This window comes from Pseudophryne corroboree, chromosome 4, assembly GCF_028390025.1.
Source record: "Pseudophryne corroboree isolate aPseCor3 chromosome 4, aPseCor3.hap2, whole genome shotgun sequence".
Classification (NCBI taxonomy): domain Eukaryota; kingdom Metazoa; phylum Chordata; class Amphibia; order Anura; family Myobatrachidae; genus Pseudophryne; species Pseudophryne corroboree.
The window spans coordinates 682,016,806-682,160,984 of NC_086447.1; positions in this window are offsets into that span (position 1 = coordinate 682,016,806).

Consider the following 144,179-nt stretch of genomic DNA (forward strand, 5'->3'; position numbering starts at 1 on the left):
GTTTCATAACTGATTGGCGGGAACAAAACTTGCTTTTACAAACTGTTTAACATTTGGGGATCATTTGTCAACAAGTTTCTTCATGTGCAGTGAATTTTCTCTAACGTCCTAGTGGATGCTGGGGACTCCGTAAGGACCATGGGGAATAGATGGGCTCCGCAGGAGACTGGGCACTCTAAGAAAGAATTAGGACTACTGGTGTGCACTGGCTGCTCCCTCTATGCCCCTCCTCCAGACCTCAGTTAGAATCTGTGCCCGGACGGAGCTGGGTGCATTTTAGTGAGCTCTCCTGAGCTTGCTATTAAGAAAGTATTTTAGTTAGGTTTTCTATTTTCAGAGAGCTTCTGCTGGCAACAGACTCTCTGCTACGTGGGACTGAGGGGAGAGAAGCAAACCTACTAACTGCAGCTAGGTTGCGCTTCTTAGGCTACTGGACACCATTAGCTCCAGAGGGATCGAACACAGGAACTTAACCTTGGTCGTCCGTTCCCGGAGCCGCGCCGCCGTCCCCCTCGCAGAGCCAGAAGACAGAAGCCGGCGGGTGAAGCAAGAAGACATCAAAATCGGCGGCAGAAGACTCCTGTCTTCATATGAGGTAGCGCACAGCACTGCAGCTGTGCGCCATTGCTCCCACATTACACCCACACACTCCGGTCACTGTAGGGTGCAGGGCGCAGGGGGGGCGTCCTGGGCAGCAATTGAGTGCCTCCTGGCAAAATAGGGCATATATACAGCTGGGCACTGTATATATGCATGAGCCCCCGCCATTATTTTTACACAAAATCGCGGGACAGAAGCCCGCCGCTGAGGGGGCGGGGCTTCTTCCTCAGCACTCACCAGCGCCATTTTCTCTCCACAGCACCGCTGAGAGGAAGCTCCCCAGGCTCTCCCCTGCAGAAGCACGATAGAAGAGGGTGAAAAGAGAGGGGGGGGGCACATAAATTTGGCGTAAAAACAATATATACAGCAGCTACTGGGTTAACACTACGTTACTGTGTGATTCCTAGGTCATATAGCGCTGGGGTGTGTGCTGGCATACTCTCTCTCTGTCTCTCCAAAGGGCCTTGTGGGGGAACTGTCTTCAAATAGAGCATCCCCTGTGTGTGTGGTGTGTCGGTACGTGTGTGTCGACATGTCTGAGGTAAAAGGCTCCCCTAAGGAGGAGATAGAGCAAATATGTGTGTGAGGGTGTCTCCGTCGACAATGCCGACACCTGTTGGATATGTGTAATTAAGTGCTGAGGTGAATTTATTGCACAAAAGTTTAGAGAACAGACAGGAAATCTACCCATGTCTGTCCCTCTGTCGCAGAGACATTCAGTGTCTCTCAATGCTCACTATCCAAAATAATAAACACTGATGTCGACACGGAGATTGACTCCAGTGTTGACTACGATAATGCAAAGTTACAGCCAAAATGGCAGAAAAGTATTCAATATATGATTATTGTAATAAAAGATGATTTGCATATCACTGATGACTCATCTGTCCCTGACACAAGGGTACACATGTTGAAGGGGAAGAAAGCTGAGGTAAATTTCCCTCCTCTCATGAGGAAAAAGAGCGGGAATCTCCAGACAAGAGACTGCAGTTTCCCACAAAGAATTCTCAGGCAGTATCCTTTCCCCACTAGGGCCAGGATACGATGGGAATCTTCCCCTAGGGTGTCACGTTTGCCCAAAAGGTAACCTGTCGTAACAGCTATTCTCAGGGATCCTGCAGATAGCGTGCACATTCTGGTACACTACTCAGACCGGCGATTGTGTCGGCATGGGTTTATAGCGCTGGGGCAGAGTGGACAGGTACCTTATCAGCAGAGATTGAGACCCTAGTATGTATATATATATAGATATATGTATATATAGAGATATAGAGATATATTAAAGATGCTGTCTTAAGAGATTTATATATATATACATATATATATATATATATATAAAACATGCCCAAAGATACATGAGTATACTGGGTCCTAGAGACAAAGCTATGTCGATTTCTGCTTGACGTGTCCTGTAGAATATGCAATGGACAGATGATGCCGACTTAAGAGGCATATGGAAGGCTGAGGATTGTGTGGAGAAGGGTTCTCGGACCTGGTCTCCACAGTTATAGCTGGTAATTCTGTTGTTTTGCCTTATATTCCTGCACAGCCTAGGAAAGCGCGACATTATCAAATGCAGCCTTTAGAACAAAGAAACAAGAAAGTCCGAGGTGCGTCCTTTCTTGCCAGAGGCGGGGGCAGAGGAAAGAAGCTGCACAACACAGCTAGGTCCCAGGAACAGAAGTCCTCCCCGGCCTCTACAAAAATCCACCGCATGTCGCTGGGGCTCCACAGGCGGAGCTAGGCCCGGTGGGGGCACGCCTACGTAAGTTCAGCCACAAGTGGGTTCACTCCCTGTCAGGTCCCTGGGCAATAGATATTGTGTCTCAGGGATGCAAGCTGGACTTTGAGAAGATGCCCCCTCACCGACGGCCCTGCCGGCTTCCCACCATGAGAGGGAAACAGTGTTAACTGCAATTCACAAATTGTATCTTGAGCAGGTGGTGGTCAAGGTTCCCCTCCTTCAACAGGGAAAGGGTTATTATTCGACCATGTTTGTAGTACCGAAACCGGACGGTTCGGTCAGACCCATATTGAATTTAAAATTCCTGAACATATACCTGAAAAGGTTCAAGTTCAAGATGGAATCGCTCAGAGCGGTCATCGCAAGCCTGGAAGGGGGGGATTATATGGTGTCTCGGGACATAAAGGATGCATACCCTCATGTCCCCATTTATCCACCTCATCAGGCGTACCTCAGATTTGTGGTACAGGATTGTCATTACCCATTCCAGACGTTGCCGTTTGGTCTGTCCACGGCACCGAGAATATTTTCCAAGGTAATGGCAGAAATGATGATGCTTCTGCGAAAGCAAGGAGTTACAATTATCCCATACTTGGACGATCTCCTCATAAAGGCGAGGTCCAGAGAGCAGTTGCTGATCAGCGTAGCACACTCTCGGGAGGTGTTGCACGACGCGTCTGCCCTTCTTGGGCATGATTCTGGACACAGACCAGAAGAAGGTTTTTCTCCCGGCGGAGAAGGCTCAGGAGCTTGTGACTCTGGTCAGAGGCCTCTTAAAACCAAAACAGGTGTCGGTGCATCAATGCACGCGAGTCCTGGGAAAGATGGTGGCGTCACACGAAGCCATTCCCTTTGGCAGGTTCCATGCGAGGACCTGTCAGTGGGATCTGTTGGACAGGTGGTCCGGATCGTATCTTCAGATGCAGCGGCTGATCACCCTATCCCCCAGGGCCAGGGTGTCTCTTCTGTGGTGGCTGCAGAGTGCTCACCTTATCGAGGATCGCAGGTCCGGCATTCAGGACTGGGTCCTGGTGACCACGGATGCAAGCCTCCGAGGGTGGGGGGCAGTCACACAGGGAAGAAATTTCCAGGGTCTGTGGTCAAGTCAGGAGGCTTGTCTGCACATCAATATCCTGGAACTGAGGGCCATATGCAACGCCCTAAGTCAAGCAGAGCCTCTGCATCGCTACCAACCGGTGCTGAGTCAGGCAGGCAACATCACCGCAGTGACTCATGTAAACCGCCAAGGCGGCACAAAGAGCAGGGTGGCGATGGCGGAAGCCACCAGAATTCTTTGCGGGGCGGAGAATCACGTAAAAGCACTGTTAGCAGTGTTCATTCCGGGAGTTGACAACTGGGAAGCAGACTTCCTCAGCAGGCACAGCCTCCACCCGGGAGAGTGGGGAATTCATCAAGAAGTCTTCACACAGATTACAAGTCATTGGAAACTGCCACAGGTGGACATGATGGCATCCCGCCTCAACAAAAAGCTACAAATGTATTGCGCCAGGTCAAGAGACCCTCAGGCGATAGCTGTGGACGCACTAGTGACACCGTGGGTGTTCCAGTCGGTTTATGTATTTCCTCCTCTTCCTCTCATACCCAAGGAGCTGAGAATCGTAAGAAAAAGAGGAGTGAGAACAATACTCATTGTTCCGGTTTGGCCAAGAAGGACTTGGTATCCGGAATTGCAAGAAATGCTCACAGAGGACCCATGGCCTCTGCCTCTCAGACAGGATCTGTTGCAACAGGGGCCCTGTCTGTTCCAAGACTTACCGCGGCTGCGTTTGAAGGCAGGGCGGTTGAACGCCGGATCCTAGCAGAAAAAGGCTTTCCGGATGAGGTTATTCCTATGCTAATAAAGGCTAGGAAGGACGTGACGGCTAAGCATTATCACCGTATATGGTGTGAGGCCAGGAATGCCCCTACGGAGGAATTCCAGCTGGGCCGTTTCCTTCACTTCCTACAGTAGGGAGTGACTTTGGGCTTAAAATTGGGGTCCATTGAGGTCCAGATTTCAGCCCTATCCATTTTATTGCAAAAGGAACTGGCTTCTCTTCCTGAAGTTCAGACGTTTGTAAAGGGAGTGCTGCATATTCAGCCCCTTTTGTGCCACCAGTGGCACCTTGGGATCTTAACGTGGTGTTGAGTTTCCTGAAATCACACTGGTTTGAGCCTCTTAAAACCGTGGAGTTAAAATATCTCACGTGGAAAGTGGACATGCTGTTGGCCTTAGCTTTGGCTAGGCGTGTGTCAGAATTGGCGGCTTTGTCACATAAAAGCCCCTATCTGGTTTTCCATGTGGACAGGGCAGAATTACGGACTCGTCCGCAATTTCTGCCAAAAGTGGTGTCATCTTTTCATTTGAACCAACCTCTTGTGGTGCCTGCGGCTACTCGTGACTTGGAGGATGCCAAGTTACTAGAGGTAGTCAGGGCTTTGAAGGTTTATGTAGCCAGAACGGCTGGAGTCAGGAAAACTGACTCGCTGTTTATCCTGTATGCATCCAACAAGCTGGGTGCTCCTGCTTCAAAGCAAACTATTGCTCGCTGGATCTGTAACACGATTCAGCAGGCTCATTCTGCGGCTGGATTGCCGCATCCAAAATCAGTAAAAGCCCATTCCACAAGGAAAGTGGGCACTTCTTGGGCGGCTGCCCGAGGGTCTCGGCATTACAGCTTTGCCGAGCAGCTACTTGGTCGGGTTCAAACACTTTAGCAAAATTCTACAAGTTTGATACCCTGGCTGAGGAGGACCTTGTGTTTGCCCATTCGGTGCTGCAGAGTCATCCGCACTCTCCCGCCCGTTTGGGAGCTTTGGTATAATCCCCATGGTCCTTACGGAGTCCCCAGCATCCACTAGGATGTTAGAGAAAATAAGATTTTACTCACCGGTAAATCTATTTCTCGTAGTCCGTAGTGGATGCTGGGCGCCCGTCCCAAGTGCGGACTTCTTCTGCAATACTTGTATATAGTTATTGCTTAAATAAGGGTTATGTTATGGTTGCATCAGGTTTATCTGATGCTCTGTTGTTGTTCATACTGTTAACTGGGTAAGTTTATCACGAGTTATAAGGTGTGATTGGTGTGGCTGGTATGAGTCTTACCCTGGATTCCAAAATCCTTTCCTTGTACTGTCAGCTCTTCCGGGCACAGTTTCTCTAACTGAGGTCTGGAGGAGGGGCATAGAGGGAGGAGCCAGAGCACACCAGTATCCAAATTCTTTCTTAAAGTGCCCAGTCTCCTGCGGAGCCCGTCTATTCCCCATGGTCCTTACGGAGTCCCCAGCATCCACTACGGACTACGAGAAATAGATTTACCGGTGAGTAAAATCTTATTTTATGTTCTATGGTATATGCTTGTCACAAAATGGAGGCTTACAGCGCTTCTTGGCCGCACTCTGGGCCTAATTCAGATCTGATCGCTGGGCAGCATTTTTTGCTGCCCTGCGATCAGATAGGTGCCGCCTACAGGGGGAGGGGAAAAGCGCTGTGCAAGTGTGCGATCATTTCGTTAGCAGAGCTGCACAAAAATAAGTTTCTACAGTCTCTGCGCAGCCCAGGACTTTGAGGAATCAATTGCAGGACTCAGGCGCTGCAATTGATTCCTGCTGATCGGGGCCGGAGCGGACGTCAGACACCCTCCATCAAAATCCCTGAGCCCGCCTGCGTTTTTCCGGACACTCCTGGAAAACTGTCAGTTGCCACCCACAAATGGACTATTCCTTTCAATCTGCTTGCGAACGCCCGTGCGACTGGATCCTTCGCAACATCCCATCGCTGACCGCCAATCCCGGCTCAGACGCATGCGCAGTTCAGATCTGATCGCACGCTGTGTGAAAACGCACAGCAGCGATCAGATCTGAATTACCCCCTCTGTGTTACCTCCACCGCAAGCCCGGGTGCTGCCCGTCCTCCACGCTGTCTCTTGGTGCTCTGCGCAGTCAGCCATTGCACTGAAGTCCCCATGTCAGCGCTCACAGACCGGTAGCCATAGCGGATTTCCATGGCCACACCACGCCAGCGTTCCCGCCAGTATCTCCAATGCACAGCGTCATAACAGTCCTGGTCGGCTGACCTTCCACGGGGAATCACTTTCACATTATGTGAATTACTCATCCAGCCAGCAGTGAGCAGGGCGTATAAGTTCCAAGTCCCAGCACTGGCAAGCTGTCAGTGCTTTGTTGTCTCTCAGCCTGTGTGAGCTCTTGTATCTCCTGCTGGTATAGACAAGTGCAGTATCCATCTCCCGCAATACCTGACTCCCTGGAAGATCTTAAAGGTCTACTACTGCCGTAACACAGCAGCACATCCTGACTCACTGGTGTGTCCACCCAGTGTTCCTGAAGGACTGCCCTGTGTATCTTGCGGCATCTATTACTTGCTGGTTAAGTCCAATCCAGCATTCCTGAAAACCTGCCTTGCTGTTAAGGTCCAATCCAGCATTCCTGAAAACCTGCCTTGCTGGTAAAGTCCAATCCAGCATTCCTGAGAACCTGCCTTGCTGGTAAAGTCCAATCCAGCATTCCTGAGAACCTGCCTTGTTGGTAAAGTCCAATCCAGCATTCCTGAAATCCGTCTTGCTGGTTAAGTCCTACCCAGCATTCCTGAAAACCTCCCTTGCTGGTTAAGTCCAATCCAGCATTCCTGAAACCTGTCTTGCTGGTTAAGTCCTACACAGCATTCCTGAGAACCTGCCTTGCTGGTAAAGTTCAATCCAACCTTCCTGAAAACCTACCTTGCTAGTTAAGTCCTATTCAGCATTCCGGATACTCTGCCTCGCTGATCCAGTTCATCCAGCATCCCTGGAGACTGGCCCTGCTGGTCAAGCCTATTCAGCATCCGGAAACCCTATGTTGTTGGAACCACCCAACATTCTGAACACCACTTGCTGGTCCCATCCTGCATTCCAACATTACCTCGGGTCTTCATAAAGTCTTTCCATTATCAGTTGTATTCTAGTTACCTATTGCACTGGTGGTCCATCCCACATGTGTTTCAGTTCCCATATAGCTGGTTTCCATCTCTCCTACTTTTCTAGCCAAACTACCACGTCTGTATGAGAAGATCATTTATTAAGCCTGCCCAGTTCTGTCCACAACTCTCAAGACCAGACCCAGTGAAAAGTCCTAGTCCGGATTCACAAATAACTATAGCCGTGAAAATGCTGTTCTAATCATGCCCATTAACTGTCATGTGTTTCCCAACTGATTGGCGGGAACAACATATACAGTATCATAGACCACAATCCTTTGCTGCTCATGGGTAAACTTATCGTCAAATGGGTCCTTTTTTTAACTATATTTAAACATTAAAAACTACAGATTGTTCAGGGTATTGTAACATGCCCTTGAAAATGCCACTAGAAATGACGGACTGAGAGGTGGCTGAGGGATTAACCACTGATAGGGTGGGAGTGCTGGATATAGGCTGCTGCATAATTTGGGTTTTTGGTGTCAGGTGCCCACATATACCTCATATCATACACCAACCGCTCAAATTGCACATGCTAGCTAGGTGACATATTCCGTATTCTGCATGTGATATTAGAGGCAAATGTCCCACTCGTCAGGTGGTTTCTGCAGCACTAGTTGTGCAACAACCAGATAAGTATTACTGAGGAATTTGAAAGATGCTGGAACTTCCCCAACTGCGGGGGAGCCATTAATTGGAAATGTGAGAATAACCCCACCTGCCAACAGCGGATCCTACTATAACTACAAGGGATTCTTGAGCATTGTTATGATGACTGTGGTTAATGCCAGTGGCGTAAGTTCGTGCCAATTGCCCGAAGGCAAGATAAATATTGGTGCCCCCCTATTTCCTATATTAAGATAAATATATGTATGTATGTATGTATGTGTGTGTGTGTGTGTGTGTGTGTGTGTGTGTGTGTGTGTGTGTGTGTGTGTGGTGTTCTGAAAAAAATGTATATACTGTATTTATACATTTAATTGTCTTTTATTTTAAATCACACATTTCTTAGCAGTCATACCCAGGATTAGAACCCATGACCTGTTACACTAACAGCAGACACTTTACTGATGGAACTATTTGCTCCTGTAGAGGAAGCATGAGAATTCTAACTATATGAAGTTATGTGTAATTGTCAGAGAAGTAACTTCATATAGTTAAAATTCTCATATTTCCTATACAGGAGCAAACAGCTTCATCAGTAAGGTGTCTGCTTCCAGTGTAATAGGTTGTGGTTCCTAATCCTGGGTGTGACACTTGTAAAATGTGTATATTCAGTATAATAAAGAGGGTGTGATTTGTAAGGTGCAGGAACCAGTGAGGAAGTCAGCCACTGAAAAGACAGCGGCAGCCATCAATTAACTTAATTCAATGGTGTCACAGAATGGGCGGAGAGGTGCCCCCCTTCAGAGCAGGAGCCCGGCGGCAGATGACTCCGTTGCCTCCCAGAGTTCTGCCTCTGGTTAATGCAGACTACAAATTCATATTTGTGGATGTTAGCAAGAATGGTCGAGCTTCTTCTGATCGTGGGTCTTTTGAGCAGACAGCTTTCTACGAGAAGCTCATCTCCAAAACCCTTAATTTACCATCCACTAAGGAAACCAAGCACGGGTTCAATTTTGTGTTTTTAATTGATGAGGCCTTCGCACTACATGAGCACATTAAGAAGCCATATGCACAAAGGGGGCTGACCAAGAAGAAACATATTTACAACTACAGGCTGTCACGTGCAGGTCGAATTGTGGAAAATGAGTTTAGGATCTTCAATCATAGACACAGCCATCAATCTGTGTGTTTGGATAAGATTGACTGGGTCATCATGGTATGCTGTGTGCTCCAAAATGGACAGGAGGTCTTCTGTGTCAGTAGGGATGGCACCAACCGCCTCTGCACGTGCCAAACAAGTCTGGGAAGACCTGACATATTTTAATGGTATGAGGGCAGTGCCACTGCCATAGCAGGAAGACTGCATTAAGTACTTAAATTTAGTGACCAAGTTGGATGTACTGTTGAACATTGAGCATGGTGTGTGTTTTCCCTTACCAATCTATGCTGGAACTCTCTCCAACATCTTCTTCCTCTTCTCCCAGCCTTAGGTCAAGCATGTTGATGGACAGGTGCTGTGAATCCTGATCCAATGTAAATAACATCATTTTTGTATCACCTTCTTTATAGCTTCGGCTTCTTAAAACTAATTTATTAACACTATAGTTTTTTCACTGGTATGCTGCCCTGGGCTTTCTGGATTATGCTGGTGTTTTAGGGTGCCACACCTTGCACCTAGATATAGCGCTAGAAACCCCAAATATACAGAGACACCTCGATGCGGCTTTGGGGCTTATTCATACATTTGCGCAAATATATGTAACCGAGATCTCTGAATTTTAATATTGTGTGGGATTTAAATCTGGTTACTGTTATCATTCAGGGTGATGGAGGAAACCAAATGCCTTTTTTTCTTGCTTAGAAATACCCCTCCCTTTCAAGCACCTGAATGATATCACTAAGCTAATTGAGCATCTGCCACACTATATATGTCAATTTGTATGTATAGTTGGACATTGAGCATGGTGTGTGTGCACTATGTTTTCCCTTACCAATCTATGCTGGAACTCTCTCCAACATCTTCTTCTCTTCTCCTAGCCTTGGGTCAAGCATGTTGATGGACAGGTGTTGTGAATCCTGATCCAATGTAAATAACATCATATCATAGTACCATAGGGTGGGGATGTGGCTGTCCCCGCTCCTGCTGACATAGATGCCCTCACTTTCTTATACTCTTTCAGGAATTCTGTTTATCATGTTTTGGATTTTCTTGCATACCCAATCGTCATCTGCACACTTGTAATGAGGTTTGCTCAACTCTACCAACTCCTGTATGGCCGCATTCTTAAGAACTTCGTTAGAGTACTCCTTCATCTTCACCTTCCAGAGACTCTTTTTCTCTGTACAGCTAGATGAAGGATGGCCAAAATGAAGTGTCCTTGTCCATGGGTATTTTTTCTGCTAAAATATAAGTAATAAAAACTTTTTAAACCACTTAACTGGCATGATCAGACCACATGTGACCGCGCTGCCCCACTGTGTCCCACAGTTTTTGACGAGGAGATCCGTTCTGCAGAATAATGTGAATAATATAATTTCTCTGACGTCCTAAGTGGATGCTGGGGACTCCGTCAGGACCATGGGGATTAGCGGCTCCGCAGGAGACAGGGCACAAAACTAAAGCTTTAGGATCAGGTGGTGTGTACTGGCTCCTCCCCCCATGACCCTCCTCCAAGCCTCAGTTAGGTTTTTGTGCCCGTCCGAGCAGGGTGCAATCTAGGTGGCTCTCTTGAAGGAGCTGCTTAGAAAAAGTTTTTAGGTTTCTTATTTTCAGTGAGTCCTGCTGGCAACAGGCTCACTGCATCGAGGGACTTAGGGGAGAGAAGTTCAACTCACCTGCGTGCAGGATGGATTGGCTTCTTAGGCTACTGGACACCATTAGCTCCAGAGGGAGTCGGAACACAGGTCTCACCCTGGGGTTCGTCCCGGAGCCGCGCCGCCGACCCCCCTTGCAGATGCTGAAGATTGAAGGTCCAGAAACCGGCGGCAGAAGGCTTTTCAGTCTTCATGAAGGTAGCGCACAGCACTGCAGCTGTGCGCCATTGTTGTCACACACTTCACACCAACGGTCACGGAGGGTGCAGGGCGTTGCTGGGGGCGCCCTGGGCAGCAATGTATAATACCTTATTCTGGCTAAAAATACATCACATATAGCCCCTGGAGGCTATATGGATGTATTTAACCCCTGCCAGGTCTCAGAAAAACGGGAGAAGAAGCCCGCCGAAAAGGGGGCGGGGCCTATTCTCCTCAGCACACAGCGCCATTTTCCCTCACAGAAAGGCTGGTGGGAAGGCTCCCAGGCTCTCCCCTGCACTGCACTACAGAAACAGGGTTAAAACAGAGAGGGGGGGCACTTATTTGGCGATATGTATATATATATTAAAATGCTATAAGGGAAAAACACTTATATAAAGGTTGTCCCTTTATAATATAGCGTTTTTGGTGTGTGCTGGCAAACTCTCCCTCTGTCTCCCCAATGGGCTAGTGGGGTCCTGTCCTCTATCAGAGCATTCCCTGTGTGTGTGCTGTGTGTCGGTACTTGTGTGTCGACATGTATGAGGACGATGTTGGTGAGGAGGCGGAGCAATTGCCGGTAATGGTGATGTCACTCTCTAGGGAGTCGACACCGGAATGGATGGCTTATTTAAGGAATTACGTGATAATGTCAACACGCTGCAAGGTTGGTTGACGACATGAGACGGCCGGCAAACCAATTAGTACCTGTCCAGGCGTCTAAAACACCGTCAGGGGTGTTAAAAAGTCGGTCAACACAGACACAGACACGGACACTGACTCCAGTGTCGACGGTGAAGAAACAAACGTATTTTCCTTTAGGGCCACACGTTACTTGTTAAGGGCAATGAAGGAGATGTTACATATTTCTGATACTACAAGTACCACAAAAAAGGGTATTATGTGGAGTGTGAAAAAACTACATGTGGTTTTTCCTGAATCAGATAAATTAAATGAAATGTGTGATGATGCGTGGGTTTCCCCCGATAGAAAATTATTGGCGGTATACCCTTTCCCGCCAGAAGTTATGGCGCGTTGGGAAACACACCTTAGGGTGGATAAGGCGCTCACACGCTTATAAAAACAAGTGGCGTTACCGTCTCCAGATATGGACGCCCTCAAGGAGCCAACTGATAGGAGGTTGGAAAATATCCTAAAAAGTATATACACACATACTGGTGTTATACTGCGACCAGCGATCGCCTCAGCCTGGATGGGCAGCGCTGGGGTGGCTTGGTCGGATTCCCTGACTGGAAATATTGATACCCTTGACAGGGACAGTATTTTATTGACTATAGAGCATTTAAAAGATGCATTTCTATATATGCGAAACTCTGGCATCAAGAGTAAGTGCGATGTCCATATCTGCCAGACGATGTTTATGGACACGACAGTGGTCAGGTGATGCAGATTCCAAACGGCACATGGAAGTATTGCCGTATAAAGGGGAGGAGTTATTTGGGGTCGGTCCATCGGACCTGGTGGCCACGGCAACAGCTAGAAAATCCACCTTTTTTACCCCAAGTCACATCTCAGCAGAAAAAGACATAGTCTTTTCAGCCTCAGTCCTTTCGTCCCCATAATATCTGCCCAGGGATAGAGGTAAGGGAAGAAGACTGCAGCAGGCAGCCCATTCCCAGGAACAGAAGCCTTCCACCGCTTCTGCCAAGTCCTCAACATGACGCTGGGGCCGTACAAACAGGTGCGGTGGGGGGTCGTCTCAAGAGTTTCAGCACGCAGTGGGCTCACTCGCAAGTGGACCCCTGGATCCTACAAGTAGTATCCCAGGGGTACAGATTGGAAATTCGAGACGTCTCCCCCTCGCAGGTTCCTGAAGTTTGCTTTACCAACGTCTACCTCCGACAGGGAGGCAGTATTGGAAACAATTCACAAGCTGTATTCCCAGCAGGTGATAATCAAAGTACCCCTCCTACAACAAGTAAAGGGGTATTATTCCACACTATATTGTGGTACTGAAGCCAAACGGCTCGGTGAGACCTATTCTAAATGGAGTCACTCAGAGCAGTGATAGCGAACCAGGAAGAAGGGGACTATATGGTGTCCCTGGACATCAAGGATGCTTACCTCCATGTCCAAATTTGCCCTTCTCACAAAGGGTACCTCAGGTTCGTGGTACAAAACTGTCACTATCAGTTTCAGACGCTGCCGTTTGGATTGTCCACGGCACCCCGGGTCTTTACCAAGGTAATGGCCGAAATGATGATTCTTCTTCAAAGAAAAGGCGTCTTAATTATCCCTTACTTGGACGATCTCCTGATAAGGGCAAGGTCCAGAGAACAGTTGGAGGTCTGAGTAGCACTATCTCAAGTAGTTCTACAACAGCACTGGTGGATTCTAAATATTCCAAAATCGCAGCTGTCTCCGACGACACGTCTGCTGTCCCTAGGGATGATTCTGGACACAGTCCAGAAAAAGGTGTTTCTCCCGGAGGAGAAAGCCAGGGAGTTATCCGAGCTAGTCAGGAACCTCCAAAAACCAGGAAAAGTGTCAGTGCATCATTGCACAAGGGTCCTGGGAAAAATGGTGGCTTCTTACGAAGCGATTCCATTCGGCAGATTTCACGCAAGAACTTTTCAGTGGGATCTGCTGGACAAATGGTCCGGATCACATCTTCAGATGCATCAGCGGATAACCCTGTCTCCAAGGACAAGGGTGTCTCTTCTGTGGTGGCTGCAGAGTGCTCATCTACTAAAGTGCCACAGTTATGCATTCAGGACTGGGTCCTGGTGACCACGGATTCCAGCTTGAAAGGCTGGGGAGCAGTCACACAGGGAAAAAATTTCCAGGGAGTGTGATCAAGTCTGGGGACTTCTCTCCGCATAAATATACTGGAGCTAAGAGCAATTTACAATGCTCTAAGCTTAGCAAGACCTCTGCTTCAAGGTCAGCCGGTATTGATCCAGTGGGACAACATCACGGCAGTCGCCCACGTAAACAGACAGGGCGGCACAAGAAGCAGGAGGACAATGGCAGAAACTGCAAGGATTCTTCGCTGGGCGGAAAATCATGTGATAGCACTGCCAGCAGTTTTCATTCCGGGAGTGGACAACTGGGAAGCAGACTTCCTCAGCACGACCTCCACCCGGGAGAGTGGGGACTTCATCGAGAAGTTGTTTCCACATGATTGTGCACCGTTGGGAAAGACCAAAGGTGGACATGATGGCGTCCCGCCTGAACAAAAAACTGGACAGGTATTGCGCAAGGTCAAGAGACCCTCAGGAAATAGCTGTGGACGTTCTGGTAACACCATGGGTGTACCAGTCGGTGTATGTGTTCCCTCCTCTGCTTCTCATACCAAAGGTACTGAGAATTATAAGACGTAGAGGAGTAAGAACTATACTCGTGGCTCCGGATGGGCCAAGAAGGACTTGGTACCCGGAACTTCATGAGATGCTCACAGAGGACTCAGGGCCTCTGCCGATAAGAAGGGACTTGCTTCAGCAAGTACCATGTCTGTTCCAAGACTTACCGCGGGTGCGTTTGACGGCATGGCGGTTGAACGCCGGATCCTAAGGAAAAAAAGGCATTCCGGAAGAGGTCATTCCTACCCTGGTCAAAGCCAGGAAGGAGGTGACCGCACAACATTATCACCACATGTGGCGAAAATATGTTGCGTGGTGTGAGGCCAGGAAGGCCCCACGAAGAAAATTCAACTCGGTCGATTCCTGCCTTTCCTGCAAACAGGAGTGTCTATGGGCCTCAAATTGGGGTCCATTAAGGTTCAAATTTCGGCCCTGTCGATTTTCTTCCAGAAAGAATTGGCTTCAGTTCCTGAAGTCCAGAAATTTGACAAGGGAGTACTGCATATACAACCCCCTTTTGTGCCTCCAGTGGCACTGTGGGATCTCAACGTAGTCCTGGGATTCCTCAAATCACGTTGGTTTAAACCGCTCAAATCTGTGGATTTGAAATATCTCACATGGAAAGTGACCATGATGTTGGCCCTGGCCTCGGCCAGGCGAGTGTCAGAATTGGCGGCTTTGTCTCACAAAAGCCCATATCTGATTGTCCATTCGGACAGGGCAGAGCTGCGGACTCGTCCCCAGTTTCTCCCTAAGGTGGTGTCAGCGTTTCATCTGAACCAGCTTATTGTGGTACCTGCGGCTACTAGAGACTTGGAGGACTCCAAGTTGCTAGATGTTGTCAGGGCCCTGAAAATATAGATTCCAGGACGGCTGGAGTCAGGAAAACTGACTTGCTGTTATCCTGTATGCACCCAAAAAACTGGGTGCTCTTGCTTCTAAGCAGACGATTGCTAGTTGAATGTGTAGTACAATTCAGCTTGCACATTCTGTGGCAGGACTGCCACAGCCAAAATATATAAATGCCCATTCCACAAGGAAGGTGGGCTCATCTTGGGCGACTGCCCGAGGGGTCTCGGCTTTACAACTTTGCCGAGCTGCTACTTGGTCAGGGGCACACCCTGGCTGAGGAGGACCTGGAGTTCTCTCACTCGGTGCTGCAGAGTCATCCGCACTCTCCCGCCCGTTTGGGAGCTTTGGTTTAATCCCCTTGGTCCTGACGGAGTCCCCAGCATCCACTTAGGACGTCAGAGAAAATAAGATTTTACTTACCGATAAATCTATTTCTCGTAGTCCGTAGTGGATGCTGGGCGCCCATCCCAAGTGCGGATTGTCTGCAATACTTGTACATAGTTATTGTTACAAAAAAATCGGGTTGTTATTGTTGTGAGCCGTCTGTTCAGAGGCTCCTACGTTTGTCATACTGTTAACTGGGTTTAGATCACAAGTTATACGGTGTGATTGGTGTGGCTGGTATGAGTCTTACCCGGGATTCAATATCCTTCCTTATTGTGTACGCTCGTCCGGGCACAGTATCCTAACTGAGGCTTGGAGGAGGGTCATGGGGGGAGGAGCCAGTACACACCACCTGATCCTAAAGCTTTAGTTTTGTGCCCTGTCTCCTGCGGAGCCGCTAATCCCCATGGTCCTGACGGAGTCCCCAGCATCCACTACGGACTACGAGAAATAGATTTATCGGTAAGTAAAATCTTATTATTAAATATTTAAAAAAAATACTTTTTAAACTATACTGTATAAAATAAAAATAAAATAAGAAAAACAATGTTATGAACGGTTTTGAAGGGAAAAATTATCAGTTAGGTGGTTAAAAGATAAACTTGCTTAAAAAGAGAATTTACAATTATTTTTGTTTATTTTTTATTCTGGAATAAAAGTGTTAGAGTCAAATTACTTTCTAACAAATATGTAAAATGCCAGCATTTAATATATGCTGCATTTCGCCAGGCGCATCTTATTACCATATACGATAAATGTACGCTGTAAGAGAAAAACAATACACGCACCCATTACTGAGTTCCAAAGCTCATTGATGTATATATTTGGTATTAAAAGGATATGTATACAATATATCACATGTACAGTATATATAGCTACATGGTTACAATTTACACAGGAAGCAGTTATTACAATCTAATCCATTACAGCCAGGGCCAGCATACAATTACCATCTCCCTCAATGCTCACTACGCTCCCTCTCCTCCATCTTTAGCTCTCCCTCCATGCTCACAGCAGCAGAGTATCGGCAAAACCCATCTCAATCAGCACCTAGCAAAAGACAGGAAACTCTTCTGTGTGGGATCAGCTATACACTGAGTATGTTGGGGGAGTATAGGTCTTCTGTTATTGGTCCAGGGGAGGGAACTTTCTCATTCATGATGAGTCGTTGGTCAGTTCATATGCAAGCAACGTCCGGCCTTGATGGTGTAATTACAGGAGATAGCCACTGGTTCCTTTCTGCAAGCATGCTTTTTTTTGTTCTCAGTTGAATTGTGACTTCATATTCATACATTCAATCATAACTAATTGTTGCAATGAGCTACAACTTAACCATAGGCATCAAATTGACACACACATTCTCCTGATCATTTTGACACCATGCATGACATGTTTATCTTGCTCCGCTCCTACAATACACATACATGACATTATACTCCATTATATAATTTAAAACCTTATGATGTCTGATGCTTGACATGCTTAATTTATGTGCTGTATGAAATATGTGTTGAATATATCTTAGTGGCATGTCTGTGTAAATGCGTATGTTACCATATATTGCTGTGCAGGCTGTGCATTTTCGCAAGCATAGCAACTCATAATGTGTGGAGTTTGGATGTTCTCTCTATGTAATATTTTTTACTTTGACAGGCCACCCTTTGGCAGTAAACAATAACTGCCATAAATTATTAACATAAGAAAAATATTTCAAACAATAAGCGGTGACCTAGACACACGTATGTATTCATTTCTCAAATCAGACATTTGGCTATATTTGGGGAAGACTGGGAGGAGGACGAGACATCCTCTATAACAGGCATTCCCAACCACGGTCCTCAAGGCACACCAACAGTACAGGTTTTAGTGATATCCAGGCTGCAGCACAGGTGGTTAAATCAAAATAACTGAGCTACTAATTAAGTCACCTGTGCTGAAGCCTGGATATCACTAAAACCTGCACTGTTAGTGTGCCTTGAGGACCGTGGTTGGGAATGCCTGCTCTATAAGCACTCAGCGGTCACGGGACCACTACTTGGGTGTTGGAGAACATTCAACCTATAGAGTATGCTGGGACAGTGCTATGGCCTATGATGTCTGATTTGAACGAATGTTTCACACATACATGTACCTAAATCTTTGTACACTGATGTTCGGATTTCGATAGAGGTTCTGCTGGGTAGAGGGAGAAAGCACAAACAAATCGTGAAAGAGACATATCAAATTTTCATGGTATATATTCCCATCATTTTCTGAACATTGTTTCCATTTCTGGAACGTATGCTAGTTCTATTTCATCATTGATCAAGGGTTATTAGTAGTGTCCTTCCTAGTTAACATAAACCTTCGGAGTTCGGGGAGAGCCACTCATAAACCTTTCTTCCACATATATTAATGAGCTCTTTATCTGCTATGTGTGAATAGCCATTGTCTGATTGTTCCTGATTACCTCCCAATTTCCTGATTTCCTGAAATTGGTGAGATTTAAACATACCAGGGATTTATTTCTGGTACTGGTGGATCTTATGACTTGGGGGTTTAGTTATATTATATTCCTTGTCCACCGGTCCCCTCCCCTTCCGTGTAATTCAAGTACCTCAGTTAACTCTAAAAATAAATATGGCACTAATCCTGCATCATTTCGTCTTAGAGGTACCTGTTAGCACATCCAACATTCCGTTTGGTTTAAGACCTTACCCACTAGTGAGTGGTAATCACTCAATGGATGTCTGTCAAATGCTGCCTTATTGCTAGACTGACATCTCTGGATGCACTCATCTTCAATTATGGGGTCACAATAACTACAAAATACAGTATTCCTCAGACAATAGCCTATCACGTTACCTCCGAACTCCGTAACTACAAGACCTTTGATTTTCTCTGGCTTTAACAAAGTGATAGGCTGATCCTGGGATCCTATAAAGACATCACTCCTTCCTCCAGAACCAGTTCCAGTCCCACACTCGACTCCTCATGAAAAACCTCACAAAAATAGAATGTCCTGGAAAAAAAAATGTTTGTCAGTGGGAAAAAAGAAAAAAATAGAACAAAACAAATCTTGTCCATAGCAAATCAATTGCAACGACTGGTCTTTCTGTAATCCTTTAGCACGCTCAGGTAGTGTCCAACAGTGCCGCCTCTCAGTCTTCACGGAACAGACTCTCTGGTGATACTTCTGCGAACTCACTCCATTTACGAGTTCCTTCCGGACTACCGACTTTCCTGCGATGGGAATCGTGCGGTCAACAAAACTTGGTATGGTCCTTCCCACCTGTCTATTAGGCAACCTGAGCGTAAGAACAATCACACAGTCTCTTGGTTCACAATCATGAGAGTTAGTATTTGGCAATACCAGGAATCAACAGTTTCAAGTTCTTTTGTCAAGTTTTCAAATGCTGGCTCATCTCGATAAGGTACTGTACTGTCACCTTATTGGTATATTTCTGATCATTGCATGGGTCAATCATGACATGAGGTTGTCTTCCAAAAAACAAAACCAAAACAAAAATTTCGAAGAGGGTGATTCGTTAAGTGAAGTTCTGGGAGTGGTTCCGATGCTACATAATACTAGAGGTAGTGTCTATGACCACAATAGTCCAGTTTCAAGCTATCACTTTGCTCCTACTCCTAGGGGTACTATATGTACACACAAATTTATGCACAATTTTCTTTGCAGTAAACACAGCAGTATCCGTGGCAGCAGGAAATGCCTCTACCCAGTTTGAGAAAAACATCAGTGCACACCAGTACATGACAATAATTCCTAAAGGGTGTTAACTGTACGAAGTTGATTTGTATTACCTGTAAAGGTCCGTCTGCAGGAGGGATATGGGATGGCTCTGTTAGTACTACCTTACCAAATGTTCTTCCTCATGCAAGTAAGACAGGTCATTGCTTTCCTGCTTGCCTGAGAAGAGAACCCTGGTACACGCCAGTAAGCTCTTACCAATTTGCACATACCTTGCTTACCTTAGGTGAGTCAGACCATATGCCGCCTCAGCTAGGCTTGGGAGATACGTCCTGGGGGCCACTGGCTTACCTTGTCCATCTCTCCAGAGTCCTGAGGACTCCTAACCATACCCCTTTGACTTCCAGACCTCCTTTTCCTGTAGGGAACACAAATTTGCATCTTAATGTAACTCTTGTGTGTTTGCAATGTAGAGTATCACGAGCATCTCTCAAAAAAAAAGAAGAAAAAAAACATCTCTAGAGGAGAAAAAGAAGAAGAAAATATCAGGTCTGCGTTCACCAACGGGCTGTCACTTATGCCTGGTCTCGTAGCAAAGGTCTGATTCATATATTCCATACCATCATGCATATCAGTATCTATACAAAATTTCCCTTCACCAGTATTCTCATCCTTCCTCCACCCTTTGTGCATGACAAGGCACACTGCAGTAATATACTGGTGCCATCGTGCTGATGAGACATATCAGCTTCGGGCAGAACTTTGAAGGACCAATACGGCATGTGGTGTATGAACTGTCAAATCATGTACCAGTACTACGTCCCAGGTATTTGACCCTTGTCCTACACAACTGTAGTTTATCCCTTGATACCTAATGTCCTGTTTGGAAGAGATGAAACAGAAACTGTTTTGTATCTGCCAGGGACGACTCAAATGAATCAGCGCACAACAACAAGTCATCAACATATTGTATCAGCACCAACCCATTCTCAGGCTGAAAGGACTGTAAACAGTCATGCAGGGCTTGGGAGACAATACTCAGGCTGTCACTCGAAATCTTGGGAGAGTCAGGTCCATGTATTGTACCACCCTGTGTGAACGCAAAGGATGAAGAGGAAAACTGTGAAGAAACAGAATAGAGGTTGGTGACAGATAAGTTTGTAGAGGTGGAGGGGATTTTATTAAAATGACAACTGGATTGGGCACTACGGGGAATTAACTACTTGGTCTACCCCCCTTTGAAGCTTGTGCATGCTGTGTCACTACTGGGACTACCTCAGCCATCAATCCAGTGTCCTGTCCATCCTAAGTTCAAAGGGAACCCGGTATCTGTGAGATAATTTCCTCTACCTGTGATGGACATGAATCTAGAACAGTGGAATGCAACATTAGTCTTTGAGGGTATCTAGCATACCTTGTACTTCCTGAGCGGGAGTACAATATATGTATTTCACATTTAACAAAATCTCTGTCAATTAAGTTAGTCAGGGGCCACTGCTGCTAGGAAAAAAAAAAGAAAAGGGTTTAGCATCATAGAGGCCCAATCGTAACTTCAGCAGGTTTTGTCAAAGGGTAATGTTGCACTTCTTTCGTTCCTCCCATTTGCCAAATTAGTGTTTACTAGTGATCTTATCCAGACGGAGAATTTTCTAGTACTGCAAAAGAGAGAGAGAGAGAGAAAAAAAAAAACAAGCTTCTAGGTCATGAAAAGTATTCTTTCAATCCTTCTCATCCCGTATTAAGGGTCGTTCTGCTGTTGGGTACACTGGGCTCCACAAGTCTGGACAATGGGGTGTAGAGTAGGATCTTGATCCGAGGAACCAACAGGCTCAAAGCTTTGACTGTTCCCAGAATGCACAGCGCCTATATCACCCTGCCTCCCAGCACAGGAGCTCAGTTTGTCAGTTGGTGCTGCAGTAAACAGGCACTAAACAGAGGGGCTGCTCCAAGCAGCCCTGAGAAAAGCTTTTTATAAGGTAAAAAGTGAAGACTTCAAGGGCAGCAGTGGTGGTAAATGTCCTGTGACATTCACTGCTGCAGCTCCAGCTCTCCCCAGCGGCGCTGTACACTCCCGAGCCCTGGTTGCCAGGTACCTACAGCGGAGGCTCCGGTTTTCTTCATGTTAGACACACACGGCTGGGGCTCTCCCGGATCGCGTGGCCGCGCTTCGGGAGGTGGTAAGCGGGTCCCGCTTGCGGGACCCAGTCTTTATCGCGATCCGGCACGGTCAGTGGGAGGCAGGCCACGCGCGCTGGTGGTGGACACTGTGGATACAGGCGATCCCACTAGATCCCCAGGGCATGGGCACAGGTCAGGCTTTCTCTTAATACCGATTTTAATATCGCCCACAGTACCCGGTGGTTTTGCCAGCAAGGGGGATAAGGCTTAGACCTGAAGCCCCTCCCCCAGCCCCAGGGCACCATTTCCAGCAAGTGTCCCCGCCCTGGAGCTGCATATCTGTCTTTTCCTCACTCCCTGTCAGTGTCTGCAGCGCCATTACTCCTCAGGTCACTGTTCCTGGGACTGCTTGGGCAAATCCTCCTATGTAAAGCCGCCTGGTTGTCAGCGCTGTGCCTTTACATGACACTTAAGTATTCTACCTGCCTTTTTAGTCAGTGTTAGTAAGAAAGAGTGCATTTAGTCAGGGGTTTATAGTAGTGATGTGCACCGGACATTTTTCGGGTTTTGTGTTTTGGTTTTGGGTTCGGTTCTGCGGCCGTGTTTTGGATTCGGACGCGTTTTGGCAAAACCTCACCGAAAAATTTTTGTCGGATTCGGGTGTGTTTTGGATTCGGGTGTTTTTTTCAAAAAACCCTAAAAAACAGCTTAAATCATAGAATTTGGGGGTCATTTTGATCCCAAAGTATTATTAACCTCAATAACCATAATTTCCACTCATTTTCAGTCTATTCTGAACACCTCACACCTCACAATATTATTTTTAGTCCTAAAATTTGCACCGAGGTAGCTGTGTGACTAAGCTAAGCGACCCAAGTGGCCGACACAATCACCTGGCCCATCTAGGAGTGGCACAGCAGTGTCAGACAGGATGGCACTTGAAAAAAATACTCCCCAAACAGCACATGACGCAAAGAAAAAAAGAGGCGCAATGAGGTAGCTGTGTGACTAAGATAAGCGACCCAAGTGGCCGACACAAACACCTGGCCCATCTAGGAGTGGCACTGCAGTGTCAGACAGGATGGCACTTGAAAAAAATACTCCCCAAACAGCACATGACGCAAAGAAAAAAAGAGGCGCAATGAGGTAGCTGTGTGACTAAGATAAGCGACCCAAGTGGCCGACACAAACACCTGGCCCATCTAGGAGTGGCACTGCAGTGTCACGCAGGATGGCCCTTCAAAAAAATACTCCCCAAACAGCACATGACGCAAAGAAAAAAAGAGGCGCAATGAGGTAGCTGTGTGACTAAGATAAGCGACCCAAGTGGCCGACACAAACACCTGGCCCATCTAGGAGTGGCACTGCAGTGTCACGCAGGATGGCCCTTCAAAAAAATGCTCCCCAAACAGCACATGACGCAAAGAAAAATGAAAGAAAAAAGAGGTGCAAGATGGAATTGTCCTTGGGCCCTCCCACCCACCCTTATGTTGTAAAAACAGGACATGCACACTTTAACAAACCCATCATTTCAGCGACAGGGTCTGCCACACGACTGTGACTGAAATGACTGGTTGGTTTGGGCCCCCACCAAAAAAGAAGCAATCAATCTCTCCTTGCACAAACTGGCTCTACAGAGGCAAGATGTCCACCTCATCATCATCGTCCGATTCATCACCCCTTTCACTGTGTACATCCCCCTCCTCACAGATTATTCATTCGTCCCCACTGGAATCCACCATCTCAGGTCCCCGTACACTTTCTGGAGGCAATTGCTGCTGGTGAATGTCTCCACGGAGGAATTGATTATAATTCATTTTAATGAACATCATCTTCTCCACATTTTCTGGAAGTAACCTCGTACGCCGATTGCTGAAGAGGTGAGCGGCGGCACTAAACACTCTTTCGGAGTACACACTGGAGGGAGGGCAACTTAGGTAGAATAAAGCCAGTTTCTGCAAGGGCCTCCAAATTGCCTCTTTTCCTGCCAGTATACGTACGGACTGTCTGACGTGCCTACTTGGATGCGGTCACTCATATAATCCTCCACCATTCTTTCAATGGTGAGAGAATCATATGCAGTGACAGTAGACGACATGTCAGTAATCGTTGGCAGGTCCTTCAGTCCGGACCAGATGTCAGCACTCGCTCCAGACTGCCCTGCATCACCGCCAGCGGGTGGGCTCGGAATTCGTAGCCTTTTCCTCGCACATCCAGTTGCGGGAGAATGTGAAGGAGGAGATGTTGACGGGTCACGTTCCGCTTGACTTGACAATTTTCTCACCAGCAGGTCTTTGAACCTCTGCAGACTTGTGTCTGCCAGAAAGAGAGATACAACGTAGGTTTTAAATCTAGGATCGAGCACGGTGGCCAAAATGTAGTGCTCTGATTTCAACAGATTGACCACCCGTGAATCCTGGTTAAGCGAATGAAGGGCTCCATCCACAAGTCCCACATGCCTGGCGGAATCGCTCTGTTTTAGCTCCTCCTTCAATGTCTCCAGCTTCTTCTGCAAAAGCCTGATGAGGGGAATGACCTGACTCAGGCTGGCAGTGTCTGAACTGACTTCACGTGTGGCAAGTTCAAAAGGTTGCAGAACCTTGCACAACATTGAAATCATTCTCCACTGCGCTTACGTCAGGTGCATTCCACCTCCTTTGCCTATATCGTGGCCAGATGTATAGGCTTGAATGGCCTTTTGCTGCTGCTCCATCCTCTGAAGCATATAGAGGGTTGAATTCCACCTCGTTACCACCTCTTGCTTCAGATGATGGCAGGGCAGGTTCAGGTGTTTTTGGTGGTGCTCCAGTCTTCTGTACGCGGTGCCTGTACGCCGAAAGTGGCCCGCAATTCTTCTGGCCACCGACAGCATCTCTTGCACGCCCCTGTCGTTTTTTAAATAATTCTTCACCACCAAATTCAAGGTATGTGCAAAACATGGGACGTGCTGGAATTTGCCCAGATGTAATGCACGCACAATATTGCTGGCGTTGTCTGATGCCACAAATCCCCAGGAGAGTCCAATTGGGGTAAGCCATTCTGCGATGATCTTCCTCAGTTGCCGTAAGAGGTTTTCAGCTGTGTGCGTATTCTGGAAAGCGGTGATACAAAGCGTAGCCTGCCTAGGAACGAGTTGGCGTTTGCGAGATGCTGCTACTGGTGCCGCCACTGCTGTTCTTGCAGCGGGAGGCAATACATCTACCCAGTGGGCTGTCACAGTCATGTAGTCCTGAGTCTGCCCTGCTCCACTTGTCCACATGTCCGTGGTTAAGTGGACATTGGGTACAACTGCATTTTTTAGGACACTGGTGACTCTTTTTCTTAGGTCTGTGTACATTTTCGGTATCGCCTGCCTAGAGAAATGGAACCTAGATGGTATTTGGTACCGGGGACACAGTACCTCAATCAAGTCTATAGTTGGCTCTGAAGTAACGATGGATACCGGAACCATGTTTCTCACCGCCCAGGCTGCCAAGGCCTCAGTTATCCGCTTTGCAGCAGGATGATGTTACGCACACCAGTGCTAACAGGAGTATACCGGTGTATGAACAGAGAGGGAAGCGAAGCAAACGAACTCTCAGACAGTATAACATAACATACACAGGAGGTGATGGAATAACTAATAAACACAAAGTGAACGGAGAAGCCCAAAGGCTCAGGAATTGGGTGTCTCCCTAGTGTCAGGAATGCTCAGATGGAATAGAGCGGACAATGAAGCGAGGTGTAGTGATTTAACATGTGGAGCACCTGAAATGATGTTGCTAAGAGCAACAGAAAAAACCCCAAAGGGTTACCAACGAGTGTGGGAATAAACTCCTTGGTCAGAGATAGAAATATAGACACAAGGAGAGTATCCACAATCCTAACCCCCACTTGCAGGGCACAGGTTCAGCTTACTGCCACTAAACTGACACCTGGACGCCCTGCACAGTGAGGGAGGATTAAGCAAGCAGGTCTGAGAGTACAGCCGCAAACCTGCTGGGTTCACAGAATAGCAAAAGAACCCCAGCAGGTCAAACAACTGACTCCAGTCTTACTGCTAGGTCCGGATTGGCAGAATGAAGTACCGAATCCCAAGGCCTATTCGCAGTAAGCAACAAGTAAATACAATGTCACACAGTACTAGCCAACTCTCTGGAACTGACTAACAAACAAAGATTCAGCAGCATTTGCCTAGCCTGAGGGGATGGTTTATATAGCAGGTGCTGTCCACGCCCCACTCAGACCTCACAGACTGTGAGCACAAAACCAGCGCCGGATTCCCTGCCGTGCACAGAGCCTGTAACCACTACACAGTAAAAACCCAGACCAGAGTATCAGCTGCGCTCAGGTTACTTCGCTAACACTTGCCTCCCGGTTGCCATGGCGACGTGGCAGCACAGAGCAGGAGATCCTAACAGTACCCCCCCTCTGACGAGGGGTCAAAGAACCCCTACCACCGGGTTTATCGGGGAACTGCGAGAAGAAAGAGCGTATCAGTCTGGGGGCATGAAGATCACAACTGCGCACCCACGACCGCTCCTCCCGGCCATACCCCTTCCAGTGCACCAAAAATGACTGCCGACCCCGAACCATCTTGGAGTCTAGAACCCTTTCAACCACAAACTCCCTCTGACCCCGTATCAGAAGAGGAGAAGGTCTTCCACTGGAAGAAGGATTACTAACCGCCAGTTTTAAAAGGGAACAATGAAATGTTTTATTGATACCCAATGAACGGGGCAGATCTAACTAAAATGCCACCGGATTGATAACCCTGGTGATCTTATAAGGGCCGATGAACCGGGGGCCTAACTTATGAGATGGCTGTCTCAACTTCAAATTCTTGGTGGACAACCAGACGAAGTCTCCTAATTTGAAGCTGCAGAGTCTTCTCCGCTTATCAAAAACCCTTTTGGTCACTAATGACACAGACACAAGGGCTTTCTTCACTTTCCTCCAAATACCCCTAAGGACCGAAACAACAGAGGAACCACCAGGCGTGGAATCCAGGGGGTCAAAAGAATTGGCCTTAGGATGATGCCCATACACACAAAGGAAGGGAGAGATCCCTGTAGCAGAGTGAGCCGCGTTGTTATAGGCAAACTCCGCCATGGACAGATGAGCAACCCAGTCAGTATGACACTTGGAGACATAACACCTGAGGAACTGCTTCAAGGACTGGTTCACCATCTCAGTCTGCCCATTAGACTGTGGATGGTAGCCTGACGACAAGCTCACAGAAATCTGGAGATCAGAACAAAATGCCCTCCAGAATTTGTGTGAAAAAATGGAATTAACAAGTAAGATCTTTGGCGCTCGTAATGAGTTGCTTTTCTCAAAGCAGCTTGTACATCGGGGTTAGTTAGACCCTATAACTAAAACAACAATAAACAAGAATAAGCGCTAGGAAAACTGGATAAGAAATTTCTCACAATTTTTATAATGTAATATTAAATAATTACTGTTGCAACAGATGATTTAAAGAGTATCATAAAATTAGGGCATAACATAGCACTGCAAAGATTTAAAAAGTCCCATATCTTTTATATGGTATGTATATTGTTAGCCAGTACTTGAATGAGACAGTTCATCCCCAAAGATTTTATGCCACAGTCCAGGAACAGTTATAGCGAATGGAAAAGTATGAAATTGCAGTTGGAAAGACCTTACGTAGCTAGGTTCAAGAGGCTGCTTGATCCAATTAGTTGCTCAGGTCCAATGGTGCAGATGTCCAAATCGCTGATGTGAAAAGTTCCTATATCCGACTTCCAGGCGTTTGTATGGGGATGAGGAATCAGAGTACAGCTTCCACCGACACGTTTCGCTGTTTTACACAGCTTTATCAAGGTGATTATATTGCAGTGACTGAGTGCCCTTTATATAGCAGTGCTAATAGCCCTTACAGAACAGGTGTGGCAGATTAAAAACATTTAAATAATGTTAAAAATGAAATTCCATCCAGTTTCCATAGATAGTGACCGACACTGGGACTAAGATATCAATAATTCGTAGGGTTTTTATTAGTGTAAAGCCTAATTTAAATAAATTCAATAATTGTAAAGATCGGTTCCCGATCACGTGATCGCGGAACCATTTCCTATGTATGGAACGCAAATTTGTTCTGGTTTCCTGTATGTGGAACGCAAACTCATGTCTATTGGTTAGTGTCAGGACATGTGACCGGAACCAGGCCAAGCCTCCGGTAAGTCCGGCGTCCTGTTGCCAGGCGACGGGCCGCACGAAGAGATCTGTTCCGGTCACGTGACCGGACAACCAGCGTCACGTTGTTTATCACACGTAGTCTCTGCCATCAAGGGCATTTGAATATCACGTGACAGACTGGACCAATGATATATTAGGGACTAGTCTCACTGTTTACAGTAACCAAATAACTATTATACCCTGTAGAGAGGCTGCATGATAGTTCGAAAATGACATCAATATAAATTATAAATTATTTAAATTAGGATTTACACTAATAACCACCATTGGACCTGAGCAACTAATTGGATCAAGCAGCCTCTTGAACCTAGCTACATAAGGTCTTTCCAACTGCAGTTTCATACTTTTCCATTCGCTATAACTGTTCCTGGACTGTGGCATAAAATCTTTGGGGATGAACTGTCTCATTCAAGTACTGGCTAACAATATACATACCATATAAAAGATATGGGACTTTTTAAATCTTTGCAGTGCTATGTTATGCCCTAATTTTATGATACTCTTTAAATCATCTGTTGCAACAGTAATTATTTAATATTACATTATTAAAATTGTGAGAAATTTCTTATCCAGTTTTCCTAGCGCTTATTCTTGTTTATTGTTGCCCTCCAGAATTTGGCCACAAACTGGGATCCACGGTCAGAGGCCACATCAAGTGGCAACCCGTGGAGGCGCACAACATGCTGCATAAATAACTCAGACAGGCGTCTGGCCGATGGCAACCCAACCAGTGGAACGAAATGCGCCATCTTCGAAAACCTGTCAACGACAACCCAAATGGCTGTCATCCCGAGGATTTGGGCAAGTCCACCACAAAATCCATGGAAATGTGGGTCCATGGCTTAGACGGAATAGAGAGTGGATGTAATGGGCCGACAGGAGTTTTATTTCGGGCACAAACGTCACATGCCCGAACCCACTGATCCACATCCCTAGCCACCGAGGGCCACCACACCGCCCTAGACAGCAACTCCCGAGTTCTGGCAATACCCGGATGCCCTGCCGACCTCTTGGCATGGAATTCCAGGAACACTCGCTGTCTTAACCTAGGAGGCACAAATAAGAGACCTACCGGAAGGTCTGGAGGAGCCTGCTCCTGTGCTCTAAGGACTAATGACAAGAGGTCCTGGGTAATGCCCACTTTAATACATGATGGGGACACAATGGGCAATGGCTCCTCGGTGGTCTCTTGAACTGGAGCAAAACTCCGCGAGAGCGCATTAGCCTTGATGTTTTTTGACCCAGGGCGATATGTTATCAAAAAATTAAAGCGAGCAAAAAACAAAGCCCATCGTGCCTGCCTGGCATTGAGCCGCTACGCTGACTCTAAATATGCCAGATTCTTATGGTCGGTGAGAATTGAGACCACAAACTTAGCCCCCTCAAGCCAGTGTCTCCACTCCCCGAGTGCATCCTTTATAGCCAACAATTCCCGGTTACCCGCATCATAATTCATCTCGGCAGACGAAAATTTACGGGAAAAGTAAGCACAGGGATGAAGGCGATTATCAGACACCCCCATCTGAGAGAGCACTGCCCCAATACCTATCTCAGAGGCATCCACTTCTACCACAAAAGGACGCTCTGGATCTGGGTGTCGCAGCACCTTGGCCGAGACAAATGCCCTTTTAAGACGGGCATAGGCCGCTTTGGCCTCACAAGACCAGTGAGCAACATCCGCCCCTTTCTTAGTGAGTGCCACCAAGGGGGCCACTATAGACGAAAATCCAGCGATAAACCGTCTATAAAAATTTGCAAAGCCCAGAAAACGCTGAAGCGCCTTCAAACTAGTGGGCTGCACCCAATCCAGGACAGCCTGTACCTTAGAACCCTCCATTTGGAAACCTTCTGAGGAGATAATATACCCTAGAAATGCGATTTGCTGGACTTCAAACTCGCACTTCTCCAGCTTCGCCCCTAGCTGGTGGTCTCTGAGTTTCTGGAGGACTAAGCGTACATGCTTCCGATGTTCCTCCAGGGAATGAGAGAAGATTAGGATGTCATCTAGATAAACAACTAAGAATCTATCCAAATATTCCCTGAGCAAATCGTTTATGAATTCCTGGAAGACTGCCGGGGCATTAGAGAGCCCAAAAGGCATCACCAAATATTCATAATGCCCTGAGTGGGTATTAAAGGCAGTCTTCCATTCATCCCCCTCTCTTATTCGGATTAGATTGTAAGCACCGCGTAGGTCAATCTTAGAAAAAATGGTGGCAGTACGAAGCTGGTCAAACAAAACCGAAATGAGAGGCAGTGGGTACGAGTTTTTAATCGTAATACGGTTCAATTCCCTGAAGTCGATGCAGGGTCGCAACGAACCGTCCTTTTTACCCACGAAGAAGAACCCCGACCCAACTGCGGAGTGTGAGGGTCTGATAAATCCCTTAGCCAAGTTCTCCTGAATGTACTCTGCCATAGCCTGAGTCTCAGGACGTGACAGGGAGTACAACCTGCTCTTTGCATCCGGCAACAAATCAATGGCACAGTCATAGGGGCGATGGGGAGGTAGTACCTCCGCAACTTTTTTGGAGAACACATCCGCAAAATCTGCATAACATCCTGGCAATCCTGGCAAACTTAGCTGCGAGAGCCTGACTGGAAGGCTCAAGCAACTCCTGAAACAATCACTACCCCAACTAAGAATCTCCCCAGAGACCCAGTCAAATTGAGGGTTATGGGCCCTTAACCAGGGTAACCCCAAAACCAATGGGGCAAAAGAACAGACAGTCACATAAAAAGACAATTTTTCAGAGTGTGTGGCTCCAATAAACAAAGGAATTTGGCTGGTGCAGGAGGTAATTTTACCCTGGGACAATGGTTCCCCGTTTAACCCACAGATCTCAATCTCTGATGCCAAAGGTACTGAGGGAACAGAGTGTTCCAGGGCGAATTGACGGTCCATGAAAACCCCATCGGCCCCACTGTCAACAAAGGCCTCAGTCTTGACAGTTTGACCGAGGATCTCCAAAGTCACTGGAATAAGAAAAGTCTTTTTGGGAAATTCTGACTTCTGGCCTGACAGGATATTTCCCATCACCCTCAGGCCCTGAAGTTTTCCAGTTTTTCTGGGCATGATACTACAACATGACCTTTATTCCCACAGTACAAACACAAATCCTGCTGTCTCCTCCGCGTCTTCTCACGCGAGGAGAGGCGGGTAGCCCCAATCTGCATAGGCTCCTCGGAATATTCCTCAGAGTCTGAGGTTCCCTTGGGAAAAAAGGAAACTGCGGTATCCCTTTCAAGCCTACGCTCTCTCAGCCGTCTATCCACCCGGATGGATAACTGCATGAGCTGATCTAAGCTATCAGGCGAGGGATATTGTACCAGTTGGTCCTTTATCTGGTCAGAAAGGCCCCTTCGGTACTGGTTTCTCAGGGCTGGGTCATTCCACTGGGTATCATGAGCCAACCTCCGAAACTCCGTACTATAAACCTCAGCTGGCCGTCGCCCTTGCTTAAGAACCGTAATCTGAGCCTCGGCTGAAGCCATCTTGTCAGGGTCATCATACAAAATGCCCAGTGCCGTAAAAAAAGCATCAACACTTTTAAGCAACGGACAGTCAGGCTGTAACCCATATGCCCAGACCTGTGGGTCTCCTTGTAGCAAGGAAATCACCATGCCCACCCGCTGAATCTCCGACCCAGAAGACTGGGGCCTAAGCCTGAAATATAGCTTACAGCTCTCCTTGAAACAAAAGAACTGCGAGCGATCTCCAGAAAAACGATCCGGGAGATTTACTTTCGGCTCCTTAACCCCTGAACTTGCCGCTGCTGCTGCGGGAGCTTCGCTAGCGGCCTGCGGGGTGTTCATTTTAATGGACATCTCATTAAATTGTCGAGTCAGGACCTGCACCTGATCGACCACCTGTTGCAAAGTATTTTGAGGGGTATGCTCCATATTCCCACAAAATTTCAACAGGAGTAGGGCTGCTGAATATGTTACGCACACCAGTGCTAACAGGAGTATACCGGTGTATGAACAGAGAGGGAAGCGAAGCAAACGAACTCACAGACAGAATAACATAACATACACAGGAGGTGATGGAATAACTAATAAACACAAAGTGAACGGAGAAGCCCAAAGGCTCAGGAATTGGGTGTCTCCCTAGTGTCAGGAATGCTCAGATGGAATAGAGCGGACAATGAAGCGAGGTGTAGTGATTTAACATGTGGAGCACCTGAAATGATGTTGCTAAGAGCAACAGAAAAAACCCCAAAGGGTTACCAACGAGTGTGGGAATAAACTCCTTGGTCAGAGATAGAAATATAGACACAAGGAGAGTATCCACAATCCTAACCCCCACTTGCAGGGCACAGGTTCAGCTTACTGCCACTAAACTGACACCTGGACGCCCTGCACAGTGAGGGAGGATTAAGCAAGCAGGTCTGAGAGTACAGCCGCAAACCTGCTGGGTTCACAGAATAGCAAAAGAACCCCAGCAGGTCAAACAACTGACTCCAGTCTTACTGCTAGGTCCGGATTGGCAGAATGAAGTACCGAATCCCAAGGCCTATTCGCAGTAAGCAACAAGTAAATACAAAGTCACACAGTACTAGCTAACTCTCTGGAACTGACTAACAAACAAAGATTCAGCAGCATTTGCCTAGCCTGAGAGGATGGTTTATATAGCAGGTGCTGTCCACGCCCCACTGAGACCTCACAGACTGTGAGCACAAAACCAGCACCGGATTCCCTGCCGTGCACAGAGCCTGTAACCACTACACAGTAAAAACCCGGACCGGAGTATCAGCTGCGCTCAGGTTACTTCGCTAACACTTGCCTCCCGGTTGCCATGGCGACGTGGCAGCACAGAGCAGGAGATCCTAACAGATGACTGCTGTGATATTTCATCTTCCTCGCAAAGGACTGTTGGACAGTCAATTGCTTACTGGAAGTAGTACAAGTGGTCTTCCGACTTCCCCTCTGGGATGACGATCGACTCCCAGCAGCAACAACAGCAGCGCCAGCAGCAGTAGGCGTTACACTCAAGGATGCATCGGAGGAATCCCAGGCAGGAGAGGACTCGTCAGACTTGCCAGTGACATGGCCTGCAGGACTATTGGCATTCCTGGGTAAGGAGGAAATTGACACTGATGGAGTTGGTGGTGTGGTTTGCGGGAGCTTGGTTACAAGAGGAAGGGATTTACTGGTCAGTGGACTGCTTCCGCTGTCGCCCAAAGTTTTTGAACTTGTCACTGACTTATGATGAATGCGCTGCAGGTGACGTATAAGGGAGGATGTTCCGAGGTGGTTAACGTCCTTACCCCTACTTATTACAGCTTGACAAAGGCAACACACGGCTTGACACCTGTTGTCCGCATTTCTGTTGAAATAATTCCACACCGAAGAGCTGATTTTTTTTGTATTTTGACCAGGCATGTCAATGGCCATATTCCTCCCACGGACAACAAGTGTCTCCCCGGGTGCCTGACTTAAACAAACCACCTCACCATCAGAATCCTCCTTGTCAATTTTCTCCCCAGCGCCAGCAACACCCATATCCTCATCCTGGTGTACTTCAACACTGACATCTTCAATTTGACTATCAGGAACTGGACTGCGGGTGCTCCTTCCAGCACTTGCAGGGGGCGTGCAAATGGTGGAAGGCGCAAGCTCTTCCCGTCCAGTGTTGGGAAGGTCAGGCATCGCAACCGACACAATTGGACTCTCCTTGGGGATTTGTGATTTCGAAGAACGCACAGTTCTTTGCTGTGCTTTTGCCAGTTTAAGTCTTTTCTTTTTTCTAGCGAGAGGATGAGTGCTTCCATCCTCATGTGAAGCTGAACCACTAGCCATGAACATAGGCCAGGGCCTCAGCCGTTCCTTGCCACTCCGTGTCGTAAATGGCATATTGGCAAGTTTACGCTTCTCATCAGACGCTTTTAATTTTGATTTTTGGGTCATTTTACTGATCTTTTGTGTTTTGGATTTTACATGCTCTGTACTATGACATTGGGCATCGGCCTTAGCAGACGACGTTGATGGCATTTCATCGTCTCGGCCATGACTAGTGGCAGCAGCTTCAGCACGAGGTGGAAGTGGATCTTGATCTTTCCCTATTTTTTTATCCTCCACATTTTTGTTCTCCATATTTTAATGTGCACAACTAAAAGGCACCACAGGTATACAATGTAGATGGATGGATACTATAGTATACTTATGGACGACGAGTGACGACACAGAGGTAGGTACAGCAGTGGCCTACCGTACTGCTATATACAGTATAATGGACCTGGTGGACACTGTCAGCAGACTGCGTTTATAGTATAAAAAAAAAAGACACCACAGGTATAAAATGTAGATGGATGGATACTATAGTATACTTATGGACGACGAGTGACGACACAGAGGTAGGTACAGCAGTGGCCTACCGTACTGCTATATACAGTATAATGGACCTGTTGGACACTGTCAGCAGACTGCGTTTATAGTATAAAAAAAAAAAGACACCACAGGTATACAATGTAGATGGATGGATACTATAGTATACTTATGGACGACGAGTGACGACACAGAGGTAGGTACAGCAGTGGCCTACCGTACTGCTATATACAGTATAATGGACCTGGTGGACACTGTCAGCAGACTGCATTTATAGTATAAAAAAAAGACACCACAGGTATACAATGTAGATGGATGGATACTATAGTATACTTATGGACGACGAGTGACGACACAGAGGTAGGTACAGCAGTGGCGTACCGCACTGCTATATACAGTATAATGGACCTGGTGGACACTGTCAGCAGACTGCGTTTATAGTATAAAAAAAAAGACACCACAGGTATACAATGTAGATGGATGGATACTATAGTATACTTATGGACGACGAGTGACGACACAGAGGTAGGTACAGCAGTGGCCTACCGTACTGCTATATACAGTATAATGGACCTGGTGGACACTGTCAGCAGACTGCGTTTATAGTATTAAAAAAAAAGACACCACAGGTATACAATGTAGATGGATGGATACTATAGTATACTTATGGACGACGAGTGACGACACAGAGGTAGGTACAGCAGTGGCCTACCGTACTGCTATATACAGTATAATGGACCTGGTGGACACTGTCAGCAGACTGCATTTATAGTATAAAAAAAGACACCACAGGTATACAATGTAGATGGATGGATACTATAGTATACTTATGGACAACGAGTGACGACACAGAGGTAGGTACAGCAGTGGCCTACCGTACTGCTATATACAGTATAATGGACCTGGTGGACACTGTCAGCAGACTGCGTTTATACTATAGTATTAAAAAAAAAAGACACCACAGGTATACAATGTAGATGGATGGATACTACAGTATACTTATGGACGACGAGTGATGACACAGAGGTAGGTACAGCAGTGGCCTACCGTACTGCTATATACAGTATAATGGACCTGGTGGACACTGTCAGCAGACTGCGTTTATAGTATAAAAAAAAAAGACACCACAGGTATACAATGTAGATGGATGGATACTATAGTATACTTATGGACGACGAGTGACGACACAGAGGTAGGTACAGCAGTGGCCTACCGTACTGCTATATACAGTATAATGGACCTGGTGGACACTGTCAGCAGACTGCGTTTATACTATAGTATAAAAAAAAAAGACACCACAGGTATACAATGTAGATGGATGGATACTATAGTATACTTATGGACAACGAGTGACGACACAGAGGTAGGTACAGCAGTGGCCTACCGTACTGCTATATACAGTATAATGGACCTGGTGGACACTGTCAGCAGACTGCGTTTATACTATAGTATTAAAAAAAAAAGACACCACAGGTATACAATGTAGATGGATGGATACTACAGTATACTTATGGACGACGAGTGATGACACAGAGGTAGGTACAGCAGTGGCCTACCGTACTGCTATATACAGTATAATGGACCTGGTGGACACTGTCAGCAGACTGCGTTTATAGTATAAAAAAAAGACACCACAGGTATACAATGTAGATGGATGGATACTATAGTATACTTATGGACGACGAGTGACGACACAGAGGTAGGTACAGCAGTGGCCTACCGTACTGCTATATACAGTATAATGGACCTGGTGGACACTGTCAGCAGACTGCGTTTATAGTATAAAAAAAAAGACACCACAGGTATACAATGTAGATGGATGGATACTATAGTATACTTATGGACGACGAGTGACGACACAGAGGTAGGTACAGCAGTGGCCTACCGTACTGCTATATACAGTATAATGGACCTGGTGGACACTGTCAGCAGACTGCTAAACTAGTATAAAAAAAAGCCACCACAGGAGTGTTTTTTAGGCAGACAAACGTATACTGGTGGTCACTGTCAGCAAAACTGTGCACTGTACTCCTGCTATAACTGCTCCCCAGTCCCCACAATTAGGCAGTGTGAGCACTCAGCACAGATATATATCATGCAGCACACTGAGCACAGATATGGTATGGAGCGTTTTTTTCAGGCAGAGAACGGATAAAAAACTAGCAAAACTCTGCACTGTACTCCTCCTAACAGCTGCTCCCCAGTCCCCAATCCTCCCCACAATAAGCTAAGCAATCAGATCAACTGTGTAGTATACTATTAATAATTAACTATATAAACGGAGAGGACGCCAGCCACGTCCTCTCCCTATCAATCTCAATGCACGTGTGAAAATGGCGGGGACGCGCGGCTGCTTATATAGAATCCGAATCTCGCGAGAATCTGACAGCGGGATGATGACGTTCGGGCGCGCTCGGGTTAGCCGAGCAAGGCGGGAGGATCCGAGTCTGCTCGGACCCGTGTAAAAAAATGTAAAGCTCGGGTGGGTTTCGATTTCTCGGAAACCGAACCCGCTCATCACTAGTTTATAGTACAATTACCCTGTGATATACATCCAGTTTCTTACTGTGTAGTGTTATATCTATTGACTATATAGCTGTGTAAGCTAGTCCAGTGCAGTATTATTGTCTGTAATAACCTCTGCATTGTACAAACTGTGACTATTTGTGTGTGCATTGATAGCTGAGTGGTGTCCATCTCGTGTCTTTCACTCAACTTGCTATCCCTATATTCTATAACCTGAGGGGGCTTGGTGCGTCAGGTGTTATTTAATATAGGATTTTCACAAAGATATACTGTATTACGTATTTTTCTCTGTGATTTAGTCACCATATCTCTCCTTTATCTCTGCTGGTGCTGACTACACTGCGCAGGGGTTTGGGTTTAGGGATATAGTGCTGCAATTAATTGTACTGTGTTACCTCATACTGCAAGTTATATCATGTCTGCTTCTGAGGGTAACGGTTCTGGGGCGGAACACACTGCTGGTGTTGCTGAAGCCACAGGCACATATGGGGAGAATATAGCAGCTGTGGGCTCTGGTTCTGGGGGCTCCTTGCCCCTCAGTGGGACTGTGGCAACGGAGGCACATACTGACCCTCCGTGGGATGCTTTTTCCATGCTTCTGCATACGCTAGTTCATAAGCTAACACCCCCTAAGGGACCCCTAATGCCGGTACAACCGTATGTGGTCCCTGCAGCTAACCCGCCGTGGGCAGACGATTTATCTGCTCAATAAAAGAAGATGAAACAGTCCCTGACTACTAAGAAGTCTGACCATCACTCGCCTAAGTCCAAGAGGTCCTCTAAGCGAGCGCTCGTCTCCTCACAATCCACTGCTGTCACTGACACCTCGTCTGATGAAGACAGCACATACACTGACCCGACAGGTTCTGACTCAGATACGGCTGATGGGGAGGGTAGTTCACATGTGGATGTTCCTGATCTTTTGGAGGCTATTAAGTTAATTCTGCAGATTACGGATGATCCCGAGCCATCCGTTCCTCCTAAGAAACCAGGTAGGTTCAAGCGCCAGATGGTGATTAAACAAGTTTTACCTCACTCTGACCACCTAGTGGATATACGTCAGGAACCCTGGCAAGGCCCGGGTACGAAGTTTGTGCCTTAAAAGAAGATGCTGTCTCGCTATCCCCTCGCGCCAGAGCTGTCTAAGAATTGGGAAACGCCTCCTCCAATAGACTCACATGTGGCTAGGATGGTGGTTTCCTCAGCTCTACCTGTCACTACTGTCATGTCTCTAAAAGAGCCTACAGATAAACGTGTCGAGGGTTGTCTGAAAGCGATTTACACCCTCACGGGTGCTGCACAAAGGCCCACTATTGCAGCTACATGGGCGGCAGAAGCTATTGAAGCATGGGCCTTGGAGTTAGAAGCTGAAATCTCCTCTGACCATGCTAGACAATGCTTGTCATATATTGTCACAGCTTCTCGCTATATTAAAGAGGCGGCTTCTGATGCCGGTATCATAGCAGCCAAGGCCTCTACTACGTCAGTCCTGGCTCGCAGGATATTGTGGCTGAGATCCTGGTCTGTGGATCTGGACTCTAGAAAAACCCTGGAGGTACTCCCTTTCAAGGGGGATATCCTTTTTAGGGAGGACTTAAATAAGATAGTGGCTGACATGGCTACTGCCAAAACTGCCTGTCTGCCTAATACAGCTCCTTCTGTGTCGAAGGCCAAAGGCACGTCCTTTCGCCCCTTTCGTCCTTCAGGTAAAGCAAAAGGTCAGGCGTACCATAAGCAGGCCCGCACTTCCAAACCTGGTAAGCCGAAGCCCAAAGAGCCTGGGCTGCCCGTCAGCCAGCAGCCAAGACCGATAAGTCTGCCGCATGACGGGGCGGGCTTCCCCCTGGGGGATCCCAGGATGGGGGGCCGGCTTCTAGGGTATACCCATGAATGGTTGAAGACCACTTCAGATGCCTGGGTACGGGAAGCCGTCACTCGAGGTTACGCCATAGCCTTCAAAAACCGACCCCCTCATCGATTTTGCCAGACAGACGTCCCATTGGACCAGACAAAGGCAAACACTCTGCATTCGGTGGTACAGACGCTCCTGGATACAGGAGTCGTAGTACAGTTGCCTCTTGCTCAGAGGGGCCGGGGTACTATTCTCCGCTGTTTCTAGTCCCGAAACCGAATTCTCAACCTCAAGGCACTGAACAAGTTTGTTAAGGTTTCCAAGTACCGTATGGAAACCCTTCGTTCTATAGTTCTGGCCTTGGAACCTGGGGACTACATGGTCTCCCTGGACATACAGGATGCTTACCTGCATATTCCTATAGCAGTGTCACATCAACAATACCTGAGGTTCGCTATTGGCAACCTCCATTACCAGTTTCGGGCGTTACCTTTTGGTTTAACAACGGCTCCGCGAGTCTTCACCAAAGTTATGGCGGTGATGACGGTGGTACGCCGCCGTCAAGGGGTCAGGATACTGCCGTATCTGGACGACTTGTTAATCCTGGCAAATTCCCCAGATCTTCTCCTGCGTCATCTGGATATGACGGTCCGGTTTCTACAAGCCCACGGGTGGCTCATCAACTGGCAGAAATCCTCCCTGGTCCCTGCTCAGAGAATGTTGCATCTGGGAGCGCTGTTGGACACTCACAACCATAGGTTGTTCTTGTCTCAGGAGAAAGTCCTGAAACTTCAGGACAGGATTCGTTGCTTCCTTTCTCGTCCGCAAGTGTCGATACATTCGGCAGTGCAGGTGCTGGGCCTCATGGTATCAGCATTCAACATGGTGGAGTATGCTCAATTCCATTCTCGCCCCCTCCAGAAGCTGATTCTAGCCAAGTGGGACGGCTTGCCTCACCGGATCAGGTCTCAAATGATCTCTTTGACTCCGGAGGTCCGTCTGTCGCTGCTCTGGTGGCTCCAGGACCGACAATTGTGCAGAGGCCGTCCCTTCTGGATATCCAACTGGGTCCTGTTGACGACAGATGCCAGTCTAAGAGGTTGGGGTGCGGTGCTGGAGCAGCACTCCTTGCAGGGTCGGTGTACCAAGGAGGAATCTCTCCTCTCGATCAACATTCTGGAATTGCAGGCGGTCTTCAATGCGTTGAACCTAGCCCAGCATTTGATTCAGAACCGTCCTGCTCAAGTACAGTCGGACAACGCCACCACAGTGGCTTACATAAATCATCAAGGCGACACTCGAAGCCGTTTGGCAATGAAGGAAGCCTCACGGATTCTACGTTGGGAAGTACGCCATCTACCGGCAATATCTGCAATATTCATTCCGGGAGTCCTGAATTGGGAAGCGGACTTTCTCAGTCATCAGGACGTGCATGCCGGCGAGTGGGGCCTCCATCCACCCCCTCGTGGAAAGGTGGGGTCTTCCAGATGTGGATCTGATGGCGTCTCGACAAAATCGCAAGGTATCCTCAAGCAGCATTCGTGGATGCGCTGGCAGTGCCGTGGAGGTTTCGGCTGCCATACGTGTTCCCTCCGGTGCCACTCCTGCCCAGGGTGATTCGGAAGTTCAAGCAAGAAAAAGGAATTCTGCTTCTCATAGCTCCGGCGTGGCCCAGACGGCACTGGTTCTCAGACCTGCAAGGTCTATCGTCAGAGGGTCCACTTCTACTTCCACAACACCCAGACCTCATCGTTCAGGGCCCCTGTGTCTACCAGGACCTAGCCCGGCTGTCTTTGACGGTGTGGCTCTTGAAGCTTCCGTCTTAAGAGCTAAGGGTTTTTCTGAAGAGGTACGGTAATTAAAACTATGTTGCGGGCCCGGAAACCGGCCTCTGCTCGGATTTACCATCGGGATTCTGGCATTCCTACTTTGTTTGGTGCGCATCTAACCATTATGACGCTTCCAAGTTTAGTACAGCCAAACTTTTGGCTTTTCTACAGCAGGGCCTAGATTTAGGCCTGCATCTGGCCTCCCTCAAGGTTCATATTTCTTCCTTGTCGGTGTGGTTTCAGAGAAAAATAGCGACTTTACCTGATGTTCATACTTTCACTCAGGGTGTGTTGCATATCCAACCTCCCTATGTCCTGCCTGTGGCTCCTTGGGAATTGTCGTTGGTTTCGGAGGCATTGCAGGAGCCTCCATTTGAACCTCTTGGTTCAGCTGACCTTAAGTGGCTTTCCCTTAAGGTGGTGTTCTTGCAGGCTATTGCCTCTGCTAGAAGAGTGTTGGATTTGGGTGCCTTGTCTTGTAGTTCCCCATATCTGATTTTTCACCGTGACCGGGCGGTTCTTAGGACTCGTCCCGGATATTTACCTAAGGTGGTTTCTTCGTTCCACCTTAATCAGGAGATTGTGGTTCCAGCTTTTGTCTATCCTGATTTGTCTCCCAAAGACCGGTCTTTGGATGTGGTACGAGCTCTCCGTATCTATGTGAAGAGAACTGCTTCTATTCGAAAGTCTGATTCTCACTTTGTTTTGTTTGGATTTCACAAACGGGGCTGGCCTGCTCACAAGCAGACCCTGGCCAGCTGGATTAGAATGGTGATTGCGCATGCTTATGTGAAGGCTGGTCTGTCAGCTCCTGTTCACATTACGGCCCATTCTACTCGGTCTGTTGGACCTTCTTGGGCGGCCCAACGTGGTGCGACCCTTGATCAAATGTGCAAGGTGGCTACGTGGTCCTCCGGGAACACGTTCATAAGGTTATATGCCTTCGATACTGCCGCGTATAACACACAGACGTGCGGTCCAATCGCACAGCCTATAGATACTATGATCACTGTCACGCTACATCTAGTTCACTTGAGACCACCTAGTTCACCTAGACCACCTAGTTCACCTAGACCACCTAGTCCACTTTAGTCTATACATAAGGTTGCGAACCTGTCACGCCACGAGCCTCTGCTAACTCAGCGTCTCACGGGATCCCGATTTTTCCTGGGGTTCAATACATCCACTCCTACTTTCACTCACTCAAATACAAAGTGTTTTTCTGTACAGAAAAATATCACTCCCTCTGACTGATAGCTTGTTCCAGAGGAAGTACACCTTAAACAAAATATTATAATAATCTGCTTTTAAAATCGGATAGTTATGTGCTATATTATGAATGTATTCTATCCCGCCTTAAATTGACCTGCTATTGTGCGGTTATAACTTGCACTCGCAACGCTACGCAACCTTGCAGATTACACGCGACCGTGCGTGTCCCTACGTAACGTGCACATCCCTTCGCCACATGCGCGCTCCTGTATGCTGTCCTCGCGTATCGTACCATACGTACAAACGTGCGTTCGCGACTCGATAAACCACACTATCTTGATAAATATGAGCAACAAAACAAATACTATTGCCCACTAACACAACACACAATTGTTCCGTACACTCGCCGGAAGTCACCCACACAGGCAATCCTCTTTTGAATGTGTACCTAAATGTTTAGGCTGAAACTGCGTTTCGTGTTTTTATAATTACTCCCTTAACAAAATATATTAAATATATATAACAAATAAACATATCCGATTCTTTGCAGATCTATAATGACTATTGACTATAATTTAAATGCAATGATTCAGATTGGATAGCTATCTTGCAGAACATACACTGATATAAATATACACAGTTATAATAATATGATATATATCATTTACTGCACTCCTGAGACCCTTCATATGTATCCGTAAACACACTGAATGACTGTAGTTTCTCTCAGGGCCTCTATAATTTGCATATCAAAGATATTTGCCTTGCTCTACTAAAGTGGTTAAACAAATTAATTAACATTTCAATGGCTATCCTACTCTAGCAAACAGGGAGTTAACTAGTCCTGGAAAGAGAGAAAAAAAAGACCCTTTTTTATATCTGTGTGTAATTCCCTTACATCAAGTATTCATTTATCTCACCATTAACGCTCACTAGGCCCAATTGAAACTATTTGTAATTGACTATGGCATAGGTTAAATAAATTTATTGGTAGCTTATAAATGGTGTTGGATTTGTACATATATGTTGTTTCTTTGTGACAAAGGAAACTGATTGTTTTAACCAGACTGAAAGTCAGCTGTTAGCTAAGTTGGATAAAGTGACCTTCCTATAATGGCAACTGCTCCTCCCCTTCATTCCCATGCCATGTGGCTTGAACAAGATGGTGGACAGGCCATGTTGCTAGCCCAAAATGGAGGACACCGTGTGTCTAACCCTTTGTCACAAAGAATTTACAATCTATACAAGCACCAAAAGTTACTTTAGGCTTGGGTTTAAAAGTATGCGAATTTGCCTCAGCATGCTAACACAGCTATATCATACCTATGCACCATTTTTTTAAATGCTCTTTTAAATTTACTTAACAGATAGACAGTCCAATCTGAATCAAACACAATATGACTTATTTGAACCTTGTTTTGCAACAATAAAAATACGCTGTAGCATTTTAAATATTGTGAGAAACACATTGTCCCTTGAATTTCATATCAGCGCCTTACTGACAACACAAAAAACACAAAACAGCACGTGATTCAGCAGCATGTCGAGATGCGTCCATTGTTAGCTGGTAGACCACAGCCGCGTTTGTACAGTGCATCATTAACAACGTGATATCCTGGTTCCGAGCCCTCATCTGTTAGAGTCAAATTACTTTCTAACAAATATTTAAAATGCCAGCGTTTAATATATGCTGCGTTTCGCCAGGCGCATCTTATTACCATATACGATAAAAGTGCGCTGTACGTTGCAAACACTACATCCCTTAAGAGAAAAACAATACACGCACCCATTATTGAGTTCCAAAGCTCATTGATGTATATATTTGGTATTAAAAGGATATGTATACAATATATCACATGTACAGTATATATAGTTACATGGTTACAATTTACACAGGAAGCAGTTATTACAATCTAATCCATTACAGCAAGGGCCAGCATACAATTACCATCTCCCTCAATGCTCACTACGCTCCCTCTCCTCCACCTTTAGCTCTCCCTCCATGCTCACAGCAGCAGAGTATTGGCAAAAACCCATCATCAGCACCCAGCAGAAAACAGGAAGCTCTTCTGTGTGGGATCAGCTATACACTGAGCATGTTGGCGAGTTTAGGTTTTCTGTTATTGGTCCAGGGGAGGGAACTTTCACATTCATGATGAGTCATTGGTCAGTTCATATGCAAGCAACATCCAGCCTTAATGGTGTAATTACAGGAGATAGCCACTGGTTCCTTTCTGCAAGTATGCTTCTTCTGTTCTCAGTTGAATTGTGGCTTCATAGTCATACATTCAATCATAACTAATTGTTGCAATGAGCTACAACTTAACCACAGGCATTAAATCGATACACACATTCTCCTGATCATTTTAACATCATGCATGACATGTTTATCTTGCTCCGCTCCAACAATACACATACATGACATTATACTCCATTATATAATTTATACCTTATGATGTCTGGTGCTTGACATGCTTAATTTATGTGCTGTATGAAATATGTGTTGAATATATCTTAGTGGCATGTCTGTGTAAATGCATATGTTACCATATATTGCTGTGCACGCTGTGCGTATTCGCAAGCATAGCAACTCATAATGTGTGGAGTTTGGATGTTCTCTCTATGTAATATTTTTTACTTTGACAAAAGGGGATCAGTACGTAATCCCGCTGGACGGGATCCCAGTGGTCGAAATCCCGACGCCGGAATCCCGACCACACAATCCCGACAGGGGTGGCAAGCGGAACGCAGCCCCTTGCGTGCACGGTGCCTTGCTATGCTCGGCACACTATTATATTCTCCCTCTATGGGTGTCGTGGACGCCCACAGAGGGAGAATATGTCGGGATTGTGGCGGTCTGGATTCCGGCATCGGTATTTCGACCGCCGGGATCCCGTCCAGTGGGATGTTGACCGCATCCCGACAAAAGACATAGGGCCTAATTCAACATGCTATGCTGAAGTGTGGAAATCGCTGTTTGGCCATTTCCGCATTTTGCACTCGGCCCCATAAGACCCATTAAGTGGTGGATCTTTACAAATGTTGCACTATAACAAAGGGGGTCATTCCAAGTTGATCGCTCGCTAGCAACTTTTTGCAGCGCTGCGATCAGGTTAAATCTCAGCAAAACTGCACATACGTATGCACCACAATGCACAGGTGCATCATACGGGTACCAGGCATGTCCAAGCGTTTGCAGGGCGGGTGTCTGTAGGCGGCAAGTACCTGATCGCAGCACTGCAAAAAACCGCCTGACGTCAGCTCCTGGCCGGATCATAACAGTGGCTGAGTAAGTCCTGAGCTGTGCAGAGACTGCACAAACTTTGGCTTGTGCAGCTCTCTGCACAAGAGATCGCACTCCTGCACAGCGATTACAACCTCCCCCTGTAGGCGGCAAGTACCTGATCGCAGCACTGCAAAAAACCGCCTGCGTGTGATCAGGTTTGAACAGGGCCGAAACTAGGGGGGGGCTAGGGGGGCAGGTGACCTGGGCGCCAGATTGGAGGGGGCGCTGAGACCCCCTAACACCCGCCGCGGTACATACTTTTAAACCCCCTTCTCCCGAGTGCCCAGCTCGGGGGGCGGGGTTTCGCGGAATGACGCGATTGCGTCGTGACGTCACGGCGCAAACGCGTCATTCCACGAAACCCCGCCGGAGGAGGGAGAAGGGGGAGCCCGGAGCCGCGCAGACGAGGAGGGAGAGGCGGCTGAAGAGCGGCGAGAACCGCTTCAAATGTAAGTCAGCCCCTCTCCCTTCCTCTCTCTCTCCCTCCACCACCTGCCGCAATGTGTAAAATGGGGACCTGTGCCTGCCGCTATGTGTAAAATGGGGACCTGTGCCTGCCGCTATGTGTAAAATGGGGACCTGTGCCTGCCGCTATGTGTAAAATGGGGACACTTGCCAGCGTACTGTGTAAAATGGGGACCTGTGCCTGCCACTATGTGTAAAATGGGGACACTTGCCAGCGTACTGTGTAAAATGGGGACCTGTGCCTGCCGCTATGTGTAAAATGGGGACACTTGCCAGCGTACTGTGTAAAATGGGGACCTGTGCCTGCCGCAATGTGTAAAATGGGGACCTGTGCCTGCCGCAATGTGTAAAATGGGGACACTTGCCAGCGTACTGTGTAAAATGGGGACCTGTGCCTGCCGCTATGTGTAAAATGGGGACACTTGCCAGCGTACTGTGTAAAATGGGGACCTGTGCCTGCCGCAATGTGTAAAATGGGGACACTTGCCAGCGTACTGTGTAAAATGGGGACCTGTGCCTGCCGCTATGTGTAAAATGGGGACACTTGCCAGCGTACTGTGTAAAATGGGGACCTGTGCCTGCCGCAATGTGTAAAATGGGGACACTTGCCAGCGTACTGTGTAAAATGGGGACCTGTGCCTGCCGCTATGTGTAAAATGGGGACACTTGCCAGCGTACTGTGTAAAATGGGGACCTGTGCCTGCCGCAATGTTTAAAATGGGGACCTGTGCCTGCCGCAATGTGTAAAATGGGGACACTTGCCAGCGTACTGTGTAAAATGGGGACCTGTGCCTGCCGCTATGTGTAAAATGGGGACACTTGCCAGCGTACTGTGTAAAATGGGGACCTGTGCCTGCCGCAATGTGTAAAATGGGGACACTTGCCAGCGTACTGTGTAAAATGGGGACCTGTGCCTGCCGCTATGTGTAAAATGGGGACACTTGCCAGCGTACTGTGTAAAATGGGGACCTGTGCCTGCCGCAATGTGTAAAATGGGGACCTGTGCCTGCCGCAATGTGTAAAATGGGGACACTTGCCAGCGTACTGTGTAAAATGGGGACCTGTGCCTGCCGCTATGTGTAAAATGGGGACACTTGCCAGCGTACTGTGTAAAATGGGGACCTGTGCCTGCCGCAATGTGTAAAATGGGGACACTTTTTCCTGCCGCAATGTGTAAAATGGGGACACTTTTTCCTGCCGCAATGTGTAAAATGGGGACACCTGTCTGCCGCAATGTGTAAAATGGGGAATGGGGACACTTGCCTGTCGTACTGTGTAAAATGGGGACACTTTTTCCTGGATATGAAATGTATGTTAGAAAAGGCAGTTTCTCAGGTAAAAAAGTTCTGAAAGAGAGATAGATATATATAGATATATATATATATATATATAATATTTTTATTCATTTTTATTTTTTTTTAATTTTATTATTTTTATTTATTTATTGTAAGATATTTTTTTTTTTTTTGCGGGGGGGGGGGGGGGGGGGGGTGTCAAATGACTACCTTGCCCCGGGTGACAAAAATCCTAGTTTCGGCCCTGGTTTGAATCACCCCCGTGGTTTGCCCATTTGCTAACAAATTTGCTGCTGCGATCAGATCTGAAATAGGCCCATATAATCCTCCTTTTTTAATGTACTGTTTATTAGGGAATTTTGGAACCTCTTCAGTTAAGGCTGTAGTTAAAAAGGGGCAGTCATTGGCTTACTGGATAATCCCATATTAAACAGGAGTTGATTGTGTAGTTTATGCAATATTATAGTGCTGGTGTGTTTTGTTGACAGAACATGAAGACAGGTACTATTCTTCGGAACTTTCCTTTGGGCATTTTAGACAACTATCACCTCCATGCTCAGTTTTGGTGCTGCTTTACTTTTTTCTCAACTCCCAAAATTATTTTCATTCCACATCCTGATTATAACGAAGACCATACAGACCCTGATACATATGAGAGTTGCAGATCGATCACTTTTATTAACAATGTTTCCATGTTTTTACCTGCCAGAATTGCAGAGTTCTGAGGGATCAGATTGGGTTTATGTGCAGGGTCATAATTAGGGGTGTGTGACCAGTGCCGGGACTGAGGAGGCTTCACTATAACTATCCTTGTGTTACCTGTCTTATGCGTCCTACACACTGGGCGATAACACTGCAAGATATGAACGATCTCGTTCAATAATGAACGAGATAACTTGTGTCTGGAAAAAATCAGGAGAATGCGCCCATAGTGCAGAGAAATTTATTTCACACATGAATTAAAAACAGGACATTCCATGGATTATAAAAGACTCGTACCATAAAAGACCCACTCTTTGGGCCAGTTAAAACACATGAAACAATCCACCAGGCTATCCACCAAACCTGCTGCAGTCAAAGACCGGACCATGCACCGCGCCGGTAGAAGCCGAACTCGTCAGGTCACTCACAGTGAAGCAGCCGGGATGTGTGAGCCGGGTGGGAGAAGACGCACGTCTGGCAAGCCCCGCCTCTACGCGTTTCGTAGTTACTTCGTCATTCACTGTGGACTGACAAACTCTCATTATAGGATCACCAGCGCACCTGTACCTTTTTCTCCAGCAATGAACGAGATAACGTTCATATCTGTCAGTGTGAAGGCACCAGCGATGAACGATGCATGGCCCCGTGCTCGTTCATTGCTGATGCCCCGTCGGCTGTGCATGCAGGCCAATATTTGACGAGATCGTCCATATTTGCCTGCACGTTTACGGAGCCGGGTGACGGGGGGAGTGAAGAAACTTCACTCCCCCCGTCACTGCGCCCCCGCCGCCGGGTCGCCCGTCTGCCGTATCGGCGGTCGGGCAGCACGGCGGCACATCGGCGAGTCTGTAGGGCCCATTAGCTTCATGCACCAAGCCTATCTCTTCCGTGATGTCATGCTGTCACATGTGTTTGCAGACTTTTACTCCAATACACACACTGCTTCTATTCTATTCTAAGTTCTATTTGTTCTTTTTTTATCAAGCTGTATTAATTCCTTTGTCCACATGTATAATGTACCCTACTTTAAAAATGGGTTGTCTTGTTTTATCCAGTTTGAAAGAATCTAGGGATATGATGTCTGAATTGTTCCAATTTCCATGATTATTTTTTATTGTTTCATCCAGGTGCTGATTTTAATACGTTCCATTTACAATCTTATGATTTGTGGCAAAGACACTAGAGATGTGCACTTGAAATTTTTCGGGTTTTGTGTTTTGGTTTTGGGTTCGGTTCCGCGGCCGTGTTTTGGGTTCGACCGCGTTTTGGCAAAACCTCACCGAATTTTTTTTGTCGGATTCAGGTGTGTTTTGGATTCGGGTGTTTTTTTTTAAAAAACACTAAAAAACAGCTTAAATCATAGAATTTGGGGGTCATTTTGATCCCAAAGTATTATTAACCTCAAAAACCATAATTTCCACTCATTTTCAGTCTATTCTGAATACCTCACACCTCACAATATTATTTTTAGTCCTAAAATTTGCACCTAGGTCGCTGGATGACTAAGCTAAGCGACCCTAGTGGCCGACACAAACACCGTGCCCATCTAGGAGTGGCACTGCAGTGTCACGCAGGATGGCCCTTCCAAAAAACACTCCCCAAACAGCACATGACGCAAAGAAAAAAAGAGGCGCAATGAGGTAGCTGTGTGAGTAAGATAAGCGACCCTAGTGGCCGACACAAACACCGGGCCCATCTAGGAGTGGCACTGCAGTGTCACGCAGGATGGCCCTTCCAAAAAACCCTCCCCAAACAGCACATGACGCAAAGAAAAAAAGAGGCGCAATGAGGTAGCTGTGTGAGTAAGATAAGCGACCCTAGTGGCCGACACAAACACCGTGCCCATCTAGGAGTGGCACTGCAGTGTCACGCAGGATGGCCCTTCCAAAAAACCCTCCCCAAACAGCACATGACGCAAAGAAAAAAAGAGGCGCAATGAGGTAGCTGTGTGAGTAAGATAAGCGACTCTAGTGGTCGACACAAACACCGGGCCCATCTAGGAGTGGCACTGCAGTGTCACGCAGGATGGCCCTTCCAAAAAACCCTCCCCAAACAGCACATGACGCAAAGAAAAAAAGAGGCGCAATGAGGTAGCTGTGTGAGTAAGATAAGCGACCCTAGTGGCCGACACAAACACCGGGCCCATCTAGGAGTGGCACTGCAGTGTCACGCAGGATGGCCCTTCCAAAAAACCCTCCCCAAACAGCACATGACGCAAAGAAAAAAAGAGGCGCAATGAGGTAGCTGTGTGAGTAAGATAAGCGACCCTAGTGGCCGACACAAACACCGGGCCCATCTAGGAGTGGCACTGCAGTGTCACGCAGGATGGCCCTTCCAAAAAACATTCCACAAACAGCACATGACGCAAAGAAAAATTAAAGAAAAAAGAGGTGCAAGATGGAATTGTCCTTGGGCCCTCCCACCCACCCTTATGTTGTATAAACAGGACATGCACACTTTAACCAACCCACCATTTCAGTGACAGGGTCTGCCACACGACTGTGACTGAAATGACGGGTTGGTTTGGACCCCCACCAAAAAAGAAGCAATTAATCTCTCCTTGCACAAACTGGCTCTACAGAGGCAAGATGTCCACCTCATCATCATCCTCCGATATATCACCGTGTACATCCCCCTCCTCACAGATTATCAATTCGTCCCCACTGGAATCCACCATCTCAGCTCCCTGTGTACTTTGTGGAGGCAATTGCTGCTGGTCAATGTCTCCACGGAGGAATTGATTATAATTCATTTTAATGAACATCATCTTCTCCACATTTTCTGGATGTAACCTCGTACGCCGATTGCTGACAAGGTGAGCGGCGGCACTAAACACTCTTTCGGAGTACACACTTGTGGGAGGGCAACTTAGGTAGAATAAAGCCAGTTTGTGCAAGGGCCTCCAAATTGCCTCTTTTTCCTGCCAGTATAAGTACGGACTGTGTGACGTGCCTACTTGGATGCGGTCACTCATATAATCCTCCACCATTCTTTCAATGGTGAGAGAATCATATGCAGTGACAGTAGACGACATGTCCGTAATCGTTGTCAGGTCCTTCAGTCCGGACCAGATGTCAGCATCAGCAGTCGCTCCAGACTGCCCTGCATCACCGCCAGCGGGTGGGCTCGGAATTCTGAGCCTTTTCCTCGCACCCCCAGTTGCGGGAGAATGTGAAGGAGGAGATGTTGACAGGTCGCGTTCCGCTTGACTTGACAATTTTCTCACCAGCAGGTCTTTCAACCCCAGCAGACTTGTGTCTGCCGGAAAGAGAGATCCAAGGTAGGCTTTAAATCTAGGATCGAGCACGGTGGCCAAAATGTAGTGCTCTGATTTCAACAGATTGACCACCCGTGAATCCTTGTTAAGCGAATTAAGGGCTCCATCCACAAGTCCCACATGCCTAGCGGAATCGCTCCATGTTAGCTCCTCCTTCAATGTCTCCAGCTTCTTCTGCAAAAGCCTGATGAGGGGAATGACCTGACTCAGGCTGGCAGTGTCTGAACTGACTTCACGTGTGGCAAGTTCAAAGGGCATCAGAACCTTGCACAACGTTGAAATCATTCTCCACTGCGCTTGAGACAGGTGCATTCCACCTCCTATATCGTGCTCAATTGTATAGGCTTGAATGGCCTTTTGCTGCTCCTCCAACCTCTGAAGCATATAGAGGGTTGAATTCCACCTCGTTACCACTTCTTGCTTCAGATGATGGCAGGGCAGGTTCAGTAGTTTTTAGTGGTGCTCCAGTCTTCTGTACGTGGTGCCTGTACGCCGAAAGTGTCCCGCAATTCTTCTGGCCACCGACAGCATCTCTTGCACGCCCCTGTCGTTTTTTAAAAAATTCTGCACCACCAAATTCAAGGTATGTGCAAAACATGGGACGTGCTGGAATTTGCCCATATTTAATGCACACACAATATTGCTGGCGTTGTCCGATGCCACAAATCCACAGGAGAGTCCAATTGGGGTAAGCCATTCCGTGATGATCTTCCTCAGTTGCCGTAAGAGGTTTTCAGCTGTGTGCGTATTCTGGAAAGCGGTGATACAAAGCGTAGCCTGCCTAGGAAAGAGTTGGCGTTTGCGAGATGCTGCTACTGGTGCCGCCGCTGCTGTTCTTGCGGCGGGAGTCCATACATCTACCCAGTGGGCTGTCACAGTCATTTAGTCCTGACCCTGCCCTGCTCCACTTGTCCACATGTCCGTGGTTAAGTGGACATTGGGTACAGCTGCATTTTTTAGGACACTGGTGAGTCTTTTTCTGAGGTCTGTGTACATTTTCGGTATCGCCTGCCTAGAGAAGTGGAACCTAGATGGTATTTGGTAACGGGGGCACACTACCTCAAGAAATTGTGTAGTTCCCTGTGAACTAACGGCGGATACCGGATGCACGTCTAACACCAACATAGTTGTCAAGGCCTCAGTTATCCGCTTTGCAGCAGGATGACTGCTGTGATATTTCATCTTCCTCGCAAAGGACTGTTGGACAGTCAATTGCTTACTGGAAGTAGTACAAGTGGTCTTCCGACTTCCCCTCTGGGATGACCATCGACTCCCAGCAGCAACAACAGCAGCGCCAGCAGCAGTAGGCGTTACACGCAAGGATGCATCGGAGGAATCCCAGGCAGGAGAGGAATCGTCAGAATTGCCAGTGACATGGCCTGCAGGACTTTTGGCATTCCTGAGGAAGGAGGAAATTGACACTGAGGGAGTTGGTGGGGTGGTTTGCGTGAGCTTGGTTACAAGAGGAAGGGATTTACTGGTCAGTGGACTGCTTCCGCTGTCACCCAAAGTTTTTGAACTTGTCACTGACTTATTATGAATGCGCTGCAGGTGACGTATAAGGGAGGATGTTCCGAGGTGGTTAACGTCCTTACCCCTACTTATTACAGCTTGACAAAGGCAACACACGGCTTGACACCTGTTGTCCGCTTTTCTGTTGAAATACCTCCACACTGAAGAGCTGATTTTTTTGGTATTTTCACCAGGCATGTCAACGGCCATATTCCTCCCACGGACAACAGGTGTCTCCCCGGGTGCCTGACTTAAACAAACCACCTCACCATCAGAATCCTCCTGGTCAATTTCCTCCCCAGCGCCAGCAACACCCATATCCTCCTCATCCTGGTGTACTTCAACACTGACATCTTCAATCTGACTATCAGGAACTGGACTGCAGGTGCTCCTTCCAGCACTTGCAGGGGGCGTGCAAATGGTGGAAGGCGCATGCTCTTCACGTCCAGTGTTGGGAAGGTCAGGCATCGCAACCGACACAATTGGACTCTCCTTGTGGATTTGGGATTTCGAAGAACGCACAGTTCTTTGCGGTGCTTTTGCCAGCTTGAGTCTTTTCAGTTTTCTAGCGAGAGGCTGAGTGCTTCCATCCTCATGTGAAGCTGAACCACTAGCCATGAACATAGACCAGGGCCTCAGCCGTTCCTTGCCACTCCGTGTGGTAAATGGCATATTGGCAAGTTTACGCTTCTCCTCCGACAATTTTATTTTAGGTTTTGGAGTCCTTTTTTTACTGATATTTGGTGTTTTGGATTTGACATGCTCTGTACTATGACATTGGGCATCGGCCTTGGCAGACGACGTTGCTGGCATTTCATCGTCTCGGCCATGACTAGTGGCAGCAGCTTCAGCACGAGGTGGAAGTGGATCTTGATCTTTCCCTAATTTTGGAACCTCAACATTTTTGTTCTCCATATTTTAATAGGCACAACTAAAAGGCACCTCAGGTAAACAATGGAGATGGATGGATACTAGTATACTTATGGATGGACTGCCGACACAGAGGTAGCTACAGCCGTGGACTAACGTACTGTGTCTGCTGCTAATATAGACTGGATGATAATGAGATGAAATCAATATATATATATGTATGTATATATAATATCACTAGTACTGCAGCCGGACAGGTAGATAATATATTTATTAGGTAATGATGACTGATGACGGACCTGCTGGACACTGTCAGCTCAGCAGCACCGCAGACTGCTACAGTAAGCTACTATACTATAGTAGTATGTACAAAGAAGAAAGAAAAAAAAAAAAACACGGGTAGGTGGTATACAATTATGGATGGACTGCCGAGTGCCGACACAGAGGTAGCTACAGCCGTGGACTAACGTACTGTGTCTGCTGCTAATATAGACTGGATGATTGATAATGAGATGAAATCAATATATATATGTATGTATATAAAATATCACTAGTACTGCAGCCGGACAGGTAGATAACACAGAGGTAGCTACAGCCGTGGACTAACGTACTGTGTCTGCTGCTAATATAGAGTCTAGACTGGATGATAAATTATTGATAATGAGATGAAATCAATATAATATCACTAGTACTGCAGCCGGACAGGTACTATATATATTTATTATGTAATGACTGATGACGGACCTGCTGGACACTGTCAGGTCAGCACAGCACCGCAGACTGCTACAGTAAGCTACTATAGTAGTATGTATAAAGAAGAATGAAAAAAAAAAAAAACACGGGTAGGTGGTATACAATATTATATATATATATATATATTATATACAATTATATATATATATATATATATATATATATATATATTAAACTGGTGGTGATTGATTATTAAACTGGTGGTCACTTCAGGTCACGTTGCAACTTGCAACTAGTACTCCGAGGCCTAAGCAGACAATCACAAAATATATTATTATACTGGTGGTCAGTGTGGTCACAACAATGGCAGTGTGGCACTGACTCTGGCAGCAAAAGTGTGCACTGTACGTTATATGTACTCCTGAGTCCTGCTCTCAGACTCTAACTGCTCCCCACTGTCAGTGTCTCCCCCACAAGTCAGATAATACACTTACAGTCACACTATCTAATCTATAAATATCACTTCAGCAAGTAGTATAGTAGTATACAGTATAGTCAGGGCCGGACTGGGACTAAAAATAGGCCCTGGCATTTTTGAAGCACACAGGCCCACCTCTGTGACTCCTCCCCTTACTATTCCTGACTCCTCCCACTTAGTCGTCTATGTTCTTACAAATATAATTAATATTCTAACAACATACAGGCGTACATCATTCTCTAAAATATACTCAACCAGTGGTTGAAGTGGAAATTTGTAAGTGGGGGCAAGGAAATGTGAGGTTTGTAATTAAGCGCGCGCGCTCCGGAAAAGGGGGCGTGGCCACTTAAAGGGGCGTGGTCACTCAAAAGGGGCGTGGTCTTCAGTGTAGTTTACCACACCATACACCCCTTATACGCATTATGCACCACGATAGTAGGACCCCTTATACTATCTAGTACTGCTGCCCCTTTCACATTATACCACACAGTATGAGCCAAAATTCACATTACAGCACCCGGTATGAGCTGAAATTTACATTATATGCCCCCGATAGTGCAGTGCCAGGTATACAAATGCCCCCACAGTGCCAGGTATACAAATGCCCCCACAGTGCCAGGTATACAGATGCCCCCACAGTGCCAGGTATACAGATTCCCCCACAGTGCCAGGTAAACAATTGCCCCCACAGAGCCAGGTAAACAAATGCCCCCACAGTGCCAGGTAAACAAATGCCCCCCACAGTGCCAGATCCACAAATGCCCCCCACAGTGCCAGATCCACAAATGCCCACACAGTGCCAGGTATACAAATGCCCACACAGTGCCAGGTATACAAATGCCCCCACAGTGCCAGGTATACAAATGCCCCCACAGTGCCAGGTATACAGATTCCCCCACAGTGCCAGGTAAACAAATGCCCCCACAGTGCCAGGTATACAGATGCCCCCACAGTGCCAGATCCACAAATGCCCCCACAGTGCCAGATATACAAATGCCCCCACAGTGCAAGGTATACAAATGCCCCCACAGTGCCAGGTATACAGATGCCCCCATAGTGCCAGGTATACAGATGCCCCCACACTGCCAGGTATACAATTGCCCCCACAGTGCCAGGTATACAAATGCCGCACAGTGCCAGGTATACAAATGCCCCACAGTGCCAGCAAATTGCCCCCACAGTGCCAGGTATACAATTGCCCCCACAGTGCCAGGTATACAATTGCCCCCACAGTGCCAGGTATACAATTGCCCCCACAGCAGCCAGTGCTGCAGCTACTTACCGCTGCTGCACTGCTGCTGCTGCTGCTCCTCCTCCTCCTCCGGGCTGTGAGGGACGGGGGTGAGAGCGCCGGGCGCCCGCCAGCGCGGCTGTTTCTGGTGCGGCAGCGTATAGCATTCAAAGCAGCCGCCGGTTCGTGAGCCAATCAGAGCTCGCGGACCGGCGGCTTCTGATTGGCTGCCGGTCCGCGAGCTCTGATTGGCTCACGAACCGGCGGCTGCTTTGAAGTCTGCTATACGCGCCGCGCCAGACACAGCCGTGCTGGCGGGCGCCCGGCGCTCTCACCCCCGTCCCTCACAGCTCTCCTATCCTGTCAGCTGAGACGCGCTGCCGCCGGTCTGAGCGGCAGCGCGTCTCAGTGACCGCTGGACCGGCCCACGTGGCCATCGACCCTTCTGGCATCTGCCAGAAGTGCCAGATGGCCAGTCCGGCCCTGAGTATAGTAGTACTCCTCCTAATAATGCTCCCCAAAATACTGTGCCTCTCTCTTCTCTAAACGGAGAGGACGCCAGCCACGTCCTCTCCCTATGACTCTCAATGCACGTGTGAAAATGGCGGCGACGCGCGGCTCCTTATATAGAATCCGAGCCTCGCGAGAATCCGACAGCGTGATGATGACGTTCGGGCGCGCTCGGGTTAGCCGAGCAAGGCGGGAAGATCCGAGCCTGCTCGGACCCGTGTAAAAAAACCTGAAGTTCGGGCGGGTTCGGATTCAGAGGAACCGAACCCGCTCATCTCTAAAAGACACTGGGGTGTATTCAATAAGTGTCGGATGGTTTTGCACCAGATCTCATCACTGTGTTCCCTGTTAATCACAAACAATATTTTATGATTATGAAGAGACTTTTACATTTCAAGTAATGATCTTATTCTGAGGTCCTCCCTAAGGCTATTATTTAGAACCACCATTAGCATTAAAGGGTGAGGTATTTGAGATTGTACAAAGCACCTTTAGCCCTGAACAATTGACTTATAGGAAAAATGGGTCATACAGTACGTGATGCTCATCTAATGTTTCCTCATTAAGCCATCAAGTTATGGCTAATTGCCTGGCTTGGCAGCTCTCCTTTCTATCACATTGCTCAATACTCCAGCGAAACAAAGTTTTCAGTATTTAGTTTTCTAAGTACGGATACATAGAAATAGTTTTACCTTAAAATTCAGTAATACTTTTATTTATTAAACTGCAAAAATGATTGAGAAATGCCTCCTGTCTGCTTATGTGATCTGTTGCTGCATTCAAGGATGCAGCATTGGAACACTGGGGGTCATACCGAGTTGATCGCTCGCTAGCAACTTTTTGCAGCGCTGCGATCAGATAGTCACCGCTTATGGGGGAGTGTATTTTTGCTTTGCAAGTGCACGAACGCTGTTGCAGTCGATGGCACAAAAAAGTTTTTTGCAGTTTCTGAGTAGCTCTGGACTTACTCAGCCGTTGCAATCACTTCAGTCTTTTTGGTCCCGGAATTGATGTCAGACACCCGCCGTGCAAACGCTTGGACACGCCTGCGTTTTTGCAAACACTCCCAGAAAACAGTCAGTTGACACCCACAAACGCACTCTTTCTGTTAATCACCTTGCGATCGGCTGTGCGAATGGATTCTCTGTTAAATCCATCGCCCAGCATCGATCCAGGCACTGTGAGCTCAGTTTCGTTAACCAGTAGCAGGTCACCATAACAGGAGGGCTGCACTGGACAGCCTTGAAAAAGCTTTTTCTGATAGAAAATTTCTTCAAAACTGGGCTGTCAGCGCTGTATGTCATGGTGACCCTTCAGCGCTGCAGCTCCATCACTTCCCAAGCGGCGTTGCATACTGCAGCCTTTTCCCGGGTACTTGCGGCAGAGACTCTCTGGCTTTAGGTACATGGCCGCAGACGCTCTCCTGGTTTACGAGGTAAGAGGGTCCCCCAGGCGGAACCCACCATTAAATCGCGTTTTGATCACGTGTCTAGGGAGACGGACTGCGACGCTGGCGTGGACACTGTCACCGAGCAGGGACGCCACTATATCCACCAGGGTATAGGAGTACAGGTTGGGTGTACTAACGCCCCTGTTAATAAGGCTCCGTAGTGCCGGCGGTGAGGCCCAGCATAGGGGAGTCAGCGCTTTACCCGGCCCAGGGTGACATCTACTGCAGATTTTCCTGCCATGGAGCATCCTCATACTCTCCTTCACTCCCTGACTGAGACGCTGGGCACCATCTTAGTTATAGCTGCGGCTGGACTCCGGGACTGCAGGGCAAGGTCTCCCTTGTAAAGCCGCATGTATACAGCGCTGTGACTTTACAGACACTTCAGTATTCTACATGTCTTTATACAGACAGTGTTAGTTAAGAAAAAGTGTACCAATTATAGAATATATTGTACGAGTATTCTGATATATACCTATATATATATATATATATATATATATACATATATTAGTTTAGTGCAGTTTTATTTTACTATAATAATTACATGCATTGCTAATGTGACTGTGTGTGCCTATATCTGCTGTGAGGTTTCACTTTCAGTGTTTCCCAGAGATCTATCACTATATTGAGTTGATCGCTCACTAGCTGTTTTTAGCAGCTGTGCGAACGCATAGTCGCCGCCCATAGGGGAGTGTATTTTTGCTTTGCAAGTGTGCGATCGCATGTGCAGCTGAGCTGTACAAAAACATTTTGTGCAGTTTCTGAGTAGCTCTGAACTTACTCAGCCCTTGCGATCACTTCAGCCTGTCCGGGGCCGGAATTGACGTCAGACACCCGCCCTGCAAATGGTTGGACACGCCTGTGTTTTTCCAAACACTCCCAAAAAATGGTCAGTTGACACCCACAAACGCCTTCTTCTTGTCAATCTCCTTGCAATCAGCTGTGCGAATGGATTCTTCGTATAATCCTTCGCCCAGAAACAATCCACTTTGTAGTTATACGACACGCCTGCGCATTGCGGTGCATACGCATGCACAGTTCTGACCTGATCGCAGCGCAGCGAAAAAACAAGGCGTGCGATCAGGTCGGAAATGACCCCCTAGGTGCGTCAGGGTCATTTATATAGTGCGTCACAGTATTACCTGTTACGTATATTCTACTGTGTACTCAGTCACATAATACCGGATTTATTCGCAGGTGTTGTGTACTGGGGACTCAGTCACATACTATCGGATTTATTCGCAGGTATTATACTCTGGCTTCATTGTACTAAACCGCTGTGTGTTGCATTTGTGTACAGTGTCTAACAGAAAGGGCAGTAAGTCTGTGGATGCTCCAGCATCATGCAGAGCATGCGCCAAGGATTTACCAGAGGGTTAAGCTGTGTATGATGGTCTGTGTACTATGTGCCATACACACCCTAGTCAGTCCGCAGCTCCTGTGACCAATCAAAAGCCACCCTGGGCTATGTTCTCAAACCCACTGGGTACTCTAGTGGAACGCCTAACGCCCCCTATGGGAACACCTGTACCATTACAGCCTCAAAAAGTCTCTATGGTTAATCCGCCTTGGGCGGACAACCTGTCTAACCAGTTGCAGCAGTTGACTCATTCCTTAGTCAGACAAAAATCTACCGCAGGTCAATCTCGTGTCTCTGGGTCAAAGAAGCGGGCTGCTTCCTCCTCACAATCCACAAATCTCTCAGATGTTTCATCTGAAGAGGAGGGTGAGCATACTGTCCTGTCAGACACTGAATCAGGCGTTTCTGACAAGGATTCTACATTGCAAGTTGATGTCCCTGCTCTAGTGGTTGCTATTAAGCAAATCCTACAAATCACTGATGATGAGGATTCCACTACTGTCACCAAGAAAACTGACATGTTTAAATGGCAGAAGGTGGCTAAAAATCTATTACCCCATTCTGACCATTTGGTAGACATCAGGCAGGAACCCTGGTCTAATCCAGGGAAGAAATTACCCCTCTCCAAACGGGCCTTAGCTCGCTATCCTCTCCCGGCAGAGTTATGTAACAAGTGGGAAAATTCACCGGCGGTGGATTACCATGTCACCTGCCAAGTGGTGTCATCCACTCTGCCTGTCACCACTGTCACTTCACTGAAAGAACCGACAGATAAGCGTGTGGAGGGATGCCTGAAATCTGTTTACTCCCTTACAGGTGCTGTACATAGACCCACTATTGTTGCCTCCTGGGCTTCCAAAGGTATTGAAGTATGGGTTCAGGAATAAGGGGAAGAGCTGCCCGAGGATATATCTGACAATGCCAGACAATACCTGTATCACATCACCACCGCATCTTATTATATTCAAGAGGCGTCCTCTGAGGCGGGCGTGTTGGCAGCCAAGGCGTCAACTAAGACTGTCCTGGCTCACCGCATTCTGTGGATGAGGTCTTGGAAGGTGGATCTGGACTCCAAAAAGACCTTGGAGGTACTCCCTTTTAAGGGAGACATTTTGTTTGGGGAAGACCTAAATAAAATTGTGTCTCAACTGGCGGCTGCCAAGACTGCCTTTCTCCCAAATACTAATCCTTCTATACAGAAGGCAAAAGGTACCACTTTTCGTTCCTTTCGGCCTCCTGGGCAACCCGTCAGCCTGCTTCTAAACAAGGGTGGGAGGCCGACTTCTGCAGTTCACCCATGTTTGGTTAAAGACCACTTCAGACACATGGGTGCGAGAAGGTGTCTCTCGTGGGTACGCAGTCTTTTTCAAGAGACGTCCCCCTCGCCAGCTTTGCACCATGGTCATCCCTTTGGATCCACTAAAGGTGCAAACTCTGCAGCAGGTTGTGAGTTCTCTCCTGGATACAGGATTGGTAGTTCCGGTGTCCCAAAGGGGCAGTAGTTACTACTCAACCCTGTTTCTAGTCCCGAAACCCAATGGGTCATTCCAGACTTGTACTCAACCTCAAATCACTGAACAAGTTTGTGAGAGTGTCCACTCAATTGTGCTGGCGATGGAACCCGGAGACTATATGGTATCCCTGGATATTCAGGATGCGTACCTGCATATACCTATTGCCAAGTCACATTAGCAGTATCTGCAGTTTGCTATTGGCAACCTACACTATCAGTTCCAGGCTCTGCCATTTGGACTGGCTACGGCTCCTTGGATCTTCACCAAGGTCATGACCGTAATGACGGCACATCTCTTTCATCAGGGAGTCAGGATCCTGCCATATCTGGACGACTTGCTGATCCTGGCAAACTCACACGATGTCCTCCTCAGTAATCTACAACTGACGGTAAGCATCCCACAAGCCCAAGTGTGGCTCATCAATTGGAAGAAATAATAATAATTATAATAATAATAATAATAATTTTATTTATATAGCACTCTTTCTCCAATAGGACTCAAGGCGCTTAACAGATACATAGCATAATATAGTACAGAAAATAATGAAGTACATTTTCATAAAATACAGAAGCATGAAGATACTAAAAGGGACACTATGGAAATGCTTGAGTAAACAGGAAAGTCTTGAGTCTACATTTGAAGGATTCTATAGTTGGGGCCTCTCGCACTGTGCGGGGAAGTGAGTTCCATAGAGTCGGAGCCGTATGACTAAAAGCTCGACCCCCAGAGGAATTAAGGTAGATTCTAGGTACTGCTAAAAGTCCTTCATCTACAGATCGCAGTAATCGAGTGGGGCAGTATGGAGTCAGAAGCTGTTTCAGGTACCTTGGGCCCTGAAATCCTTGCTGGTCCCTGCTCAGAGCATGGTGCACCTGGCGACACTCCTGGACACACACAGTCAACGTCTGTTCCTGTCTCCAGAGAAAGTCCTGAAGCTTCAGGACAGGATAAGATGCATCCTCTGTCGCCCCAGAGTATCGATACACTCGGCGATGCAAGTGCTTGGCCTGATTGTGTCGCCATTCAACATGGTAGAGTAAGCTTAATTTCATTCCCGCCCTCTGCAGAGGTTAATCCTTTCCAAGTGGGACGGTCTACCTCAGATCTCACATGATTACCATGACTCCGAAGGTTCATCAATCACTGACCTGGTGGCTCCAGGACCAGCAATTGAGCAGGGGCCGTGCCTTCTGGATCCCCGACTGGGTCCTGCTGATGACCGATGTCAGTCTGCGGGGATTGGGTGCGGTGTTGGAGCAACACTCTTTCCAGGGTCGTTGGACCAAAGAGGAGTCCCTTCTCCCAATAAACATTCTGGAACTGTGGGCGGTGTTCAATGCGTTAACTCTCGCCCTGCCTCTGGTACAGAACAGGCCTGTTCAAGTAAGGTCAGACAATGCCACCACGGTGGCATACATCAACCATCAAGGCGGCACTTGAAGCTGCATGGCTATGAAGGAAGTGTAAAAAATCCTTCAATGGGCAAAATGCCATCTGCCAGCAATATCGGCAGTTTTCATTCCGGGGGTCCTAAACTGGGAAGCAGACTTCCTCAGTTGCCAGGATGTACATGCCGGAGAGTGGAGTCTTCATCCGTTAGTCTTTGAACTCCTAGTGGACACATGGGACATACCAGATGTAGACCTGATGGCGTCTCAACAGAATCACAAAGTTCCGGATTTGGATCAAGGACCAGGGATCCTCAAGCAGTGTTCATGGATGCACTAGCCATTCCATGGAACTTTCGGCTGCCTTACGTGTTCCTTCCAGTGTCACTCCTGCCCAGGGTCCTGCGGAAGTTCAAGCAAGAAGGAGGAATACTACTTCTAGTCACTGCGGTGTGGCCTGGACGGCATTGGATCTCAGACCTGCAGGGTCTATCGACAGAGCATCCTCTTCTACTTCCTCAACGCCAAGACCTCCTCGTTCAGGGCCCGTGTCTCTATCCAGACCTGGCCAGACTGGCTTTGAAGGCGTGGCTCTTGAAGCATCACTCCTGAGAGCCAAAGGATTCTCTGAGACGGTCATTCAAACTATGTTGAAAGTCCGTAAGCCGATGTCTGCTCAGATCTATTATAGGGTCTGGAATTCTTACTTCACCTGGAGTGCTGATAAGAACTATGATGCGTACAGATTCAAAACATCCAGAATCCTGGCTTTCCTGCAACAAGGCCTGGATTTAGGCCTTCGTCTGGCCTCCCTCAAGGTTCACATATCTGCCTCGTCGGTGTGGTTTCAGCCTCCCTATGTCCCTTTTGTGGCTCCATGGGATCTGTCTGTTGTCCTGAATGCCCTGCAAGAGTCTCCATTTGATCCTCTGGAGTCAGTGGACCTTAAATGACTCACAGCCAAGGTCCTGTTTTTGCTGGCTATTGCCTCGGTTAGAAGGGTGTCGGACTTAGGCGCTTTGTCCTGTCGTCCACCCTTTCTAATATTCCATCCTGACCGGGCAGTTCTGAGTACTTGCCCAGGTATCTTACCTAAAGTGGTGTCATCTTTTCACCTTAACCAAGAGATTTTGATTCCGGCCTTAATCTCTTCTGACTTGTCCCCCAAAGAGCGGTCTTTGGATGTTGTAAGGGCTCTCTGTATATATGTGGAGAGGACTGCCTCTCTCAGGAGGTCAGATACCCTTTTTGTACTAAAATATGAAAAAGGAAATGGTCGCACTAAGGAACCCTTGTCATTAACACTGCCAGTGGTTTTATAAACAATAATTTATTACAATGCTCTCTTCATATAAAATCACAGTAAAGAGGACAATCACACTTATATATATACACGTAAAATACAATATAAGCTCTTAAAGTAAAAAATGTATCAGAACAGTTCTCAGAGAAAGTTACTATGCGCAATTTCCTCCACTAGTAACAAAGTTAAAAGAAATGGATACTGTCCCAGGTGGTATGAGGTTATTTGTAAACCAATTTGTATGGGGTTAATTGCGTTGGAGTCCAGGAATAACGAGTTTTATGGTAAGAACTTACCTTTGTTAAAACTCTTTCTGCCAGGTACACTGGGCTCCACAAGGAATGGACAATGGGGTGTAGAGTAGGATCTTGATCCGAGGCACCAACAGGCTCAAAGCTTTGACTGTTCCCAGAATGCATAGCGCCGCCTCCTATATCACCCCACCTCCCTGCACAGGATCTCAGTTTTTAGTTAACCAGTCCAATGCAGTCGACAACGGTTAGTAGCCACAACACTGCATTCTCACGACAGGAGACGTGTCAGCGGCTAATGCCATACCAACCAAAGAAGCTAAGTGCGTCAGGGTGGGCGCCTTGTGGAGCCCAGTGTACCTCGCAGAAAGAGTTTTAACAAAGGTAAGTTCTTACCATAAAACTCGTTTTCTGCTGCGGGGTACACTGGGCTCCACAAGGAATGGACAATGGGGATGTCCTAAAGCAGTTTCTTATGGGAGGGGACGCACTGTAGCGGGCACAAGAACCCGGCGTCCAAAGGAAGCATCCTGCGAAACGGCAGTATCGAAGGCATAGAACCTTATGAACGTGTTCACAGAGGACCACGTAGCCGCCTTGCACAATTGTTCAAGGGTCGCACCACGTTGGGCCGCCCAAGAAGGTCCAACAGACCGAGCAGAATGGGCCTTAATGTGATCAGGAATAGGGAGACCAGCCTTCACATAAGCATGTGCAATCACCATTCTAATCCATCTGGCCAGAGTTTGCTTGTGAGCAGGCCAGCCCCGTTTGTGAAACCCAAACACAACAAAAAGAGAATCAGATTTCCTAATAGGAGCAGTTCTCTTCACATAGATACGGAAAGCCCATACCACATCCAAAGACCGCTCTTTGGGAGACAGATCAGGAGAAACGAGTGCCGGAACTACAATCTCCTGATTAAGGTGGAACGAAGAAACCACCTTTGGTAGATAGCCGGGACGAGTCCTAAGAACCGCCCGGTCACGGTGAAATATCAGATATGGGGAACTACAGGACAAGGCACCCAAATCCGACACTCTTCTAGCTGAAGCAATAGCCAGCAGAAACACCACCTTAAGGGAAAGCCACTTAAGGTCAGCTGAACCAAGAGGTTCAAACGGAGACTCTTGTAACGCCTCCAAAACCACCAACAAGTCCCAAGGAGCCACAGGCGGGACATAGGGAGGTTGGATAGGTAACACGCCCTGAGTAAAGGTATGCACATCAGGTAAGGTCGCAATTTTTCTCTGAAACCACACCGACAAGGCAGATATTTGAACCTTGAGGGAGGCCAGACGCAGGCCTAAGTCCAGGCCCTGCTGAAGAAAAGCCAACAACTTGGCTATACTAAACTTGGAAGCGTCATAATGGTTAGATGCGCACCAAAAAAGTAAGAATGCCAGACCCTATAGTAATCCGAGCCGAAGCCGGTATCCGGCCCGCAACATAGTTTGAATGACCGCCTCAGAAAACCCTTTAGCCCTTAAGACGGAAGCTTCAAGAGCCACGCCATCAAAGACAGCCGGGCTAGGTCCTGGCAGACACAGGAGCCCTGAACGAGGAGGTCTGGGCATTGTGGAAGTAGAATTGGACGCTCTGACGATAGGCCTTGCAGGTCTGAGAACCAGTGCCATCTGGGCCACGCTGGAGCTATGAGAAGCAGAATTCCTTTTTCTTGCTTGAACTTCCGAATTACCCTGGGCAGGAGTGACACCAGAGGGAACACGTACGGCAGCCGAAATCTCCATGGTACTGCCAGCGCATCCACAAATGCTGCTTGAGGATCCATTGTCCTTGCTCTGAAGACCGTAACCTTGTGATTGTGTCGAGACGCCATCAGATCTACGTCTGGAAGGCCCCACCTTTCCACCAGGAGTTGAAACACTTCTGGATGGAGGCTCCACTCGCCGGCATGCACGTCCTGACGACTGAGAAAGTCTGCTTCCCAATTCAGGACTCCCGGAATGAATATTGCCAATATGGCCGGTAGATGGCGTTCTGCCCACTGTAGAATCCGTGAGGCTTCCTTCATTGCTAGGCGGCTTCGAGTGCCGCCTTGATGATTTATGTAAGCCACTGTGGTGGCGTTGTCCGACTGTACTTGAACAGGACGGTTCTGAATTAAATGCTGGGCTAGGTTCAAGGCATTGAAGACCGCCCGCAACTCCAGAATATTGATCGAGAAGAGGGACTCCTCCTTAGTCCACCGCCCCTTAAGGGAGTGTTGCTCCAGCACCGCGCCCCAACCTCGTAGACTGGCATCTGTCGTCAACAGGACCTAGTTTGATATCCAGAACGGACGGCCTCTGCACAGTTGTTGGTCCCGGAGCCACCAGTGCAGCGACAGACGGACCTCCGGAGTCAATAAGTTCATTTGAGACCTGATCCGGTGAGGCAGGCCGTCCCATTTGGCTAGAATCAGCCTCTGGAGAGGGCGAGAGTGAAATTGAGCGTACTCCACCATGTCGAATGCTGACACCATGAGGCCCAGCACCTGCATCGCCGAATGTATCGACACTTGCGGACGAGATAGGAAGCAACGAATCCTGTCCTGAAGTTTCAGGACTTTCTCCTGAGACAGGAACAACCGCTGGTTGTGAGTGTCCAATAGTGCTCCCAGATGCACCATGCTCTGAGCAGGGATCAGGGATGACTTCTTCCAGTTGATGAGCCACCCGTGGGCTTGCAGAAACCGGACCGTCACATCTAGATGACGTGAGAGAAGTTCTGGGGAATTTGCCAGGTTTAACAAGTCGTCCAAATACGGCAGTATCCTGACCCCTTGACGGCGGAGTACCACCGTCATCACCGCCATGACTTTTGTAAAGACTCGCGGAGCCGTTGTTAAACCAAAAGGTAAGGCCCGAAACTGGTAACGTCAGTTGCCAATCGCAAATCTCAGGTATTGCTGATGAGACACTGCTATAGGAATATGTAGGTAAGCATCCTGTATATCCAGGGAGACCATGAAGTCCTCAGGTTCCAATGACAGAACTATAGAGCAAAGGGTTTCCATCCGGAACTTGGAAACCTTCACGAACCTGTTCAATGCCTTGAGGTTGAGAATGGTTTCGGGACTAGAAACAGTGGAGAAGAGTACCCGCGGACCCTCTGCGCAAAAGGCACCTGTACTACGACTCCTGTATCCAGGAGGGTCTGTACCACCGAATGTAGAGTGTTTGCCTTTGTCTTGTCCAACGGGACGTTTGTCTGGCAAAATCGATGAGGGGGTCAGTTTTTGAAGGCTATGGCGTAACCTTGAGTGACGACTTCCCGTACCCAGGCATCTGAAGTGGTCTTCAACCATTCCTGGGTATACCCTAGAAGCCGGCCCCCCACCCTGGGATCCCCCAAAGGGAGGCCCGCCCCATCATACGGCAGGCTTATCTGTCTTGGAAGCTGGCTGATGGGCCGCCCAGGCTCTTTTGGGCTTAGGCTTACCAGGTTTGGAAGTGCGGGCCTGCTTGTTGTACGCCTGACGTTTTGCTTTACCTGAAGGTCGAAAGGGGCGAAAGGAAGTACCTTTAGCCTTCGACACAGAAGGAGCAGTACTTGGCAGACAGGCAGTTTTGGCAGTAGCCAGGTCAGCCACAATCTTTTTTAAATCCTCCCCAAACAGAATATCTCCCTTAAAAGGGAGTACCTCCAGGGTTTCTTCTTAGGGCTACCTGGAGCAGCTCCTCTCTTAAGTGCCTGCTACTGCAGCACCAACTACAAAACTGAGATCCTGTGCAGGGAGGCGGGGTGATATAGGAGGCGGCGCTATGCATTCTGGGAACAGTCAAAGCTTTGAGCCTGTTGGTGCCTCGGATCAAGATCCTACTCTACACCCCATTGTCCATTCCTTGTGGAGCCCAGTGTACCCCGCAGCAGAAAATTGTTTAAATCATAGTGTTTATGATAACAGTGTTAGACACCCGCCTGGAGATGTTCTATACTGTGTGTCCGTGAGGATAGTCCCTTAATATTGTAGACATTGGTTGTATCAAGCAATAATTCAACTGCAGCCCTGGGGAGGACGCGTTGAGGAAACCCATCAATTTGCTGACGTCTGGATACGCTGTTAACATCATTGCCGCTGCACCTGGGGACGCTCGGAATAAGGCCTTCTCCTCTCACCTTGTAACAGGTCCCCCGCGACTGGGATAGCGTGAGTAACAGCAGTTGAATTATTGCTTGATACAACCAACATCTACAATATTAAGGGACTATCCTCACGGACACACAGTATAGAACATCTCCAGGCGGGTGTCTAACACTCTTATCATAAACACTACAATTTAAACAATAATTCCTGGACTCCAAAGCAATTAACCTCATACAAATTGGTTTACAAATAACCTCATACCACCTGGGACAGTATCCATTTCTTTTAACTTTCTTACTAGTGGAGGAAATTGCACATATTAACTTTCTCTGAGAACTGGTCTGATACATTTTTTACTTTAAGACCTTATATTGTATTTTACGTATACATATAAGTGTGATTGTCCTCTTTACTGTGATTTTATATGAAGAGATCATTGTAATAAATTATTGTTTATAAAACCGCTGGCAGTGTTAATTACAAGGGTTCCTTAGCGCGACCTTTTCCTTTTTCCTTTTTGATTCTTATTTGAAACCTTCACACAAAGGTTTTTAAGGTCGTCTGCAATGGAACCTTTGTATGGTAATTTTGGCTAGATATAATTGTTATAATCTAATCTTCGCGCTTTAGATATTTGTATAGTGACCCTTTTTGTACTGTTTGGTTTCCACAAACGTGGCTGGCCTGTGAATAAGCAAACCTTGGCCAGATGGATTAGAATGGTGATTGCACAAGAAACAAAGAAACATAGAAACATAGAATTTGATGGCAGATATGAACCACTTGGCCCATCTAGTCTGCCCCTTTTTTTTTTTACATTATTTTTTATCTCTAACCTTGTTTGATCCTTATTTCTTTGTAAGGATATCCTTATGTCCCATGCATGTTTAAATTGCTCTACTGTCTTAGCCTCTACCACCTCTGATGGGAGGCTATTCCACTTGTCCACTACCCTTTCTGTGAAGTAATTTTTCCTGAAATTTCCCCTGAACCTCCCCCCTCCAGTCTCAGTGCATGTCCTCATGTCCTATTGCTTCTCTTCATTTGGAGAATGTTACCTCCTGGACTTTGTTAAAACCCTTGATATATTTGAAGTTTTCTATCATGTCCCCCCTTTCCCTTCTCTGCTCCAAATTGTACATATTGAGATTTCTTAGTCTTTCTTAGTTTATGCGCAGGCTGGACTACCAACTCCTGCTGCTATTAAAGCCCATTCTACTTGGTCTGTTGGACCTTCTTGGGTGGCCTACCGTGGCGCGCCCGCAGAACAATTGTGCCAGGCAGCTACATGGTCCTCAGTGAACACGTTCATTAGGTTCTATGCCTTTGATACTTCCGCCTCCCAGGATGCTTCCTTTGGACGCTGGGTTCTCATACCCGCTAAGGCACATCCCCTCCCTTGAGGAACTGCTTTAGGACATCACTGATGTATTTCCTGTGGAACACAGTGTACCCCGTTGCAGAAAAGGAGAGTTATGGTAGACTTACCATGGTTATCTTTATTTCTGCAAGGTACACTGGGTTCCACAGGGTGCCCACCCAGACGCACCTAGCTTCTATGGGTTTGTATGGCATTAGCCGCTGGTCTCTTCTCCTGTCGTGAGAATGTGATTCTATGTGACTAACATCTCCCTTCTCTCTTACCTGCTCCTACATTGGACTGGTTAACGAAACTGAGCTCACAGTGCCGGAGGCGGGGGGTTACAGAGGAGGCCCCAATGCATCCTGGGACAGCCTAAAGCTTTAGCCTGTTGGTGCCTCTGGATCAAGATCCACTCTATACCCTGATGTATTTTCTGTGCAACCCAGTGTACCTTGCAGAAATAGAGTTAACCATGGTTAGTCTACTATAACTATCCTTATTTATCTGCTTGAACAAAGGGCTAACATGTTCCACGCATATTTTATATAAATGTTGAGCATTTGTAAGAATAGCATTACAGCAACAGTTTAAAAGGGGATCAGTATGATTTCCAAGCTGTCTGGATCCCAGCGTTAAGGGAAACTGATGCTGAGATCCCGACAGCCGGGATATCGGCGTTGAGCGCAGCTTGTCCCCTTGCGGGCCCGGTGGCAACCTTAGGTTGCCACCGGGTTATATTCCCCCTCACAGGGCTGGATTAAGCCCTTGGGGGGCCCAGGGCACCCAAGACAGGGGGGGCCTTGCCACCCCACGCCAACCACCAGCAGCCCCCAGCATGCTTCTCGCCTCCATACTCCCGATGAGTCCAGCCAACGGCAATGGGAGCAACGCTGCAGCAGGGAGAGAAGACTCCAGGCTGCCAAGGAAGGATGGATCCACGCTGCCAGGGGAGGAGTGTGGCTGTGCATGCGGCTTCCTCCACCCTCCTCTCGGACAGCACGGTCGGGGACTGAGTCATGCAACCTCCAGCCTCTGCTGCTGCCAGGAGAGCTGCTGCTGGCAGCAAAGGCTGGTGAGTGGTGATAGAGTGGTGCAGAGCTCTGGCTGGGAGGCCCCTTAAGGCAGGGGAGCCTGGGATACTGACCCCCTGGGCTCCACCCCTTAATATGGCTGTGCCCCCTCAGGTGGTGGTGTGGACCACCACCCAAGTGTGGATTCCAGCTGGGGGTTGGGATTCCGCCCATCTGAGTCCTCTGACTACATCTGGGGACAGTTCTTTCCATGAGTCATGGTGCCTGGAGCATGTAGCCTGCTCTTCCAGTCAACAGCTGCATCCTCAATGTGCTGACCTAGCACTGCCCCTTCTCCACTGCCTGTCTGGGTCCTCTGGCTGCATCTGTGGACAGTTCTTTCCACGATTCATGATACTTTGAGCATGTGGCCTGCTCTTCCAGCCAACAGCTGCGACCTCAATGTGCTGACTGCAGCTGCTGCAGACTGCCTCATACACCACTGGAGATGCCTCCTATGAGCTCCCAGCCTCCACTTGCCAAGCCTACCTGCCAGTGCAGTGGCCCTGTGGCCTCTCCTCACATCTACCTCCCAAACTGTACCCCATCATGGCCTTCAGGTACTTTGGGATGGTTCCTTCTCCCTAGGGAGCTGCTATATTCCTGCCAGCTATGTTCACATTTGCTACTGGACTTTTATGTACTATTAGTTGCCACACTAATAGCCTAAAAAGGCTTCCTCACCTGGATACTTTATGGATTGGATGATTAATTCCTTTGTGTCTCTGTGTACTCTCAGTAACTCTGTCTACAATACTATCAGTGTGTCTGCCCCTCTTTCCTTTTTGCGTTTCAGTGTGTCCATGTCATTGAGTCTATGTTTCAGTCTGGTCAGTGTGTCTTACAACTCTGTCAGTAGCCTTGCAGAAATAAAGCTGCATTTCTGATGCACAGTGGCTGTCAACCACAAAGCATAGGTACTGTACTTGTAATATTGACTGCAGTTGTAAGATTGTAAGTTTACAGTATTTGTTCTAAGGTCTCAAACACACTAGGTATCCATGAAAACAAAACTATAGCATTTTAGTTGCGGTCCAGTTAGCAGTATGGAAGACACAGCAATAACTCCCATCTCTATGGAAAAACATATCCTGCATATTCACTGCTGTCATATATAGTGGCAGATGCTCAATTAGCTTAGTGATATCACTCAGGTGCTTGTAAGGGAGGGGTATTTCTTAGCAAGAAAAAAAGCATTGTTTCCCCCAGAACCCTGAATGATAACAGTAACCAGATTTAAATCCCACACAATATTAGAATTCAGAGATCTCAGTTACATATATTTGCGCAAATGTATGAATAAGCCCCCAAGCCACGTCAAGGCCTGTGTCTATATTTGGGGGTCCCTAGCGCTATATCTAGGTGCAGGGTGCGGTACCCTAAAAATCAGCATAAGCCAGAAAGTCCAGGGCAGCATTCCAGTGAAAAAACTATAGTGTTACTAAATGCATGTTAGGAAGCCAAAGCTATGTACAGACAGTGATACAAAAAATGGGATGTACTGTAATTAAAATCATGAAGAAAAAATGTTAGTAAAGAAATTAGTAAGTGATAAGTGTTAATAGAATGTAAAGGTATGCCACACTAGAGCCATCCAGCCCAGCCAATCCAGAGGCACAGCACCCCACACCACCATTGCCCCAATCTGGATCTATGATTAGCCAGCAAAGAGCCACATGATAATGGCTCCTTACTTAATATATCTAAGCTACGTGCTACCTACCTTAGAGCAACCCCATAATGCTCCATATGGCATATCAGGACCTGCACCTTCTCCTAAGTCAAGATCCTTTCTGCCTTTCACAACAGACATATATAGTGGCAGATGCTCAATTAGCTAAGTGATATCACTCAGGTGCTTTCAAGGGAGGGTATTTCTGCCTCATACACCACTGGAGATGCCTCCTATGAGCTCCCAGCCTCCACTTGCCAAGCCTACTTGCCAGTGCAGTGGCCCTGTGGCCTCTCCTCACCTCTACCTCCCAAACTGTACCCCATCATGGCCTTCAGCTACTTTGGGACAGTTCCTTCTCCCTGAGAGCTGCTATATTCCTGCCTACTATGTTCACATTTGCTACTGGACTTTTATGTACTATTAGTTGCCACACTAAGCTGTTTTTTCATGCTTACTCCCCAAAATCTCTGGACCCCTGTTCTTCTAATGTACACCTCCATCCATCACTATGCATATCCAGATATGTCACCTATTAAGTCACCGTTTTCATATCCTGATTATGTGCTGTTAATGTTTTAATTTTTGCTATTATTTTTCTCAGTAATTCCCAACTGTATTTTACACTTCCCATCCAGACCACTGCAACCTATGTAGTGTGCCGTAGATGGCTGCCTCTCCTGGTACTTTCAAAGTCAGGATCAGCAACTCATTGATTTGTTTATGAAGTAGGTATCCTGTTAGCTCACTATCCGTTTTATTCTTGTATGTCTTATCTCCATGTGTTGCTTATTCACACATTAAACTCAACTGCTGCCTCATTTAGTGCTCTGAGTAGAATGAACAATGCATGGGCTTGCAAGGACTATGTCGAGCATTCTTATTTCTCCCTTTGTGTGTCACCAGTTCCAGGCCTATCCCTGCCCAGTTTGATCATACATAATGTGCCTACAAAGGCTTCCTCACCTGGATCCTTTATGGATTGGAAGAATAATTCCTTTGTGTCTCTGTGTCCTCTCAGTAACTCTGTTTTCCAATACTATCAGTGTGTCTGCCCCTCTGTCCTGTTTGCGTTTCGGTGTGTCCATGTCATTGAGTCTATGTTCCAGTCTGGTCAGTGTGTCTTACAACTCTGGGGGTAATTCTGAGTTGATCGCAGCAGCAAATTTGTTAGCAATTGGGCAAAACCATGTGCACTGCAGGTGGGGCAGATATAACATTTGCAGAGAGAGTTAGATTTGGGTGGTTTGTTTCATTTCTGTGCAGGGTAAATACTGGCTGCTTTATTTTTACACTGCAATTTAGATTTCAGTTTGAATACACCACACCCAAATCTAACTCTCTCTGCACATGTTATATCTGTCCCCCCTGCAGTGCACATGGGCCCTCATTCCGAGTTGATCGGTCGCAAGGCGAATTTAGCAGAGTTACACACGCTTAGTCTACGCCTACTGGGAGTGTATCTTAGCATCTTAAAAGTGCGAACGAAGTTTACGCAATATTGCGAACAAAAAAAACTTAGCAGTTTTAGAGTAGCTCCAGACTTACTCTGCCTGTGCGATCAGTTCAGTGCTTGTCATTCCTGGTTTGACGTCACAAACACTCCCAGCGTTCGCCCAGACACTCCCCCGTTTCTCCGGCCACTCCTGCGTTTTTTCCGGAAACGGTAGCGTTTTCAGCCACACGCCCATAAAACGCCGTGTTTCCGCCCAGTAACACCCATTTCCTGTCAATCACACTACGTTCGCCGGTGCGAACAAAAAGCCGTGAGTAAAAATCCTTTCTTCATAGCAGAATTACTTAGCGCAGTCGCAGTGCGAACATTGCGCATGCGCTCTAAGCTGATTTTCACTGCGATGCGAAAAAAAAGAACGAGCGAACGACTCGGAATGAGGGCCATGGTTTTTCCCAACTGCTAACAAATATGCTGCTGCGATCAACTCAGAATCAGGCCCTCTGTCCGTAGCCTTGCAGAAACAAAGCTGCTTTTCTGATGCATCGTGGCTGTCAACCATAAAGCATAGGTATTTGTAATATTGACTGCAGTTATAAGATTGTAATTTTACAGTATTTGTTCTGAGGTCTCAAACACATTAGGTATCCATGAAAACAAAACTATAGCATTCTAGTTGCAGTACAGTTAGCAGTATGGAAGACACAGCAACAATTCCCATCTCCATTGGAAAAACATATCCTGCATATTCACTGCTGTACTGTAGGTACCTGAAGCACACATTGGTGGGAATGAATCTGCTTCCAGTGTCAGGTGCCCAATGGAGCAATTCAGTTGTTGCTCTGTTTGGGCATGAACAGCTGCCGGCTCTGCCATTTCTGCTCGCAGACTACCTGAGCTGGCGAGCAGAAATAAGTGTTCATTTCAGCGCCTAAACCACTCTTAGCGTCACACCCATTACATTAGATGGGTTTAGCTGCTTTACCCGGTCTGTTTGGGTGCGATAAAAAAACATAACATTTGAATAGCGCCTCTCCAACTCCCGTACTTTAGATGGGAGATCATTTGCACAATTGAATCGCCCCCATTGTATGGCACATACTTGTTATGCTTTCACAATAATGTAACAACAGAAAATGTTTGTTTAAGCCTTATTACAGCAGCTTTTCTGTACTTTGGAGGTTATTCAGGTTGCATCGCAAAGCCATACAACCGCAATAACCACAGGTACCGTCCTGCACATGGGCGGCCACCGAATTCGATTGCATTGGCTGCGAATGCCTCTGCCTATCCATTCTAGGGGTGGGGGTGGTGACAGAGTGTTGCGGGGGTGGCACGCGGATAATGGGGGCAGGATGTTGGCATTTTCAGGTCAGCTGTGTGACGTCACACGCAGCCACTCCGATTTAAAAAATGGCGGTGGACCTCCTGCATACGAAGCCTAGCGACAGGGGGTTATCCACAGTTGCTGCGACCACAATTACAGTAACTTGAGGTCGCAGCCGCTGGGCAGGCCATTCTGCATGCTGGGCGGCCTTGCCTTGCAATGGTCGGCCCCCAGCATGTGAAAGAACGGATTGCGTTTGGAACCCTAGGTTTCCCGGATCCTCTGACCCGGGCATCGTCAGAACTGGAAAAAGAGAAGAACAATTCCAGACGCGCTGTCACAGCTGCCAGCAAGGGATTGTCAGTCCCAATACAGAGTTTTTACAACAAAAGGCAATTAAGCCGGCGCTGGCTGTCTTTCCAATAATTAAAACAACTATGGATGATTGAAAAACACTTGTATTTATTAACTGACACTAATTAGTGAATAAAAACATGAATAAAATATAAAATTCACACAATCATATAAAATTAAGGGCATATATGGAGCTGAGAAAAAATTCAAATGTGCTGCTAATAAGTGTCCACTGAGGATCCCGGACTAGAACACTGGACAAAAGTTCCCTGGGGAAGAGAAATGGAATACAGCTGGTTTTACCCGTATGAGCGGAGGCTTCCAATTGCTTTTGAAAACAGCAGGCGAGCTGTATCACTTGTATTCAAGCTGGGTCTCTCCGATGAATGCTGTAATTGATATGTCCCACAGAGAACAATTCCAAGGCAGGTGTTCCAAAATAGATTGTCAAAAGTCCATATCTGGATCCTGTGATGAAGTGGAGCACTGGTGATGGTGGTGATGGCAGCTTTTTCACACAATTTTATATGATTGTGTGAATTTTATATTTTATTCATGTTTTTATTCACTAATTAGTGTCAGTTAATAAATACAAGTGTTTTTCAATCATCCATAGTTGTTTTAATTATTGGAAAGACAGCATCGTCAGAACTGGGAATTGCCACGATAACATCTGATGTATGGGCCCAATTACTTTTAGCCTCATCCCAAAAATATTAAAGAAATCGATGTTTTCCATATACTGTAACCAGTGGCGGAACTTGCGAGGTGGGGGGAGGGTAACTTTGCCCCACCCACCTCATCCTGTCCAAGTCCATCCCCCTCACCCCCAACTCCAAATTAGTAATTCTTTGCATGCTCCCGTATAATATATATATACACAGTGTTGCAAGAAGAAAAAAAATGTTAGTTGTACTGTGTGCACGCCGGCAAAAAAATGGGTGTGACCACATGTGGCATGGCCAATGAAAATGGGGGTGTAATACAAATGACCCAAATAGCGCAGTGCCAGATACACCTATGCCCCCACAGTGCTGGATACACACATGCCCCCACAGTACAAGATACACATATGCCCCCCACAGTGCAGATATGCCACCCACAGTGCTAGTTATGCCCCTACGGTGCCAGATACACATATGCCCCCACAGTGCCAGATATGCCCCCACATTGCCAGATATGCCCCCACATTGCCAGATACACATGCCCCAACAGTGCTAGATATACCCCCACAGTGCCAGATACACATATTCCCCCACGGTGCCAGATATGCCCCCACATTGCCAGATACTCATGCCCACACAGTGCCAGATATGCCCTCATAGTGCCAGATATGCCCCCACAGTGCTAGATATTCTCCCACAGTGCCAGTTTAGATATTTTTACCTGCACGTTGCCAGGGGTTCCATGCACATTGCCAGGGGTTTCATGCGCGTTGCCAGGGGTTTTACATGTTGCATCAAGCTTGTTCCCAGGGGTTTTATACTCTTGGGTCCATGCTCGTTGCCACGGGGAATGCTCGTTGCCTAGGGAATACTCGTTGCCTAGGGATAGCTAGGGATGGCCACTGACCATCAGTGTTATTCATCGATGGTGACCATCGATGGATAACCCACTGATGGCCATCCCTAGCATTTGCATTTGCTGGTGGGCACTAGCCCGCCAGCACTATAATGCTCTCCCCTTCCATCCTTCCCTGGTTGTGTCTATGCTCCCTTTGTGTCAGGACCTGGAAGTGACATAACGAGAGGGCAGGAGAGAACTTCCACCCTTACAGCACCTAAATGTTTTCTCTATTCTCCGTTCGTTTGAGGGTTTTTTTTTCTATGCACCATTGGACGCTCGCCACAGGTTACTATTCCAAGTAATTTGTGACATGGACCCAGGGGTTTATGGGAAAGGTCTTCTCCACGAAGGGAAACTAGATGCTACACTCCTCCCCTGTACTCCGCTCGGCTGGCGGAGATTTCTGGAATGACACGATTGCGTAATTCACTGGGCCGGCTGAGCGGAGTAAGGAGGAGGGAGGAGGAGGGAGGGAGGGAGGAGGGAGGGGGGAGAGGGGCCCACTGCTGTCAAAGGGCCCAAAGCCAGGGGCATTTCACCTCTCCACAGGCATGCCACTGAAGATGTGAAATGCCACTGGCTTTGGGCCCCTTGACAGCGGTGGGCCCCAGTACAAGGCACTGCTTGCACAGGCAGTATTTCCGCCACTGACTGTAACTGTAAAGAACATAAATAACATAATAAATGCACTAGTATGACTAACTGTAGAGATCATGTTTCTGTCACATCTGTTGCTTTCTATTGTTTGTACTTTTATGCTGCTGCCTTGACATTTACCAAATGTAAATCCTCTTGATGAACATTGGTTTGTTTTCACATTATCAATTTTCTGTAACCTATTCCTTTATATAGTGCATCGGGACATTGGAGATGTGTTTGTCACACATCAAATGCTTTGCCATTGGTCATGGGCTTTATAGATCTGTATCTTCTGAAATAGCAATCAAAAAATGTTACAGTATTGATTCTGCAGCTTCAAACCTGACTCTGGCTAATATAATGAGTAAATGAGTATTTGTTTGTATAGAACTGCCTTTCAGCAAGCACATTTCCAGGGTTCTAAAGATCACAGTATTTTTTTTATTTTTTTATTCTACATATCACTTGTTTTAAACTGCTATCAATCTATACACTACAGTTTATGTTATTATATTTTCTAAAAGGAAAAGACTACTACCCATTCTTATTCTATTGAGCTTATTTATCAAAGCATATTTGCAGGGTATTTCCCAAAAACACCAATTTCCGTGGGGTACCTAGAAATATTAATGATACCCTTGAATGTATATAGGAACTGAAGCAATCTATCACTCTGCTTCCAGTTCTTCAGTGGGGCAGGCTCTTATTAGGGGATACGGTTAGCATCCCAGTGTTCAGGATGCCGGTGGTCATGTGACCGACGCCGGAATCCCAACACCACTCGAATCCCGATGCCGGAATACCGACCGCCGACATCCCAAAGTTAAGTGTCGGAGTGACGGTTAGGGTTAGGACCCGTGGTTAGGGTTAGCCGCAACCCCCTGAGTCTTAAACCTAGCTGCCACCCTCAGTGTCTTAGCCTTAGCCGCCACCCCTGAATCTTAGCCCTAGCCGCCACCCCAGGCACGTTAGGGTAGGGGGCAGAGGAGGGCTAAAATAATAACCCTGCCTCCTGTCGGCATTCTAATTGTCGGGATGCCGTTGACGGTTGTGTGAGCACCAATATCCTGAACACCGAGATAATGTATCACACCCCTTATTAGAGCCCATCTCCCAGCAAAAGCACTATGCTAAATTCCAGTGAAAGTATGATTTTTCGCTTTGCAAATTTAGGAGAAAATAATTTCTCACATTTGCCCTATCTCTTCTCTTCTGCCTCCCAGAATTTTCTATGGCAATTTATACTGGTTTTCCAATTTAGTTCTACATATTAAAACCCTTCTCCTTTAAAAAGTTAGTAGTGTAGATACTGTAATATTTCCACTGCTTGCAATCTCTATATATAAAAGGCAAATACCACTGACTCATCACAAAATTTCCTGAACCATAAGGACTAGAAACTTGAAATTTGGACAGTAGCTTGCTTTTGTGACGTAGGCACCAACTAAGAAGGGATTTTTCAAAATTCCACCTACAAAGGGGTTAAAAGGGGTAAAATAATCCCTCCCTCACAGAGGAGAGTTAAGACAGCCCACCCAGCCGGGGCAATAAAGAATAAAAAAAATAAAAAAAGCTGACTGTGTGATTATTGTGTATGCTCAAGGAGGATATAGTCCATGCCAATTTAAAAGTCCGGGATCTTGAATATGGAACTGGTTCCTATCAGCAGGGTGTGAAGTCCCTTGTCTTTCTCAGAGAGAGTGCCAAAATACCTATTTTTATTAACAATTTCTCTGATTTTTATAACCCTTTCCTAATGTGTATTTTTACATGTATGTTTATTGTTAGTTAAAATTACAATTTTTTTGTAACTGATCCATCGTATATGTATGTTTTGGATTAACAACTCATAGCGCTGGTACTCCTATTTTTCTGTTTACTATTATTTACTGAGGTCTAACAAACCCCTTCCAGCTGCTGTGACAGTATACTGGGGATTCAACAAATTTTTTATTGGGGTTATCAAAAATGCATGGTCCGGCGATACCAAGTCGTGGAGGGGGGAGTACACAATGCTCTGTTCTTGGACTACCTTGCAGTGGCAGTTGCAGAGCACTCAATTATTCAAATAGGGGAGCCACATCAACTGTCACCCCTAAATACTGTCAAACATCACTGAGTGTGGCTCCCCTGTATGAATAATGGACTGCTCTAAAGCTGCCACTGGCAAGGAAGTGCAGCCTTGTGGTTTAGGAGATTTTGTGATGAGTCACTGGTATTTGCCTTTTATATACACTGCTCAAAAAAATAAAGGGAACACTAAAATAACACATCCCAGATATGAATGAATGAAATATTCTTATTAAATACTTTATTCTTTACATAGTTGAATGTGCTGACAACAAAATCACACAAATTTATTAACCCATGGAGGTCTGGATTTGGAGTCACACTCATAATTAAAGTGGAAAAACACACTACAGGCTAATCCAACTTTGATGTAATGTCCTTAATACAAGTCAAAATGAGGCTCAGTAGTGTGTGTGGCCTCCACGTGCCTGTATGACCTCCCTACAACGCCTGGGCATGCTCCTGATGAGGTGGTGGATGGTCTCCTGAGGGATCGCCTCCCAGACCTGGGCTAAAGCATCCGCCAACTCCTGGACAGTCTGTGGTGCAATGTGGCGTTGGTGGATGGAGCGAGACATGATGTCCCAGATATGCTCAATTGGATTCAGGTCTGGGGAACGCACGGGCCAGTCCATAGCATCAATGCCTTCATCCTGCAGGAACTGCTGACACACTCCAGCCACATGAGGTCTAGCATTGTCTTGCATTAGGAGGAACCCAGGGCCAACCGCACCAGCATATGGTCACACAAGGGGTCTGAGGATCTCATTTCGGTACCTAATGGTAGTCAGGCTACCTCTGGCGAGCACATGGAGGGCTGTGCAGCCCCCCAAAGAAATGCCAGCCCACACCATTACTGACCCACTGTCAAACCGGTCATGCTGGAGGATGTTGCAGGCAGCAGAACGTTCTCCTTGGCGTCTCCAGACTCACGTCTGTCACATGTGCTCAGTGAGAACCTGCGTTCATCTGTGAAGAGCACAGGGCGCCAGTGGCGAATTTGCTAATCTTGGTGTTCTCTGGCAAATACCAAACGTCCTGCACGGTGTTGGGCTGTAAGCACAACCCCCACCTGTGGACGTCGGGCCCTCATACCACCCTCATGGAGTCTGTTTCTGATCGTTTGAGTAGACACATGCACATTTGTGGCTTGCTGGAGGTCATTTTGCAGGGCTCTGGCAGTGCTCCTCCTGTTCCTCCTTGCACAAAGGCGGAGGTAGCGGTCAGGGGTGTATCTAGGGGTCCGAGCACCCCTGGCAAAACAAGGGACTGGCACCCCCCCCCCCATATTTGATATAGGGAAAGTGCGTGTAACTATGTGTATATATATATATATATATATATATACACTCATGCATATACATACACACATACATATATATATATATACATTATATATATATATTATTAGTTGTAGAGGCAGCACCTTTGTTCCCCCTTCCCCTGGCAGTTCCTCACCCGCCCCGGCAACAGCCACGACAGACAGCAGCTGGAGCCGCTGTAAGGCGCTGTGGTCCGGCTCCCAGAGCCGAATTAAGGTTATGGGGGGCACGGGTGCAGATTTACACTAATTTAAAAGCCGGTTGAGTGCCTCCTATTGATTGTACTAATCTCGGAGGACATCCTGGCATTATATATATAATAATAATAATAATAATAAGCCCTTGAAGGAGGCAACCAAGATCAGCCAGTTGCTAGACATTTCAAGACCTTCCAGCACAATTTATCTATACTCAAATACAAGATCATTGACCATGTTCCGATTAGCATCAGGGGGGGAGACAGAGCCAAACAACTGTTACGCTTGGAAACAAGCTGGATACACAAACTCAACACTGTGTCTCCAGCAGGACTTAATGAATATAACTCTTGGAACTGCTATCTGTGATGTCTCTCATACCCATCAGATTAATTTGCCACCCATTCTATTCCAGCGGTCTGATGGCATAGTATTACGGACAGATTGCACTAGACTGTGACATGAAATGGCGCTACCCATACCTGAGACGCCTTTCACAGCGTCGATGTATCTACAGCACATGTGTACTGGTTTTGATCATATATTGCTGTGTTCTTTTGATTGTTCCTTTGTGACATTAATAAGTAAACTGTCCATTTGCTTGTAGTACAGTCTGTATGCCGGCACAACGCTTTAGGATCTCTTTTTTGCTCCACGCATTTTTTCATTCTCTAGCATACTTTTTGCACATTGATTTATACATGTATATGTGGAATTTACGGTATTCTTGCTTTTTAACTTTATACCATTGGATTAACAAGTACTTTCTTTAGACTATATTTTGTATGTTTGGGTCTGTTTTTCTCTACACAATTTGTTTACACCTGTCTCCAGGCAACGGCTGGCGGTCAGGTGGTGCAGACCAGGCACCCGTCGCATTGCATGTGACGTCAGCCGCCGTCGACCGTGGCTCTGGAACCACGAGTTAACACTGTATGGTCTTCATCTATAAAGGTATGTGTTTTTCATGTGTTATGTATCCTGACGAAAGTTTTCAAAATAAAACTGAAACGTTGATCTACATAGGCGTGCAAGCCTTGCTTATTACTACTATTACTAAGTCCCATGAGTGCCGCCAGCATCTTCCATTTATATATATATATATATATATAGAGTAAAATCACAGCAGTATTGCCAGGTGCCTTCCAAATCGCAGGTATATTTATAGAATAAACAAAAGAGCCCACGGACCTCACAAGAAGATACAAGACCACAAGAAGCCGTTCAACAGTTTCGGTTTACAGTATACAGCCTAGAGATGTGCACTTGAAATTTTTCGGGTTTTGTGTTTTGGTTTTGGGTTCGGTTCCGCGGCCGTGTTTTGGGTTCGACCGCGTTTTGGCAAAACCTCACCGAATTTTTTTTGTCGGATTCGGGTGTGTTTTGGATTCGGGTGTTTTTTTCAAAAAACCCTAAAAAACAGCTTAAATCATAGAATTTGGGGGTCATTTTGATCCCAAAGTATTATTAACCTCAATAACCATTATTTCCACTCATTTTCAGTCTATTCTGAATACCTCACACCTCACAATATTATTTTTAGTCCTAAAATTTGCACCGAGGTCGCTGGATGACTAAGCTAAGCGACCCTAGTGGCCGACACAAACACCGGGCCCATCTAGGAGTGGCACTGCAGTGTCACGCAGGATGGCCCTTCCAAAAAACACTCCCCAAACAGCACATGACGCAAAGAAAAAAAGAGGCGCAATGAGGTAGCTGTGTGAGTAAGATAAGCGACCCTAGTGGCCGACACAAACACCGGGCCCATCTAGGAGTGGCACTGCAGTGTCACGCAGGATGGCCCTTCCAAAAAACACTCCCCAAACAGCACATGACGCAAAGAAAAAAAGAGGCGCAATGAGGTAGCTGTGTGAGTAAGATAAGCGACCCTAGTGGCCGACACAAACACCGGGCCCATCTAGGAGTGGCACTGCAGTGTCACGCAGGATGGCCCTTCCAAAAAACACTCCCCAAACAGCACATGACGCAAAGAAAAAAAGAGGCGCAATGAGGTAGCTGTGTGAGTAAGATAAGCGACCCTAGTGGCCGACACAAACACCGGGCCCATCTAGGAGTGGCACTGCAGTGTCACACAGGATGGCCCTTCCAAAAAACACTCCCCAAACAGCACATGACGCAAAGAAAAAAAGAGGCGCAATGAGGTAGCTGTGTGAGTAAGATAAGCGACCCTAGTGGCCGACACAAACACCGGGCCCATCTAGGAGTGGCACTGCAGTGTCACGCAGGATGGCCCTTCCAAAAAACACTCCCCAAACAGCACATGACGCAAAGAAAAAAAGAGGCGCAATGAGGTAGCTGTGTGAGTAAGATAAGCGACCCTAGTGGCCGACACAAACACCGGGCCCATCTAGGAGTGTCACTGCAGTGTCACGCAGGATGGCCCTTCCAAAAAACACTCCCCAAACAGCACATGACGCAAAGAAAAATTAAAGAAAAAAGAGGTGCAAGATGGAATTGTCCTTGGGCCCTCCCACCCACCCTTATGTTGTATAAACAGGACATGCACACTTTAACCAACCCATCATTTCAGTGACAGGGTCTGCCACACGACTGTGACTGAAATGACGGGTTGGTTTGGACCCCCACCAAAAAAGAAGCAATTAATCTCTCCTTGCACAAACTGGCTCTACAGAGGCAAGATGTCCACCTCATCATCATCCTCCGATATATCACCGTGTACATCCCCCTCCTCACAGATTATCAATTCGTCCCCACTGGAATCCACCATCTCAGCTCCCTGTGTACTTTGTGGAGGCAATTGCTGCTGGTCAATGTCTCCACGGAGGAATTGATTATAATTCATTTTAATGAACATCATCTTCTCCACATTTTCTGGAAGTAACCTCGTACGCCGATTGCTGACAAGGTGAGCGGCGGCACTAAACACTCTTTCGGAGTACACACTTGTGGGAGGGCAACTTAGGTAGAATAAAGCCAGTTTGTGCAAGGGCCTCCAAATTGCCTCTTTTTCCTGCCAGTATAAGTACGGACTGTGTGATGTGCCTACTTGGATGCGGTCACTCATATAATCCTCCACCATTCTTTCAATGGGGAGAGAATCATATGCAGTGACAGTAGACGACATGTCCGTATTTGTTGACAGGTCCTTCAGTCCGGACCAGATGTCAGCATCAGCAAGTCGCTCCAGACTGCCCTGCATCACCGCCAGCGGGTGGACTCGGAATTCTGAGCCTTTTCCTCGCACCCCCAGTTGCGGGAGAACGTGAAGGAGGAGATGTTGACAGGTCGCGTTCCGCTTGACTTGACAATTTTCTCACCAGCAGGTCTTTGAACCCCAGCAGACTTGTGTCTGCCGTAAAGAGAGATCCAAGGTAGGTTTTAAATCTAGGATCGAGCACGGTGGCCAAAATGTAGTGCTCTGATTTCAACAGATTGACCACCCGTGAATCCTTGTTAAGCGAATTAAGGGCTCCATCCACAAGTCCCACATGCCTAGCGGAATCGCTCCGTGTTAGCTCCTCCTTCAATGTCTCCAGCTTCTTCTGCAAAAGCCTGATGAGGGGAATGACCTGACTCAGGCTGGCAGTGTCTGAACTGACTTCACGTGTGGCAAGTTCAAAGGGCAGCAGAACCTTGCACAACGTTGAAATCATTCTCCACTGCGCTTGAGACAGGTGCATTCCACCTCCTATATCGTGCTGAATTGTATAGGCTTGAATGGCCTTTTGCTGCTCCTCCAACCTCTGAAGCATATATAGGGTTGAATTCCACCTCGTTACCACTTCTTGCTTCAGATGATGGCAGGGCAGGTTCAGGCGTTTTTGGTGTTGCTCCAGTCTTCTGTACGTGGTGCCTGTACGCCGAAAGTGTCCCGCAATTCTTCTGGCCACCGACAGCATCTCTTGCACGCCCCTGTCGTTTTTTGAAAAATTCTGCACCACCAAATTCAAGGTATGTGCAAAACATGGGACGTGCTGGAATTTGCCCAGATTTAATGCGCACACAATATTGCTGGCGTTGTCCGATGCCACAAATCCACAGGAGAGTCCAATTGGGGTAAGCCATTCCGCGATGATCTTCCTCAGTTGCCGTAAGAGGTTTTCAGCTGTGTGCGTATTCTGGAAACCGGTGATACAAAGCGTAGCCTGCCTAGGAAAGAGTTGGCGTTTGCGAGATGCTGCTACTGGTGCCGCCGCTGCTGTTCTTGCGGCGGGAGTCCATACATCTACCCAGTGGGCTGTCACAGTCATATAGTCCTGACCCTGCCCTGCTCCACTTGTCCACATGTCCGTGGTTAAGTGGACATTGGGTACAGCTGCATTTTTTAGGACACTGGTGACTCTTTTTCTGAGGTCTGTGTACATTTTCGGTATCGCCTGCCTAGAGAAATGGAACCTAGATGGTATTTGGTACCGGGGACACAGTACCTCCAACAAGTCTCTAGTTGGCTCTGCAGTAATGATGGATACCGGAACCACGTTTCTCACCACCCAGGATGCCAAGGCCTCAGTTATCCGCTTTGCAGCAGGATGACTGCTGTGATATTTCATCTTCCTCGCAAAGGACTGTTGGACAGTCAATTGCTTGGTGGAAGTAGTAAAAGTGGGCTTACGAGTACGACTTCCCCTCTGGGATGACCATCGACTCCCAGCAGCAACAACAGCAGCGCCAGCAGCAGTAGGCGTTACACGCAAGGATGCATCGGAGGAATCCCAGGCAGGAGAGGACTCGTCAGAATTGCCAGTGACATGGCCTGCAGGACTATTGGCATTCCTGGGGAAGGAGGAAATTGACACTGAGGGAGTTGGTGGGGTGGTTTGCGTGAGCTTGGTTACAAGAGGAAGGGATTTACTGGTCAGTGGACTGCTTCCGCTGTCGCCCAAAGTTTTTGAACTTGTCACTGACTTATTATGAATGCGCTGCAGGTGACGTATAAGGGAGGATGTTCCGAGGTGGTTAACGTCCTTACCCCTACTTATTACAGCTTGACAAAGGCAACACACGGCTTGACAAATGTTGTCCGCATTTCTGTTGAAATACTTCCACACCGAAGAGCTGATTTTTTTGGTATTTTCACCAGGCATGTCAACGGCCATATTCCTCCCACGGACAACAGGTGTCTCCTCGGGTGCCTGACTTAAACAAACCACCTCACCATCAGAATCCTCCTTGTCAATTTCCTCCCCAGCGCCAGCAACACCCATATCCTCCTCCTCCTGGTGTACTTCAACACTGACATCTTCAATCTGACTATCAGGAACTGGACTGCGGGTGCTCCTTCCAGCACTTGCAGGGGGCGTGCAAATGGTGGAAGGCGCATGCTCTTCACGTCCAGTGTTGGGAAGGTCAGGCATCGCAACCGACACAATTGGACTCTCCTTGTGGATTTGGGATTTCGAAGAACGCACAGTTCTTTGCGGTGCTTTTGCCAGCTTGAGTCTTTTCATTTTTCTAGCAAGAGGCTGAGTGCTTCCATCCTCATGTGAAGCTGAACCACTAGCCATGAACATAGGCCAGGGCCTCAGCCGTTCCTTGCCACTCCATGTGGTAAATGGCATAGTGGTAAGTTTACGCTTCTCCTCCGACAATTTTATTTTAGATTTTGGAGTCCTTTTTTTACTGATATTTGGTGTTTTGGATTTTACATGCTCTGTACTATGACATTGGGCATCGACCTTGGCAGACGACGTTGCTGGCATTTCATCGTCTCGGCCATGACTAGTGGCAGCAGCTTCAGCACGAGGTGGAAGTGGATCTTGATCTTTCCCTAATTTTGGAACCTCAACATTTTTGTTCTCCATATTTTAATAGGCACAACTAAAAGGCACCTCAGGTAAACAATGGAGATGGATGGATACTAGTATACTTATGGATGGACGAGCGACTGCCGACACAGAGGTAGCTACAGCCGTGGACTACCGTACTGTGTCTGCTGCTAATATAGACTGGATGATAATGAGATGAAATCAATATATATATAATATCACTAGTACTGCAGCCGGACAGGTATATAATATATATTTATTATGTAATGACTGATGACGGACCTGCTGGACACTGTCAGCTCAGCAGCACCGCAGACTGCTACAGTAAGCTACTATAGTAGTATGTATAAAGAAGAAAGAAAAAAAAAAACCACGGGTAGGTGGTATACAATTATGGATGGACCAGCGACTGCCGACACAGAGGTAGCTACAGCCGTGGACTACCGTACTGTGTCTGCTGCTAATATAGACTGGATGATAATGAGATGAAATCAATATATATATATATAATATCACACTAGTACTGCAGCCGGACAGGTAGATATATTTATTATGTAATGACTGATGACGGACCTGCTGGACACTGTCAGCTCAGCAGCACCGCAGACTGCTACAGTAAGCTACTATAGTAGTATGTATAAAGAAGAAAGAAAAAAAAAACCACGGGTAGGTGGTATACAATTATGGATGGACCAGCGACTGCCGACACAGAGGTAGCTACAGCCGTGGACTACCGTACTGTGTCTGCTGCTAATATAGACTGGATGATAATGAGATGAAATCAATATATATATATATAATATCACTAGTACTGCAGCCGGACAGGTATATAATATATATTTATTATGTAATGACTGATGACGGACCTGCTGGACACTGTCAGCTCAGCAGCACCGCAGACTGCTACAGTAAGCTACTATAGTAGTATGTATAAAGAAGAAAGAAAAAAAAAAAACCACGGGTAGGTGGTATACAATTATGGATGGACCAGCGACTGCCGACACAGAGGTAGCTACAGCCGTGGACTAACGTACTGTGTCTGCTGCTAATATAGACTGGATGATAATGAGATGAAATCAATATATATATATATAATATCACTAGTACTGCAGCCGGACAGGTATATAATATATATTTATTATGTAATGACTGATGACGGACCTGCTGGACACTGTCAGCTCAGCAGCACCGCAGACTGCTACAGTAAGCTACTATAGTAGTATGTATAAAGAAGAAAGAAAAAAAAAAACCACGGGTAGGTGGTATACAATTATGGATGGACCAGCGACTGCCGACACAGAGGTAGCTACAGCCGTGGACTACCGTACTGTGTCTGCTGCTAATATAGACTGGATGATAATGAGATGAAATCAATATATATATATATAATATCACTAGTACTGCAGCCGGACAGGTATATAATATATATTTATTATGTAATGACTGATGACGGACCTGCTGGACACTGTCAGCTCAGCAGCATCGCAGACTGCTACAGTAAGCTACTATAGTAGCAGGGGTTAAAGTGGGCCGGAACGGAGCGGAACTGCGTTCCGTCACTTCAAATTGGAGGCGGAACCAGTTCCGCCTCCGCCCGCCCACCTTAACTACACACAGGCAGCCTAAGCACTGAGTCAGGAAAAGGAGTAGAGCAGACAGACTGGTGCTCCGCCTCTGCATCTGTTCTGCTGCGGGCTGCGGGCTGTCACTAGCACACACACACAGCCCGCGTAACAGCGCTCAGCTTTCCCTCTCGCTGGCTTTAAGTTCCAGCCCTGGATTCCATGTGTGGGTGGGCGGCGCCGGCGAGAATGATCGATTACCCCAACCCGCCTCCTCCAGACCCTGTGCCGCAGGCGGGAAATATGACGTCATCGCGCGTCTCCGTCTACAGGGAAGAGAGGATCCGCGCTGACTGAGTACCTATCTGAGTGCTTGGACGGAGACTGAGAGTCCCTGTAATGTAAAAACCCATGCAATTGCAATGCAGTATTTGTTCTATAACGTAATGAATTCTATGGTTGATGAATGATTATATTTTAATATGGCCTGTTTAGTGATCACATTTTCATGCTAATTATATTAATTTAGAGAGATTGCCAGTGCAACATTTTTTTTGTTAATTTGTTTGGAATAGTTGACTACTTTGATTCTTGATATTATACATTTTGAGAGGGGTTTACAGAAAAGTGGATCCTGCAAGTGGCTAGTTGTTAGACAGTGGAGCAGTGCTGTAGTATGGTGGGTGCAGCCTGTGGTCTTTCTGGCTTCCAGTGGTAGGTAGGCGCTGCTGGTGGCTACATGTTACAAAGCGAAAATAGACGATCCTAATTGCGCTTATAAATAGGTGGCAGCCCTTGGTCACACAAAACACCTTCACCGTGGTTTTAATATAGAATCATGCACCCAAAATTAGTGAAACCAGGTGGCGCAACCTTATCACAACAAGATTTAAATGGTCAAAAAAAGGCTTACACAATAAATATGATAGAATGGTTCCAGCTCCAGATTGATTAACAATGGGCTAAAAAAATAATGAGAAAATACAACACACAGTGTATTCCACTTGAATGAAAGTGTGATTTTATTACTCAATGGTCCCACTCACATAGTATAGCTGGTAAATTTGCATGTAGTAGGCAGAATCTCATTCTGGCTGGTTTTTTCTTCTTAAATGTGTTACAATACCGTTCCCATACGGAGCTTGAATAAAGAATAATGATAGTGCAATACCGTCTGTGTATTTGATTTAAAATAAATTTAATACAAGACACACTCACAAACAAAGGTTAAAAAACAGCATATAACAACAGGTGTCCAGAAGGCTGCAGCGGACAGTGTGGAGATATAGTCACCCAAAGTCCCGGTTACTGAAGGTGTCCCAAAACTGCTGAGTATGTCCTCCGGATCCTCCGTCAATGCCGCACAGATAGGTCCCACAGGCTTAAGCGCTTTCGGATCGTTTATCCTTCTTCATACGCTTCTGTCCCTTATTTCTGTGTGGTGGAAGAGAGGGCATCAATTATTTTCCTGCCGCTGGACACCAAAATGTCTATTTACAGCACTGCTGCATTAAGTAAATAATAATTAGTTAGCTCTGTACTACTGCTGAGGATTTTTATCTTGTGTTCTCTTACATTATTCAGCAGTCAGCAGTTATGCACATCTTCCCCACCTGTGTTGGAGTGGGCTATGTTGATCAAATCATTTTTAATTGTTTGACCAGTATAATTTTGATTATAAATAGATGAATTTACTCATATAGGGGAGGGACTGGGGTGTGTGGCATCGGTCAGGTGGGAGGGGCTAGGGCTATGACATATGCCAGGTGGGAGTGGTTAGGGGGCACGCACAGGGTTGGGGGGGGTGAGTTCCACCACCTCTTTAGGACCACTTTAAGCACTGTATAGTAGTATGTATAAAGAAGAAGAAAGAAAAAAAAAAAAAACGGGTAGGTGGTATACAATATTATATATATATTATATACAATTATATATATATATATATTATATATATTAAACTGGTGGTGATTATTAAACTGGTGGTCAGGTCACTGGTCACACTATCAGCAACTTGCAAGTAGTACTCCTAAGCAGACAATCACAATATATATTATACTGGTGGTCAGTGTGGTCACAATGGCAGTGTGGCACTCTGGCAGCAAGTCCTGCTCTCAGACTCTAACTGCTCCTCACTGTCAGTGTCTCCCCCACAAGTCAGATATACATTATACAGTCACACTATCTATCTATCACTTCAGCAAGTAGTAGTACTCCTCCTGGCTACACCCAGTGAGTGCATTATGTCCTCGCTTACTCCTCCTCTTCTTCTCCCTCCCCCCCTACAGCCTGTGTGCCATTCCAGTCAGACAGTGAGAGCTGCAGGCTGTAACTAAAGAGTCTACTGGACAGCCGCCGGCAGGAAGTCAAGCACTGCTATGCGGGCGGCAGCAGCGGTGGCTGTCAATGACGGCTGTCAGTGCAGTGGCTGCTGGTGCAGGGTGCAATGCTGCGGTTCGGATCGGTAATAAAGATCTGATCCGCTGCGGGTGGCGGGGGGCCCTATCAGCTGGGGGGTCCAGGGTTACTTGACCCCAGTGTCCCCCTTAATCCAGCTCTGCCGGCACCGCGCCGCATTACAATAAAGAAACACTGCATAAACTAAAGCTCCGAGCAGCCGTTGCTTCTGTGAGCTCCGGCAGCAAGGGCTGCTGGGAGCTGTAGTTTATGCAGTGTTTCTTTATTGAAATGCGATGCGGCGCCGGACCCCAGCGCCTTACAGTGGCTCCATCTGTTGCCTACCGTGGCTGATGCTGGGACGGGTGAGGAAAGGCCAGGGTAAGGGGGAACAAAGGTGCGAAGCGTATCCACCTCCTGGCCGCGGATGGCACCGTCAGGTGGCGCCCCTCCTAGGCTGGCGCCCCTGGCGAGTGCCATCCTGGCCAATAGGTAGATACGCCTCTGGTAGCGGTCCTGCTGCTGGGTTGTTGCCCTCCTACTGCCTCCTCCACGTCTCCTGATGTACTGGCCTGTCTCCTGGTAGCGCCTCCATGCTCTGGACACTACACTGACAGACACAGCAAACCTTCTTGCCACAAATGTGTCTGTATGTACATGTGATAGGGTACATAGATTGTAAGCTCCACTGGGGCTGGTACTGATGTGAATGGCCAAGTATTCTCTGTAAAGCGCTGCGGAATATGTGTACTCTATATAAATAACTGGTAATAAATAAATAAATAAATAAATAATATTCCTGTTGTGAGTCTAATAAGTTTACCAGGAAGTCCTTCAAAATTAAAGTTATACACATGAAATACTTGAATACTTGAAATTCCATAGCGAAGCATTGGTATTCAGCTAGTACCATATATTTGGGCTTACCACCCCCTTCCACCGGTATTAAAGTTCAAGGCGGCAGGGACCTCTGAGCAGTGGCCAAGCCCCTCATCTTATCTTACGTATGTGGAGCGGATCACGATATTGGCATTATCATGTAATGGGGCAGACAAGATGGGTGAAGTGGTTCCTATCTGCTGTCAAAATCCATGTTTCTATGTTTCTGTGAAATGATAGCTCCAATCGTAATCTGCCCCATTGATAAAGGTGGAGGCATTGTTCTCATGAATCATTCATATTTTGTCTTGAGGCAATTGTCAGAAACAAGCTGCTACAAAAAATATATATATTTGAACCCACTATTAAATACAGTACAAGAGGGAGAAATATTCTTTGGGGGGAATTCCATTGGCTGTGAATCCTTTGCCCAGCCGAACCTGCTCCCAACCCACTGCACTTATCAGTACTGGGATTTTGCAAAAAAAGTGTTCGCTACCCCATAGGATAGATTGCACTTTTGTGTGAATTGGGCATTCGGCCGGGCTAACCTACTCAGCTGTGGCCCCATGACCCTCTGGCCACAGTATCCAAAACTCATCTCTAAACACATGCCACATACTAGAATCATTTTGAAGGTATAACCACTTTCAGGTGCTACTGTTGCTCAACCATAATAGGTTTTACTAGCAATTGGGCATTCGGGGTGCCATTGAAAGCAGTGACAATGGCAATTAATCACCCTTCGCTGGCAACTGAATTCCCTGTGTTTATTTAACAATTGGATAGAAGAACACACAGTTAAATTTTTGACTCAAAATTGTTCAAGCCCTCCAGTAGGTCCATCATTTCTTATAGAGGATCACTTAGTCAGACCTTGTCCCAATATGTGGACTACTGTCTACAGTCTGTTGTTCAAAATACACTGTATTTTCTGTTTAAAAAAATATATATAACATATGTTGGTCATCGTGAGTCTACAGTATATACAGTAATGTGGAAATACCAGGCATTTGGGGGATAAAAAGTGTGTTTTACCTGCTTGTTGATTTCAGTGTGACACAGCTGAAGGCATTTGACTGATCAAAACAGAGCAGGTATAAGGCACTTCCTTATGAAGGCAGGGTGGGTGTGTCACTTGCCTGTCAATCTGAGAGGGGGAGGAGGACTCCAAGGTATAAAAGGCTGTCTGGACCATTTATCTGTATGACCGATGCTGGGAAAGTGGTCTGGTGACTATGGAGTAGATATCTGTTAGCTAGTGACAGGGTCATGAACATTTACTGTGTCATTACTGGTCTGCTACTACTGACAAAGTAAAAGGTAGTGGAGAAGTCCAAAGTCAGTGTGTGCTTCCACTACATAGCTTTGCTGTCACAAGTGCTGTCAGTGTATGGGAAGCTAAGGAAAGCTAGTTTCCATTTCCCAACCCACAAAGAAGCCAAAATGGAGAAAATACTGAAAATGCTTGTGAGCGGACAGCAACATAGTCAACAGCAGCAGCAGCAATTTCAGCAGCAGCCTATATAGATGCAACAGCAGCAAGAATTGTGGTTTGAATGGCTGCTGTTACAATGCCAACAACAACAGTCGGGTCCTAAGGAGGAGCCCAAGTTTAGAAAATGTCAGCTGACGATTTCATAGAAGCTTACCTCGCCATCTTCGAGAGAACAGCAAATAGAGTGAAATGGTCACCGGATGTCTGGGTGGACATGCTGGGGCAATACTTGTCCAGTGAGGCCCAGCGGCTTTATATGGACCCTGAGAAGAAGGAGGCATCGGTGTACTCCACCTTAAAAACTGAGAAACTGACTTATGTCAGCGTTACCGGGCCAGGCCGAGCTCCAAAGAAACTGTGGTCTGAACTCAGTTTGCCACCTTTATCAATATATTTAGGAAGTATTTGAAACCAGAGGAAAACTTGCCCCCTTGGATGGTGTAGTAGTTGGCAATTGACCACTGCATCTGGACTTTGTACTGGGGTTTGCAGAAGTGGGTAATGCCGGAAGGCCCCCAAACCCCAGAGGAACTCGCCACAATGGTGGAGAGATTTGGGGCATTGCAGCAAATAGCCAACTCCCATAGCATTTTTACCAAAACCTATGCCAAGACAAAAACTGTGATGAAATGCCCAACACTGCATGAGTCCATGGACTGCTCACTAGCCCAGGAGGTAGGATCAATGTACCAAAGTTACTGTACTGTACCAAGTTGAGTATACCAAAGAAGGGCAATAAATTGTTTTGGGTAATGGCCCTTGTTAACCAGAATGTGGTTCTGGTCTTGGTGAACACCAGTAGTGAACTTACCTTGTTTTGGGGCTCACTGATCCATGCAGAACTAGCACTTTGGTTACCAAGAGTGAAGATCCTGTGTATTCATGGAACATCTGAGGAATACAAGAGGACCCTTCTTTCAGTCACCCTCAGAGGCCAGACCATGACAGCAATAGCACCTAAGCTGCTGTACCCACTCATCTTGAGATGTAATTTCCCATTATTCCAGGAGATGATCTTAGAGCAAGTCCAACCGGCCACATGGACAACTGATTCACTGGCCTGGTCTTCATTCATAAAGGATATGTCCAAAAAACAACAAGATGTATACCTTGGGACAATGGAGTTGCCATTGCAGGAAGCCACATCAGCGATAGGCAAGGCGACACAGAAATCACATGGGTTGAAGGACACAGGCTGACCATTTGCCGTCCTCCTGGGGGAAACTGCAGATGAGCCAGCTATGGGGCCAAATGAAGACACTGATTGGTCACCGGTGCTGAGACAATTTCCATTACAGGACTTTGGACTGGATTCAGCATGGATCACTATTGCTACTAAAAGTCTCAATTGCAAAGAATTGTTTGGGTAAATTCAATCTGTACCAAGCCAGAGCATCCACAAATCTGCACATGCTGTTGCATGCACGTGATTACAGATGATGTCAGACCCGTACACCAAATGGCCATGACACGCCTGTGTTTTTGCCACCAATATCACAAAATGCCATGTTACCACCCCTAAACGCTCACTTTCTGTCAATCACTGTGACATCGATTTACTTTAATATTGCAAATGCACTGCAATCACAGTGCTGCTCTGGCGCATGTACGTTATTTACACAGCTTTTGATAATCAACCAAATTGAAAAATAGAACAATTTGCAATCCATGCTTAATGAGGGCCTTTGCCCGGTACTAGGTTAATGATGCTACCCTGGAACACCCTGGAACAATCCTTTAAGGCAGTGACAGAGGTAAACAGCATACCTTGTGTAGCCCCACCATCAGGGGGAGGTCCAAACTTTGAGATTAAGAATGAATGCTGGTATAGAGTAAGCATTGTACAGGAGAGAGTAGTGGAAAAGCTAGTAGTGCCCCAAGTACATGTTTGTTTTAAAAGCAGCACATACTCATGCATGGGGGAATGCACCTGGGAGAAGACAAAACCTTGGTGTGGGTCCTGTTTAGATTTTATTTGCCAGTGGTGCACATGGCCATTAAATAGTATTGCCAGGCTTGCTATTATGAAATATAAAGTCTAGCACAATAGCTAGGGAGTTGATAAATTTGTTAATCCAATTGGGAATTCCTAAGGAAATTTTTACCGATCAGGGTACACCATTCATGTTCAGGCTAATGCACGATATGTGTCAGCTGCTAGGGATGATAACCCTCCGCACTTCCATTTACCATTCACAAAAGGATGGACAAGTAGAAAGGTTTAATCAGACCCTGAAGCATATGATCATAAAGGCAGTGGTGCAGGAAAGGAATAATTGGGACACCCTTCTTGTTGTTCGCTTTTAGAGAGGTTTCCCAAGCCTCAACGGGGTTTAGCCCTTTTAAGCTACGATATGAGAGACAACCCCAGGGCATTTTGGATATGTTAAAGGAGGGTTGGAAACAACATAGGTCTAGAGAACCAGATGTGATACAGTTTGTTTCTCAAATGTACGAGAAGTTGGGGAAGATAAGCCCTTTGGTGCGCCAACACTTAATAGAAGCACAAAGTTGACAGAAGAAAAGTTATGATACTACTGCGGTAACCCAGTCCTTCAGTCCCAGGTATAAGGTCTTGGTTCTAGTGCAAACCCAAGAGAGTAAACTCTTCACTCATTGACCGTAGACCTATGAGATGGAGGGGGCAGTTGGCCCTGTGAACTATAAGTTTCAGCAGGCCGGGAGTAAGAAGGAAGACCTGATATATCATGTAAATTTATTAAAACCATGGCATAATGAGGATTCGGTGCCGGGATTGTTGAGTAAGATAGTAGAATAAAATCCTTGATTACCATAGAACCTAGCTTGTCCACAGAGCAAAAGAAGTATACAGTACAACAGAACAAGGACATGTTCTCTTCCCTACATGAGTGCATAGCTTTGATTGAACATGATATTATCAGGGCTCCCAGGGTAGAAGAACAAAGCCCTACTACCTGTATATCCCTGAGGATAGGTTGAATGTGGTTAGAAGGGAGCTGGAGAGCATGGTCAAACTGGGAGTAATTAAGGAGTCTAACAGTGAGTGGTGTAGCCCGATTATGCTAGTTACAAAACCCAATGGCAGCTTATGGTTCTGAAATGACTTTTGAAAGTTAAATGTCCCGGATGGATGAACTGGTGGAAAGTTTGTCCAGCATCAGCTATTTAACCATCCTTGATCTCACAAAGTCTACTGGCAGGTACCTCTTACACCTAATAAAGGAAAATACAGCTTTTTCTACCCCTGAAGGCCTTTCCAGTATAAGGCCCGACCCTTTGGTTTGCTGGAGTGCTGGCCACTTGGTAAAGGGTAATAAACAAGGTACTGCGACCCCATAATGCCTCCTATCTAGATAGCATAGTTATACACTCACAAAACTGGGTATCACAATTTCCTAAGGTTGACGCAGTACTGGCCTCATTGAGATCTGCAGGTTTCACGGCTAACCCCCAGAAATGTGCAGTGGTCCTAAGAGATGCTAAGTATTTGGGTTATGTAGTTGGATAGGGTCAGGTGAAACCTCATATAGGAAAGGTTAAGGCAGTCAAAAATTCGTCAAAGCCTAAGACCAAATCGCGGTTGAGAACCTTCCTGGGCTTGGTAGGTTACTATAGGTGGTTTATCAGTTACAAACAATGATATTACAGCCACCTGCGCCCCAGGACTGCAGCTTAGTCCCCACCAAGGAGCACAAATCTTTTTACCAATGACTATAGCAAAAAAGGTGGTCCAAAAGCGCAAATTCTTGAAAGAGTCTGTGGTGTATTCCTGATGACCCCTCTGGTGGGATCGATAACCGTCTCAGGAAACAAGAAAAGAAACAGCACGTTTTTGTTATATTCACATCCCTTGCTGTAATTTCATACATATGGACCCACCTCAATGGACTCACCTAATTACAGTGAGATGCGTTCCCATAAAGCAGGGGTGGGGAATCTCCGGCCCGCGGGCCGTATAAGGCCCGCGAAGCCGTTTGGTCCGGCCCACCAGCTTGTGTCAGTGAGACACGCTGCCGCTCAGTCCGGCGGCAGCGTGTCTCAGCTGTCAGAACAGGGAGGAGAGCGCGGCTGTCGGGTGGGAGCGGCGGCGTGTATGAACCAGCCGCCGGTTCGTGAGCCAATCAGAGCTCGCGGACCGGCAGCCAATCAGAAGCCGCGGCTGCCGGTCCGCGAGCTCTGATTGGCTCTCAAACCGGCGGCTGGTTTCAAGTCCTACATGCCGCCGCCACCCAACATAGCCGCGCTCTCCACCGTGTCCCACCGAAAGCAGCACGGTAAGCAGCACGGAGGGGAGGGGGGGGGGGGGGCAGGGCAGGGCATCTGTATACCTGGCACTGTGGGGGGCATCTGTATACCTGGCACTATGAGGGGCATCTGTATACCTGGCACTGTGAGGGGCATTTGTATACCTGGCACTGTGGGAGCATCTGTATACCTGGCACTGTGGGGACATCTGTATACCTGGCACTGTGGGGACATCTGTATACCTGGCACTGTGGGGGCATCTGTATACCTGGCACTGTGAGGACATCTGTATACCTGGCACTGTGAGGGGCATTTATATACCTGGCACTGTGGGGGCATCTGTATACCTGGCACTGTGGGGGCATCTGTAAACCTGGCACTGTGAGGGGCATTTGTATACCTGGCACTGTGGGGACATCTATATACCTGGCACTGTGAGGGGCATTTGTATACCTGGCACTGTGGGGGCATCTGTATACCTGGCACTGTGAGGGGTATTTGTATACCTGGCACTGTGGGGACATCTGTATACCTGGCACTGTGGGGACATCTGTATACCTGGCACTGTGAGGGGCATTTGTATACCTGGCACTGTGGGGGCATCTGTATACCTGGCACTGTGGGGGCAATTGTGGATCTGGCACCGCACTATTGGGGGCATATGTGTATCACGTCCCACACACAGTACCTCTAAGGGGCAGACCTACTGGGGGGCAGGGTCATTTTTTAAGTTGAGAATTTTTGTATGGCACCCGAAGGATTTTATAAATATCCAAATGGCCCTCAGTAGAAAAAAGGTTCCCCACCCCTGCCATAAAGGTATCTTTAAACCTTTCTGACCGGTTTATACACACAGCATGGGTATAGATTCTGACCGACACAATCCCCTCCTTTAGGCAGAAGCTCACCTGGGAACAGGTATAGACGTTCACATAAAAGTTTGTTTTGCGTTTAGCCAGAATTCCGCTTTTCTTCCTGTGTGCTGGTTTATCAGTTACTTTGCAACTAGTGCAGCACCATTAACAGACTTGCTAAAAAACGCTTTTACGATTGACTGGAGTGAACCAGTCTGGCTGAAACAGCATAGACATACCTTCGTCTGGTCCTTTGTACCTCTCCGGTACGGCAGGCACCCGAATTTGGGCGCAGATTCTTCCTCCAGACAGATGCCTCTGTAGTTGGCTTAGCTGCTGTCCTGTCCCAGGAAAGCGAGGGGGTAGAACACCCTGTATTGTTCTTGAGCAGGAAGTTGTTACAGAGGGAATAAGAATACACAACTGTACAGTAGACAAGTAGTGCCTGGCCATAAAGTGGGCCATAAAGGCACTAGGATACTATTTTCTGCAGAGACAATTTTCCACCTGGGGGAACTAATACTGTTTGCCTATTGCCTGCATGTCCCTGACTGCAGTGCTGCTGACTCGGGCAGATGTCCTCCCCGAGTACCAGTCATTTCACACTGTGTTGCTGCACTTGAATAATTTGTCTTCATGCTTTTCCTCGCAGCGTGGTATCTTCACCCAGGGCCGGCGACAGGGGGGGTCAAAGGGGACACCTGTACTGGGCCCCAAGGGTCAGAGGGGCCCCAATTTTATACCACTTTGTGTCCGGCAGGTATGTGAGCAGGGAATCATCATAAAGTTATTGGGGAGAGACAGACCGTGGTGTGTGTGGAGTCCGGGGGAGGAAGGAGAGATATACATATTTATATATCTGTATACTGTAGATAAAAATATATATATTTATTTAATAACAGTTTATTATATAGCGCAGTAAATTCCGTTCCTCTTAGGGGGCCCCAAAGATATCACTGTCCCGGGCCCCAAGATGTCTGTTGCCGGCCCTGTCTTCACCTCCCAGTCATCCACCTCCGCCTTATGCAGGAAAGGATCCTTCCTTACTGGGGTTGCTTTCTTGGGGCAGAGTAGGTCCGCGGCATCTTCCCAGGGACACTCATTGGCCGAATGTCCTGGTCGACGACACTTCCAACAAGGGAGGGTCACTGCCACCTTCTCCAAGACGGGTTCTTTGGCAACCTCCTTCACTGAGGGATCTTCACCCATTGGTTCCGGCTCAGATGAAATGGGCACCTGCGAACTAACTTCAAGCAGGCTCTTCCGTTCCATTTCTCTGGTTTCCTCCTCCCATCTCTGGGCACGACCATCTGCAATCATCCGGTCTTCCTTCCACGGACAATCAGAAAGCTCATGTCCCCTAGCCTCGCAGAGCGCACATACGGGCTCTGCAGCCACCCGGTTCCAAAGTTGCTGACGAGACTCCGTCAGCTGCTTCACCGTGGCCTCGTAGTCTGTCCTGTCTTCAGTCCATGGACACTCCGGAAGCCTATGTCGGGGATCGCCACAGCTTTCACACTGGAAATCAACCTCGTCTTGGCTCCACTCTTCATCCCAGGGACAACTGTTATGCTCATGCCCGTAGCTTCCGCAGAGCAAACACCAGGACTCTTTCTTCGCTTGGCCCTTCTGACGTCTTCGGTCCTCTTGCTGGATTACCTTCTTTGAGGATGTCTCTTGCCAAGTACACTCGTCGGCAAAGTGTCCTGTTTGCCGACATTTCTTGCAGGGCGTCACAGCGGCCTTCTTGCGCCCCTTTTCCTGGCGCTCTTCCTTTCCACGCTGGACCGACCGCTGCACCATCTTCAGGAGATCTGCCCCAAACACCGTCACCCAGTTGCTCTGGTCCGCACACGTCCGGGGGTGGTTCTGTTCCGGAGCCGACCGCAGGGAGGTCTTCTTGAGGACATTCCACATCGTGTCCGCGGTCAAATATCCTGCCGACTACGCCAAGTGTAAGAGGGTGGCGGTGCGGTGTAGTGCCTGCTGCCATGCAGGTGTAGGTTGACCACTTACCAGGCGCCGCACTCTCTCACCTTCAGGTACCGGAACCTTCAAAGGACCTGGAAATCTTCAGTCGGACCCGGACACTGTGGACCGAAACACCCTCCGAACAGAAAATAAGCTGTCGGGCAAGGTGAAGGTCATCCTGGGCACACGGCATCAGAGCCCGAATTTCACCTATCGGTACTCTCGCACCAGGTGTAAATTCGACCTTGCACCGGCGTGCAAGGTCCACCGTTCGCCATGAAGGAAGGGAGACAGATAGGGGCAAACACACATCAAAAGGAACACACGGACAGATGTTGCTCACCGTCACAAGTCTTGCACTCCGATCTTCTCCACTTACAGGTCCCTGTAAGGAGGTAAAGAGAAAACAGCCGTGCAGGGCCAAGAATTACCCTAGTGTGCGTCCGATACACTAGCTACATAAACAGATCCCTCCAACTAGCTTGTATGGGTGGTGCAACACAAACTATGCACAAACTTTAAAACAAACACTTTGCCCTGCACGGTAACAACATACATCACAATACCAGAGTACAATCCAAGTAGGGGGGGCGCCGTACAGCCTGCCCACCTCCTGTACACTTCCTTATGTGGGGCTCAGGCCAAGCGGGCCTGCCTACTTATCCACCTCATGGTGGCCTGGGCCTAGTGCCCGCACCCTGGGGGGAGCACGTATTTACTGGGCCTAGCGCCCCTAACTGCACACAGGCCAGAGGCCTGACATCACCCACGGGCCTAGCGCCCGCCTAACTTGTCGCCCGTTGGCTGACCTGGGCCTAGTGGCCAGGGTCACCTTATATATACCTAATAGGGGGGGGTTTGCTGGAACTAGGGCCTAACGCCCTCTATCTGTCCCCCACAGGCTTACTGCCTGGATTGTGGCCACGGGCCTAATGCCCGCCTATTTGCCCATAGGCCGGGAGGGCCCGACTGTGCCTACTTGCCTAGTGCCCGATCACCTGGAGGTCTAGGGAGGAGAGAAGGAGGGGGGGGGGGCACCTTAGAAGGGCCTACCTGTGGTGGAGAAGGCTGCAGTGGGGAACTGCACAGCTCTATTGCTTCCCACCACTGCAGCGCTTCTCGGCCTGGATGGGCTCTTCTGCCACTGGCCCATCCTGGCCAGCGGCGCCGCCATCTCCTCTCCGCGTCCAGCCGCCATTAGACATCATCTTCCAGGAGCCGGGCATCTTCTGTCCTCTTCCGCGGCCTCACGACCTCCCGCCACTATGTCCTCTTCTTCCTGGCGCCGCCCGGATCTTCACCACTCTTCGGCGCGGCTTCTTCTCTGTTCGGCTCCCGCCCGGCGTCATTAGTGCTCCTGCGCGTGGCCCTGACCTTTGGCTCCCGCCCGGCATCTGACGTCAGATGCCGGGGGTGGGGCCTATGACGTGGCGAGCGCCGATTGGCTCGCCGCGCATGTCTGTGGTTGGCCGGCGCCCCGCGAGCTGCAATTGGCTCGCGAGCGGCGCCGGATTTTAAATCCTGAAGCCGGCGCTTTTCATTGGCGGCCAGAATGGCGCCAAGTTTAAAGTGCCGCTGCGCTGCCCGACGCCGCTGACAATCTGGTGCAGGGAAACGTCTGATCCCTGCACCAGACACCAGCCGCTGCTGTACGCTGACAGGCGCTGGGGACAGACAAGCTGCCCCAGCGCTGCCCACAGTTGGGTCTGCACCTCTGATGTGCCCTGGGACACAGGGCACATCTCTACACTAAGACAGTAGTCCTAATAACAAAAAGTATTCATTATTATCTCTGTTGTTCACAGGAGGTCAGAATAGCATGTATATATTAGGTCAAAAACAGATTAAAAAAACTAGCACCCACTATGTACAGTACAGTATGTACCAAAAAGCACTTACTACATTCTCCTAAAGAGATGGAGACTCACACTGGTGAGTTTATATATATAAATAAAGTGCTTGCGAGGCAAGCTACCTAATAACCATGCTACATAATAACTGTGCAATGTTATTGTCCCATTGGATTATGGGAAATATTGAAATACCTGGAAGCAGGAAATCCAATCTATTCTATTGCCTGAAACTATAACATTGCATAATGGGCAATGCAATTGTCACAGAGTCTTGGGGGGTCATTCCGAGTTGTTCGTAGCTGTGCTAAATTTAGCACAGCTACGATCATCTTCACTGACATGCGGGAGGACGTCCATCACAGGGCTAGTCTGCCCCCCATATGTCAGTGCTGCCATCCCCCCGCACAAATACAAAAGCATCGCACAGCGGCAATGCTTTTGTTTTTCTGGAGTAACTCCGGGCCACTGCAGCTCCTGCGGCTAGCCGGGAGTTGTTCGTCGCAGCTGCTGGCCGCAGCGGCTGCGTGAGTTGTCATGCTGCCGCCGCGGCCCCCAACGGTCCGGCCATGCCTGCGTTGGCCGGACCGCTCCCCCTAAATGGCGGCTTAACGCTGCCGTCCAGCCCCCTCCTGCCCAGCAACTGCCTCTGTCTCAGAGGCGATCACTAGGCAACGATGACTGCCATGCGCCGGCACACTGCGGCGCCGATGCATGTGCAGTTCCAACCCGATCACTGTGCTGCGACAAACTGCAGCGAGCGATCGGGTCGGAATGACCCCCATGGTTCCTACTTACCAGTTCTGACGGTGCTGCTGTGGAGGTCCCATTGTAGGCATAACATTCACATTGCGCATGTGCATGGGTAATAGCGACAAAATGCGTGCAGATCATATTCGCAATGCAGCTGCTGTTTGAAAAGAAGCCTGCGTTCTGGGTGGAAACCTGCCATTTCTGGGTGCGTCAGAAAAATGCAGGGGTGCTCAGGCGTTTTTGGGGAGGGACTCTGACGTCAGCACAGACCACAGTATGCCCCCCACATTCTCCTACCCACCCGTACTATGATCTTATCAAAATAATGTTATCCCAATTTTACTTCTGCCACTAGTTACCTGCTATTGTTTATCACCCCCCCCCCCCGTTTTTTTCTTCTTCAACCACACTGTGTTTTTCCTGTAATGTTTACCTCCACTGATTGCACACCCTGCCATTGCGCTCTACATACAGGGTACATCATACTACTACATAAGTGTCAGTTTTCCCATATATGAACTTGGTCCTTGTATGGCTCACCTCCCACAGTGTAACCTTCAAAGTGCGCCCGACATGGCTGCCCCACATGGTACACTTGTGGATGGGATGAAAAATACATAGGCCTGGTGGTTTTGATGGAACCCCACTCTGAACTGTAGGACTCTGAAATCACCCCCATTTTGTGTCATCTCTTCTACAGCTGGAGGGCCGAAGGTTCCCCATCCCTACCTTAAAGGGATTGCCTCTGGCTCTGAAGCTAGCTGATACAGTAAATTTATCAAAGAAATCTTCAGGTTGCACAGATTCCTAAAAAACATAATTTTAGATTGAGGCGTACAGTTTACTAACAAGTTCAAGAGAACTCTTTGCAGGTGCTTTAATGTGAAGCCAAAAAGTAATGGGCAAACAGAAAGGGTGAACCTGGGAAAAGTAATCAGAATCTATGTAACTTCTTCAATTGACTTCAGGCTTTTCTCTCTACTACATAAAAATGGTTTCTACCGTACCTTGCCGGAATTTTCGTTTGGCTCCTCTTCCGGTGGTTCATGACACAGCTAAACATTTTACCAAGATTTGGAAAACAATGAAAAAGAATCTACATAAAGCATGTACTCACTACAAGTTCTTTACTGACTGAACTGAAGAAGGAGGAAGGTTCCCCTGCTAAAGTCGAGAGGCAGATTCTGTTCTGCAATGAGACACTTACACCTGAAAGTCTCCACTATGATATTTGCTCCTAAATTAATTGGGCCAATAAAAATCTTACAGTTTAATAGCCCTGTGGCATTTGAGTTGAAGCATCCACCTACTCTCAAGATTCTCAATGTCTTTGATGTTACCATCCTGAAACCTTAGACTCAATCGATTTTCCACACCCATCTGTCCACCTTGTACAATCCCAGGTGACCAACCATTAAGTCTATGAGGTGAAACAAATTCTGGATTCTAGAATCTCAGTTACTGTAGTTGATTGGAAGGGTTTTGGCCCAGAAGAGAAATGTTGGGAGAAATCCTTGGATATTCATGCCCTCTATCTTTTTTGCAAGTTCCACAAAAGGTACTACCATTTTTGTGGGGTGTTCAGTGCAGACTGCTAGACGGGGGGAGGGAATGTCACAGTGCACCGGAGCCAGACTCCTATTTAGATGTGGTGGTCCCACTGCTGGCAGGTGCTGGCTGCTCCCCTCACAGTGAAATTGCTCTCATGGTTACTCTCCCAGTTGCTGTGGGGACAGCTGGCATCTCCTCTCTCTCTCTGGATGCTGCTGTGGATATGCATGCCTCTCTGTTTTAAATTCAGAGGTATTGGTGCACCAAAAATCTGATGTCGCCTTGGTACCAAATTTTAAATACTCCCTACATAAGGAAATTTGCGGGCACTATCAAGTGCCAGAGGATTATGCTAACTCTATTTTTGTTCAATTTAAGCTCACAGTGTGAAAACCTGTGTTCTGATCTTGTCCATCTGAAGAGTCTCCTTGTCTGGTTCATTGGTACTGCTTTTAGTGACTGCCTCGTTCTGACTATGGCTATTTTCCTGACTTGATTTTGCCCGTCCCCTGATACCATGTTGCCCACCTGGTTCTGACCCATTTCTGTTGGCACGCTCCAGAATGCCTCATAGCACCCAATTTACTACCTGCCTTCAGTTCCTCCAGATTCACCATTCCCATACATTAGGAACAAAATCAGAGAGCCGAGACCTGCGTATCAGGCACAATGAAGCCCAATTCCTCTTGCGGGGGGGCCTTGGTGAATATCACCAATACATTGAACTCTGTGCCTCTGCTCTCGGTCTATGACAATCCTGGAAGTATGGTCACCAACCATATTATCCCAGTGAGAGTTGTGACAGTGATGTCAATGGATAGTATAAGGTACATCTCTGCAATGTTTAGGTGGGATATATGTTAAATATTAAAGCCATCTTGTAATTAGCACACATTATGCATGTTTCTAAGAAATACCATGCATAATGAAAATAACACGTTCTTGTGATGAAATTACATGATAGTGGCAACTGCTGGAAAAATCTCTTCTATCAGCCACACAGTGAGCTATCTGACTGGTCGCATCAGATGCGACCATGTCAGGAAAAACCCAGCCTGGTGTGATCGCATCAGATGTGACTATCCCTGGCAAGTGGTTAGAAAGGCTTATTTAATATACAGTATATCCATCATACTGTACATCACCATATTTGAACATATCCATATCCACCTCAGTTGGATGCAGACACTTTTCTCAAGGTGTCCTTGTACAGAGGAGCAACATTTTGTATACAAAAATATATCAAATCAATTGCAATCATATAATTTTCCATTTTGCATAAAGTAGTTTTTCATAGGAAAATACACATACAATTCAATAAGGCAGTTAGGAAATTCAGATAAATGTAGTAATTTTAAAAACCTCATTAAGGATATGAGGTGTTATTGTATTTAAGGTGAAAATTCAAAACATTTCTCTTTGGGATACTTTCTTTTCAAGGTCATCACCACATGTACCCAGTTGTATTTTTTCGATAGCTTTAAACTTTAATGCAGTACTGTCTAGAGATATGCATGGACCCCTGTGTTTTGGTTTTGTTTTGGCAAAACCACCCTCTAGTGTTTTGATTTTGTTTTGGTAAAACTACCCTCAAGTGTTTTGGTTCTGTTTCAGTTTTGGATTTCTTTAAAATTGATAAAAACAACTAAAATCATTTACAGTAATTTGGACCTCTTTTTGTTCCTACAGTATTATTAACATCAATATCATTAATTTCCAGTAATCTCCTGAGTGATTTAGCACCTGAAATCTTGAGGGAGGGACTTGCAAGCAACCCAAAACATGTGAGATTTGGTTGTTAGATCTGAGATCTGAATTTGGTTTATTAAACGAGCCAGGGCTCGGTTCGACACGGAGTCCTAAAGACGTGTTTAGTTTTCAGCAAAGCTGAGCCAATTACAATTAGAGATGTTTGGGTTTGGATTTATTTACCTGGATTTACCCAGATTTATCCGGATCTCAAAACGGCATTTTATTGGCTCTTGGATGTCACGTGTTTTGGATAGCCAATAAGAAAAATACAGATAAATTCGAACTTGCGTTAAGAACCAAGTAAATCTGAACACACACATCTCTCATTACAATACTGAACACAGCTAAAAATCATATAATTTTTTTGTTCCTACAATATTTTTAACATTAATAGCATTAATTTCAAGTCATTTCCAGTCAATTTAGGCCACATCATAGCTCACAGTATTTTGTTCACCAAATTTTCCCAAAGGCTGCAGGGAACTAGCTGGCTAAATTAAGTGACAGAGCAGCGGAACAAACATAAAGCGGTTTAAAAGCTATAGCACATCTGTGAAATAGAGTGGCACAGCAGTGGCAGACAGGATTGCAGTTTAATAAACTATATGACCCTATAGAATGTTTTCTTTACTCAAAAACTAGATCACAGGCCTGAGGGATAGAAGTCCATCAATAATGACCCACATAAATACAGTATCACATAATAATAATAATAATAATAATAATAATAATTATTATTATTATTATTATTATTATTATGTATTATTATGTATTATTATACACTGCCAGTCAAGCACATACATGAAAGGATTATTATTATTATTATTATTATTATTATTTTTATTATCCTTTATTTATATGGCGCCACAAGGGTTCTGCAGCGCCCAATTACAGAGTACATAAACAAATAATCAAAACAGGAAAACAGAAAATTACAGTTGAAGACAATATAGGACAAGTACAGGGTAAATAAACATAGCTACATCAGCAGATGACACTGGAATAAGTATCAGGTGGCAGAAGACTGCTGGATTTGGTGCAGCCGAAGATTATTAAAGTAAGAAAAAGCATAAACACATGTGAGAGTTTATATTCTAAAGGGGAATGGATGGTAACTAAGGAGGATGGTAACTAAGAAGCATTAGCTAGCAAAGGATGGCCTTGCAAGAGATAGAAGACCATCAAAATGTAACAGTAAAGTACAGTCCATAATGAAAAAAAAAAAAAAGTGGTGCCCCAGCGTGCAAGGATTTTTCTTGGAAATCCTGGCTAGGGAAGGAATCAGTTAGCCTTTGCAAATTAAATGCAGAAAGACTACCTCTGATCATTACTGTGGTAGTTGATGATTAGTCAGTTGGCAGTAAATATCACATGTGCGCGTCCAAGTTACTGCCAGCTAGTGCTGGGCTACTTGTTATTATTTTAAAGTGTTTTTCAGATTTTTAAAAATAATTATCATGAACTTGCAGCAAATGTCATTACAGGGAGGAGGTTCCCAGATAGTTAATGTCCCTACCTCTACTGACTTTTACCTTACAATCTGTACAAATGCCTTGACAAATGTTGTCAGGATTTGGGAAGAAATGATTCCACACAAAAGTAGTTAATTTTTTGGTCTTGTGCCTAGGAACGACAATGGCCCTCATTCCGAGTTGTTCACTCGCTAGCTGCTTTTAGCAGCCATGCAAACGCTAAGCAGCCGCCCTCTGGGAGTGTATTGTAGCTTAGCAGAAGTGCGAACGAAAGGATCGCATAGCAGCTACAAAATAATTTTGTGCAGTTTCAGAGTAGCTCCAGACCTACTCCTAGCTTGCGATCACTTCAGACTATTCAGTTCCTGTTTTGACGTCATGAACACGCCCCGCGTTCGGCCAGCCACGCCTGCGTTTTTCCGCTCACTCCCTGAAAACGGTCAGTTGACACCCACTTCCTGTTAATCACTCTGCGGTCAGCAGTGCGACTGGAAAGCTTCGCTAGACCTTGTGTGAAACTACATCGTTCGTTGTAAGAGTACGACGTGCATGCGCATTGCGCCGCATACACATGCGCAGAAATGCCAGATTTTTGCCTGATCGCTGCGCTGTGAATGAAAGCAGCTAGCGAACAACTCGGAATGAGGGCCCATGTCCTTCTTATCATCACAGAGAACTGCTGCCACTGCTGGTAGACTTACTTTGACACAAGCAACATACTCATCCTTAATTTCTCTTACGTCCTAGAGGATGCTGGGGACTCCGTAAGGACCATGGGGTATAGACGGGCTCCGGCAGGAGATAGGGCACCTAAAAAGAACTTTGACTATGGGTGTGCACTGGCTCCTCCCTCTATGCCCCTCCTCCAGACCTCAGTTAGATCTTGTGCCCAGAGGAGAATGGGTGCACTGCAGAGAGCTCTCCAGAGTTTTCTGTGGAAAAATAATTTTGTTAGGTTTTTTATTTTCAGGGAGTCCTGTTGGCAACAGGCTCCCTGCATCGTGGGACCGAGGAGAGAGAAGCAGAGCTGGCTTGTAAAGTTGGGCACTGCTTCTAGGCTACTGGACACCATTAGCTCCAGAGGGAGTCGGAACACAGGTCTCACCTGGGGTTCGTCCCGGAGCCGCGCCGCCACCGTCCTCTTCACAGATGCCGAAGATAGAAGCCGGGTGAGTATTGAGGAAAAGACTTCAGGCGGCAGAAGACATCAGATCTTCATGAAGTAAGCGCGCAGCGGTTAGCTGCGCGCTATTGCTCCCAGTCACACATACAAAGCAGGCACTGAAGGGTGCAGGGCGCAGGGGGGGGGGGGGGGGCGCCCTGGGCAGCAATAAACCTAGATTTGGCCATAAATAAGGTGGATTAGGCTGGGGGACAGTAAATCCGCGGTCCCCCGCTATTTTATTAAAATATGATGAAGGGACCGAAGCCCGCCGTCGGGTGGGCGGGGCTTGATCCTCAGCACTAACCAGCGCCATTTTCTCCACAGAGGCTGAATGAGAAAACGCTGGCTCCCTGTTCTCTCCCCTGCTGAGCTTCACAGGTTGGAAAAAGGAGGAGGGGGGCACTTTGGCGACGCAGTGAGTGGAGATTATGATTATAAACATATAAAAGCGCTATCTGGTTGTATATTCAAGTGTTTTTAAGCGCTGGGTGTGTGCTGGCATACTCTATCTCTCTCTCTCCTAAGGGCCTGGTTGGGGTTTTGTCCCCTTATAGGTAAATCCCTGTGTGTGTGGGGTGTCGGTACGTGTGTGTCGACATGTCTGAGGCGGAAGGCTTCTCCAAGGAGGAGGTGGAGCAAATGAGTGGTGTGTCCCCGTCGGTTGTGCTCCTGATTGGATGGACATGTGGCATACGTTGCATGCAAGTGTGGCATCTTTACATAAAAGGCTTGATAAGGCTGGTTTAGGGGGGACATCAGGCGGTCAATCCTCAGATTGGACCGACTCAAAGGGCCCCTCGGGGTCTCAAAAGCGTCCCTTAACACAAGACACTATTACCGACACGGATTCTGATTCCAGTGTCGACTATGACGAAGTAAAATTGCACCCTAGGGTGACTAAAACTATTCAGTGTATGATTGTGGCAATAAGGGATGTGTTGCATATTGTGGATGAACCCACAGTCCCCGACACAAGGTTACACATGTTTAAGGAAAAGAAACAGATTATTAATTTTCCCACATCTCATGAATTAAATGAGTTCTTTGGAAAAGCTTGGGAGACTCCGGATAAGAGACCGCAGATCCCCAAAAGAATTTTTATGGCATACCCTTTCCCTAAGCAGGACAGGGAGATTTGGGAATTACCCCCCACTGTGGACAAGGCCCTCACGCGCTTATCCAAGAAAGTGGCGCTACCGTCTCCTGACACAGCGGCCCTTAAAGACCCAGCAGATCGCAGGCATGAAACTACCTTAAAGGGTATTTATTCTCATACGGGTGCTGTGCTAAGACCGACGATTGCGTCGGCATGGGTGTGTAGCGCAATTGCAGCTTGGACAGATGAGCTGACAGATCAAATTGATACTATGGATAAGGACACTATATTCCTAACTCTAGCCCATATAAAAGACGCAGTCTTATTTATGAGGGATGCTCAAAGGGACATTGGATTGCTAGCTTCTAGGGCCAATGCCATGGCTATCTCAGCGAGAAGATCCTTATGGACTCGCCAATGGACGGGTGATGCGGATTCCAAGAAACATATGGAAGTACTACCCTATAAGGGGGATGTATTGTTTGGGGATGGGCTGACGGACCTTGTTTCCACAGCTACAGCAGGTAAATCAAATTTTTTACCATATATTCCCCAACAGCAAAAGAAAGTAGCACCCTATCAGATGCAGTCCTTTCGGTCGCACAAGTCCAAAAGAGGTCGGGGATCCTCTTTCCTCGCCAGAGGTAAGGGCAGAGGCAAGAGAGCACCTGCTGCGGCAGGTGCCCAGGAACAAAAGTCCTCCCCGGCTGCTCCAAAACCCACAGCATGATGCTGGGGCTCCCCTGACGGAGTCCGCACCGGTGGGGTCACGTCTTCGACTTTTCAGTCAGGCCTGGGTCAGTTCGGACCTGAATCCCTGGGTGTTGGAAATAGTTTCCCAGGGTTACAAACTGGAATTCGAGGAGGTGCCCACGCGCCGATTTTTCAAATCGGCCCTACCAGCTTCCACATCGGAAAGGGATGTAGTGTTAGCTGCAATTCAAACGCTGAGTATACAGCAAGTGATAATCAAGGTTCCCCTGCACCAGCAGGGAAGAGGTTACTACTCAACCCTATTTGTGGTCCCGAAACCGGACGGTTCGGTCAGACCGATTTTGAATCTGAAATCCCTAAACCTGTACATAACAAGATTCAAATTCAAAATGGAATCACTCAGAGCGATAATAGCCAACATGGAGGAGGGGGAGTTTATGGTGTCTCTGGACATAAAGGATGCGTACCTTCATGTCCCCATATATGCCCCCCAACAGGAATACCTGAGATTCGCTGTACAGGATTGTCATTACCAATTTCAGACGTTGCCGTTTGGACTTTCCACGGCCCCGAGGATTTTCACCAAGATAATGGCGGAAATGATGGTGGTCCTGCGCAAGCATGGTGTCACAATTATCCCATACTTGGACGATCTCCTGATAAAAGCGAGATCAAGAGAGAAATTGCTGAGCAGTGTGGCGCTCTCTCTGAGAGTGCTCCAGCAACACGGTTGGATTCTAAATCTACCAAAGTCACAGTTGATTCCGACAACTCGACTGCCGTTCCTAGGTATGATACTGGATACGGAACAAATGAAGGTCTTCCTCCCAATAGAGAAAGCCCAAGACATCCAGAACATGGTCAGAGAACTGCTAAAACCGAAAAGGGTGTCAGTTCACCAATGCACTCGAGTTCTGGGGAAAATGGTGGCGGCCTACGAGGCCATTCTCTTCGGAAGGTTCCATGCAAGGACTTTTCAATGGGACCTTCTGGACAAGTGGTCCGGGTCCCATCTGCATTTACATCGGAAAATAACTCTGTCCCCAGGAACCAGAGTGTCCCTCCTGTGGTGGTTGCAAAGTGCTCACCTGCTGGAGGGTCGCAGGTTCGGGATTCAGGACTGGATCCTGGTTACCACAGACGTGAGCCTCCGAGGATGGGGAGCGGTTACACAGGGAAGGACTTTTCAGGGTCTTTGGTCAGACCAGGAGTCCTGTCTACACATCAATGTGTTGGAACTCAGGGCCATTTACAACGGCCTTCGACAAGCGGAGAGTTTTCTTAGAAACCTACCGGTTCTGATTCAATCAGACAATGTCACAGCAGCGGCTCATGTGAACCACCAAGGCGGGAAAAGAAGCAGAGTCACGATGGCGGAAGCCACAAGGATACTTCGCTGGGCGGAAAATCATGTAAGCGCTCTGTCGGCTGTCTTCATTCCGGGAGTGGGCAACTGGGAAGCAGACTTCCTCAGCAGCCACGATCTCCATCTAGGAGAGTGGGGACTTCATCAAGAAGTCTTTGCAGACATAACACGTCTTTGGGGAACTTCTCAAATAGACATGATGGCGTCACGCCTCAACAAAACACTTCGGAGGTATTGCGCCAGGTCTCGGGACCCTCAGGCAGTAGCAGTAGACGCACTGGTAACACCGTGGGTGTTCGAGTCGGTCTATGTGTTTCCTCCTCTTCCTCTCATCACGAAAGTGTTGAGGATCATAAGATGAAGAAGAGTACAGACGATACTCGTTGTCCCAGACTGGCCTCGAAAGGCCTGGTACTCGGATCTACAAGAGATGCTCACAGGAGACCCCTGGCCTCTTCCTCTGAGGGAAGACCTGTTGCAGCAGGGGCCCTGTGTATTTCAAGACTTACAGTGGTTACGTTTGACGGCATGGCGGTTGAACGCCGAATCCTAGCAAAAAATAGGATTCCGGAAGAGGTCATCCCTACTTTAATAAAGGCTAGGAAGGAGGTGACGATAAAACATTATCACCGTATCTGGCGAAAGTATGTGTCTTGGTGTGAGACCAAGAATGCACCTACGGAAGATTTTCATCTGGGTCGTCTTCTCCACTTCCTACAGACAGGAGTGGATATGGGCCTGAAATTAGGCTCGGTTAAGGTACAGATTTCGTCCCTCTCGATTTTCTTTCAGAAGGAATTGGCTTCTCTTCCAGAAGTCCAGACGTTTGTAAAGGGAGTGCTGCACATCCAGCCCCCTTTTGTGCCTCCAGTGGCAGCATGGGACCTGAACGTGGTGTTGCAGTTCCTAAAATCACACTGGTTTGAACCGCTTAACAAGGTTGAGTTTAAATTTCTTACCTGGAAGGTGGTCATGCTGTTGGCCTTAGCATCAGCAAGGCGAGTGTCAGAATTGGCGGCTCTTTCACACAAGAGCCCCTACTTGATTTTTCATGTGGATCGAGCTGAATTGAGGACACGTCCGCACTTTTTACCTAAAGTGGTTTCGTCGTTCCATATGAATCAACCTATTGTGGTGCCTGTTGCTACCGGTGACCTGGAGGATTCCAGATCCCTGGACATAGTCAGGGCCTTAAAGATTTATGTAGCCAGGATGGCTAGAATTAAGAAAACAGAGGCTCTGTTTGTCCTGTATGCGGCCAATAAGATTGGCGCTCCTGCTTCGAAGCAGACTATTGCTCGCTGGATCTGTAATACGATTCAGCAGGCTCACTCTACGGCTGGATTGCCGGTACCAAATTCGGTTAAGGCCCATTCCACTAGGAAGGTGGGCTCTTCTTGGGCGGCTGCCCGAGGCGTCTCGGCTTTACGACTTTGCCGAGCGGCGACTTGGTCGGGGTCAAACACTTTTGCTAAATTCTACAAGTTTGATACCCTGGCTGATGAGGACCTAGCATTTGCTCAGTCGGTGCTGCAGAGTCATACGCACTCTCCCGCCTGATTGGATGCTTTGGTATAAACCCCATGGTCCTTACGGAATCCCCAGCATCCTCTACCGGTAAATCTATTTCTCCTAGTCCGTAGAGGATGCTGGACGCCCGTCCCAGTGCGGAAACTCTGCAAGACTTGTGTATAGTTGTTGCTTACATAAGGGTTATGTTACAGTTGACATCGGTCTTGGACCGTTACTGTTGTTGTTGTTCATACTGTTAACTGGTTATGTATGTTCCAGGTTACATGGTATGATTGGTGTGGGCTGGTATGAATCTTGCCTTTGGATTGCTAAATCCTGCCTTGCATTGTCCATCTCCTCTGGGCACAGTTCTCTAACTGAGGTCTGGAGGGGGGCATAGAGTGAGGAGCCAGTGCACACCCATAGTCAAAGTTCTTTTTAGGTGCCCTATCTCCTGTCGGAGCCCGTCTATACCCCATGGTCCTTACGGAGTCCCCAGCATCCTCTACGGACTAGGAGAAATAGATTTACCGGTACTTGTGTTATGGATACACTGGCGTATGGCCTGCAGCATCACAGTATTTGTGTTTTATGAATATACACTGGGGTACAGCACAAAAATATATTTTATTTACTTTTGTTGAAACTTTTCTTGGCTTTTTAAAAAAAAAGTACTTTTATTTTAACTTTTTTTTTTTTTTAAACTGGAGCAGGTAGACAATGGACACGTTCATCGGCAGCACTGGAGCAGATGTACACCGGACAGGTGTGTCAGCAACACCAGGGCAAATAGACACTGGGCAGGAGCATCAGCAGCACTGGAGCAGATGAACACTGGGCAGGTGCGTAAGCAGCACAGGAGTGGATAGACATTGCAACAGCCGCTGGATGGACAGCACAGCCCCTGGATGGACACAGCACAGCCCCTGGATGGACACAGCACAGCCCCTGGATGAATACAGCACAGCCCCTGGATGAATACAGCACAGCCCCTTGATGGACACAGTACAGCCCATGAATGAACACAGCACAGCCCTGAATGGACAGCACAACCCCTGGATGGACACGGCACAGCCCTGGATGGCTGGATGGACAGCACAGACCCTGGATGGCTTCTGGACACAGCCACTGGACACAGCCCCTGGATGATCTGAACACAGCAGCGTAGTACAGTCCCTGGACACAACACAGCAGCATGACACAGCCCCTGGATGGACTTAACATGGCAGTGTTCAACCGGACCCGCTCACCGCTAAAATATATATATATATACACACACACACACACACACACACACACACACACACACACACACACACACACACACACACACACGGGGTAAACAAACTTATGCTCCCAATTTAAATGATCAGTCAGCATGTGACCTTTATCAAGAAGAACAACCTTTCACCAGAGTCTGCAAAACCCCTAAGGTCCCAAATAGCGGCACTTATGGTTTGCTGACCCTGGTGGAAGTTTAGGCTTCTTGATAAAGATCACATGCTGACCACAATGTCAATATTGTTTTAATATGTAAGAAATACATTTCTACTGTCTTGGATCAATTCCTGGTGAGTGTCCATTAATTTTTCTAGAAATCTGGATCTTAGAAGAGGTCACAGTGGAAAATATGACTGATGACTTTTTTTACAGTATTAAAATAGATAGATAGATAGACAGACAGACTGACAGACAGATGAATTGCTGTATCATGCTCATGCGTACATCCTTTGTGGTATGCTTATTACTGTACTGAGAAGTTCTTTGAGTGGAAGTCACTTGGTGGAGAGTCTGTTTGATATGTATAGCAGGCACTTGGGCAATTCATCTTGTACAGTTGAGTGCTTTCTGACTAGGCTCTGCATGTTTCCATGAATTACATGAAATGTATATACTGTATGCAAAAATGGCTACCCTCCACTATACCCAGTGACTTCAGGAAAGTGTATGGGTGCTCTACCTGTACAATCTTTTTCTACATATGCTGTAGAATGCTGTTTTTAAAAATATGACAGATACTAACAGTGCCTCAGAGATAAGTGGATTTCCAACCATTTGTAAATGTACTAATCTTTTCCTGAAAGTGAATCTGAAGCAGTTGTATTTAAAGAAAATTTATTGGACTCTGCAGGATTAGAAAGTACGGATGAATTGTATGGCAGTCGGCTAAAACTAAAAAAGAAATTGATTTCCTTCTTCATGGTACCAGAGCCGGCCATAGGCATAGGCAAACTAGGCAATTGCCTAGGGCATTTGATATGTCTGGGGGCATCAGCAGCTTCTGCTGATTAAAATGATATGCAGCATGCCTATATTCTGTGTGTAGCATTTCATATGCAGATACAGCCACAGTCTCACACAGTATATAGGCATGCTGCATATCAGTTTAATCAGCAGAAGCTGCTTGTGCATCCTAGCCACATAGCAATGCAAATAAGATACATTTTCATTAAAAAAATGGTGCCCGACGTTAGCATTGAGGCAAGATTTGTGAGGACACATCTGTATCCAAGCAGAGGCAGAGGTCACAGTGTTAGTGGCTGTGTGCATGTGAGTGGGTTGGTTGTGCAGTAGTGTTTGGAATATGTGTAAGGAGCATTATATGTGTCATGTAAAAATGCATTAATAATGTGCAACATATGTGTAAGGGAAACTGTATGTCATTATGTGTATAAGGGCATTAATAATGTGCGGCATATGTGTAACAGGGTACTACTGTATGTGTGTCATTATGTGTATAGGGGCACTAATAATGTGCAGCATATGTGTAAGGGGCACTGTGTGTCATTATGTGTATAGGGGCACTAATAATGTGCAGCGAATGTGTAAGGGGCACTATGTGTGTCATTATGTGTATAAGGGTCATTAATAATGTGCGGCATATGTGAAAGGGACATTATATGTAAAAGGGCATTAATAAAGGTTGTCATAATGTGTAAGGCGCATTATGTTTATAAGGACATTAATGTGTCTCATATGTGTAAGGGGCATTACTGTGTGGAATTGTGTATATATGCATTACTAATCTGTGGCATTATGTGTATAAGGTGCTCTACTATGTGGCGTTGCGTATAGAAAGGTCACTACTGTGTCGTCTAATGTGAATAAAGAGCAATAGGGTGTGGTGTAATATGAATAAGGAGCAATTCGTGATGTAATGTGAATAAGGGGCTCTACTGTGAGGAGTAATGTTTATAAGGTAAAGTGATACTACTGTGGGATGTAATATGAATTATGGACACTATCGCATGATAAAATGTGAATAAAGTTGCAGTACTGTGTGGCGTAATTGGAATTGGGGTTACTATTGTGTGGCCATGCCCCTTGCCAGCAAAAACACACCCCTTTCTGGGCTGTGCACCAAATGTGCGAACTGCTCCTATTTAAAATATAGGGGGTACAAACACCAAAATAAGGACTGTTATGTGTGAGGGGTGATGGTGCTGGGAAAGAGGTGCAAGGTCAGAGGCGGAACCAGCGGTGGTGCTAGGGGGCACCAGCCAAAATATTGCCTAGGGCATCATATTGGTTAGGGCCGGCTCTGCATGGTACTGTATAACACTTTCAGACTACATTCATGGGAAGATACTGTACCAAGGGGTTTTTGAGTATAGAGTATACTGACCATAGGATGCAGTAGTAATGATTTTTGGAGGAAAAGAGTTGTGGTGCGCAACAAGTGCTTCTTTGACCTCATGGTCCTGGTGATTGAGCTAGCTAGACATGAATTAAACATCATTAGAGAAACATTTAGCAAATTTGTAAAAACCTACGTAAATCCACTCTGCTGCAGGATAATAATAAAAAAAAATTAATAGAGAATATTCTGAACAAATCTATATGGATTGCTTACTGGTTCCACTTCTGAAAGTAAGAAAAATACTTCATTCAATTGCAGAAGATTTGGACTGGTGGTGTCTAACACAGATTCAGCAAGTGAAAAGAGATCACCACCTTCTGACAGTGACCCTATCCCAGATACCTCACATAGGGGTAAATGTATGAAGCAGTGATAAAAGTGGAGAAGTGAGCCAATGTAGAAGTTGCCCATGGCAACCAATTAGCAGTGACCTAACATTTATAATTTGCATACTTTAAAATTAAAATCTAAATGTTACATCTGCCCCACCTGCAGTGCAACATGGTTTTGTCCAATTGATAACTTTTTTAGTTTGTTAACAACGCTGAATAAACCCCCATAGATCCATCCAGAAGCTCTTTTAATGTGTAAATAAAAAGAAGGGAGCATAATGTACAGTACATGTGGGCAAAAGGGCAGGCAGAAAGAAGAAAACCTAGTCTTCAATTTGTCCAATTGTACACTAACAGCAGCAGAACTATCTGTACTTAATAAATGTTTGTTTTGTTCCTACCAACAAATGTTACACAAATTAAGTTACAAGAATTCTTTAAATCAGATATCAATACAAATACTACTAAGGATTCTCCCTTTTCTGATTTAAAAAAGAAATCGATGTTTCAGCTGGTTTCTCACAACCTGGCCATTAAGGGCTTTATTAAGACTATGGGGGTCATTCCGAGTTGTTCGCTCGTTATTTTTTTCTCGCAACGGAGCGATTAGTCGCTAATGCGCATGCGCAATGTCCGCAGTGCGACTGCGCCAAGTAAATTTGCTATGCAGTTAGGTATTTTACTCACGGCATTACGAGGTTTTTTCTTCGTTCTGGTGATCGTAATGTGATTGACAGGAAGTGGGTGTTTCTGGGCGGAAACTGGCCGTTTTATGGGTGTGTGTGCGAAAAAACGCTACAGTTTCTGGGAAAAACGCGGGAGTGGCTGGAGAAACGGAGGAGTGTCTGGGCGAACGCTGGGTGTGTTTGTGACGTCAAACCAGGAACGACAAGCACTGAACTGATCGCACTGGCAGAGTAAGTCTCGAGCTACTCAGAAACTGCACGGAGAAGTCTTTTCGCAATATTACGAATCTTTCGTTCGCAATTTTGTTAAGCTAAAATTCACTCACAGTAGGCGGCGGCTTAGCGTGTGCAAAGCTGCGAAAAGCAGCTTGCGAGCGAACAACTCGGAATGACCACCTATGAACTATAATGTCTTCGTCTTCAGTAAGGAGCATAATTGTGTCTATTATAATCTAAGTAGAAATGAATGGTTAGCTCTCAAGCCCTTGGATATTGGATACTGTAAAATTGTCCCACTGATACAGGTGGGGGCATAGTGATACAGAATATCACGGATTACAAGAATGAAATCCATTCTCAACTCAATAATCCTAAAAGTCTATAAAAAACTGGATGGCAATCCCACCATCAGATTCAAAGCAGAACAGATTAATATTTTGGACTTGGATGTGATGTGAAAACCCAGAAGGCCTATTATCTCATCCAGGGATTTACTGTATAGCACTATTTCCAAATTGTTAGATTATTTTTTCAGCCTTGTATAACGTACAAGGTACAGGTTGAGTATCTCTTATCCAAAATGCTTGGGACCAGAGGTATTTTGGATATCGGATTTTTCCGTATTTTGGAATAATTGCATACCATAATGAGATATCATGGTGATGGGGCCTAAATCTAAGCAAAGAATGTATTTATGTTACATATACACCTTATACACACAGCCTGAAGGCAATTTTATCCAATATTTTTTATAACTTTGTGCATTAAACAAAGTGTGTGTACATTCACACAATTCATTTATGTTTCACATACACCTTATACACACAGCCTGAAGGTCATTTAATACAATATTTTTGATAACTTTGTGTATTAAACAAGGTTTGTGTACATTGAGCCATCAAAAAACAAAGGTTTCACTATCTCACTCTAAGTCAAAAAAGTCTGTATTTCGGAATATTCCGTATTTCGGAATATTTGGATATGGGATTCTCAACCTGTATAAGGTACATATTGTATGTACCTGAAGAGCACTACTTCTTTACTTGCACATTGATGAATTTAGGGGATCTTCCAGACATTTTGTTTTATGTACTATGGACAGAACCAGTCTGTATACCAGAATTTCCCATCAACTTTAAGATACACAATGCCTGTTATACAATAATCCAACCTACAAGGGAACAGAGAGCAATGTCTTTATTGCGTTACTTGAGTTGACTCTAACAAAGATATTTTTCTTCTTCAAGAATGACAGCGGACTGGCTGCGGTATAGCCAGTAATGCAGCCCCTTCATTTCTAATATGTTTATGTTCCAATCTGAACAAGAGGTTTTTTTTCTATGTCTATTATTAGTAAATAAAATTACATTCTATACTCACTACATTGATGACCTGTTCCTGCTGTGGAACGGTACCCAACAGCCATTCAAGAAGCTTATAGGCTGTATTAATGCTTTAGACCATGGGTGGGGACCGCGAAGCCGTTTGGTCCGGCCCACCAGCTTGTGTCAGTGAGACACGCTGCCACTCAGTCCAGGGGCAGCGTGTCTCAGCTGTCAGAACAGGGAGGAGAGCGCGGCTGTCGGGTGGGTGCGGCGGCGTGTATGTTGAAACCAGCCGCCAGTTCGTGAGCCAATCAGAGCTCGCGGACCGGCAGCCAATCAGAAGCCGCGGCTGCCGGTCCGCGAGCTCTGATTGGCTCTCGAACCGGCGGCTGGTTTCAAGTCCTACATGCCGCCGCCGCCCATCATAGCCGCGCTCTCCTCCGTGTCCCGCCGAAAGCAGCACGGTAAGCAGCACGGAGGGGAGGGGGGGGGGGGCATCTGTATACCTGGCACTGTGGGGGGCATCTGGATACCTGGCACTATGAGGGGCATCTGTATACCTGGCACTGTGGGGGCATCTGTATACCTGGCACTGTGAGGGGCATTTGTATACCTGGCACTGTGGGGGCATCTGTATACCTGGCACTGTGGGGACATCTGTATACCTGGGACTGTGGGGACATCTGTATACCTGGCACTGTGGGGGCATCTGTATACCTGGCACTGTGGGGACATCTGTATACCTGGCACTGTGAGGGGCATTTGTATACCTGACACTGTGGGGGCATCTGTATACCTGGCACTGTGGGGGCATCTGTATACCTGGCACTGTGAGGGGCATTTGTATACCTGGCACTGTGGGGACATCTGTATACCTGGCACTGTGAGGGGCATTTGTATACCTGGCACTGTGGGGACATCTGTATACCTGGCACTGTGAGGGGCATTTGTATAACTGGCACTGTGGGGACATCTGTATACCTGGCACTGTGGGGACATCTGTATACATGGCACTGTGAGGGGCATTTGTATACCTGGCACTGTGGGGGCATCTGTATACCTGGCACTGTGGGGGCAATTGTGGATCTGGCACCGCACTATTGGGGGCATATGTGTATCACGTCCCATTTTAACTGGCCACACACATTTTTTGGCGCACACACAGTACCTCTAAGGGGCAGACCTACTGGGGGGCAGGGTAATTTTTTAAATTGAGAATTTTTCCAAATGGCCCTCGGTAGAAAAAAGGTTCCCCACCCCTGCTTTAGACAAACCTAAAGCTGCAGCAAAAAGAAAATCAATTATCTTGATGTGAAAATTTACCTTGAGAACAATAAGTACATCTGTGTTTAGTAAACCTACAGAAAGGAATACATTATTAGAAGCACAGAGCCTTTATCCCCGATCATTGAAAAAAGGCAATTTCTAGAAATGAGGATGAGGACAAAACTCAGATTCATCAAATGTCTAATAAATTCAAAGTAAGGGGCTGCTCATCATACAGTAGCTACAGTACTACAATAAACCAAGTTCAAAGTGTCTCAGGTCTCTAGGATGTATACATTACATGTCTGATCAAATTTACTATGAATACTAGTACTTCAATGACATTACAGAATGATGATGGAGCTCAACAATGATGGGCCTAGGCCCATAACTAGGACGGTGTGGCACTTGGGAGAAAACCAACTTAGGGCAGGGTGTCAATTCAGATGTTTCACAGTGACAGTTAGAGCAAGAGTGGTTCTGTGAGATTATTAAAGTGATACAGGCCACAAATAACTTGTTCACGGTTTTTCTTATTTCTCTTACGTCCTAGAGGATGCTGGGGTCCACATTAGTACCATGGGGTATAGATGGGTCCTTTGGGAGCCATGGGCACTTTAAGAGTTTAATAGTGTGGGCTAGCTTCTCCCTCTATGCCCCTCCTACCAGACTCAGTTTAGAAAATGTGCCCAGTGGGGCCCGTCACAGCTAGGGGAGCTCCTAGGTGCTTTTCTAATTTTATTATTTTTTAAGAGATGTTAGGTACAGGGAGGCTGCTGGCAACAGCCTCCCTGCTTCGTGGGACTCAGGGGGGGGGAGTAGGATCCAACTCTAGAGATTAATGGCTCCTATCTCAGCTGACAGGACACTCAGCTCCTGAGGGTGATGATCGCAAGCCCCCAAGGCAACCGCTCGCTCCCGCAGCACTGCCGCCACCAGTAGCGGATCTAGCCATGGGCAAGCAAGACTTTTGCCAGGGGTTCCGCCTACCGGAGGGCACCGGCGCCATCCGGAGGGTGCCGCACCGTGGCAAGATCCGCCACTGTGCCCCCCGCTGCGAAGGGAACCAGACGCTACGCGTCTAGTTTCCCTTCGTGGAGAGGACCTTTGCTGTGCGGTGCGCAATGAGAGGAGAAGAGCAGCGCCGGCGGAGGTCTGCAGCGGTCTGGAATCAGGAGCGGGGATCGTAAGTATAAATTTTTCTTTTTTCTCTGACGTCCTAAGTGGATGCTGGGACTCCGTAAGGACCATGGGGAATAGCAGCTCCGCAGGAGACTGGGCACAACTAAAGAAAGCTTTAGGACTACCTGGTGTGCACTGGCTCCTCCCTTTATGACCCTCCTCCAGACCTCAGTTAGAATCTTGTGCCTGGCTGAGCTGGATGCACACTAGGGGCTCTCCTGAGCTCCTAGAAAAGAAAGTATAATTTTAGGTTTTTTATTTTCAGTGAGATCTGCTGGCAACAGACTCACTGCTAGGAGGGACTAAGGGGAGAAGAAGCGAACCTACCTGCTTGCAGCTAGCTTGGGCTTCTCAGGCTACTGGACACCATTAGCTCCAGAGGGATCGAACACAGGGCCAGACCTCGATCGTCCGGTCCCGGAGCCGCGCCGCCGTCCCCCTTACAGAGCCAGAAACAAGAAGATGGTCCTGGAAATCGGCGGCAGAAGACTTCGGTCTTCAACAAGGTAGCGCACAGCACTGCAGCTGTGCGCCATTGCTCCTCATGCACACCTCACACTCCGGTCACTGATGGGTGCAGGGCGCTGGGGGGGGGGGGGGGCGCCCTGAGCAGCAATATTAAACACCTTGCTGGCATAAAAATCACATAATATAGTCCTAGAGGCTATATATGTGAAAAATACCCCTGCCAGATATCTATAAAAAAGCGGGAGAAGTCCGCCGGAAAAGGGGCGGAGCTATCTCCCTCAGCACACTGGCGCCATTTTTCCCTCACAGCTCCGCTGGAAGGATCACTCCCAGGCTCTCCCCTGCAGTTTCAAGACTACAAAGGGTAAAAAAGAGAGGGGGGGCACTAAATTTAGGCGCAGTAGTATACATATAAGCAGCTATAAGGGAAAATCACTCAGTTATAGTGTTAATCCCTGTGTATATATAGCGCTCTGGTGTGTGCTGGCATACTCTCTCTCTGTCTCCCCAAAGGACTTTGTGGGGTCCTGTCCTCAGTCAGAGCATTCCCTGTGTGTGTGCGGTGTGTCGGTACGGCTGTGTCGACATGTTTGATGAGGAGGCTTATGTGGAGGCGGAGCAGATGCCGATAAATGTGATGTCACCCCCTGCGGGGCCGGCACCTGAGTGGATGGACTTGTGGAAGGAATTACGTGAAAGTGTCAACTCCTTACATAAAAGGTTTGACGACATAGCAGATGTGGGACAGCCGGCTTCTCAGCTCGTGCCTGCCCAGCTGTCTCAGAAGCCATCAGGGGCTCTAAAACGCCCGCTACCTCAGATGGCAGACACAGATGTCGACACGGATACTGAATCCAGTGTCGACGACGATGAGACTAATGTAACTTCCTATAGGGCCACACGTTACATGATTGAGGCAATGAAAAATGTGTTGCACATTTCTGATGTTACCCCAGGTACCACAAAAAAGGGTACTATGTTTGGATAGAAAAAACTACCAGTGGTTTTTCCCCCATCTGAGGAATTAAATGAAGTGTGTGAAGAAGCGTGGGCTTCCCCCGATAAGAAACTGGTAATTTCTAAAAGGTTACTAATAACGTACCTTTCCCGCCAGAGGATAGGTCACGTTGGGAAACATCCCCTAGGGTGGATAAAGCGCTAACACGCCTGTCAAAGAAGGTGGCACTACCGTCTCCGGATACGGCCGCCCTAAAGGAGCCTGCTGATAGAAAGCAGGAGGCTATCCTGAAGTCTGTATATACTCACACAGGTATTATACTGAGACCAGCTATTGCTTCAGCATGGATGTGCAGTGCTGCAGCTGCGTGGTCAGATTCCCTGTCGGAAAATATTGATACCCTAGACAGGGACACTATATTGCTAACCATAGAGCATATTAAAGATGCAGTCTTATACATGAGAGATGCACAGAGGGATATTTGCCTGCTGGCATCTAAAATAAGTGCAATGTCCATTTCTGCCAGGAGAGGATTATGGACTCGGCAGTGGACGGGTGATGCAGATTCTAAAAGGCACATGGAAGCTTTGCCTTATAAGGGTGAGGAGTTGTTCGGGGATGGTCTCTCGGACCTCGTTTCCACAGCAAAAGCTGGGAAGTCAGCATTTTTACCCCATGTTCCCTCACAGCCAAAGAAAGCAGTGTATTATCAGGTACAGAAAGGCAAGCGGGTTAAAGGCGCGTCCTTTCTGCCCAGAGGCAGAGGTAGAGGAAATAAAGCTGCAGCATGCAGCCAGTTCCCAGGAGCAAAAGTCCTCCCCCGCTTCCTCCAAGTCCACCGCATGACGCTGGGGCTCCACAGGCGGAGCCAGGTACGGTGGGGGCCCGTCTCAAAAACTTCAGCAATCAGTGGGCTCGCTCACGGGTGGATCCCTGAATCCTTCAAGTAGTGTCTCAGGGGTACAAGCTGGAATTCGAGACGTCTCCCCCCCGCCGTTTCCTCAAATCTGCCTTGCCAACAACTCCCTCAGGCAGGGAGGCAGTGCTAGAGGCAATTCACAAGCTGTATTCCCAGCAGGTGATAGTCAAGGTGCCCCTCCTTCAACAAGGATGAGGTTACTATTCCACAATGTTTGTGGTACCGAAACCGGACGGTTCGGTGAGACCCATTTGAAATTTGAAATACTTGAACACATATATAAAAAGATTCAAGTTCAAGATGGAATCGCTCAGGGCGGTTATTTCAAGCCTAGACGAGGGGGATTACATGGTATCACTGGACATCAAGGATGCTTACCTGCATGTCCCCATTTACCATCATCACCAGGAGTACCTCAGCTTTGTGGTACAGGATTGTCATTACCAATTCCAGACGTTGCCGTTTGGTCTGTCCACGGCACCGAGGGTATTTACCAAGGTAATGGCCGAAATGATGATACTCCTTCGAAAAAAGGGAGTTTTAATTATCCCGTACTTGGACGATCTCCTGATAAAGGCGAGGTCCAGGGAGCAGTTGTTGGTCGGGGTAGCACTATCTCTAGAGGTGCTACAACAGCACGGTTGGATTCTAAATATTCCAAAGTCACAGCTGGTCCCTACGACACGTCTACTGTTCCTGGGAATGGTTCTGGACACAGAACAGAAAAAAGTGTTTCTCCCGGAGGAGAAAGCCAAGGAGCTGTCATCTCTAGTCAGAGGCCTCCTGAAACCAAAACAGGTGTCGTGCATCACTGCACGCGAGTCCTGGGAAAAATGGTAGCTTCCTACGAAGCAATTCCATTCGGCAGGTTCCATGCAAGGATCTTTCAGTGGGATCTGTTGGACAAGTGGTCCGGATCGCATCTTCAGATGCATCGGCTGATAACCCTGTCTCCAAGGACCAGGGTGTCTCTGCTGTGGTGGCTGCAAAGTGCTCATCTTCAAGAGGGCCGCAGATTCGGCATACAGGACTGGGTCCTGGTGACCACGGATGCCAGCCTTCGAGGCTGGGGGGCAGTCACACAGGGAAGAAACTTCCAAGGACTATGGTCAAGTCAGGAGACTTCCCTACACATAAATATTCTGGAACTGAGGGCCATTTACAATGCCCTAAGTCAGGCAAAACCCCTGCTTCAAAACCAGCCGGTACTGATCCAGTCAGACAACATCACGGCAGTCGCCCATGTACACCGACAGGACGGCACAAGAAGCAGGACGGCGATGGCAGAAGCCACAAGGATTCTCCGATGGGCGGAAAATCACGTGTTAGCACTGTCAGCAGTGTTCATTCCGGGAGTGGACAACTGGGAAGCAGACTTCCTCAGCAGGCACGACCTCCACCCGGGAGAGTGGGGACTTCATCCAGAAGTCTTCCAACTGATTGTAAACCATTGGGAAAGGCCACAGGTGGACATGATGGCGTCCCGCCTAAACAAAAAGCTAGAAAGATATTGCGCCAGGTCAAGAGACCCTCTGGCGATAGCTGTGGACGCTCTAGTGACACCGTGGGTGTACCGGTCGGTTTATGTGTTCCCTCCTCTTCCTCTCATACCCAAGGTACTGAGGATAATAAGGAGAAGAGGAGTAAGAACTACACTCATTGTTCCGGATTGGCCAAGAAGAGCTTGGTACCCGGAACTTCAAGAAATGATCTCAGAGGACCCATGGCCTCTGCCGCTCAGACAGGACCTGCTGCAGCAGGGGCCCTGTCTGTTCCAAGACTTACCGCGGCTGCGTTTGACGGCATGGCGGTTGAACACCGGATCCTGAAGGAAAAGGGCATTCCGGAGGAAGTCATTCCTACGCTGATTAAAGCTAGGAAAGAAGTGACCGCAAACCATTATCACCGCATTTGGCGAAAATATGTTGCGTGGTGTGAGGCATGGAAGGCCCCAACGGAGGAATTTCAGCTGGGCCATTTTCTGCACTTCCTACAGTCAGGGGTGACTATGAGCCTAAAATTGGGTTCCATTAAGGTCCAGATTTTGGCTCTATCGATTTTCTTCCAGAGAGAACTGGCTTCACTACCTGAAGTTCAGACTTTTGTTAAGGGAGTGCTGCATATTCAGCTCCCTTTTGTGCCTCCAGTGGCACCTTGGGATCTCAACGTGGTGTTGGATTTCCTAAAGTCACATTGGTTTGAGCCACTTAAAACCGTGGAATTAAAATATCTCACGTGGAAAGTGGTCATGCTGTTGGCCTTGGCTTCGACCAGGCGTGTGTCAGAATTGGCGGTTTTGTCATGTAAAAGCCCTTATCTGATTTTTCATATGGATAGGGCAGAATTGAGGACTCGTCCCCAGTTTCTCCCTAAGGTGGTATCAGCTTTTCATTTGAACCAACCTATTGTGGTGCCTGCGGCTACTGAAGACTTGGAGGCTTCCAAGTTGTTGGACGTAGTCAGGGCCCTGAGAATTTATGTTTCCAGGACAGTTGTTTATCCTGTATGCACCCAACAAGCTGGGTGCTCCTGCTTCAAAGACTATTGCTCGCTGGATCTGTAGTACGATTCAGCTTGCACATTCGGCGGCTGGACTGCCGCATCCTAAATCAGTGAAAGCCCATTCCACGAGGAAGGTGGGCTCTTCTTGGGCGGCTGCCCGAGGGTTCTCGGCTCAACAACTTTGCCGAGCAGCTACTTGGTCGGGGTCAAACACATTTGCTAAATTCTACAAGTTTGACACCCTGGCTGAGGAGGACCTAGAGTTTGCCCATTCGGTGCTGCAGAGTCATCCGCACTCTCCCGCCCGTTTGGGAGCTTTGGTATAATCCCCATGGTCCTTACGGAGTCCCAGCATCCACTTAGGACGTCAGAGAAAATAAGATTTTACTCACCGGTAAATCTATTTCTCGTAGTCCGTAGTGGATGCTGGGCGCCCATCCCAAGTGCGGATTGTCTGCAATACTTTTATATAGTTATTGTTTAACTAAAGGGTGATTATTGAGCCATCTGTTGAGAGGCTCAGTTATTGTTCATACTGTTAACTGGGTATAATATCACGAGTTATACGGTGTGATTGGTGTGGCTGTTATGAGTCTTACCCGGGATTCAAAATCCTTCCTTATTGTGTCAGCTCTTCCGGGCACAGTATCCTAACTGAGGTCTGGAGGAGGGTCATAGAGGGAGCAGCCAGTGCACACCAGGTAGTCCTAAAGCTTTCTTTAGTTGTGCCCAGTCTCCTGCGGAGCCGCTATTCCCCATGGTCCTTACGGAGTCCTAGCATCCACTACGGACTACGAGAAATAGATTTACCGGTGAGTAAAATCTTATTTTTTTCTTTCAGCTGCGCTTCAAGGGGGGGAAATGGGGGCGTAACTGACCACGCCCCCATATGAAGCCAAGCCCCTATATTTTTGCCTGGGGCACCGCAAGGGCAAGAACCGTCCCTGGCCGCCACCCCCTAACAGAGCCAGAAGATGCGGTGGTGAGTATGACGCCTGCGCCCGGTAAGCGGGACACCGGCGGGAATGGCAGCACAAGGGTGGGAGCGCAGCTCTAAAGCTGCGATCCGGAGGGCTCAGAGGTACATGTTGTGAGGGGCACCCTGGGCCAGCGCAATACCCTAACACTGGTCAACTAAGCTAACAGGGGCTAATCCCACTGTTAGCAGCACGCACACCTCAGGCCAGTATAAAATAATAAATGTGGCAAGACGCTCCATTACAGGGGGTGGGGCTTCTCCTCAGAGCGGATCCAGCACTCACCAGCGCCATTTTCTCCCTGCAGATCACACTACAGAGACACTGACAGGGATCGCTTCCCTCCACTTAACTCCAGTTATCCTCTGCGGTACCAGGGTGTTATAGAAAGGGAGGGGGAAGGGGAGAGTGTTATTAACTGTTTAATCTATTAAGGTTACTCAGTCAGCGCCAGGCATTTATTATAATAACTGCCTACTGGGGCGCTGTGTGTGCTGGCTCCTTATACTCTGTGTCTCTCTGAAGGTACTTTGGGGGAAACTGTGTCTGACATTTTCCTATGTGTGTGTGTGTGTGTGTGTGTGTGTGTGTGTGTGTGTGTGTGTGTGTGTGTGTGTGTGTATATTTCACATTACCATGTCTAGGGACTCTGTATCTTGTGCCTGCAAAGTGCGTGTCTTCTCCAGAGGAGTCTATTCCATGTACTCAGCAATGCAATATACTGTCTCAGTCTTCTGAATCCGAACCCCCATGGGTAGCTTCTATTAAGGGAATGATATCCCAGATTTCATCTAGGATAGCTCATAATGAGACTGAAACACAGGTTTTGAAAAGATCTGTAGAGGTTTTGTCATATTCTGCTCCTGCTACCTCATCCAAGACCCCTGATTTATATCCTAAAAAGTGTGCTCTTGCCAAAATAATGCAAGCCAACACGGACACCAACTCTGATACAGGAGACGGTGAGGGGGATATACTGGGGGTGAGGCATCCCTTGCTAAGGGGGTGCAACTCATGATTGAGGCCATTAGGGACATTTTAAATCTGGAGAAAAAATTCCAGATCCCTAAAAGGGTTCTCATTGCTTTTCCTTTCCCTGTGGAGGATAGGAAAAAGTGGGAAAACCTGCCGGTAGTAGACGCTTCTGTTTCTAGGTTGTCTAAGAAAGAAGTTTTACCTGTTCCTGGGTCCACCTCTTTAAAAGAGTCGGCTGACCGCAAGATTGAGACTACACTCAAATCTTTATACACAGCAAATGGCGTAGCTTTAAGACCCACTATTGCTTGTGCATGGATTTCTAAAGCCATAGTAAAGTGGTCAGGCACTTACTAGAGGAGTTAGATTCTATGGATAGAAGTGACATTGAATTGTTTTTACGTCACATACAGGATTCTGCAGGTTTCATGGTGAAATCCATGAAAGACCTTGGACATCTGAATGCGAGGGCTTCTTCCATGGCTGTCTCTGCATGCAGAGGACTCTGGCTGCGCCAATGGTCTGCGGATGTAGAATCCAAGAAGAGTGTGGAGAACCTACCCTTCACAGTTCAGGCTCTGTTTGGGGAAGTGTTAAATGTGTGGATCTTCACGGCAACTGCGGGTAAGTCAACTTTTCTTCCCTCTGCTACACCACCGATTAGGAAATCATATCCTACGTCTGCGATGCAGTCCTTTCGGACCGCTAAAGTTAAAAAGTCCAAATCCCCTTCCACTTTCTTTAGAGGAGGTCAGGGGAAATCCCAAAAACCTGCACCTGCAGGTTCCCAGGAACAGAAACCTGGTTCTGTTTCCTCAAAATTCTCAGCATGACGGTGGAACTCCCAGCCTGGAGATCGGACAGGTGGGCGCAAGACAAAGAAATTTCAGTCATGTCTGGGCGTCCTCATGCCTGGATTCCTGGGTACAAGATATTGTTACCCAGGGGTACAGACTGGAGTTTCAAGAACTCCCACCTCACAGATTCTTCAAATCAGACTTGCCAGCTTCGCTGACAGAAAGTGCTATCCTACAGGAAGCCATTCAAAAATTGCTGAGGTCAAATGTCATTGTTCCAGTTCCACCTCTCCTACAACACAAGGATTATTACTCAAATCTGTTTGTGGTGCCGAAACCGGACGGTTTGGTAAGAACGATATTAAACCTAAAGTCATTAAAACCCTACTTGAGGGAATTCAAATTCAAGATGGAATTTCTGAGAGTGGTGATCTCAGGTCTGGAGGAGGGGTAATTCCTGGTATCCCTGGATATCAAGGATGCGTACCTTCACATCCCGATCTGGCCGCCTCACCAGGCTTATCTCAGATTTGCGCTGCAGGACTGTCACTATCAGTTCCAGGCACTGCCATTTGGCCACTCCACGGCACTAAGAGTGTTCACCAAGGTAATGGCAGAGATGATGCTACTCCTCCGCAAGCAGGTTGTGAACATAATTCCTTATCTAGATGATCTACTAATAAATTCATCTTCCAGGTAAAAGCTGTTACAGAGTATTGCTCTCTCAATTCAACTGCTCCAGGATCATGGATGGATCCTAAACCTTCTAAAGTCGAATTTGGAGCCGACCAGGAGACTGTCCTTCCTGGGGATGATCCTCAACACGGAAGTTCAGAGGGTGTTTCTGCCAGAAGAGAAGGCGTTGGTGATACATGCAATGGTCCGGGATGTCTTGAAGCCAACCCGGGTATCAGTTCATCAGTGCATTCGCCTTCTGGGAAGATAGTAGTCTCCAATGAGTCTCTACAGTATGGAAGATTTCATGCACAGTCTTTTCAACTGGATCTCCTAATGGTCGGGATTTCATCTTCACATGCACCAGAGGATATGTCTGCCACCGAAAGCCAGAATCTCGCTCCTCTGGTGGCTGCAAACCTCTCACCTACTAGAGAGCCGCAGATTCGGGATTCAGAATTGGATCCTCCTAACCATGGATGCAAGTCTCAGAGGTTGGGAGGCAGTCATCCAAGGAAGAAGGTCAAATCTGGAATCTATCCTTCAGATAAAAATTCTAGAACTAAGAGCCATGTACAACAGTCTTCTACAAGCGACACATCTTCTGAAAGATCAGGACATTCAGGTTCGGTCGGACAATCTAACGACAGTGGCCTACATAAACCGACAAGGCAGAACAAAGAGCAGAGCTGCAATGTCAGAGGTAACAAGAATCATCCTCTGGGCGGAAAAGCACGCGGTGGCGGTGTCAGCAATCTTCATTCCGGGAGTGGACAACTGGGAAGTGGACTTCCTCAGCAGACACGATCTCCATTCGGGAGAGTGGGGCCTCCACCCAGAGGTGTTCGCAGAGGTTCCAAGTCTTTGGGGCGTACCTCAAATAGACATGATGGCCTCAACAAGAAGCTTCGGAGGTATTGTTCCAGGTTGAGGGATCCGCAGGCAGTGGCGGTGGACACCCTGGTATCTCCGTGGGTATTCAAGTCAGTGTATGTGTTCCCTCCATTTCCACTCATCCCAAGGATTCTCAATAATCAAAAAAACAAGAGTTCAGGCGATCCTCATTGCTCCGGACTGGCCAAGAAGGGCTTGGTACGTGGATCTTCTGGAGTTACTGCTGGGAAATCTGAGGCATCTTCCTCTTCAAGAGGTCCTTCTGCAACAGGAGCCATTCGCTTATCAAGACTTACTACAGCTACGTTTGACGGCATGGAGTTTGAACGCCAGATCTTAGCTCGGAAGGGCATTCCGAACAAAGTTATTCCTACCCTGATACAGGCTAGGAAAGGAGTAACGTCAAAACATTACCATCGGATTTGGAAAAATTACGTGTCTTGGTGTGAATCCAAGAAGTTTCCTACAGTGGAGTTTCAACTTGGACGGTTTCTCCTCTTCCTGCAAGCAGTGGTGGATGTGGGCCTGCGTCTGGGCTCCATAAAAGGCCAGATTTCGGCCTTGTCCATTTTCTTCCAGAAAAAAATGGCTGCCCTCCCTGAGGTTCAGACTTTCTTGAAAGGGGTTCTGCACATCCAATCTCCCTTTGTGCCTCCTACGGCACCTTGGGATCTTAACGTGGTACTGCAGTTCCTGCAATCGGATTGATTCGAGCCTTTACAGGAGGTTGAGGTCAAGTTTCTTACTTGGAAGACTGTCACACTGTTGGCATTGGCATCTGCTAGACGTGTGTCAGAATTGGGGGCATTGTCCTACAAGAGCCCCTACTTGATTTTCCATGACGATAGAGCCGAGTTCAGGACGCGTCAGCAACTTCTTCCGAAGGCTGTGTTGGCTTTTCATATCAACCAACCTATTGTGGTGCCAGTGGCTACTGACTTCTCAATTACCTCAAAGTCCTTGGATGTTGTACGGGCTTTGAAGATTTACGTGAAGAGAACTTCTCATCACAGAAGGTCGGACGCTCTGTTTGTCCTTTATGATCCCAACAAGATTGGGTGGCCTGCTTCTAAGCAGATGATTTCTCGCTGGATCAGGTGTACTATCCAGCATGCTTATTCTATGGCAGGATTGCCGTGTCTGAAATCCGTTAAGGCCCACTCTACTCGTAAAGTGGGTTCTTCCTGGGTGGCTGCTCGGGGTGTCTTGGCTTTACAGCTTTGCCGAGCAGCTACTTGGTCAGGGTTGAACACATTTGAGAAGTTCTACAAGTTCGATACTTTGGCCTCTGAGGACCTAAAGTGTGGTCAATTGGTTCTGTAGGAGCCTCCGCGCTCTCACTTCCATACTGGGAGCTTTGGTACATCCCCATGGTACTAATGTGGACCCCAGCATCCTCAAGGACGTAAGAGAAAATAGGATTTTAATTACCTACTGGTAAATCCTTTTCTCGTAGTCCGTAGAGGATGCTGGGCGCCCGCCCAGCGCTTTGTTTTCCTGCAGTTGTTACTTGGTTCAGTACTGCCTTGTTACTTGGTTAAGTACTGTTGTTCAGCCGTGCTGACTTGTTTCAAGCTGGTTGCTTGATTTTCTGTTGTTATGTGTGTAAAGGAAGTGGAGATCAGCTAAGGCATAAAGCAAGCATTCATTGACAGCATGAGGTGCCGCCCTCCAGTGTCCACCGCCCATAGGCAGCTGCCTAAAGCTGCCTAGTGGTGGCGCCGGCCCTGGTTATGTGTGAGCTGGTGTGAATCTCACCACTATCTGTGTATTTCCTTCTCTCGAAGTATGTCCGTCTCCTCCGGCACAGTTTCTAGACTGGGTCTGGTAGGAGGGGAATAGAGGGAGGAGCCAGCCCACACTATTAAACTCTTAAAGTGCCCATGGCTCCCAAGGGACCTGTCTATACCCCACGGTACTAATGTGGACCCCAGCATCCTCTACGGACTACGAGAAAAGGATTTACCAGTTGGTAATTAAAATCCTATCTTTACATCCACTGCTCACCTCTACTCTGGGCTCAGCCACCTAATTTTGTGTACAACGGATCAGTGATCCTTTCTCCCACTCCCATTTCTCTTCTCATTACCTCCCCTGACTCTTCCCAAGGAACTAGAAATCTAATACAATTTGTCAGAGATCAGCAATGCATTTCTTCCCTCCCCTCTCTTACTCGCCCTTTCCCGTCTCTCTCTCCTCCCCTATCAAATATTTAGTTTCTTTAGCAGAACTATAGCATGATGCATAATCTTTACATAAAACATTTGTAAATATAAAAATTGTTTAGTTTAAATCAATTTTACTTTTGGTCACTTTCAATGAAAACTAAATCTTTTTAATATGATGGACAGCAAGTAAAAGGACAGTATGTGTTTTATAATCATGATGCGCTGTCCCCCTGGCTCCTATCCATCTCTTTCCCTGACCATCAGATGGTGTTGTGATAGTTATGTAATTAAATAGTAATGCTCAGGGCTCTAACTAAAACTTTGTGAGCCCTGCAGCAAAATTTTGAAAGGGACCCCATTCTACATATACACACACACACACACACACACACACACACACACACACACACACACACACACACACACGGGTAGGGGGGGTACAGGGTTTCATATACATAGGGGGTGTATACTGTGTCATACACATGAGGAATAATGGGGTACAAGGTGTCACACACAGGGGTAGAGTGGTATGGGGTTCCCCACTCACCGCTCTGTGCTCCAATCCACCTTGGAATGAGCAGCAGGGTATCGGAGAGGAAGGCCCACGGACAGAGGTACAGTCCCCCATATGACATAATCATATATCACATGTCTAACCACTGACTGTGGCTCGTGGACTTCTGATGACCACATAGAGCAGTTATGTGCAGTTGTACTGATGATAGTGTGAAGTGTTGAAGACACTGGGCTAGGGAGACATGAACATCCCCAGCAAGCTCCAGGAGTATACATAACAGACCCCTAACACAAGCTGCACACTGTGTTATATCCCAGTGAGGATGAGCATTACCACCCCTGCCCGTTGCGGCCGCAACATCTTCCTGACCTGAGCAGTAGAACTGGGGACATTGCGGAATAAATCTTCACTGTGAGGCCGACAAGAAATGCCACTAAACAACTTAAAGATAAAAAAGTTCAGGCAAAGTTAGAGAGAAGGCGCCAGCAGTGACGTCACCAGTTTACTCCTGCAGGTAGGAGTTATTTGTCGGATTCAGCTGGGTGCATCTCTTGGGCTGAGTGTAAGTTGCCGTTGCTCACCTCAGCCCACTGTATTTACTTAATACTGTATTAACTTAAGTGACCACAGGTTTGGGGGCAGGAGGTCTAATGAAAAAATATGGATGCCATTTATTAATGTCAGAGTTGATAAGGAATGTCATTTATATAATTCCATGGCTGATTAAAGGGAAAGAAAGCATATTTATTAAACATAAACACAATTAATTTAGTGTTAGTTTGGTTAGGGATGAAGGAGTCTTAATTTTTAAAGATGGGTGCCATTGATTTAATAATAGGATGGGTGAGGGAAAGCCTATAGGGTTCACACGTAGGTGTAGAGAATCTTTTTTTCCCTAACCTGGACTTAACATTACAGGACCATGGGCAAACACTAACTGAAATGAAGACACCATGTATGCACATGGGCAGACTAGGGGATAAATTTACTAAGATAGGAGTTCTATTTAAGATGGGATGTTGCCCATAGCAACCAATCAGATTCTGCTTCTCATTTATCTACATGAAATGTGATTGGTTGCTATGGACAACATCCCATCTTAAATAGAACTCCCGTCTTAGTAAATTTACCCCTTGATAGGCCAAGTGGTACTTAACTGCTTTCAAATTCTAAGTTTCTATGTCAAATTCTATGTTTTTGTGTTTCTATGTAGAACCATGTAGTCAAACCTGCAAGAACAGGAAGGAGAGAGTACCACAGTCTGCTAACTGCTCTGATTCTGGCACGAACGTCCCAATTGTGATGGATTATGCCACAGTGTCAGGCATTTGTTCCAACTGTCTCACTTGATGCTGCTCTGTATGTGTGTAGTCCTCCATGTTTTGGTTTTGGTTTTGGTTGTGAATTATCACCGTGTTTTGGATATTGACAAAGCCACCCACATTTTGCAACCATGTAATTTTGCAAAACTTTGCCCCGAGCGGAGTACTATGCTAGAGGGTGAAAGGGGAGCAGCCCGCCAGTGCTGATATTCTGCTCCCCTTCCTCAAGTGAGTCCTCAGGTGGGTCTTGATCCTGCTTTGAATACTAATAATAATTTTACGGGTGCTGCCCACAGATTATACAATAAGGTTAGGTGGGGTTTCCATGATCATCAGCTGATCAATTCCAAGAGGAGCATTACCCTTGGCAACAAGCATTACCCTTGGCAACTGGCATTACCCTTGGCAACAAGCATGGATCCCAGACCATGAAACCCCTGGAATCGAGCATGACACCCAGCACATGAGTCTGACACCCAGAGCATGAAATCCCTGGCAACGAGCATGACACCCAGTGCATGAAACCCCTGGCAATGACAGATAATTTAAAAGTAATTAGAAACTTTACTGTAGGGCATAATGTATCACAGGCAGTGCAGAGTGTGGCATAATATGGTGCAGGGGGCATAATATGGTGCAGGGGGCTTAATATGGTGGAACATTTTTTTCCCCTGTTGTGGCCGTGTCTGTTGTTGCAGGGTCAAAAACTGGGGTGTAAGGTAGTCTTTTCCTGCGAGGCCATGCCCATTTTAGTGAGGCCATGCCCATTTTAGCGAGGTCATGCTTCGGCACCATTGGTTTGCACAAAATCATTTTTTAATGTCCATGGGTTTGGCGCCGCACTTTTGAATGTCTATGCGGGAGGGGGGGGGGGGGGGGGTTGCATTTTTTTAATGCTTGAACTGGGAGCCAAATTGTCTAGAAACAGCACTGACCCTGCTTTCCCTATATCATGACTTGATGTGTACAGCACATAATGATGGCTTGTTGCTGTTCCCCCAGATACTATAGCAAAAATGATACAGGCCACACCCAACATGTCCTAAGTGGACCTATCAGTTTTTAAGAATTTCTGAACCACCAAGTTTGAGTGCACAAAACAAAGTTGAAACTCTGCTGATTGCAATGCATGTACAATGTTACTTGCATTATCAGAAGTTATGTTTTCTGAGGAGAGGGTAAGCCAATTTGCTATGTGTGAGATTATTCAACAAATTGACAATCGTATGCTTCTTAGTGAAGCCAGTGATACAGAGAGTAGCCTGTCTGTGAATGACCTGGTGTTATGTGTTAGATATGGCTGCTTCTGAAGGCAATACACCCACCCAGTGGGCTGACAGAATTATGTTATCTTTAGTTTGACAAGTAAAAGCTTGTCCACATATCTGTAGTTAACTGGATAGTCAATACAATGGCATTTAGCAGGCAAATAATAACTTTTTCCTGTACAGGAAAATAGATCATGATCAAGATGGAATTCGGTAGTATGGACACTAATCACCTAAAAGCAAATACATTGAAAGCAGGCATTTGTTTGATGCTAACATAGCCATCATGGATTCAGTGATGTACTAGGATGGCGGCTGTGATACTTGTTTCCAATTTCAGTTTATTTTTTCTAGAGATGAGCGGGTTCAGATTTAACGCCAGAATTAACGCCAGTTCGTTTTTATCCGGATTTTTTCTATTGGCTATCCAAAACACGTGACATCCGTGAGCCAATAAGATGCCGTTTTGAGAACCGAGTAAAACCGAACCCGCTCATCTCTAATTTTTTCACAGACAATTGTTGTGTAAAACTATTAGTCTTCATCTTCTGTGATGAAGATTCAACTGCAGCAGCAACAGCTGCAGCCACAGCAAGGATTCTTCTTAGGAATCCTGGATAAGGGAGCAGTCAGTTTGACTTCTTCTTTTCACTGGCAATAATTTATGCCACTGGTTGCTAACTTACTTTAACCCAAACAACATCAACTCCTGAATTTTATCAAATTCTTCTTGTCCAGCACATTTATCATCAACATCCTCATTAGTGTCAGATACATATTTATCCCCCTAATCAAGTACACTTACAAAGTAGAATCTCAGTATCTACACTATGTCTATACCATCATCATAATCATCATCATCATCATCATCATCATCAACAATCTACCCTACCCCACAAGCTTGTTGCCTAGGTGTCATCCTTGACTCTGAACTGTCCTTTGTTCCACACATTTAATCTGTCTCTAAATCATGTTATATGCATCTAAAAAAGCATATCCAAAATACGACCTTATCTTACACAAGACATTGCAAAACTGTAATCCATGCTCTCATTATCTCCCGCATTGATTATTGCAATAGTATCCTTACTGGTCTTCCCAAGAAGAGATTCTCACCACTACAATACATTTTGAATGCAGCTGTGAGGCTGATCATGCTAGCAAGATGTTTATTGTCTGCTGATCCACTCTGTCAGTCCCTCCATTGGTTGCCCATGTTCTACCGTATTCATTATAAAATATTTCTACTCACATATAAAACTATTAACCAAACTAAACCAACATATATCTCTTTGCTTATCTCAGAATATCTCCTAACTCAACCTCTCCGCTCTGCACAAGATCTGCGTCTCACAATTGCATGGATTTCTCACTCCCATTCACAATTGCAGAACTTTATTTGGCCAGCACCCACAGTATGGAATGCCCTCCCATGCAGTGGTGGAACTACCACCAGTGCAAGCGGTGCCTTGCACTGGGGCCCGCCACTGTGAAGGGGCCCAAGCTAGCGCGGCATGTAATGAGTCAAACTGACTCATTACATGCCGCCTGTCGCTGCGGGCCGCCAAGGAGGAGAGAGCGCACTCAGCACCAGTGACGTGCGGTGAGGTCACTGGTTGGGGAGGCACTGGCAGCTAACAAGCTCTCCCCCCCCCCCCCCCCCTGAAGAAAAAAAAAGAAAAAAGTGTGGTCCCCCAACACATCAGGAAAACCAGCACTAGGCAGAACCAGCCAGGGGGAGTAATGCCATAGCAGGGGAGACACTCAGTGTGGGGTCCCCCTGCCATAACATTAATCTGCCCCCCAGCCAGTCAGCCCAGGGTTGGAATTCCTCGGAAAGCGGGAACCCCAAAAAATAAAAATGGGGTCCCCCCTCCCGAGCAATAACCAGCACTGGGCTGATAGCCCAGTGCTATGCCCCACACCCCTGGTGGCGGTGGGTGCGGGGTTCATTGTGTGTTAATATTGTTCTTTACAGGTGGCCTACAGGTCCCAGCAAGCCTGCCCCAGCATGCTGGCACTTGGAGAACCACAAGTGCCAGTATGCCCGGACACAAAGGGCCTGCTGGCACCTGTAGTCCACCTGCAAAGAATAGTAATATTGTTCTTTACAGGTAGCCTACAGGTCCCAGCAAGCCTGCCCCAGCATGCTGGCACTTGGAGAACCACAAGTGCCAGCATGCCCGGACATAAAGTGCCCGCTGGCACCTGTAGTCCACCTGTAAAGAAAATATTAAAATAAAAACACCACACTGTCTTGAAAATAAGCTTTATTAAACTGGATCTTCACCTGGGGGCGGCGGCCTTCAAGCTCTTTTGCGTGGCCGCCGCCTTCCCAGGGCTTCCGGCGTCTTCACCTGGGGGGGGCGCCACCTCCCCAGGGCTTCCAGCGTCTTCACCTGGTGGGCGGCGGCTGCTAAGCTCTTTTGCATAGCCGCCGCCCAGCCAGGACTTCCGGCGTCTTCATTCTTCAGGAGCTCTTCACAGCTCCTCCTCCACCGTCGGACTGACTCTCCTCCGCCTCGCGCTGACTTATATAAGTCAGCCGGAGGGGGTGGGGCGATGACGCGGCGAGCCGTGATTGGCTCGCGGCGGCCATCTTGAATTTCAAAAATGACGCTGAGGCGCCATTTTTGAAACTGGAACCGCTCCGCTGCCAAACTCTGCAGGATAAAGGTAATTTACGCCGCCGCACCGCCGCCGCAACCCGCACCGCCGACGCCCGCTCCACCGCCGCATCCCGCCGCCCGCATCTTCGCCGCATACAGCCGCCCGCACCTCCTCCGCCAGCGTCGCCGACACAGTGATTGACAGCGGATCCAGTGACGGATCCGCTGGCCAATCACTGTGGCCTCACTGACAGGGACGTGCTTTCATAGGTTGAAAGCACGTCCCTGTATGAAAGCGGCACCACTAATGGTGCCGCTTTCCCATATATTTTCAATGGGCTTTTACAGCCCATGGCTAGTCCCCGCCCGTGCCCGCCCCCCGCTCCCCATACTTTTCCCAGTGACAACGGGAGGCACCACGATCGGTGCCTCCCAAACACATATAAAAAACAGCAACACTAAGAATAATATTAAGAAGATACATATGGCACAGAATATGTGTCATATGCATCTTCCTTGTATTATCTTAATCATTATGACAGGGGAGGCACTGCCTCCCCTGCCTCCCCTGACTGCACGTCCCTGCTCAGCACAGGGACACAGCCACACCACGGGGAGATGGAGGAGGAGGAGGGAGGGGAACTGGAGCCGCAGCAGCGCAATGTGATTGGTGGAGGCGCTGCTGCAGCTGCCCCTCTCCTTCCATATAGGCTGTCCTCTGCCGCTGTGAATGCTGGGAAGCGCATCTCTCATCCCAGCAGCGACAGCCAGCCTATGTGGAAGGAGAGGGGCAGCGGCGCCTCCACCAATTACACTGCGCTGCGGCTCCCGAGTCCCCCTCCCTCCTCCTCCTTCCCTGCCTGCCTGGGATCATCATCTGCCTGCACAGAGGAGCCAGTAAGTATAATCTATTCTTTCTTTCTTTCTTTCTTTCTTTCTTTCTTTCTTTCTTTCTTTCTTTCTATCGTAATGTGTAAAAAGGGGGACTCTGTCTGCCGTAATGTGTAAAAAAGGGACGCTGTCTGCCATAATGTGTTAAAAGGGGATGCTGTCTGCAGTAATGTGTTAAAAGGGGACACTGTCTGCTGTAATGTGTAAAAAAGGGGCACTGTCTGCCGTAATGTGTAAAAAAGGGGATGCTGTCTGCCGTAATGTGTAAAAAGAGGACACTGTCTGACGTAATGCGTAAAAAGGGGAATCTGTCCGCCGTAATGTGGAAAAGGGGCCCTACCTGGTGTAGTGGCGCTACTGTGCGGCATAATTTGAATAATGGAGACTACTGTGCACCGTAATATGAATTGGTATTTTTTTGTGGCCACACCCCTACCCCATGAAGCAACGCCCCTATATTGTTGGCGCGCCTACGGCGCGCTCTGTCCCTATTTTTCAATAAGGGGGGGCACCAATGCCATTTCTTGCACACAGCACTAAAATGTCTAGTTACGGCACTTTTGCTAGGTATCCATTTCCCTGGCCCTGAGCAGATTCCCCTCACCAGATACTCTCCAGGGGTGAGGGGGTGGACTTGGACGGGATGGGGGGGCAAAGCATTTTGTTGCACCTGGGCCCACTGCTCGCTAGTTCCGCCACTGCTCCCATGAACTATAAGGCTCTCCTCTAGCCTCCAAACTTTCAAGCATTCTGTGAAAATGCACCTCTTCCGACAAGCCCATCAAATCCCGGAACCGACCACATAACTTTCAGAAGCATTCATATCTAATTACATCCCATCAGGACTGTCTTTGCAATCTGGTGGTACCGCTATGCTATAGCCTATCCTTGTGTGTCTTTCCTATTTCCTTACAGATCATAAGCTTGCAAGCAAGGCCTTCCTACCTCGATGTCTGTCTGTTATTATCCAGTTTGTCTTATCACTGTTGATTCCAATTGTAAAGTGCAACAGAATATGCTGTGCTATATAATTAACAGTAAATAAATCAATCTATCATCACTTTTACTACTAATCATCTTCATGTTTCCAGAGGGTAAAGAAATGGTGGTTGAAGTCCTCTCTATGATTATAGTGTCAGGATCAGAAATCACATATTGCACCTTTGGACACCCTTAGACTATCGAGAAGTTGATGCATACAAGGTTACAGAAGATGCCTGACTGTGTTTGGCCATGATAGTTCCATAAAAAGCAACTACTTAACTGTTGCTCGAAATTGAGCAAAAAAAAAAAAAAGATTGCGCACCACCCACTCAAGGCTTTTTCTATGGGAAAAAAGTACACCTTTGATGTGTTACTGCTCAACAATCTGACCACTTATCAAAATTCTGCAACCTTATTGCATATCTACATCCCACCCAGTATAGAATGACATCTGAAACCATCAAGATCAGTCATTTTGGGGGAGTTGCTCTCACAAAAAAATTGCTTAGCCAATTAAATATAGAGGTAGCAAGATGACCAAATGCAAATAAAGGCCATGGGGGGTAATTCCAAGTTGATCGCAGCAGGATTTTTGATAGCAATTGGGCAAAACCATGTGCACTGCAGGGGAGGCAGATATAACATGTGCAGAGAGAGTTAGATTTGGGTGGGTTATTTTATTTCTGTGCAGGGTAAATACTGGCTGCTTTATTTGTACACTGCAAATTAGATTGCAGATTGAACACACCCCACCCAAATCTAACTCTCTCTGCACATGCTATATTTCCTTATCATTGTGTGTGGTGTATGGCATGTTGGTGATGTTTTCTTGCTTTGGAGGTCTCTTTCTTATGCCTTCTTCTAATCCTGGAACTTTTGTAAAGGTAAATATTTAACAAGCACTATCACTGGGTTGCTCCTGTTTTTCTTTTGACTGATCCGTAATTGTTTTATGCCAGGACAGCAATAAACCTAATAGAGTTGAACTTAACTGCCATCACACGTACAATGAGATAGGGAAATATGGGACTGTTATCTTCACCATACTGTTTTATTAAAAGACTTGGGGGCGAGATGCAAGCTGTGTGGAAATTCTAGCGAGTATGCCCATGTTTTTAAAGTGGTAATCATATACAAGGCAAAACCAATCTGGCTTTGCCTTGTGATTGCTGCTTTAAAAATAAAGGAATTCCCCGCACAGCCTGCATCTCACAGGCTATCACATAAGTCCCTTGAGAGTTTTTTTGACACCAGAAAAAAAAATATATATTTTTTCATTGTTTTGGGATTCAGTTCCCAGGGTCACCACCACACCCAATAAGTACAGTAATACCCCTTTCTCTTGAACTATTATATAAATTGAATTATACATGCCTGAAGTTTTTTTAGACACAAGAGAAAAAAATTGTCTTTTTTGCAATTATTATTTTGAGGGGCAGCTAACCATACTCAGTAAGTACAGTAATACACACTGCCTCTCAAAAACAGAACAAAAAAACACACTCTTAAAATATAATATACATTAAATTATAAAAGACTGGAGTTAAAAAAAACAACAGGAAGAGTTTTTCTTTCTGGTGCAGCTCACTCAAACACAGCAACGTTTTATTAGATATTAAATTCCCTTTAAAAGGATGACACAATTGTCATTAGAATAGCAGACATCAGAAGAGCAGTGGTCATCAAGGCCCTTGACTTCTATGACCTAGAAATCAGGAGACAACTATCTGATCAGTTGACTTATAGGAAAGTTGATATCTCCCCATTTCTGCTATCAAGATGAAGGTTGATGACCTTATTCAATTAGTATAATCCAACTCTTGGATCAATGAGGAATTTAATAAATTCCCCAACACAAACTTTATGACTTGCCCAAATATATACACCATATCCAAGTAAACCCACTTCTTATATCAAGATGATAACTATTGTATATTCAGGTAGTTGGAACTGTTATGTTACAACATAAGCAAATATGTTCATGGGCAGATATGAGAAAATATATTCTTTGCCATTATTCCAATTACATCACTTACTATAAGGGAAAACATCTCATTGTGTTATACAAATAGTAGATCTTGAGGTGCGCTGAGGCCAAATGGATAAACACCTTCAGTATATATACAGAGTATATATATATATATATATGATGTGTATAATATGAATAAAATGGGTTCACTACGGTATGCCGGCGATCGGGCTCCCGGCGACCAGCATACCGGCGCCGGGAGCCCGACCGCCGGCTTACCGACAGTGTGGCGAGCACAAATGAGCCCCTTGCGGGCTCGCTGTGCTCGCCACGCTACGGGCACGGTGGCGCGCTACGCACGCCACGCTATTTTAATCTCCCTCCAGGGGGGTCGTGGACCCCCACGAGGGAGAATAAGTGTCGGTATGCCGGCTGTCGGGATCCCGGCGCCGGTATGCTGTGCGCCGGGATCCTGACAGTCGGCATACTGAAGACCACCCGAATAAAATGGTACTCCCTTACATCTCTCTGTAATTCTTTGTCTCCACAGATTTTTAACATATGTATTATTGGCATATTCGTGACACAATGAGATAAAATAGTGTAATAATATAAAATGATTTCTTATAAAATAATAAAAATTAACACAGTATATCAAGCACAACGGTTTACCAGATTCTTCATGTAAAGTAGGCCCATCAGATGTTATATTACGAGATGCAGGCTCTGGAACTGATCTCAGGGCTCCTTCTTTCCACTGGAATCTGGATCTGCTTCTTACAAAGTACACAGGTAGCACTGCTGTTTCTGCCTGTTTCTGCTTCAATGCATTTCGGGAATAACAAATAGAGAGCTTATCAGGAAGCGCTGCTTGTTGGATAGATATAATCACACAATTTTCTGTACTTTTAGTACATTTTATTAAATACAAAAAATATAGCCATAAAAATACATACAATTCCACTTATAAAATACATAAACACAAATTAAAAATATTATTTTATTTTTTGCAATGTCTAAAAAGTACAATTCTAATTGATCCTGTTTAATAAATACTGACTATGCTTTTACATGATACGCATCATTAATACCATTCTCACTAATATCACAGCAGTATAACCTTTTTCATCATATACTTCAATTTTAATTGACTCCACACAAACAATGCTGTACTCTATGATTGTTGTGTCACTAATACTCTCCTTGGAAGATTTATAACCACACAATTATTGTACATCCACTCCTGTGGAAAGAATTCACATTCACTTGTAACCATGTACAGGGGAAAAAAAGAGAGGGTTTTTCTATGTTGTACACTCTTTGTCAAGTTCTTATCAAATAGAAATTTAGTTTGCACACTCTACTATCACTGTATTGAAGTGGGAGTAGAAGTGAGCTGCGCAGGGGTGGATTGGGATGGAAAACCAGCCTGGGAAATTTATGGTAGCAGCCCTAATGGAGGTGTGGTCTTATAAGGGGGTGGGGTCTGTTGAGTGGGTGAGATCACTCCTCATAGGGCCTGATTGTACACAGTTGCGGTCTTCTTTGAGTCTTTTGCTGCCGTTGTGTCTGAGACCAGGGGCGGATTGGGAACTAAAAGTGGCCCTGTAAAATTTTGTAGAAGTGGCCCTGGCCCAAGAGGTATAGCATACCGTGCAGTCATGGCAGCATCACTGGACGGCAGAGTTGCTGTACTGCTGAGATGGAATAACAGAATGAATGGGGACAATGCAGTGTGCGGAGTGCGCTGGGCTGCCTGTCATGTGGTGGTGGGGCCACATAACAACATACAAAACAGGCCCCACTGACACGCCAGCCTACCAGGAATCTTCCTGGTGAGTCCTATGGCCAATCCGCCCCTGGAGCTGGGAGTGCTATTTAAACATTTCAGGATATTAACTTCTGGGTTACAGGTCACCCTGTGACCCAGACTACATACATTCACTTAAAAACAATATCATATGTCTAATAATCTCACACTTACACTATGATCTTTTAAGTAGAATAATCTACATAAAATGATGATAAACAGGATTTCAACATAAGGTCAAAGAGAATATGGTGCAGCCTGAACCGGAAGTGCCTGTTCTGGACTTCCGGTGTGGTGGGGGTACTGCCAGCTGTCTGTTCTTAGTCAATGTAGTGGCTGCCAGTCCCCTGGGGGAGAAAACGCTGTACTGAGTGTGCCACATACAAAGTAGTAAACTTAAAATACATTTAAACTCTATTCCGTGGATCATCATTTGGAACGCAATTGGAAGTGGTGGCTCAGCACAGTCACATGGTCTCTTGTTGTGACGTGGTATCTGTTCTTTT